The 123,888-nt window shown below is 45.0% G+C and overlaps 1 protein-coding gene across 2 annotated transcripts; it reads right to left on the bottom strand.

The window, feature by feature from the left end:
- Nucleotides 1-2,224: 2,224 nt before the first annotated feature.
- Nucleotides 2,225-63,092, bottom strand: AMN1 (antagonist of mitotic exit network 1 homolog). 2 transcript variants are annotated; one of them, XM_083181334.1, is made up of 8 exons: nt 62,861-63,092; nt 56,740-56,872; nt 51,319-51,466; nt 49,862-50,079; nt 39,898-39,954; nt 38,636-38,747; nt 20,334-20,375; nt 2,225-3,784 (listed from the first exon to the last, which is right to left on the bottom strand). In XM_083181334.1, the coding sequence occupies exons 1-8, from the start codon at nt 62,893-62,895 to the stop codon at nt 3,711-3,713; spliced, it is 819 nt and encodes a 272-aa protein (XP_083037460.1). In that variant the 5' UTR covers nt 62,896-63,092; the 3' UTR covers nt 2,225-3,710. The 2 variants fall into 2 exon arrangements, with proteins under 2 accessions (XP_083037460.1, XP_083037461.1); XM_083181335.1 differs by lacking the exon at nt 20,334-20,375 and having other exon boundaries at nt 62,861-63,075.
- Nucleotides 63,093-123,888: the final 60,796 nt, after the last annotated feature.

Genomic DNA, 123,888 nt, shown 5'->3' with positions numbered 1-123,888 from the left:
TTGACACATGGACAAAGGTCACATATGTGATACATTTAATGTTCTTATGTTAAATAAAACTGTTATTACTGAATAACTAACGAGGAACCAACACTATTGGCTATTTTTTCACTTTGAGGTTATGGATAGCTTTTATGTTTTTGTTTTTTTTAAGTGAAACTCATTACGCTCCTTGCTTTACCTCACACTACATATGTGGTACGGTCCCAAAGCACATGTAGGTTTAAATGCTAAATATCAGAACGCTTCGATGTACAATGCAAATTAGAACCATACTATAGCAGCCCCTTTGGAAGAAGCAAAGACAACTCCAGATGCTCCAGACACCTTCCCTCCTAACTCCCAGCTCTGCAGAAGCCCAGAGGAAGAGTCCACAGAGTCGAAATGTGTTGGTGTGTATGTGTGTGTTGATAAGATCTGATCTAAAGGTCTATACACACTGGGTGATTTTGCCCAGCGTGTATGGACAGCGAAGATCTCTGGGGGAAAAGCAGCTCAGTGCATACACACTGAGCCGTTTTCCCCCTGCCTGGCGCAGCACTACGCAAAGCCGTCTACAAAACAGATGAACGGCTTTCCCGGCGATGATGCGCATCACCGGGCCGTACACACTGGGCGGCTTTGAGCTCAAATTCACCCAGTGTGTATGGACCGTTAAAGTTGCTATACAGAAATGTACTACACCTATAAGAAAATATATTCTTCAGAACACAGACATATTCTGAAAGGAGTTCTTTAGACTGTTTTCATTCGCTTCATAGCGTTGGAATGTATTCAGATAAGATATAGCTGGGAGTGTGAGTTCTGTAACCTTCACACACACACACGGACAATGAGAATAGCTGAAGGAGTAGCCGGCCAGGTGCACAGTGCCGTACTCCCACATCCATCTAATAGGGCGTCACACACGGTCCCATCTCATCTATTTTTCTATTTGATTTTGCTTATAGCAACAAAATGTAATTAAAGTCTAACGCATTTAGTTTCAATTCGACCCCAAATTATACTATATATATATATATAATTACAGTTCTGTATTATGTAGTCTCAATCGAATGTTTGCGCGGTGCCATGCGATTCCATGGAATAGAGAGTAATTTTCCCAGTGTGCACCCCTTTAGATGTCACTATGGGCCTTATTCTGATCGGTGCGGCCGGATCCGAATATGTGGCCAGGACCGTGCGTGCGAAACCCCGCCTTCCATACGGATCGCCAACTCCGTCCGTACGCGGTAAGAAGCTGGCCGAACGGACCGCACGTGTATTTTTCACGGAATACGCCTCCTCCATCTCTGGGAACCTCCCCCAACATTCGATGGTCGCAGACCATCGAATGCAGGACCGAGTGCTCCACCAGCTCCCGCAACCTCAGACCACACGGTCATGTTTCCGTGCAAAAGCAGGGATCTGGGCGGGCAGCTGACATCCGGCGTCACGGCCACATTACCATACGTACGCCCAGCGTTTGCATGGGAACGCCCATGAAACGCGGGGCGTATGCATATGGTAATGAGCCCAAAAAGCCCTTCACGCCCCTCTCCACCCCCTGTTCGGACTGTTCACATATCATGCGGGATTTGGCCGTACGCCCCGCTCGCACATGCACAGAGACGCCTCTGCACATGCGCAGACACAAAACATCGGCGGGACGAACGCACGCGGATATTACCGCACCAACCAGAATAAGGGCCTATATTTTCACGTTGGTATAGGGTCACTAGGTTGACGTGCATTGGGTCAGCAGGCCCTAATTCAACACATGAAATGTGTCAACAAGGTCATTCGGTCGACGTTGGGAAGATCGACAGTCAAAAAGTCGACACAGTCAAGGTTTTTTTTTCTTCTAGCCGACATGTGCCGACAGGTGGTATTTTATGTCCTACCATCCACTAGGGCGTGGAGGGAGAACATAATAGTGTGCCAAGGGCAGCGGGGTACCGTGCCCAAAGCATGGCGAGCCGTGTGAGGGAACGCGGTGCACTTTTTCGGTGTACATGTCAGCAATAGGGGGGAAAAAAGTTAAAACACTTATGTCAACGTTTTAATTGCTGACCTTCGCAATGTTGACCTAATGCTTGTGTCGAACTAGTGACCCTGTCAACCTAAAATAATGTCGACATTTTTCATGTGTTAACCTTTAGGCCTGTCCACCTTAGTTTGGATCGAACCAATGACCCTTCCCTTTAATAATAATTACTGGTGCAAGTCATCTGGTCTTTCAGACTTGTGAATGAACCTTTTATTTATTAAGAACAAACAGAAATACAAAATCAGATACATTTTATATGTGCAAGTTTCGTTTCACTTCTTATAGGGTTAAATAAGAGGCGGGTGGGTTGGGTGAACCCAATATTAAACCCCTATTGCTTTTTCATTGTTAGTGTTTCTCTAGATAACGGTATTACCAAAGTACGAGCCCTTTGGCTAAAGTGGGTATTTCTCGCCTCGATGACAACGGTATATATATAACTGTATATACACTATGTCTTGTGATCTGTCCAGCTCATTTGCGCACTGAGTGTGTAAGGACTGCAACCATTTATCACTCGTCAGTTGTGTCTGTGATGATGTCACACCAGCCGCAGGATCTTTCTGTCATACACAAGCATTCGTTTGGATCCCGCCATTTTCATTCAGTCGCCAGAAACTGTTTTGTCTCTGCGGCTGAATTGCATTTTAACTTTAGCTAATTTAATATAAGTTTTTAACCACAAGGATTGGTGATATTAGGTGCTTGAGGTTCACCCACTGGCATCGGCAATTATCCCAGTATGTATGCATGTATGTATGTAGTAATCCCACGCATCACTAAAGACAGAATTCACAATCTGTGAAGGAACTGATGGAAATCCATTATCCCTGGAGAGTTACACATAACCCCCGTGTCTCTCTTGTTAGGATTGTGGAACAAAATGGAGTTTGCCATAAAAACAAGATGGACGCCTGACTAAAGTCTATGTAAATTGCTTTGCAAAATATAATACCTAAACTATGTGATTACAGCGTTATATTATTTTGTGCAAGAGAAGGAAAATAATGGCATCTTTGTTCAGACTGTGCTGCTATATTTGTTGAACAGTGTGATCTAACTGCTTCTAGGGGGCAAATCAATGAATCAGATCTGCAATCCTGCTGTGCGTTTCCATATATCACGGTATCTCCACCATCGCCCAATGCCTTGAGCAGGAAGAAGGTGGCATTCCAGCCTCTTCTGCAGCAGTTACGGGCATGGTTTCCCCCATAGCGTGTTGGTTACTGTTGGGGTAGATGTATCAAGCCATTAGAAGATGCCCAACCATTCATCTAGCACAGTCTTTAACATGATAGGTAGAAGCCAATCACTCAAAGACTTGACATCTTCCCCTTATATATATTACATTACATATATTCAGAAAACTAGTGCAAGCTTTTCAACACTTGTATTCCCCGTCTATGAACTCAGCACTGTACATCTGGCTGACACGTAGGCATACTGTAACCTACCAGCTATTGTAGAACTACAAGTACTAGCATGCAGCACCAACAGAAGCTGGGGTAACAGTAGGGGGTAAACAAATAAAACGCAATGTGCACCACCAGTCAGCATAGGCTGCTTCTGACAGTATACATTGTTACTGAGAGTAGATGCTTTCTAAAAATGAACATGAGTTGTGCGCTGGGGGAACACAACAGGTGGGAGGTGCTTGAGGTGACCAATTATGCCGACGCCATTAGTAGACAGTCCACGTGACTTGCTTGATCTTGTTCGGTCCCACTAGTTGCTGCAATGCTTCTCTTGAGCGGTCTGGAGAGGAGGAAACACAGAGAGAGTAAGGAGGAGTCACATTCAGGTCTCTGCTGCCTTTTATTTACTGCACAGATAGTGAAACGCGTTAGCGGGGTACAAAGTTCACTGGAGGAATATAGGAGCGGATTATTGTGTAACAGTGACGTTATCTCACACTACCCTATAGAATTGTCTCTGTGACATGGGCATTCATTATCGGATGGTAACCCTCCCTGTATATATCGCACATTCTATGAGTGCTACTTAGGTATCCTATGGGTAGGACTGTATCTAGTGTTGTCTGTACTCTAGGCCAGTGATGGCTAACCTTGACACTCCAGCTGTTGTTGAACTACACATCCCAGCATGCCCTACATCATTTTTAGCATGGTCAAATAGCAAAACTGTAGCAGAGCATGCTGGGATGTGTAGTTCAACAACAGCTGGAGTGTCAAGGTTAGCCATCACTGCTCTAGGGGCTTATTCGGAGTAGGACACAGCGACACCTCTGTGGTTTGCTGGTTGCACATCTGTGACTTAATGTAAATACTGCAGTATACACCCATGCAACCCATCATGCGAGGCCTGAGTGCCTGTGATTCAGACCCGCTAGCTTGGCAGGGTACGATTTCTGCCTAGCGAGTGGGTAAGTGCCGGATGCCGCCCCTATGAATGACCACTCCCCCCACCCCCTAAATGCGCATGGACATACCCCAAAACATCGGGGAAAGGGCCATACCCCAAAAGTTAGCTACTGTACATGGGAAGATGCTGAACCAATGACTGAGACCATCTAGAGCTGTGGTCAGGGAACTGGGTCCTCATTACCCCCACACAGTGCATGTTTTGCTGGTAACCCAGCAGGTGCACAGGTGTACTAATTACTCAGACACATTTTATAAGGTCCGCAGGTGGAGGTAATTATTTCACTTGTGATTCTGTGAGGAAACCTGCAAAACATGCACTGCGTGGGGTAATGAGGACCGAGTTCCCTGACCACTGATCTAGAGGCACATTGGCGGTTGCACTTTCAAAACGTGCCGTGCAGTTTCACCACTACGGCCTCCGATGTGCTGCAATGAGCAACCACTTTCCCCAACAGGCCGCGTCACGCCTATAACACGCCCACTGCGCCTGACATCAGCAGTGTGTACAACTCAGATCAGACCAATAACTCCTTAACGTGTCTTGTGCAACTGCATCTTCTGTAAACTGTAAGATCAGGTCATATTTATAAAGCTATGTGTAATTGCTTTAATGGCCACTTACGTACGACTTTGTTCAACCCTATAAGGCAGAGGTTCCCAAACTTTTTTGAATCACGGCACACTAGAGTATCAGAATATTTTTCAGGGCACCCCTAGGCCAAGGTTTGTTACCAAAAAAAAAAAACTTAAATGAAATAAGTTGTGCCTAAATGTCATCCTTAGGTCCAGTTATGTGGTGAGGAACATGATTCACTTCTGTTTCCCCACATATTTTATAATTGGAAGCCCCAAGCACTGATTTTGCCTGTTTCATTGACCATAAATAATTTGAATTGGTTCTGGACCACCAACCTGAGGCACCCCTGCAAGTGCTCCGAGGCACCCCAGGGAGCCTAGGCGCACAGTTTGGGAACCACTGCTATAAGGGATGTTGGCACAATATACAAAGACTACAAACTTTTCAGTTTTATATACCTGCACTTTTAACATTTGCCACTAGATGGTGACATTGGACAAGTAGAAGGTATGGTGTGGCTGCTTGATAGACAAGGAAGCTTATTACAGTTGCATGTAAAGGTTTGAGCTATTAGAGACACCAAGAAGGAGAAAAAAAAAGAGGGTTTTTTCTTACAAGGCACACTTTAGTTTAAGCCAGTGGTTCCCAAACTGTGCGCCTAGGCTCCCTGGGGTGCCTCGGAACACTTGCAGGGGTGCCTCAGGTTGGTGGTCCAGAACCAATTCCAATTATATATGGTCAATGAAACAGGCAAAATCAGTGCTCGTAGTAAAAAATTCAAACGCAAATCATCCCTTTCACCTCTAACCCCTCTGTGGAATAATCCATCGTTCCCTCCGGGACTCAACCCCTCGATGGCCTCTCCCTGGATACGTGCGGGCATCACTAGAATTCACCACATACAGGGGGACTTTGCCCCCAAAACATTTGACGAACTGCAACAAAAATATAATATCTCAAACATATTAAACTACCAATATCTGCAACTCCGACACTTCACAGCTTCATATCAACCCACACAACCAAGACAGGCTCCCTCCCAAATGGAAAGAATCTGCATGTATAGACCAAATGACAGGGGATCTATCTCACAACTTTATCACTCTATCCTAATAACAGACACTCCTACTTCAGATAATCATGAATGTGAGTGGGAAAAAGATCTGGGCCGACATCTTGAGGAGGAGGAATGGGAATCAATTCGAATCGCTATCTCAAAATGTTCAATTAGCGCATTAATAAAAGAAAATTCCTACAAGGTATATTCCAGGTGGTACCTAGTCGCAACTCGCCTTCATCGCATCTATCCCAATTCATCAGACCAATGCTGGAGAAACTGCGGACAGAATGGGACATTCTACCACATTTGGTGGTCCTGCCCAATTATAGCACATTTCTGGAAGTTAGTTCTCGCCCTCCTCTCTCAACTGGTGGTCCCCCCCACCCTCATCGAACCCATTAACTTACTCTTATGTGCCCCAATTGACCATCTCCTAAAGGAATCAAATAAGCTGATCCTACACACGGCCTGCGCAGCTAAGCATCAAATAGCCAGCAATTGGAAAAACCCAAATGCCCCTAGTCGACAAGAACTAGTTAATAGAATATGGTTCATAGCTAAAGTGGAATATATCACAAGTTTACAAAATAACACTATTCGCAAATTCCACTCTGTCTGGCTCCCATGGTATACATATCACAACACCCCCCTCCCGGGTCAATCGTAACACTCCCGTTCACATGCACAAAACCTATTTCCTTAGATCTAACTTATTTTTTTACTATGCAAGAAATAGATAGTAAAGCGCTCACCTGGTGTATATATAAAGTTATTAAATATATATGATGCAGAGACAGTATGTGTGGGTGTCAACAGACCCCTTTATACCATAAACCTCCTGCAGTTTATGTCTCAAAGTGGATGTATTGGAGTGCTGGGCCCCGGTGCATGCGGTACTGAGCCTATCACCGCTACCCGGAAGTGACGCGCCGAGTCCATCCAGCCGGACAGAGGCAAATAGCGTGTCCATCTCCGAGCCGCATCGGCTGCGTTCACAAGCACCAACAGGCTGGTTCCTCCTCGCTCAGGACTACAAGTACACGGAGCTCCATACCAAGCTCCGAGACGCACCCCCACCGCCGGCTGACAGGGTAAGTGGTTAGTGAGTGGGACGCCGCTCACAGCCATCACACCCCTGCACGGCACCATTAACTATTAACTTGATACTTTCATCCTCAAATCCCACGGTGTACATATCCAGCTCCCGGATACCCCCGTCACCACCGCTTAGTGCATGGGACATAAACCTGGGAGGTTTATGGTCACAAAGGGATCCGTTGATTCCCTCATTCCCCACCGGGGCCCAGCACTTCACTACATCCACTTTGAGACATAAACTGCAGGAGGTTTATGGTATAAAGGGGTCTGTTGACACCCTCATTCCCTACCAGGGCTCATTGTCGTTACCACTGACTGTACCTCCCAACCCGTACAGATCATCACCCCCACCCAGAGCACCCACACCCCTTGCTCTTACCACCATTTACTGTATATACCACTGTTATTCAATAAACATATATTGTTTTCCACACATACTGTCTCTGCATCATATATATTTAATAACTTATATATACACCAGGTGAGCGCTTTACTATCTATTTCTTGCATTGAACCTTATGAGCCTAGACCACTCGAGTTTAGCAGCTCCCTCACCCAGAGTGATTATAGCGCCTTATCCCAAAAACCCGTTTTCCTTATTTTTTTACTATCCTCAACCCTTTCTATAACTTCTTTCTCCCCGTCGTTGGGTCCCCCCCTCCCCTCCCCCCCCCATACATCCCTTTAAACTTCACAGCTTACTCCCGCACCTATTCCCAGAAGCCAAGTGAGAGTGATGATCCAACAATACAAGCCCATACCGTGCTAAATTATATAACTCTCCAGCCACTTTCCTATCTAAGGAGATGCTAGAGATCACCACCCAACAACACCAAAGATCTCACCTCACTTTTGAATCATCACTAAAGTCATGTTTTATTATGTCTGATCTACTCTGTTCTTCGCAGTGACTTGTTACACTCAGTACTACAACTGTTTGCACAACTATATGCCTGTTTTGCTGACTATGTTATGTAACCACATTCTTTCAATAAAATTTACGATTTAAAAAAAAAAATCAGTGCTCGTGGCTTCCAGTTATAAAATATGTGGGTAAACAGAAGTGAATCCTGTTCCTCACCACGTAACTGGACCTACGGATAAAATTCAATCCCAATATATTTAATTTAATATTTATTTCTGAAATTCTCAATAACAAACTTTTTGCCTAGGTGGTGCCGTGAAAAATATTCTGATACTGTAGGGCAGGCAATCCCAACCACGGTCCTCAAGGCACACCAACAGTGCAGGTTTTAGTGATATCCAGGCTTCAGCACATATGGTTTAATCAGAATCACTCAGGTACTAATTAAGTCACCTGTGCTCAAGCCTGGATAGCTACAAAACCTGCACTGTTGGTGTGCCTTGAGGACCGTGGTTGGGAATGCCTGCTGTTGGGTGTCGTGATTCAAAAAGTTTGGGAATCAGTGGTTTAAGCGTTCAGATAGAAACCGGTTCGCACAGGTCACGTAGTCTGTCAAGCAAATCAATTATGACTTGAAATATATCAAAGGAGCACAGTGGGCTTGGTGGTGTCCTGGATTGTACGCTGGCTTTGTACACATTGGATCCAGCAATGAGGGGAGATTAATCAATCGGACCAAGGAAAGAAATATAGAGAAGTGACGCTTTTTGCGGGTCAAATCTGTCAGCCTGCATTGCAGACATGATCAGATTCTTATCCTCAAATGACAGAATGTCTGAATGAGGAGATGCAGACAGAAAGCGGGTACAGGACAATTTCATGGATCAATTGTGTGCAACATTGTATCAGGGAGAATGGAACCGGATAATCACACGTGGATACAGTTTTGGTATTTTCCTAGACAGTGACTGTGCAAGTAAATTAATCATGGTAAAAAACTCAGGTTCCAAGTGGCAGAGAGGACCGGCGCTCTGGTAATGATAGTATTCCTGGATTGGTGATATGGTGCTGGTCACGGCTGCTTTCGTCAGCTTTGTATAACATTGAAGCCGCCGATGAGTGGGTGACAAGAGCAGGGCAGGTGAGAGCCTGTCCGGGCCCCAGTACTTTGTAGGGGGCATGGTCTAATTATGGGAGGTGTAGAGGCGTGGTCTAATTATGGGAGGTGTGGCCATGTACCCTTTAAATCAGGGGTGGGGAACCTTTTTTGTGCCAAGGGCCATTTGTATAGGGAAAAAATCTTTCGGGGGCCATATGTAAAAATTTCTCTTACAAATTGTCCTGCTGCAGCCGTCCTACACTCCGGCGGCTGCTGCTGAATAGGACTGACAGTCTCTGGCTGCTGTTGATTAAGAGGAATCTCGCAAGAAATACAGACCTCAAGCGAGAATTTACCTGTACTGTACCTGGTAAAGCCGCTGGGCAGGTGGGAGGGCCACTCAGACCGGCTAAGGGGGCCACATACGGCCCCCGGGCCTGAGGTTCCCCACCCCTGCTTTAAATAAATGACAGAAAAAAATAGCACTTTATGCACTTCCCTGGCCACACTGGAACATGTGCTGGATTGAGAAGAGCTGCTCCTTCCAGATAATGGGGGCCCCCACTAGGCCCCTCCTGCAGACCTTAGCCTGGGTAATTAATGCCCCCTCTCTCGGCGACAATAGCAATCATCCAGGAAGAAAAAAGGTAGAATGACACTTCTGTAGTGTTAACTAACTATGACAGATTTGACCCTCAAAAAGCAGAAGTGTCACTTCTCTATATTTCTTTCCTGGTCAGATTGATTAATCTCCCCTCATTGCTGGCTCCAATGAGTACAAAGCCAGCGACAGTAGATGGGCTGAATGTAACAATCCAGGACTCCACCAAACCCATTGTGCTTGTTTCATAAATTTCAAGTCAGAATTGATTTGCTTGAGACTCCATAAGCCAGTTTTACTCTCTCCCCCTCAAACAAGAGTCCAAAGGAGATCAGATCAATACTCCCACATTTCACCTATAATTAACCTGATATTATCGTCTCATATTTTTGACAGATACCAAACGCTATCTTACTTACGAAGCTGTGCATACATCAACAAGGGCAGAATAAGAAATGAGGCTACCAACCTTGGAGATATCATTTTAATATCGATTATTGAGAAAGTGGAATCTTATATCATTTGTATTATCTCTTATATTGATATAATGTTTTATGCATTTTTATATCTGCCAATATATTGTAATAGGCTGATAAATAGGTAGGCTCAGGTGGTTTAAAAGCGATATACCTTTCTTGTCCAATAAATATATCCAGGCACAGTATAAATATACAGATATATGTACCTGGTTCTGGCTCAATAAATACGCAAGTACAGGTTGAGTATCCCTTATCTAAATATCCCTTATCCATAGTTTCCAGAATGTGATTTATTTTGTTGTTGTTGCTAAAAGCACTTCTGGGACATCTGTAACTGGCACTACTGAGGACATGATATGTAACTGGCACAACTGAGGACATGATATGTAACTGGCACTACTGGGGATATGATATGTAACAGCACTACTGAGGACATGATATGTAACTGGCACTACTGAGGACATGATATGTAACTGGCACTACTGGGGATATGATATGTAACAGCACTACTGATGACATGATATGTAACAGCACTACTGGGGACATGATATGTAACTGGCACTACTGAGGACATGATATGTAACTGGCACTACTGAGGACATGATATGTAACTGGCACTACTGAGGACATGATATGTAACAGCACTACTGAGGACATGATATGTAACTGGCCCTACTGAGGACATGATATGTAACTGGCACTACTGGGGATATGATATGTAACAGCACTACTGATGACATGATATGTAACAGCACTACTGGGGACATGATATGTAACTGGCACTACTGGGGACATGATATGTAACAGCACTACTGATGACATGATATGTAACAGCACTACTGAGGACATGATATGTAACTGGCACTACTGGGGACATGATATGTAACTGGTACTACTGGGGACATGATATGTAACAGCACTACTGATGACATGTAATGTAACAGCACTACTGAGGACATGATATGTAACTGGCACTACTGGGGACATAATATGTAACAGCACTACTGAGGACATGATATGTAACTGGCACTACTGGGGACATGATATGTAACAGCACTACTGATGACATGATATGTAACAGCACTACTGAGGACATGATATGTAACTGGCACTACTGGGGACATGATATGTAACAGCACTACTGAGGACATGATATGTAACTGGCACTACTGGGGACATGATATGTAACAGCACTACTGAGGACATGATATGTAGCAGCACTACTGAGGACATGATATGTAACTGGCACTACTGGGGACATGATATGTAACTGGCTCTACTGAGGACATGATATGTAACTGGCACTACTGAGGACATGATATGTAACTGGCACTACTGAGGACATGATATGTAACTGGCACTACTGAGGACATGATATGTAACTGGCACTACTGGGGACATGATATGTAACTGGCTCTACTGAGGACATGATATGTAACTGGCACTACTGAGGACATGATATGTAACTGGCACTACTGAGGACATGATATGTAACTGGCACTACTGAGGACATGATATGTAACTGGCACTACTGAGGACATGATATGTAACTGGCACTACTGAGGACATGATATGTAACTGGCACTACTGAGGACATGGCAAAGTAGGGTTTTTTGGGTGGTTCAATCGCACAAGATTGTAATATTAGAAATAATTATAATATTAGAATAGGCCCTCTGCAGGTATTCATGTTTGTTGATATAACACTAGGGGGTGCAGAGGTGTGCCACCACAGACAATTATTGGACAGAATATATCAAAAGACAGAGTAAGGATTGTCAAGGGTGTGGTGCACCAGAAAAGAAAAATTAATTTTAACACATAAAATATACCTTTTAATGGTTTCTTTTAAAACTGCGAAATATACAAACTAACATATAACATAAAACGGTGAGTACAGTGATTTTTAAAAATTGCACGTGCGGTGTCAAATGCAATGCCTCCTACTGTGGCGATCCACTCTCCTAATAGTTAATACACGTGTGTGTCCCTTTCAAGTATCTGATGGCTTACACTAGCCTTATTACAGATATCAACGGGTGGGTGTATCAATACGATGGAAATTTTTATTTGAGTGGTCTGTATAAGTATCACTAGTGTCTCTTATTGAATGAGGTTAATGTCCCTGAGTACATGCTGGGGTTGAACTGGTGGGATTGGTACCTTTGTTTAATGTGGATAATTGCTGAGAGATATATAGGGTAGTCTCAGATTGATCCAATCCCTCAATCCCCTTGTGTGTATGATATTCACAATGTGTATGGTGTTAGGTGCACACTTAGATTGTGGGTCCGATATTGGCCTTATGGCAGTATGTTAGGCCATTTTATTATTGGGGGATAATTTCCCAATTGGGTCCCCTTTTTTTAAGGCTATTTACCACAATAAACGGGTTATTGCACTATCTCAAACCACCAATACTGATTTTATACACATATTGCATGGGCAATGTTAGCAGGGAAAAAACGTGTCTGCTGGGTGACCTAATCAGAATAATTCCCTAGTTATAGGTCTATTGATGTACCATTGATGCTCACAAAAAAACAAAAAAGGGGAAGGGGTTTTTTAACAGCAACAATAAGGACAGTGACAATATTTGTCTATAATGGGTAACTGTCCTGCTGTCAGTAACCCTTATTTAATGGCATTACCAATAATTGGTTGTAGCGTTCTTAATGGTCTCCACGGGGTTTTTAACAGTAGATTATGAGGACAGAGACACTGTTTGTCTGTAAGTAACTGTCCCGCTGTTATTAGCCCTCGTTGCGGAGTTGCATTTTAATACAATGTATAATATGAGCCGCTACATGTAGTTAGGTCGAGGTAGTGACCGTATATGTTGGTTAATCTTGTAATCAGTGGTACACAGCCGCATGGGAACGGAGCGGTCGGGTCTCTCATGCGGGGCTGGAGACCAGATTATGTAACCCTCTCGGGTGCTCAAAGGAGTCCCAGGAGCTGTTAGGTTCACGTTAGGCAGACACAATAAATTATTATAATAGTTAAATCATTAGAGTCCTTACAAGGACTAGCATAGGAGACACAGTGATCAAAATATCAATTATCAATAGGAGTCCTAACAAGGACTATATCATAGCACAGATTTGAGGCATGCAAGTGAAGCGACCGCACGGCTAAGGTGGCCGGCGTACGCTTCGCAGATCTTCCTCAGGGCAACCTGCGCTGTTATCCTGAGTGAGTTTAAGTAAGTAGTGTATCATTTGAATTGTCCAATCAGCGGCTTCCATCACCGCGTCATGTCCATAGCGTCATCTGTGTGACGTGGGCTTTAGCACTATCGCTGGATACGTCTATTCAATAGTGAGTTATCCACCATTATATAGTTGTGCATTGTTCATTTTATAATCACCGACATCGGGGCTGATTAGATATCAGTCAGAGCTCTAGCGGTATATTTTCATTTTAATTATGGACATCGCAAAACATCAGCGGGCAAACTGTGTCCCGTATTCTACTTGGTAGGTGTGATTGTAATCGCTGTATAACTCGTTTGTCACTGAAGCTCTTTTACTGGGCTTCTTCTCGTAGGTGATCATTTGAAGTGGTAAGTATCACATCTGTAGGGTTGATGTCAACTGTGAGCGGGAGGCTCCATTCATTTGTCAGATGGTACATGAATTGGTATCCTTTATTGATCAGAGTGTTCAGTCCGATATTAAATGATTCGAGTATTATAGTGTTAATCAAGTTTTGTCTTTCTTTAGCAGTGTATCAACCTAAAGTATCCCGGGTACTGGGGCATTCAGGTAAGTGATCATTTTAGGACGTGTGCGTTTAGCATATTCTTATGATACAGTATGATATCACCGGTTGGAAGTAATAGGACCAAATTTGTCCAGATTCTCAGTGTGGGTTAGTCTTGTTCCATTAGTATTAATATTGGGCTCCAAAAGTTTCCTGGTGTCGACTATTAGTTGTTATATACGATAATAGTTGACCAGCTCTATATTGTTGTGTGCCAGTGTGTGGGGTTAGTTTAGGTGTAGTTTCCTGGTGATGATGGGTGAAGTCGAGGATGGGAGAAAGGGGGAGTGGAGACCGCTAATAATTTCATGCCGTCGACATTATGATGTGTCGATTGTTGGGTCATCACAATTGAAGTATGTGTTTGCTGATCACAGCGTGTCGATTAAGGGTTCATCAAATTTAAAATGTGAGTAAGTGGTCGTAGGATGAAATTAATAATAACAACTCATCACCGCGTCATGCCCATAGCGTCATCTGTGTGACGTGGGCTTTAACAATATCGCTGGATACATCTATTCATTAGCGAGTTATCTACCATTATATAGTTGTACATTGTTCATTTTGTAATCGCCGATATTGGGGCTGTTTAGATATCAGTCAGAGCTCAAGCGGTACATTTTCATTTTTAATAGCGGACATCGCCAAATATAAGCGGGCAAACAGTGCCCCGTACTCTATTTGGTACGTGTGATTGTTATCGCTGTATAACTCGTTTATCACTGAGGCTCTTTTACTGGACTTCTTCCCGTGGGTGATCATTTAAAATGGTAAGTGTAATATCTATAGGGTAGATGTTAACTGTGAGCGGGAGGCTCCTTTCATTTGTCAGATGGTACATGGATTGATATCCTTTATTGATCAGAGTGTTCAGTCCGATATCATATAATTCGAGTATTCTAATATTACTCAAAAAGTGTATCGACCGAAAATGTCCCGGGTACTGGTGCATTCAGGTAAGTGATCATTTTAGGACGTGTGAGTTTAGTATATTCTTGTGGTACAGTGTGATATCACCGGTTGGGGGTAATAGGACCAAATTGTCCAGATTCTCAGTGTGGATTCGTCATGTTCCATTAGTGTTCATATTGGGCTCCAAAAGTCTCCTGATGTCGACTATTGGTTGTTATATACGATAATAGTTAACCAGCTCTATATTGTTATGTGCCAGTGTGTGGGGTTGGTTTAGGTGTAGTTTCCTGGTGATAATGGGTGAACTCGAGGATGGGAGAAAGGGGGAGTGGAGACCACTAATCATTCCGTGCCGTCGACATTATAATGTGTTGATTGTTGGGTCATCAAGATTGAAATAAGTGTTTGCTGATTACAGCGTGTCGATTAAGGGTTCATCAGATGAAGTGTGAAATGTGAGTAAGTTAGTGGTGGGGTGAAGTTAATAATATAAAGTTGGGGAATAAGGTCTGGTAGGATTGGGTCCTGAGCAAGTAAAATAAATAAATAATGATAACTGAAAACGTTGGTGCACAAACTGTAAAAAATCAAAACAAAACACTGTGATATACTGCTAGGATGTTATAGTTTTATAAATCCATATTCATCAATGTCAGCATGCATTTGCTGTATGTGATGTTAGGGGGTGTTATAGGGGGTAGTGACATCCAAGTGAGGTAATATGTGAGTCTTCAGGATCTTTTGGGTTAGTTGGCCCATATATTCATATTGGGGATGATAGGATAGAGAATTGGGATATGGTAAGATATTAGATAAATGGTTGATACCCTAAGATGACAGGGTGATATCATAGGAAGCACAATGGTCATTCGACTTATCCCAGGAAGGCTGCATAACTATTCTCCTCATTGAGACCCCGCGGGGTCATTGTGTCCATGAGAAAAATAAGCCTGGTTTCCTGTTTAAGCAGTTCCTTGTCTGTGTCTCCTTTTCTGATGCCTAGATTGACTTGTAGCATGCCAAATGCTTGTAGACCAGCTGGATTGCTCTGATGGTTCTTATAAAAGTGTTTGGCCACTGGGGTCAGATTTTTCATGTGCATTTTGTCCCTGCTGGCATTACGTATACTGGACATATGTTCGAGTAGTCTTTGTTTCAAGGGTCTGATTGTTTTCCCAATGTATATACGTTTGCAGGGGCATTGGAGATTGTAGATCACTCCTGGAGTGGTACAGTTGATTTGGTCCTTAATTTTCCAATTTTTTCCAAATTTATCTGTGTATGATGTGGTCGTAGCCATGATTGGACAGGCTTTACACTTGCCACATTTACGGGATCCTTCCTTTGATCTATTACTGGTATTAAGTACATTGCTCTCCAGATGACTGTGGACTAGAATGTCTTTTAGGTTTTTGCTTCTCCTCCAGCACATTTGAATGTGGTCACCCAGGATGCCATCCAGATCTTTGTCCGTTCTCAGGACACCTACATGTTTATTCAGGATTCCTTGAATCGTTCTCCATTCCTGACAGTAGGTGCCTATGAACCGCACCTCATTATTGGATCCTTGTGGATCACTGGTTTTGGGGATTAGTAGCCGGTCTCTTGGGTATTTACTGACTTCTTTAGCTGCTTTTCTCACCGCTCTCTTGCTGTATCCCCTGCTCTCTAGTCTGTGTCCCACCTCTGTAGCTCTTGTTATATAGACCTTTTCATTAGAACAATTCCTCCTTGTTCTTATGAATTCCCCCTTGGGGAGGCCTTTAAGGACTGGTGGGAAGTGGGAACTGGTGTGATGCAGCAGAGAGTTGGTGGCAGTATGTTTCCTATAGAGGTCAGTGGAGATATGGCCATTCTCCTCAATTGTCAGTCTAAGGTCAAGGAAGGTGACTGATTCTTGACTAAGGTCATAGGTCAATCTAAGGTTGTAAGGGTTTTGGTTGAGGATACCGATGAACTGCATGAATTTCTCCTTGTCTCCCTCCCAGATGATCAGGAGATCATCTATGTATCTCAACCAAAGCTGGACATGTTGGGTGTAGGGTTCGTTAGTCTCACAGAAGACCACCTCCCTCTCCCACCACCCCAGGTACAGGTTTGCATATGTTGGTGCACAAGCACTGCCCATAGCAGTCCCCTGTACCTGGAGGTAAAAGTTGTCATTGCACGTGAAAAAATTGCGTTTTAAAACAAATTCCAACAGATCAATTAGTAGGTTGTTGAATGTACTCTCCCGTTCCATACTCATAAAGTATCTGATGGCATTAATGCCATGCTCATGTATAATGCTCGTATAGAGGCTTTCCACATCTAGAGTAATGAGCCAACAGTCTTTATTGAGAATTACGTCCTGGATTTTATTAAGCACATCCATAGTGTCACGGATGTATGATGGCAAAGTAAGGACATATTTTCTCAACCAGTGATCAACGAATTTGCTTGCCTGTTCTGTGAGCCCCCCCATTCCCGAGACAATTGGTCTCCCGGGTGGGTTTTTGTCATCCTTGTGGATTTTGGGCAGCAAATATAGTGTTGCTACCCGAGGATGTTCTATGTCCAGGAATTCCAATTGTGATTTTGTGATGATGCCCTCATTTAGGGCTCCTTTTAGCAATCTCCTGTATTCAGTCTGGTATTTTTCCAGGGGATTAAATGTCAGTTTTTGGTAACATTTTTTGTCCTTGAGTTGACGTTCCAATTCTCGGATATATCTATCACGACCCCACAGGACAATATTACCACCCTTATCCGAGGGTTTGACGATGGTATCATCCCATTTACTGATTTGGTTGATTGCCTGTCTCTCCTCCCTAGTGAGGTTGCCTGGTAAGTGGTCAGATTTATGCTTCTCAAGTGAATCCAAATCCCTACTGACCAAATCCATATAGGTCTTGACCTGTGGGCAGAGTTTGAAATCTGGATAATATTTGGATTTCTTTTTTAGGGGAGTGTTGGTTATTCCAAGCTCTCTTGGTTCGTCATAATTTAAAACCTCCAGATTTTCATTTGCTAATTCTTCCAGTATGGCAAGAGCATCAGTATCTTCTTTTGAAAAGAAGTCTGTGATTTTAGTTTGATCCTGTGATTGGTTCATATTCTGTGACATATATTGTTCCTGTTTGCAGTACAGTTTTTTCAGGATGAGTTTTCTCCCGAATAGGTTTACATCCCGTTCAAAATCAAATCGGTTGAATGATTGCGATGGACTGAAGGAGAGGCCTTTACTGAGTACTGTAATTTGTGTGGGGGTTAGGACATGATCGGTAAGGTTAATGATACGGAGACTGTCTGATGTTTCTAGTTTCTGTATCGCCTGTTGTCCCTGTATTCTTCCCTCCATTCTCTGTTTGTCATGCCCCTGCAAACGTATATACATTGGGAAAACAATCAGACCCTTGAAACAAAGACTACTCGAACATATGTCCAGTATACGTAATGCCAGCAGGGACAAAATGCACATGAAAAATCTGACCCCAGTGGCCAAACACTTTTATAAGAACCATCAGAGCAATCCAGCTGGTCTACAAGCATTTGGCATGCTACAAGTCAATCTAGGCATCAGAAAAGGAGACACAGACAAGGAACTGCTTAAACAGGAAACCAGGCTTATTTTTCTCATGGACACAATGACCCCGCGGGGTCTCAATGAGGAGAATAGTTATGCAGCCTTCCTGGGATAAGTCGAATGACCATTGTGCTTCCTATGATATCACCCTGTCATCTTAGGGTATCAACCATTTATCTAATATCTTACCATATCCCAATTCTCTATCCTATCATCCCCAATATGAATATATGGGCCAACTAACCCAAAAGATCCTGAAGACTCACATATTACCTCACTTGGATGTCACTACCCCCTATAACACCCCCTAACATCACATACAGCAAATGCATGCTGACATTGATGAATATGGATTTATAAAACTATAACATCCTAGCAGTATATCACAGTGTTTTGTTTTGATTTTTTACAGTTTGTGCACCAACGTTTTCAGTTATCATTATTTATTTATTTTACTTGCTCAGGACCCAATCCTACCAGACCTTATTCCCCAACTTTATATTATTAACTTCACCCCACCACTAACTTACTCACATTTCACACTTCATCTGATGAACCCTTAATCGACACGCTGTAATCAGCAAACACTTATTTCAATCTTGATGACCCAACAATCAACACATTATAATGTCGACGGCACGGAATGATTAGTGGTCTCCACTCCCCCTTTCTCCCATCCTCGAGTTCACCCATTATCACCAGGAAACTACACCTAAACCAACCCCACACACTGGCACATAACAATATAGAGCTGGTTAACTATTATCGTATATAACAACCAATAGTCGACATCAGGAGACTTTTGGAGCCCAATATGAACACTAATGGAACATGACGAATCCACACTGAGAATCTGGACAATTTGGTCCTATTACCCCCAACCGGTGATATCACACTGTACCACAAGAATATACTAAACTCACACGTCCTAAAATGATCACTTACCTGAATGCACCAGTACCCGGGACATTTTCGGTCGATACACTTTTTGAGTAATATTAGAATACTCGAATTATATGATATCGGACTGAACACTCTGATCAATAAAGGATATCAATCCATGTACCATCTGACAAATGAAAGGAGCCTCCCGCTCACAGTTAACATCTACCCTATAGATATTACACTTACCATTTTAAATGATCACCCACGGGAAGAAGTCCAGTAAAAGAGCCTCAGTGATAAACGAGTTATACAGCGATAACAATCACACGTACCAAATAGAGTACGGGGCACTGTTTGCCCGCTTATATTTGGCGATGTCCGCTATTAAAAATGAAAATGTACCGCTTGAGCTCTGACTGATATCTAAACAGCCCCAATATCGGCGATTACAAAATGAACAATGTACAACTATATAATGGTAGATAACTCGCTAATGAATAGATGTATCCAGCGATATTGTTAAAGCCCACGTCACACAGATGACGCTATGGGCATGACGCGGTGATGAGTTGTTATTATTAATTTCATCCTACGACCACTTACTCACATTTTAAATTTGATGAACCCTTAATCGACACGCTGTGATCAGCAAACACATACTTCAATTGTGATGACCCAACAATCGACACATCATAATGTCGACGGCATGAAATTATTAGCGGTCTCCACTCCCCCTTTCTCCCATCCTCGACTTCACCCATCATCACCAGGAAACTACACCTAAACTAACCCCACACACTGGCACACAACAATATAGAGCTGGTCAACTATTATCGTATATAACAACTAATAGTCGACACCAGGAAACTTTTGGAGCCCAATATTAATACTAATGGAACAAGACTAACCCACACTGAGAATCTGGACAAATTTGGTCCTATTACTTCCAACCGGTGATATCATACTGTATCATAAGAATATGCTAAACGCACACGTCCTAAAATGATCACTTACCTGAATGCCCCAGTACCCGGGATACTTTAGGTTGATACACTGCTAAAGAAAGACAAAACTTGATTAACACTATAATACTCGAATCATTTAATATCGGACTGAACACTCTGATCAATAAAGGATACCAATTCATGTACCATCTGACAAATGAATGGAGCCTCCCGCTCACAGTTGACATCAACCCTACAGATGTGATACTTACCACTTCAAATGATCACCTACGAGAAGAAGCCCAGTAAAAGAGCTTCAGTGACAAACGAGTTATACAGCGATTACAATCACACCTACCAAGTAGAATACGGGACACAGTTTGCCCGCTGATGTTTTGCGATGTCCATAATTAAAATGAAAATATACCGCTAGAGCTCTGACTGATATCTAATCAGCCCCGATGTCGGTGATTATAAAATGAACAATGCACAACTATATAATGGTGGATAACTCACTATTGAATAGACGTATCCAGCGATAGTGCTAAAGCCCACGTCACACAGATGACGCTATGGACATGACGCGGTGATGGAAGCCGCTGATTGGACAATTCAAATGATACACTACTTACTTAAACTCACTCAGGATAACAGCGCAGGTTGCCCTGAGGAAGATCTGCGAAGCGTACGCCGGCCACCTTAGCCGTGCGGTCGCTTCACTTGCATGCCTCAAATCTGTGCTATGATATAGTCCTTGTTAGGACTCCTATTGATAATTGATATTTTGATCACTGTGTCTCCTATGCTAGTCCTTGTAAGGACTCTAATGATTTAACTATTATAATAATTTATTGTGTCTGCCTAACGTGAACCTAACAGCTCCTGGGACTCCTTTGAGCACCCGAGAGGGTTACATAATCTGGTCTCCAGCCCCGCATGAGAGACCCGACCGCTCCGTTCCCATGCGGCTGTGTACCACTGATTACAAGATTAACCAACATATACGGTCACTACCTCGACCTAACTACATGTAGCGGCTCATATTATACATTGTATTAAAATGCAACTCCGCAACGAGGGCTAATAACAGCGGGACAGTTACTTACAGACAAACAGTGTCTCTGTCCTCATAATCTACTGTTAAAAACCCCGTGGAGACCATTAAGAACGCTACAACCAATTATTGGTAATGCCATTAAATAAGGGTTACTGACAGCAGGACAGTTACCCATTATAGACAAATATTGTCACTGTCCTTATTGTTGCTGTTAAAAAACCCCTTCCCCTTTTTTGTTTTTTTGTGAGCATCAATGGTACATCAATAGACCTATAACTAGGGAATTATTCTGATTAGGTCACCCAGCAGACACGTTTTTTCCCTGCTAACATTGCCCATGCAATATGTGTATAAAATCAGTATTGGTGGTTTGAGATAGTGCAATAACCCGTTTATTGTGGTAAATAGCCTTAAAAAAAGGGGACCCAATTGGGAAATTATCCCCCAATAATAAAATGGCCTAACATACTGCCATAAGGCCAATATCGGACCCACAATCTAAGTGTGCACCTAACACCATACACATTGTGAATATCATACACACAAGGGGATTGAGGGATTGGATCAATCTGAGACTACCCTATATATCTCTCAGCAATTATCCACATTAAACAAAGGTACCAATCCCACCAGTTCAACCCCAGCATGTACTCAGGGACATTAACCTCATTCAATAAGAGACACTAGTGATACTTATACAGACCACTCAAATAAAAATTTCCATCGTATTGATACACCCACCCGTTGATATCTGTAATAAGGCTAGTGTAAGCCATCAGATACTTGAAAGGGACACACACGTGTATTAACTATTAGGAGAGTGGATCGCCACAGTAGGAGGCATTGCATTTGACACCGCACGTGCAATTTTTAAAAATCACTGTACTCACCGTTTTATGTTATATGTTAGTTTGTATATTTCGCAGTTTTAAAAGAAACCATTAAAAGGTATATTTTATGTGTTAAAATTAATTTTTCTTTTCTGGTGCACCACACCCTTGACAATCCTTACTCTGTCTTTTGATATACTACTGAGGACATGATATGTAACTGGCACTACTGAGGACATGATATGTAACTGGCACTACTGAGGACATGATATGTAACTGGCACTACTGAGGACATGATATTTGACAAAAGGAGAAAATATTTCCCAATTTGGGGCACTCATTCAACTGATTTAAATTATGTTGTTTTAGTTTGAGAGTTTCCACCGACAAAAATAGAGTTTAAAATATACCTTTTATTCAGATCATTTTAAAAATGCTGCAAGCCAGCGAAGTATAGACAAACAAGTATTTGTGCAGAATCAAGGAAAATAAGAAAGTACAGCGATTAAAATATTGCACTGTGTGTGTTGATTATTCTGTTCTTGTGTGCATGTCAATCTGAAAAGCCACTCATGCTGCTTTCAGACCGCATCTCTGGCTTTGACCCTGTATTTGGAAACGTTTCCAAAAACGGTCTGCCAGATAAAACCCCTTTCACACCGCAGCACTTAAACGGTATATTACCGTTTAAGTGCCGATTTTTTGACACTGGCAGACCCGTTTTTGGAAACTTTCCAAATACAGGGTCAAAGCCAGTGCAGCCTTCAGCCCTCCCCTCCGTGCAACTCCCCCCTCCCCCCCCCCTTGTGCGTGTCGACGCCCCCCCGCGTGTCGGCGCCCCCCCCCGTGTCGACTTACCCCGTGCCGGTACCTCTGTTGTGGATCCCGGCACTGCAGCTCAGTATGCTCGGAAAGCACTTATGAAAAAAGTGTCTTCCAGAAAATGGCTGCCCCATAGGAAACCCTGTTTAAAAAAACTGTCTTTCGTATGGGGGCAGCCATTTTCTGAAAGACACTTTTTTCATAAGTGCTTTCCGAGCATACTGAGCTGCAGTGCCGGGAACCACAACGGAGATACCGGCACGGGGTAAGTCGACACGGGGGGGGGGGGGGGGGGGGCGTCGACACGCGCGCGGGGGGGGGGCTCCAGTGCTGTGAATACTTAATGAGCGCTCATTAAGTATTCACTGTGCTGAATTTAGGACCCAGCTCATTGGCTGGGTCTTAAATACCGTTTCAGAACCGATTTTGAGCATAAAATACCGGTTCTGAAACGGGTAGGACCCTGCATTTTAACCGGTTAGAAAAAAACGTTTTTTTCTAACCGGTTAAGTGGTCCTGCACCTTTCAGACCGCACACATTACCGTTTTAAAACGGTAAAAAAACGGCAATATACCGTTTTTAAAGTGCGGTCTGAAAGGGGCATTAGAGTATATTTTTCAATGCTTTGCAAACAAGTTGCTGACAGTTGAAACAATGTTGATAAGATGCTGTGAGAAAATTACTTTGATACAATTCATCAAATTGACCTCAAAACGTCTCTGTTATAATCAAGTGCAAGCCTGTAGGTTGGCATATAGGATATGATATGTAACTGGCATTACTGAGGATATGATATGTAACTAGAAATACTGAGTATATGATATGTGCAAGAAAACGATTGATTGGCATTTGAATTCAGTGCCTGAGATAGGACACAAACTTTTTTTCATGTTTCATGCCCAAATAAAATATATTTGTGTGTATTTCATGTGTTTATACAACATAAATGCAAGAAACCTCAAGGTACCTCATTGAAATATAAAAATATTCTCAATCACGGAATGCTCCGTAATCCAAAATTCTTCTGGTCCCGAGCATTTTGGATAAGGGATACTCAACCTGTACTACACCTTATGAGGCCTTATATAATGTATGCAGTATAAACTTCTATGGTTCCAAAAATTAGTTCAAGAGACTTGGAACACCAACTCTGTATTTACTAACACGTTTTATTCTGGGTTATACAAAAACACAATGATAACAAGTCTTCTAATTATTTACGCTTCCTTAACCATAATACATACTGTGGCAGAGACCGCATATAGCCACATGAGATAGTAATGTGGAGGATCCTGACCAGGTTTTGGAGCAGTAGCAGGGGACAGGTGTGTAATCGGCAGCACCTGGGATCTCCTGATATAAGTGTTTCCAGGGCAGGGTGCAAATGCTCCTGATGGTGGATTAAGCTGCCCAAGCGATAGGCCGGGGCGTGGGCTGTGGTAGGGACCACTGGAGCAATTGCAAGAGTCTGTTTATGCTGTGATTACCTGTATGCTGCTGCCTGTAACTACGCTTGCCTATGGAATTCATCTGGTATGCTGTGACCTGCTTCATAAAATAAAGATCAAAGTCTTCATCTGACTCCCCGTGTATGTGATCCTTGTCACAATACGTAACAAAACAAATACTATTACAAACTTACATAACTATTACACATACTGTACATTTGCAAGAATATGGGCGGTATTCAATGAGGCTGATTCGCCAGGTTTTTATGGCGATTTTGTGCTGTAAGGCGAATTTCTGACTAAAACGGTGAATCACCCTATTCAATGACCAGATGGCGAATACATTTCAAGGTTTTTTTCGCCATGATTCACCGAGTAGCAATCGCTATCTTTTTATGGTGAAGTGGAAGGTGAACTTTTAAAATAAAGTGTTTTGTTTTTTACAATTGGTGTAAAAAAATCTGGAATTTTATTCTGAGGAGGGGCATGCTATTTTTATTCATGTGCTGTAAGCACATGAATATATATATATATATTTTTTTTTTTTTTTTTACACAGACCAGCCAGCAGGGGGCCGGAGCCGAGCCGCTCATTAGATATTCATATATTCACTGCACCCGATCATTACATATTCATGATCGGGTGTAGTGAATATACCCGGTCCCCTGTTGGCACCCCCGGGGGGCAGCCTGTGCTGCCTGGCACCCGGGGAGCCCACCTCCCCCCCACAAACGTTCTGGGGCAGGCAGGGAGACTTCCATCTCCCTGCCTGCCACCGTCCTCAGGCTCCCTGCGGCGTTCGCCGCAGGAGCTCATATTCGCCGGTCAGGGGCAGCGAGCCCCTGACTCGTTGAATACCGGAGCCGGCGAGGCTCCGGAACGCAGCGACCAGTGGCGAATGTGCAGCGAATCCTAAACAGGATTCGCTGCACATCGCCAAAATCCACATTGAATACCGCCCTATGTGAGCGTATAATTCATAGCTACCTTCTGCTGATCCTCTCTGTCCCTCTGCACGAACTACTGTAGCTACGAGTACCCTCTTTTTATCCCAAAATTCACTTACCAAAACTGGTAAATAATTACAGAGTTGTCAGATTCCCATGTGTCATAAAACGTGTTCTCCTTGAGGTGCTGAGCCCGGTCAATCTCTGAGATCCTAAAATTTGGTATTTCTTTACTCATTAAAGATTTCCCTTTGATTGCTTGGTTGTGTAACAATATCTGTTTCGCCTGGGGCAGAGGTCATGAATAAATGGTTGACCTGTTGGTTTTGGTTTCATTGGCCTGATCCTTATCATTGCCTCTGGCCTACCATATAACTGAACAATGGACTAACACATTTTATGGTTCTGAGGCCTGATCCCCATCCTTGCTGCACACACACCTGTGGATTGTACTCGGTCCTACACCGGGTCACCTGCTCCTGGCACTTTATACTAGTGTATCATTATTATACTGGAAACAAACATACATTGTACATAGAAACCTGCTTGCTCAATTAATAAAGGGAAACAACACATCTCTATCTGATAATGAGTAAATCCGCGATTTGTTATGGCCTGTGGGATTTCAGTGTTTATGGAATGGATCAGATTGTTACAAAGGGATTAAACAGTGTGATATTCAATGTATGTGTTGATAGCGTTTATCTTACTTAACATTATATTTCTTATAACATATTATGATTCCTACCAGTACAAAGTATTACAAGACCCATATTGCACTAGGATTAAACCATGAATGTCTCATCTACAAGGAGCTGATACAGTTAAATGTATATCCTGTCTAAGTCACTGTTCCACTAGATCAGCGGTGGCCAACCCGCGGCTCGCGAGCCGCATGCGGCTCTTCTTTTCCCTATGTGCGGCTCCCTCCCTTGCCTCCTGCGTCCGGCAGCACAGCGCGATGATGAAATTGGCACAGTAAAACACTTCCGGACTGTGCCTCCTTGTTATGTCCCCTCCCTTGTACATAATGGGTGCATTCCAAGTGCGTTTCATAGCACGCACACCCATATCCGATCGCGTACCCTTGTGCTGCGTCTCCCGGTTTTTGACCCTGGTGACGAACGTTCGGTTCCGGTGGCGTGCATTCCATCTTGCGGTCCACTGGACTAATGGCAATCCGCGCAGCCGGCTATGGTACGTTTTATGCACTGACACTTTCATTGTTTATATATGCTGCTGTGTATAAGGGATTATAATGTATTTCATTTATACTCATGTATATCCCCCTAATGTGTCTATGAGATCCTACAGACACACACTCAGTGGCGTCTAAATCGATCAAAGCGTCAATAATGAGACACTGGTATATACTAAGGTCTGATCCCATATTGGGAACATTATGTCAGACACCGCCGCTCTTTTGCTACAGACGGAGCCAAAATCTCAAGCAGATGTTGACTTTCTCGGATGTAAGCCCTAAAGTGAATCAACCAGCACACTGGCTGGTCAAGCAACCTGGTTCATACAAATGTTCAGGTTGTGTCAATTGCCGACACATCCTTCAGACCGACAAGTTCACACACCCAAACACAGGCAAGGAATACTCTATTAAGCACTGCATGAACTGCGAAACAAAATTCGTGGTTTATTTAATCAAGTGTCCCTGCAGTAGAATCTACGTTGGTAAAACCATCCGTATGCTCAAGGAGCGGATCGGGATGCACCGGTCGTCCATCAACAAAGCATACAGCAAAATTGAGCCGACCACTCCGCCAGTAGCAAGGCATTTTGTTGAAGCAGGACATTCCATCAAAGACTTTTTGTTTATGCCTATAGATCATGTACCCCCCCTGAGACGTGGTGGGGATAGGCACAAGAGGTTATTGAGGAAAGAAAATTTCTGGATCTATGAGCTTAATGCCCTGCAGCCCAATGGGCTTAATGAAGAATTTACCATGATACCCTTCATTTAGTATTATTGCGCTGTGGTTCATTTACTATAATGATGTGCACTGCATCGATGTTTGTCTGTCTGTTTGTTATTTTGTTATTACTACTTGAGCTTATGGATGCAATGATCCAATGATTAGTGGGCAACCCGTAAATTCCTGGTATGGAGCCTGCTGATTTAGCTCCACTATTATTAGAACACTATTATTGGATCATTCATATTTGTTTGCAGCGGCTGCTGCACAAATTAGCGTCTTTTTGGCAACACTGTTTTATTTCTTATATATATGTTTTTTCTTTGTTTTCACTGCGTTCTTCAGCAGAAGATTGCACTGTTTGGATTATTGTTATTGCCCGATAATATATACAACTGGCACTGGAACAATGTGTTTATGGACGTGGTATGCAATCTATTTGCACTGTGAGTGCACTTGCAAACGGGCAACCATAGCAACGGGAACGCTGTTGTGATGACAGCTTCCGGCGCTTGGGAACCACTCGGCTGTCCCCTTCCTTTAGCTCTGCAGCTTTTGGTTCCGTCTGCCGGAAGTAACTTCCGGGATGACGTCACCAGGCGGGGAGTGAATGGAGATGGGCGTCCTGAGTGTACAGCGCGGTTGCTGCAATCAGCGATGAACGCAACAGGTGAGTTGGCGTGGTGGGACCCTATGTAAGGCATCTCTTAGCTGCCATTTGGTTGATGACCCCTCTTGAAAAAGGTGCTTTGGGCACCGAAACGGCCGTCGAGGATCGTTATGATGTCTGCTTGATATGATGAGTATTCGCCTGTTTGGGTGTCATGTCACTATATTTTACACTTGAGCATTGAGATGTCCTGGCTAGGACTAATAAACATGCTTTGAAATTCTTACATGGACTGGTGCTGGTGTTCGCTGTTGAGACAGTGATGTATTGAATATTGATTTATGACCGGGCACAGTCAACCAATTACACACAGCAAGCGTTGTGCGATCACTTCTGTGGTTTGAATATTGTTCCATTGGAACTTTTATTGATTGCACCGCTGAATTGGGATAAGTAAACTACATCGTTGGAAGAAAACGTTTTTTTCTACATTTTTTATTATTTTTTATTTTTTTGTCGTTATTTCTTTACATTTGTGGTTCATTTCCTATTGCCACATACACCATGGACTTTGATGTCGGTGATCTCACAGGGACAAAAAGGTTCCTTGATAAGGATGTAAACAAAATTCTGTTCTCAGACACTCGGGAACTAGCTTTTGATGTGGATAGTCCAGTTGAAATCCACGCAGATCTCTTGCGCCTCAGAAAGAGGCTGGTGGAATTGGAATTACACGGACTCACGCTATCCCAGTATCATAGGGAAGGCTTTATACCAAGAGGCTTTAGAATTAAAAATCAGCCAACCCTAGGGCGAGCTAATAAAGAATTTTGCAAGAGCTGGTGTGCAATTTTGAATCAATGCAGTTTTGATTTAATTGTACTAGTGGTCCAGCAGGTGAATGCCGACATCGAGGGTGTTAAGAGAGAAATATCGTTGTGTGAGGGTGAAGGTGTTGCCACTTTAAAAGCTGATACGTCCGTAGACTGGCTGGCCAAACTTGAGGAATCTGTTAATAATTTTAAAACAGAACTGTTATCCTTCAAGAAAACAAAATACAAAAAAGTGAAGGATGACTATAGAGAGATGAGGGTTTACCCCTGGCTGACAGGGCAAAACATTAGACGCCCATGGAGGGAACAGTTTGCATCCAATAGGAGAAGGCGTGAAGTACACTTTACTGATTTAGATTCTCAGACCTCACAGTCTGATTCTGACCAATCTAATAAGAGTGTTTTTTTAGGCGGGAAGCCTGGTATCAGAAACGCAGCAAAGGGCCAAAAAGGAGCTGCAGGAGAGGGGGCATCAAGCATAACAAACACAAAGGGGAGGGGCCGAAGGGGCCCTCAGAAATAACTATGTTTAATTTGTCTAAATACACCCCCACTGCCGATGAAATATCGGTCCTCAACAAGGGGCTTTCCTTTGTACAGACCCACAGGCAGAAGCCCTTTGACTGCGAAACTGAACTATTCAGGTTCCATAGACAATTGCGTCTAAAGGATTATTTTCTTCGCCAACCCAAGTCGTTGATGCCTGTTCCGGCATTACCGTTCAAACCCAAAAGTGTGTTTGACCCCCCTTCTCCTAATGCCTCCATTGATACATTTATGAGGTTGGTCAAGCAAGATGTTATGCCCATCTTGAAGAAACCTTGTAGGTATCATTCCAATCTCACTAAAAATGAGACCAGGGCCGTGCAGGCCTTGCGTGACAATCCAGAGATCATAGTTCGCCCCGCCGACAAAGGCGGGGGAATTGTGATCCTGGATAGAGATTACTATATCTCTGAAATTGAAGGCCAGTTGGCTGATGAACAATGTTACCTTCGGTTGACATATGACCCCACGCAAAAGTATAAGAGGGAATTTGATTCCATTATACAAATGGGGTATGACAATACATGGGTGGATGAAACGACAATGCAGTTCCTGACACAGGATTTTCCTGTTACTCCACTCCTGTATTGTCTCCCTAAAATACACAAGTCGTTGGTCTCCCCACCTGGGAGACCAATCATCTCTTCTATGGGTTCTCTAAGTCAGCCGGTGTCGCAATTCATAGATTTTTTCTTGCAACCGGTGGTGCAAGCCAGCCCGTATTTCTTGCACGACACCACTGACTTTTTGAACAAGCTTCAAGCGTTTGGCCGGCCGGCCAAGGACAGTATACTGGTGACCCTTGATGTCACCAGTTTGTACACGAACATCTGTCACGAGGAGGGCATCGATGCAGTGCGAGGTATCCTCAGTGCCAGTCCTCAGTATAAAGGTCCACCTATTGAATTTTTGATTTTGTTAATGCAACTTGTGTTAAACAAGAATTATTTTCTGTTCAATAATTCCTTTTTTTTGCAGCGACGCGGGACGGCGATGGGGTCTAACATGGCCCCATCGTACGCCAATTTATTTATGTATCAGTTTGAAAAATCTCACATTCTATCTAATTTGATGTATTCTAAATTTATTAACTGTTATGTTCGATACATAGATGATTTGTTTTTTGTTTGGACTGGCACTGAGGATATGCTCAAAGAATTTGTGTTTTACCTGAATTCGATTCCAGGGAACATTAGGTTCACTTGTAACCACAGCAGCAGCAGCATACAGTATCTCGATGTGCGGATTGAGATAACTGCTGGGACATTCAAAACTTCGTTGTATAAGAAAGCAACTGATAAGAATACCTTGCTATTGGCGACTAGTTTCCACCCACAGCCCCTCAAAAGAGGGTTGCCCTATTCGCAGCTATTACGCGCAGTGCGTATTACCTCATGTGCTGGTGACCTTCAGCAGGTTCTTGACGACATGTGCCAAGGGTTTATTGACCGGTTATATGATCCACAGGAGGTGCTTGAAGCCAAAAACAGGTGCTTACAATTAAAGAGAGATCAGTTGTTGACCCCCAAGCAGAAAGAAGAGGGTGGTGAGAGGCTACATTTTGCCAGCACATACTCAGTGGCGTCTAAATCGATCAAAGCGTCAATAATGAGACACTGGCATATACTAAGGTCTGATCCCATATTGGGAACATTATGTCAGACACCGCCGCTCTTTTGCTACAGACGGAGCCAAAATCTCAAGCAGATGTTGACTTTCTCGGATGTAAGCCCTAAAGTGAATCAACCAGCACACTGGCTGGTCAAGCAACCTGGTTCATACAAATGTTCAGGTTGTGTCAATTGCCGACACATCCTTCAGACCGACAAGTTCACACACCCAAACACAGGCAAGGAATACTCTATTAAGCACTGCATGAACTGCGAAACAAAATTCGTGGTTTATTTAATCAAGTGTCCCTGCAGTAGAATCTACATTGGTAAAACCATCCGTATGCTCAAGGAGCGGATCGGGATGCACCGGTCGTCCATCAACAAAGCATACAGCAAAATTGAGCCGACTACTCCGCCAGTAGCAAGGCATTTTGTTGAAGCAGGACATTCCATCAAAGACTTTTTGTTTATGCCTATAGATCATGTACCCCCCCTGAGACGTGGTGGGGATAGGCACAAGAGGTTATTGAGGAAAGAAAATTTCTGGATCTATGAGCTTAATGCCCTGCAGCCCAATGGGCTTAATGAAGAATTTACCATGATACCCTTCATTTAGTATTATTGCGCTGTGGTTCATTTACTATAATGATGTGCACTGCATCGATGTTTGTCTGTCTGTTTGTTATTTTGTTATTACTACTTGAGCTTATGGATGCAATGATCCAATGATTAGTGGGCAACCCGTAAATTCCTGGTATGGAGCCTGCTGATTTAGCTCCACTATTATTAGAACACTATTATTGGATCATTCATATTTGTTTGCAGCGGCTGCTGCACAAATTAGCGTCTTTTTGGCAACACTGTTTTATTTCTTATATATATGTTTTTTCTTTGTTTTCACTGCGTTCTTCAGCAGAAGATTGCACTGTTTGGATTATTGTTATTGCCCGATAATATATACAACTGGCACTGGAACAATGTGTTTATGGACGTGGTATGCAATCTATTTGCACTGTGAGTGCACTTGCAAACGGGCAACCATAGCAACGGGAACGCTGTTGTGATGACAGCTTCCGGCGCTTGGGAACCACTCGGCTGTCCCCTTCCTTTAGCTCTGCAGCTTTTGGTTCCGTCTGCCGGAAGTAACTTCCGGGATGACGTCACCAGGCGAGGAGTGAATGGAGATGGGCGTCCTGAGTGTACAGCGCGGTTGCTGCAATCAGCGATGAACGCAACAGGTGAGTTGGCGTGGTGGGACCCTATGTAAGGCATCTCTTAGCTGCCATTTGGTTGATGACCCCTCTTGAAAAAGGTGCTTTGGGCACCGAAACGGCCGTCGAGGATCGTTATGATGTCTGCTTGATATGATGAGTATTCGCCTGTTTGGGTGTCATGTCACTATATTTTACACTTGAGCATTGAGATGTCCTGGCTAGGACTAATAAACATGCTTTGAAATTCTTACATGGACTGGTGCTGGTGTTCGCTGTTGAGACAGTGATGTATTGAATATATATATATATATATATATATATATATATATACTGTGCAGGGGTCCGGCACTGTGAGCCACCTCTTGGCGTACTGAGTAAACCTGGCCTGGGTGCTCGTTTATCCAGAGTGGAGCTCTGGTACATACATTTCTTGGATAAAGGAAACGTCACTCCAGGCACTTTGATGATGTAAAAGACTTTATGCGTCTGTGTTTGCCAACGGCGTTTCGAGCCTGTGGCTCGTCTTCAGGACAATAAACTGGTTATTGTCCTGAAGACGAGCCACAGGCTCGAAACGCCGTTGGCAAACACAGACGCATAAAGTCTTTTACATCATCAAAGTGCCTGGAGTGACGTTTCCTTTATCCAAGAAATATATATATATATATATATATATATATATATATATATATATATATATATATATATATATATATATATATATATATATATATATATATATATATATATATATATATATAAATAATTAATGAGAAAGAAAGATATAGAGTGCGCTCAATGGTGTCCACCACCTTGGGATTATAATTATCCAGTAGACAACAACAAATAAAGTTTGAAAGAAATTAGTTTATTTATCAGACACAGGTTTTGATTTGCAGGTCTTCAAACAACAGATACCCGACGCGTTTCCTCTTATATGACTTCATCAGGGGATAGTTTCAAATTCTTTAAAACATAACGTTTAAGGAATGAATCCAATTTTGTGGATAGACTGCGTGCCAGAATAGACTTAAATCCAGCCAGGGCAAAATTTTCCCAAAAAGTGATAAATAGGAAATCATTTTTTTCCAGTAGGTGGCAATGTTGCCTCAATTTTGGGTGTCAGAAATAACATCTAAATACAATATATAACATGGATTATATAGATTTAAGACACAAGGTAAGCAATATTGTCCCAGGATTAAGAAGCAAGGATTTGAATGTTGACATATGCCTAACTCAAACACTTATCTTGTTTGGTCTCATATAACCAGACAATGGCCTTTGTCCTTTCATCTCTCTCATACCCCTTTCCCACTGCAGCTCTTAAACGGTAATTTGCCGTTTTTTTAGGCTTTTTAAACGGGTAGAGCTGCAGTGGGAAAGCTCCAGGTTGCTTTACCCGGTTAAAAATACAGTTTTTTTTAAAACGGGTAAAAAGCAGAGTTTTACCCGTTTAAAAGCCGTTTTTTCGGCAGTGGGAAAGGGGTACCCCTTTTACCCATTAAAAAAAAACGGCCTCCCCCCCCCACTGCCGTAACCAGCACCAGGCTGAAAGCCGGGGCTGGCATTCAAAAATCAGGAAACCCAACAAATAGGGCTTCGCTGATTTTTTAAAACCAGCCCCAGGCCCCAGGGCTGGTTCCCAAAATACGGGGGACAAAATGACTAGGGGTCCCCCATATTTTAAGAACCAGCCCCAGGCCAAACCAGCCAGCAGGGTAATGCCACAGCCGGGGGGAGACTTTTTATACAAGTCCCCCCGGCCAAAGCATTCAGCCCTCTGACTGGTCAGCCTGGCCAGGGGCCCTGGGGGAGTGGATACCCCCCCAATTAAGGGGTCCCACCCCTCCAGGACTTACCTGACCAGGCTGAAGCCTGGTGCTGTCCCCGGTGACCCTGTGCAGTGGTCACCGGGCTGATTGAAGTGTAAAAAATAGAATAAAAACTATTGTCTTTTACTGTGGAACTATGAGTCCCAGCAAGCCTCCCCGCATGCGAGGACTTGGAGAACCACAAGTCCCAACATGCGGGGCATTAAAGGGCCCGCTGGCACTTGTAGCTCCACAGAAGAAAAAAAATTGTCAAATAAACACACTGACACACAATAAAAATAAAACTTTAATACATCCAAAGCCCATACATACTGATACTTACCTATCTTGAGCCCGTCGGTAGTTCCCTGGGTCCGGTCCCTTGGTTCCGGTGCCTTGGTTCCGGGGCTCCAGGGCTGAAGAGTCCGGGGTCCTGGATCCGAAGAAATCCATGGGGGACCTGTGGAAGGAAATCCTACTCACCAGGTCCTCTGGCGAAGATCCCGTCATCTTCTCCGTCTCCGCCGCAATCCCCCGCATCAGCCGCCGGTACCCGATTGGAATGAGAGGCGCAGAGATGTTTCATCTTCCGCGCCTCTCATCCGAATGATTCATTGGCCGCCTAGTGGCCAATCAAGAGCCGACTTTCTCGGCTCCTGATTGGCCGCTAGGCGGCCAATAGAATCATTTGCATGAGAGGAACGGAAGATGAAACATCTCTGCGCCTCTCATTTCAATCGGGTACCGGTGGCTGATGCGGGGGACTGCGGCGGAGATGGAGAAGATGTCGGGATCTTCGCCAGAGGACCCATGGATTTCTTCCAGTACCCCGGACTCTTCAGCCCTGGAGCCCCGGAACCAAGGCACCGCACCGGACCCAGGGACCTACCGACGGGCTCAAGATAGGCAAGTATCAGTATGTTTGGGCTTTGGATGTGTTAAAGTTTTATTTTTGTGTGTCAGTGTGTTTGACTATTTTTTTTCTGTGGAACTACAAGTGCCAGCGGGCCCTTTAATGCCCCGCATGCTGGGACTTGTGGTTCTCCAAGTCCCAGCACGCGGGGGAGGCTTGCTGGGTCTCATAGTTCCACAGTAAAAGACAATAGTTTTTATTCTATTTTTTTACACTTCAATCAGCCCGGTGACCACCGCACAGGGTCACCGGGGACAGCACCAGGCTTCAGCCTGGTCAGGTAAGTCCTGGAGGGGGGGGGACCCCTTAATTGGGGGGGGGGGTCCCCACTCCCCCAGGGCCCCTGGCCAGGCTGACTGGTCGGTAGGGATGAATGCTTTGGCCGGGGGACTTGCATAAAAAGTCTCCCCCCCGGCTGTGGCATTACCCTGCTGGCTGGTTTGGCCTGGGACTGGTTCTTAAAATACAGGGGGACCCCTAGTCATTTTGTCCCCCGTATTTTAAGAACCAGCCCCGGACCTGGAGCCTGGGGCTGGTTTTAAAAAATCAGCGAAACCCTATTTGTCGGGTTTCCTGAATTTTTAATACCAGCCCAGCTCTTTCAGCCTGGTGCTGGTTACGGCAGTGGGGGGGACCCCAGGCCGTTTTCTTTTTAATTCCACACACACCCCCTCATTTTTACTATAGTTTAAACAGGTTTTTAAACGGGTAAGTGTGAATGTGCCAAAAACGGCTTTTAAACGGTAATTTACCGTTTAAAAGCTGCAGTGGGAAAGGGTCTTTATGGCTCTTACCCGTTTAAAGACCCATTTAAAAGAAAAACGGGTCTTTACCCGTGTAGGCAGTGGGAAAGCAGCATCAGAAACACTTTACAGCTGAGAATAAATGTAGATTTCCCCCTTCTTGTTCTAATAAAACGCCATATTATATTCATATGACAAACACCAACCCCCCTTCTATAGATTACATTTTATACAAAATAAAAGCACTGATATAATTGCCAAATGAAGTTAAAAACATGAAATGATACTGAATTGTATATAGTCAGCATATAACATGTGAGAGAGGCAGATTGACAGAGCTTATTCTATGTAGCTCCATATACGCCATTTTGTATGCATCATATATGTAATGTAAGATGTTTTCATTATAATTGTGTAATTAGTAGCTTAAGTTTTGTTTCCTATAAGACACTCGTAAATCTTTGAGAAAGGGTACAAAGGTTATCGGTATTTCTGGCTGTACGCCCAGGAGATGTGGGGGACGCAAATCTCTGTAGTGCTGTGAGCAAGCTGGTGTGTCAATTAGTTAGTGCATTATGCAGTGGCGTAACTAAGTTTTGGGCGCCCCCCGCCGTTAAGGGGGGCGCCCCCCCCCCGCACCCCCAATCCCCCGCCGCCCATGCAACCCCCCCCCCCCCCCCCCCCCAATCCCCTGCAGCCTTACCTATCGCGCTGGTCCCGGCAGCTCCGTTCTTCTTCTGCTGCTGAGGACCACCACAAAATGGCCGCCCCCATACAGCAGACAGTTTCAGAGAACTATATGGGGGCGGCCATTTTGTAGTGGTCCTCAGCAGAAGAACGGAGCCGCCGGGACCAGCGAGATAGGTAAGTCTGCGGGGGATTGGGGGGCGGTGTAACTATGGCACCGCAGCCCCCACATGCACAGCGCCCCCCCCCCCCCCCCCCCCGCGGTGGCGGGGGCTGCGGTGCTATAGTTACGCCGCTGGCATTATGTATAGGAATTGAATACAATTATATGTGCAAAACCCATTCTGTATAGAGATAAGAACTGAATACACAACTAATAAACTTCAGAAACCTCATTGATACTCCAGCGTGCGTGTGTCAATCTGATTTTCTCCTGCTAGCAGCAAAGCATCACAGGTTATTGATCAAATCCTGGAGACTAAGGACAGGTAGTTGTTAGAACCCCCTCACAGAAGGTTCAGGATGGGGGAACACCTCTAACACATGATGTATGGAAGCTGTACTTGGGAGGTTATTCAGGTTGCTACGCTCCCCCACGCGTTCGCACAGGGGAGCATTAATGTGAATGTGCAGACGCTGGGTGCGAGTGGGCACGGCAAACTTCTTGCTCACCATACCGTTCGCACCAAGCAGTGTGGGCGGGGGCGTGGGGCAGCGGCGACGGGCTGCGCCCATGAGAAAGGCTAGCATTTCACGGGTGTTCCCATGAAAATACTGTGCGTTCCCATGCAAATGGCGTTGTGATGCGGGTCACGGGGGCGGGCAGCTGACATCAACGGATGTCAGCTGCCCACCCTCTTCCCGTACAAGGTAAATGCAAAGACAGGGTCTTAGTTTTGCGAGCCCCTTCCAAATCATTTGATGGTTGGCGACCATAGAATGAATTGGCCCCCACACCATAGGCTGCAAATGGATGGTTATTCAAAACATCCATTCACAGCCGTGTGGGGAACTTGGCGAGCGAGGGGGACGGGGGTGCGTGCGGCTGTACGAGTGGCAGGCGGCGTTTAATCCACATGCAACGATGCAAAATTCACAGTGATGTATGTGGACCAGAATAAGGGCCTTTGGGCCTTATTCTAGTTCACTCTTTCTGACAAAATCCTTCTTAGATGGACACAACCATGTGCACTGCAGGGGGGCAGATGTAAAATGTGTAGAGAGAATTAGATTTGGGTGAATTATTTTGTTTCTGTGCAGGGAAAATACTGGCTGCTTTATTTTTACACTGCAATATAGATCTCACTTTGAAGTAAAACCCCACCCAAATCTAATTCTCTCTGCACAAGTAACATCTGCCCCACCTGCAGTGCACATGGTTTTGTCCATCTAAGAAGGAATTTGTTAGAAAGAGTGAACCAAAATAACCCCCTTTGTAACTAGTATTTGGTGCTGAACTGCCTGAGAGCAGAGTAAAGTAAGATTGAAAACAGTGAAACAACTTTTCTTCATCACTCTTGATCCACTCCACCCGTGCTCTCCGGTGGTAGTGCACCATATACCTTCCAAGCTTCTCCTGTATCCATTACCATCTTCACAGGATACGATTTAGGGGCACATTTATTAAAAATCACAGATAATTTGTTATAAATCGGTTATAATAACATTTAAATTAGCATTGCAATTTTCCTATGAAAAAAGTTAGCCAGCAATGTTAAGGCCCCATACACTAGTCCGACTTGGGACGATTTTACCTCCGACGGATCGGGCAGAGAAATCGGCCCAAATCGAATGTGTTTGACATCCCATCGGGTCCGTTGCACATCGGAGGTCGGACCTGCATGCAGTAAATGCCGCTGCCCTCATCTGTGCATGGCTGCTGCCCCTCTGCCACCAGGGGGTGCCAACCACACAGCGAGATTCCCTGCTCAGCCAATCTAGGCAATTAAACCAGTACAAGGTCATTAGGAGTTGACACTAGGATTCAAAACCAGGGTCTTCAGTATGTTTGAGTATTGGGCAACATTCTTAACCCCGGAGCCACGCCTTTTATTTATTACTATTTATTTATATAGAACACACATATTCCACAGCGATCTTTACAGAAAATAGTTCACCATTCATTGTCATCAGTCCCTGCGCCAGTGGAGCTTACAATCTATATCCCCTTACCACATGTTCTGAATGTCGACACCGTCCACATGGACACCTAGGTGTACCGTTGAGCTCGCCATGCTTTGTGCACGGTGACCTCAGTGCTGTGAGGCCGTAATGCCGACCATTACACCGTCCGTGCCTTTATTAACCCCATATAAAGTTCATCACATGGGAGACATAAGCGCAGAGAATTTGTAAGAGACACCAACCTGTGATCTGCGGGCAGCCGTGAAAGAGCAGAATGTAGATGTTAGGGCAGCAGGTGAGAATGGCCTCCACAGCCTCATCCTTCAGGTGAACGCAGCGATCCATGTGGACTTCCTGCAGGAAACAACACAAGTCTGGTAAGTCCAGGCTGCGCTGCAGGTGGGGGAGACAGAACATATACGCAGAGAGATGTAGATGTGGGAGGGGCGAGTCCAAACTTAAATTAACACTTATGGGCTACATACAAAACCAGACAGTATTTAACCTGCATGCAGAAGACATAGATTAATTATATTTTGGCCCCTTGTCTGTTTCCTTCCAGTTTTTGTTTTTGCTGCTTGCACCCAATTTGGAATTAGCCCCTAGCGCTCATTTATAAACTGCAACAAATGTAATGGAGCTGTCCGCAAACGACCTTCGAGGAAACAGGAAATTAAAATGAAGAAGCGACAATAATGTGAAAAAAAAAAACGACTTTCCCGTCTTGTGCACAGAGGGATTATTATTATTAACCTCCTTTATTTAGACGGTGCCACAAGGGGTCTGCGGCGCAGCACAAAGGGGGGGGGTTTCAAATCTACTCGCTAAACAGCGAGTTGGCCCCGTCCCGATGGTTGTAGGACAGCGCATGGTGCATGGTCTTTTATGCGCATGTGCAGGTCATCTTTGTGAATGGCTTTGGCGACTTGCATAGTAATTCGCAGGGATCGGGGAGGGCGGTGGTCGCCCATGGGAACGGCCAGCGTTTTATGGCCATCCCGGCGCTCGTAAATAAGTGTCAGTTTCCACTGACTTTTGTTCGTGAAGTCGGGTGAACCAACGATGGCGGCATGCGAGGGCGATGTGTTTTCATAACACATCCCCTTGCATGGTTGCGATGGAAAACGGCAGCAAGGGGGGGGGGGTGAATATTTGTCGGGACGGGCTCTCTGGCGCTCGGTAAGTTGCGATCAGTGATGCTGACTGAGTCAACCAGAATCAGGCCCAAAATGGGCTATTCAGACCTGTCCCACAGTTTGTGGCTTCCAGGCTGGCCTTGCACGGTAACAGGGTGACCCAACAGTAAAGAAGAAAGCCTTGTCTACGTGTTAACGTACTCGCGTCGCCGAGGTCCGCTTAGCAGGACCATAAACAAGTAATTGATCATACAAGCTCTTTAAGCGATAATGAGCAGGAAGCTCTAACAGCGGGAGCTCGCCAGCAGCGCGAGGCACGGACGCACTGAATCGTGCTGCATGACAGACAGAGCTTACTGTGCACATACCTTCAGGTTCTTGGAGCATCTGCCAGCTGCTAGTGCGATAACGCCATCATCCGTGACCTGCAGATAAGACGAGGCACATTGTAGTCATACAGAGTAACAGCGGTCTGGGAGAGGAAGATAAGAGCAGTATCACAGATATCTACAAAACATTGTGCCGTCCCATAAGACTCAGGGCTCAGGGAAAGTGCTATAACAAAAGATGGCGAATAACAAGGCCTCAGCGATTTCTCAACTGCTCCAGCATTGGGGACAGTCAGTGAAGGCAGGAGTACGCACAAAGGGCCTGATTCAGCCCTGTTCAATAGGCTGCCTATACTTATTGCATAGCTAATAGGTAAACGGCACACGACGCAGCCTTGTGCGCAGGAACGTTAAATCAGACGTCACCCAGCATATGAAATGCGCTAAGGGTGTGATGGCCAAGAAAAGCGGTTGTTCTACATGTCTGAGTTGTACAACCTGGAACCACATGATGTTAGGAAAATTTCTCACACACCCATACACTGGCCGCAAGTATGAGATCGGACATCCTTTGTCACGCAACAGCACGGTTGTTGTGTATCTTATTACATGCCCTTGCGGTCTGTGTTACGTGGGCAAGACCAATAGCCCTGCACAGATCAGCAATACAAGCTGCCTTGGGAGGGAAGAACTCAGACCAGCCTGTGGTGAGGCATTATGCTGAAATGCGGCATTCAATATCGAGTTTCCGGCATATGGTCATTGACCAAGTCCCTGACGATAACCATTTGGGAGACAGACACAAGGTGCTTCTCAAATTAGAATCCAAATGGATACAGTCAAGCCTAAGGGTCTCGACAATCAGTATATTTCTGTAATAACATATATATTATCTGGTGATTTATGGAAAGTCTGCATGTTTAAAATGATATAATAATTTTTGTATCATCATGTTTATTCTGTATAATATGCACAAGGTGGAGCTTGTTGTGTTAATGTATTAGGCTTCTATTTACAGACGCCGGGTAACCATGGAGACTACTCTGCATGCTGTGTGATTGACCAGAACTTCCAGTCCTGGAAGCAGGATGTACATGGCGTGGCGGTGGCCTGTGAATTAATCTGTACGGGGATATAAGGGTAGTGTTTTAGCATTTATGTTTGTATTGTACTGCCCGAAACGTTGCAATATATTTATTAATTCAGCAGCATGAGTTGTATCTTTTAACCGCTTGAGACAAGCCCGAAGAGTCAGCATCTCCCCACATGAAAGTAATGTGGAGCATCCAGATCCAGATTTAGACCAGTAGCAGAATCCCTGGTGTCTAATCAGCAGCACCTGGGATTTCCTGATATAAGGATTTCCAGTGCAGAGTCACCTTGCTCTCGTTGGTGGATTAACTACCCAAGCGATAGGCCGGGGGGTGTGAGCTATTGTAGGAACCACTGGAGCCTTTGCAAATGTCTGTGATGTGAGAGGGAGAGAGATTTTCGCTTTGAATTGTGCCCAAACAGAGTTGTAAACTCATTCTACAGGGACTATGGGATTGATAGCTAATGCATTGATTATGCCTTGAATGATCACATTCTGATTACATAATTAGGTGTCCTATTTAATATAAGTTGCGATCAGTACACACCGGTCAGTCTAGTGAGTACTGTGTACCATATCGTACAATGACCATTGTACTGATATATGAAGTTACTCTAGAAATAATTCTCTTTCCAGTATTTCATCTTAGTATATCTTGTGTGTGTACATACCACTATGGGTATTCTTCTGCGCCTGTTTATTTAAATGTGTTTTTTTTTTAAATAAAACTTTTATCAAGAGTGTCCAAGAGAAAAGTTCTCTTCGCTCCATTAGTTATAGACACCTTGCCTAGTGCTATCATCGCTTCTCTCAATGAAGACTATATAAAGCCCAGTTGGAATGGTCTCTCAAGCAGATTTAAACCTCTGTACCTTAAGGACCTCATACACAACGGGAATAAGGCCCGATTTCACCTGATTCCGGCAGATCGGGCTGAGAAATCGAATCATCCTAAATTGCTTGCTATGACATTTTGCGGGCACGTTGCAACAATACGAGCGTTTCGCTGCACAGATTAGAATGCAAGTTACAGCATTGTGTTTATAGACACGACTCAAGCTCACCCTTCCCCCCCCAAATATCATATTTTTGGCAATACAATAGCAGCTTACTTTTTAGGAAACATGTTTTTCCCAACTCTCTCTATTACTATAAATACTTGTTTTTCAGAGCGCTAAAACAGATGTTTTTCATGATGCCAAAAAGGGACTGCCAAAAAACAGGCAACACATCCGGTTAGTGGATCTGATAGCCACTTATACACGTTCCTTTATAAAATGTGCTGTCCAGTTCTAACCGCACTTCTACACTTTGAATAGCCACCGGTGTTAACGGCGACGATACGTCATTTAATGAATCCGCTGTAATTTAACGCAGATAACTGAAATCCCCATAGTCTTGGAATACCTAATAATAGTGTCAAACACATACAATCTAATGCAGCGGTGGCCAAATCGGTCCTGGAGATCTACTAACAATCCATGTTTTCCATGGCACCTGTGGATCTGTAGAATGTGACGGTTCAGAATGTACAGTATGTAGCACGTTTTAAAATGAGAGTAAGTAATGACTGCACCTGTGCACCAGCTAGGTGGTCTGGGAAATGACAGTTAGTAATGGCTGCACCAGTGAACAAGCTAGGTGGTCTGGGAAATGTGACAGTTAATAATGGCTGCACCTGTGCACCAGCTAGGTGGTCTGGGAAATGACAGTTAGTAATGGCTGCACCAGTGAACAAGCTAGGTGGTCTGGGAAATGTGACAGTTAATAATGGCTGCACCTGTGCACCAGCTAGGTGGTCTGGGAAATGACAGTTAGTAATGGCTGCACCAGTGAACAAGCTAGGTGGTCTGGGAAATGTGACAGTTAATAATGGCTGCACCTGTGCACCAGCTAGGTGGTCTGGGAAATGTGACAGTTAATAATGGCTGCACCTGTGCACCAGCTAGGTGGTCTGGGAAATGTGACAATTAGTAATGACTGCACCTGTGCACCAGCTAGGTGGTCTGGGAAATGACAGTTAGTAATGGCTGCACCTGTGCACCAGCTAGGTGGTCTGGGAAATGTGACAGTAATGACTGCACCTGTGCACCAGCTAGGTGGTCTGGGAAATGTGACAGTTAATAATGACTGCACCTGTGCACCAACTAGGTGGTCTGGGAAATGTGACAATTAGTAATGACTGCACCTGTGCACCAGCTAGGTGGTCTGGTAAATGACAGTTAGTAATGGCTGCACCTGTGCACCAGCTAGGAGGTCTGGGAAATGTGACAGTTAATAATGACTGCACCTGTGCACCAGCTAGGTGGTCTGGGAAATGTGACAATTAGTAATGACTGCACCTGTGCACCAGCTAGGTGGTCTGGGAAATGACAGTTAGTAATGGCTGCACCAGTGCACAGCTAGGTGGTCTGGGAAATGACAGTTAGTAATGACTACACCTGTGCACCAGCTAGGTGGTCTGGGAAATGTGACACTTAGTAATGACTGCACCTGTGCACCAGCTAGGTGGTCTGGGAAATGACAGTTAGTAATGACTACACCTGTGCATCAGCTCGGTGGTCTGGGAAATGTGAGTTAGTAATGACTGCACCTGTGCACCAGCTAGGTGGTCTGGGAAATATGAGAGTGATGACTACACCTTTGCACCAGCTAGGTGGTCTGGGAAATGTGACAATTAGTAATGACTGCACCTGTGCACCAGCTAGGTGGTCTGGGAAATGACAGTTAGTAATGGCTGCACCTGTGCACCAGCTAGGTGGTCTGGGAAATGACAGTTAGTAATGGCTGCACCAGTGCACAGCTAGGTGGTCTGGGAAATGACAGTTAGTAATGACTACACCTGTGCACCAGCTAGGTGGTCTGGGAAATGACAGTTAGTAATGGCTGCACCTGTGCACCAGCTAGGTGGTCTGGGAAATGACAGTTAGTAATGGCTGCACCAGTGCACAGCTAGGTGGTCTGGGAAAAAGGGATTTTTGTAAGAACTTACCGTTCGAATCCCTTTCTCTGATATGGTCCTGGTGACACAGCTCAACACTGGGATGTAGGAGGGTCCGAAGGAGCCAGGCACCTATCCTAAAGTTTTAGAGGGTAGGCTCCTCCCCTACTGCATCCCTGGACTCTTCAGTTCAATCTTTCAAAGCCACTGGAATACATTAACTCAGTACAAACGCCTGCACATATTATATGCACATTTTATAACAGAAAACTGTTAACTTTTAACCATTTTAACATGAACATCATGAAACTTCTGGCATACTTACTGAGCGTAAGGGAGGGATCGCTGTGTCACCAGGACCATATCAGAGAAAGGGATTCGAACGGTAAGTTCTTACAAAAATCCCTTTTTCTCTTTCAATGGTCCTGGTGACACAGCTCAACACTGGGACGTTCCAGAGCCGGTCCTTTGGGAGGGTACGCTCAGGTCTGCAGCTCTCATCACTGCTCGCCCGAATGATGCGTCCTCCGACGCGAACTCATGGAATCTATAGAATTTGGCAAATGTGTGAACAGATGACCAAGTGGCAGCTCTGCAAACCTGCTCAGCTGTGGCCCCATGTCGAACCGCCCAAGAGGTGGCAACTGACCTGGTGGTATGCGCATTTATTTTGGCCGGTACTGGTCTACCCACTTTGGTGTATGCAAAGGCTATCACAGACCGCAACCACCTAGCAAAAGTCTGCTTAGATGCAGGCCAACCAATTTTGTGTACGTCATACAGTACCAACAATGTGTCAGTCTTCCTGACACTCTTCACTCTGTCCACATATATGCGTAAGGCACGCACAACATCCAAAGTTCTCAACTTGTCCCTTTTCTTAGAACCCTCTGGGGGTTGAAACACAGGTAGAACTATCTCCTGATTTAAATGGAAGGTAGATACCACCTTCGGTAAAAACTGAGGCACTGTTCTTAAAACAGCCCTGTCATCATGAAAAATTAAGAAGGGAGATTTACATGACAAAGCTCCCAATTCTGAAACTCTTTTAGCAGATGCTACTGCTAACAAAAACACTAGCTTCCACGTGAGAAACTTAAAGTCAGCCGACCTTAAAGGTTCAAAAGGTGCCTTTTGAAGGCATTCCAAAACCAGTGATAGATCCCAAGGTGCTACTGGTTGCTTGTATGGAGGTTTCAACCTGGATACTCCTTGTAAAAAGGTTTGAATTTCCGGCAAAATGGCTATCTTTTTCTGGAAATAGATGGACAAGGCCGAAATCTGTACCTTCAGTGACTGAAGGCTTAGACCCGATGAAAAACCATCTTGTAAGAATTCCATCATTCTTGATAGCTTAAAATGTGATGTATGAGCCTTTCTTCTCTCACACCATCGAATGTAAGTCTTCCAGACTCTATAATAATATGCCGAAGATACAGCTTTTCTGGCTTTTATCATCGTCTGTACTACTGCCTCAGAAAACCCTTTTCTTTTCAAAATGGTGGTTTCAATAGCCAGGCCGTCAAAATCAATCGATCTGAATCCAGGTGATTGAATGGGCCTTGTCTTAGAAGGTCTGGTCTCAGAGGTAGACGCCATGAGTCCACAGACAACCTCTGAAGCCTCGAGTACCAGGACCTCCTTGGCCAATCTGGGGCCACTAAGATCACTGGAACCTTCTGCCCCTGTATTTTCTTCAGAAGTCTCGGTAACATTGGTACTGGTGGGAATGCATAAAGGAGATCTCCCTGCCAGTGAATAGTCATGGCATCCACTGCCTCCGCTAGCGGATCCCTTGTTCTGGCATAGAACCTGGGCACTTGACGGTTGACCCTGGATGCCATCAGGTCCACATCCGGAGTTCCCCACATCGAAGTGATTTGGTGAAACACCTGAGGGTGTAAGCTCCATTCCCCTTCCTTGAGCTCCTCCCTGCTCAGGAAGTCGGCTTCTATATTCTCTATTCCTGGAATGAATATAGCCGATACAGCTGGAACCTTCTGTTCCGCCCATAGGAAGATTCTGGACACCTCCCACATGGCCAATCTGCTGCGTGTACCTCCCTGGTGATTCAGATACGCCACAGCTGTGGCATTGTCGGTCTGAATCCTCAAAGGGAGGTTCTGTAACCTGTCTCCCGCCAAGGAAATCACTTTCCAGACAGCTCTCAGCTCCAAGATGTTGATTGGTAACGCTGATTCCTCTGCCGTCCACAGGCCCTGAAGCCTGAGATCCAGGACTATTGCCCCCCAGCCCCTGAGACTGGCGTCGGTAGTTACTATCAACCAGTCCCAGGTCTGTAATGACCGACCCCACTGAAGGGAATCTACTGTCCACCATTTCAAGGATTCTCGGGTGTCCGAAGACAGCACTATCATCTCGGATTTCATGGTCAAAGTGTTTCCTGACCAGGCTGACAAAATGTTCCATTGGAACCTCCGAGAGTGGAACCTGGCAAATTGAAGCGTCTCGAATGACGCCACCATCTTCCCCAGGAGCTTGAGGCACCTCCATACTGAAATGCTCTGAGCCCTGAGAATCTCCTGGACTAGGGTGACCAGATCCCTGGCCTTTACCTCCGGGAGGAATACCCGATGAAGATGGGTGTCCAGTATGACTCCCAAGAATTGGAGCCTTTGTGACGGTACCAACTGAGATTTTTGCAAATTTAAAATCCAGCCGTGAGCCTGCAAAAAACTGATGGCCTCTGCCAAGTGACTCTGCAGCATGGCTGCTGACTCTGCTTTGAACAGGAGATTGTCCAAATAGGGTATTACTGTGATTCCCCTGAGCCTCAGCACCGCCGCCATCACTGACATTATCTTTGTGAATACCCTTGGCGCGGTTGCTAGCCCAAAGGGTAACGCCCGGAATTGTAAATGCAGGTCTCCTATGGCAAACCTCAACAAAGGTCTGATGCTCCGGGTGTATAGGGACGTGCAAATATGCGTCCTGGACATCCATGGACGCCAAAAATTCTCCCTGGTCCAGACTCAGGAGTACTGACCGTAGGGACTCCATTTTGAAATGGTCTACCCATAAATGAACATTTAGGGACTTCAAATTTAGTATTGGTCTGAAAGACCCGTCTGGTTTGGGCACCAGGAACAGCGTGGAGTAAAAGCCTTTCTTCCACTCTGCCCTGGGGACTGGTGTAACCACCCCTTTTTCCAAAAGGGAGTGAGCTGCTCTCACAAGAGCTGTACGAAGCCGTGCCTCCTTTGGTAAGGATGTGGGGATGAACCTCTTCGGAGGCGGCCCTCTGCAAGGGATTTTGTAACCCTGTGTTATAATATCTAACACCCAGGCATCCTGGCCTAGAGAAGCCCAAGCGTCCCTGAAGAGTGTGAGACGCCCCCCCACTTTTGTCACTGTCGGGCGAAGCCCCTGACAGTCATGCAGAGGGTTTATCCTCTCCTTTTGTGGCAGGCTTCTTGTGAAAAGAGCCAAATTTTGACTTTTGTGTCTTGCCTCTAGAGGACTGAAACCTTCCCCTGAAAGACTGTCCTCGAAAGGACGCACCACCTCTAGGGGAGGGCCGAAAGGACGGCTTAAAAGCAGAAAATCTGGACGTCTGCTTTGCTGAGGAGGCCGGCAGGAATGTACTTTTGCCGCCCGTGGCCTGCTTTATAATCTCCTCTAATTCGGTACCAAAAAGTACCTTTCCTTTGAAGGCTAATGTTTCCAGAGCCTTCTTGGACTCATTGTCTGCTTCCCAGGCTTTAAGCCAAAGCACTCTCCTGGCATTAATGGAGACTGTGGACACTCTGGTTGCCATTTTAATAGCTTCCTCCTCTGCTTCCACTGCATATTCTGCAGCTGCCTTAATCTTTTCTGCAAGCAGTAACGCACCAGGGTCAGCCTGCAGCATGGTGCATAATTCACCAGCCCACTCTATCATGGCCTTAGAGACCCAGGCTGAAGCAATAAGGGGCCGTAAGGTAAACCCCACCCCTTCAAAGATAGCCTTGAGGTTACCCTCCAGCTTTTTATCCACAGAATCTTTGAAAGCTGCACCGCCCTGTACTGGTAATACAGTAGCCTTGGACAAACGTGCCACTGAAGCGTCCACAACTGGGACCTTTTCCCAGAGCTCCGCATGAGACTCTGGCATGGGGTACAGACTAAGGAATCGCTTAGGCATCTGTAGCCTCTTATCAGGAGTTTTCCAAGCCCCTTCTAACAATTCCTGTAACCCCTCATCTGAAGGAAAAGTAACAGCCTCCTTCCGCTGTCGCTTAAAAACACCTTTAACAGGAGTCTTATCCTCCACAGACAGCTTTAAAGCCTGCTTCACAGCTACAATGAGATCCTCTATACCAGCAGCAGAGTTCTCTTCCACATCATCACCCTGATCCCAGGGGATGTCAGTATACTCTCCTTCCTCCTCATCTACCACAGTAGTCAAAGCATAAGACCTTCTAGGGGTCCCTGCCACATCATCCATTTTGTCCAGCATTTCACTGAACCTGTTGATCCCTTTAGCAGTATCCTGCATCACCTGAATCAGCGCAGGATCTGCCTGGGTAAGAGGCAAGGAGCCAGACGACTGCTGAGATGATGGCATAGGTCTCTGTGATTCTACCAGCCCATCACTCTGCCTGTCCAAAAGCTGCACCAAAGCGTTAACTGACCTGCCTAGGGCCCTGGCCCACGCAGGTTCCATCTGCTCTGCCCTATGGGGTTCACTGCCCATGGGTCTCACATCAGCGCAAGTAATACATAAGCCCCCCTTGGCCATCTGCTCAGGGACAAACTTTTGTGTGCAAACATTGCACGCGCTCAGTGCACTAAGGGCTCCCTCCCCCAAAACCACAGCCTGATGCTCAGACATGATGCAAGTGATAAATGTATATCTATCAGTATACACAGTGCAAACAATGTACAAGCGTTTATACAGAGGCAATGCACCCAATCACTTACCTGTCTGTTGGTTTCAACTGCGGGGAAGCGATGCCCAGGAAATCCAAGTCACTCTGCCAGGATCAGTAAGCCAGCTCAGCTCCGCTGCAAGCGTTCTGAAAGGCGCCAAAGTCAGAGTGAAGGAAGAGACCACAGGTCCCTGCTGCTGCGGGGTCCGTGACCTTTTGGCGCCAACCACCCCCAGCCAGCCGCTCCTCAGGTAGGATTTCCTAGTTCCAGTGTCTCCCCCTCAACTGGGGATCACTTGGAACATGCCTGTCACAACGCTGCTGTCCTCTCATCTAGGAGCTCAGTGTGTAAGCTCCGCATAAAATGGCCGCCGCCATCACGGAGCGCCTGTCCCCCATGATCCCCACCTAAATGTGGAGCCGGTTTCAGGGTACTCCGGAGCCCAGGCAGCCTTTTAGAAAAGGCTATAAGCGCTGCACAGGGAGACCAGACAGTGTCTCTCCTGTGCACAGTGAGCTGACAGGACGCGCTTCTGTCAGCTCCTGCTGCGCTAGCAGTGTGAGGATTCACTATGAGAATCCTCACACTGTGCCTACCTAGCTAGGGTAAAAGTTAATAAAACAATAAAAATCCCCTAACTACTCTAATTCTTCGGCTGCTCCTGCAGCCCTTTAGAATAGCACCCACTCCAGTGGGCACCTAACACGAACTGAAGAGTCCAGGGATGCAGTAGGGGAGGAGCCTACCCTCTAAAACTTTAGGATAGGTGCCTGGCTCCTTCGGACCCTCCTACATCCCAGTGTTGAGCTGTGTCACCAGGACCATTGAAAGAGAAATGACAGTTAGTAATGACTACACCTGTGCACCAGCTAGGTGGTCTGGGAAATGACAGTTAGTAATGACTACACCTGTGCATCAGCTCGGTGGTCTGGGAAATGTGAGTTAGTAATGACTGCACCTGTGCACCAGCTAGGTGGTCTGGGAAATATGAGAGTGATGACTACACCTTTGCACCAGCTAGGTGGTCTGGGAAACGTGAACTGTTGGTAGATGTCAAGGACATCAAGGCCACACCTGATCTAATGTAAAGAAGTTACCATGGTAGCGGAGAAGTCCACACTATGTAGAAAAGGGCAGTTCTGCCCCAGGGCCTGCAGGGAATCATCCGTGATCCGGGAGCATCCGCTCAAGTTGACGATTTGTAATAGCGGGCAGTTCCGGGACAGAGCCATGATGCCAACATCTGTAAGATTGCAGCATTTCTTCAGGGTGACTTCAAGGAGGTAGGGACACGACTGGGCGACCACGGTGATGCCTGGAGTCATGGAAGAGAAAGACGTCATGAAGTGACACCACCCATACAATTACAGTAATTAATAATTTCTAATTTGAAAGCTAGAGATAAGAAAACTACATTATTTTTGATTTCATAGTTGCTTACAGTGGCACAGAGGGGACGGGTACTAGTTGCCTAGGCCTGGGTCTGCTCCTTCCCTAGAGCCGTCTTCCTGGTGAGGTCTTTGGGAAGATGGCGCTGCACAATGTAAGAAGAAACTCTGGCACTGTGCCAGTCTTTGCTGTCTAGTCTCCAGTCTCATCTTCCCAAAAATCACCGGAAAGATGGCGCTGGCTGGGGAAGAGGGACCCACTTCCTGATCATGTAAGGTAGGAAGTTGGTGCCCCACCCCTGCACTGCCTCCCTCCCTCTGCCTCCCCCCAACTCTGCATACAGGCAAACTCCTGCATTAATTTCCATTTACAAAATACAGTTAAATACAGTTTAAAGGAAGCATGTCATGGCTGGATAAATATCATAATTAAGATTAAGAAAACATTGGTATGATTATTATATTGATGATTATTATTTAGTAAAGCCTTAAGAGTTAAATCGATATATAGAGATATATATATATATATATATATATATATTTTACAATAAGTTGAACTTTAGGAACCTTTTCATTTGCTTTCAATGAATAACGGCTGTATGGCTTCAAACAGATACATGTGATATGTTGGTGGTTAGCTACATTTTCCCAGGAAATGTAGTCTGAGGGCTAAAATGTATTTAGCAATGGTACAATTTAATTTTATTGAAAGTCATTTCTATCTGAAATGTTATTCTGAGTTCACAGATCACGGTGTCTGAGAACAGTCTTTTTGGCTACCAGAGAATCTGTAGTCACCTTGGAATACAGTTGTCACAAACAATGGGCCGGATGTAATGCGGTGGAAGTCCGGCGGCTGTGCGGGATGCCAGCCAAACTCAGAGGTTTTTTTAAAGGCACAATAATTTCCAAAGCAAAATCATGCCTTGTAAATGACTGCCCCTTTAAAGAATGAGTTTGTCTGACATCCCGCACTGACTCCGGACTCGCACCATATTACTTGAGACCAAAGATATGCAAATTAATGTAAAGAGAAAAGTTTTGTTTTTCGTGTTAGTTTTTGTGCACTTGTGTAGTGTACAAAGCACAATGTAGAACAAGCTAAAGTAGCACAGGCTTCATTCATTTCTAGACACAACTAGTAGAAATCTGGGGAGAGCACTTACCTTCTGAAGTGATCGATGTCCGTTCCTCTCCTTTGCTAGAGTTTAAATTGATTTTGTTGAGCAGTCGGCATTGAGATATTAACCTCAGGGCACTGTCAGACACATTGCAGTCACGGAGGTCCAGTTTCTTTACAGACGGGTGCAGCACCTGAGACGACAAAACATTGTCAGCAAAATGGAATCGGTAGAAAAATTCAAAACGAGACACTTATAGGGGCTGATTCAATTGGCTGCGCACTTATCCAAATTGCTTCTCTACCCCTGTGCGTTCAGTCCCAGAGGGTAAATTCATGCAGATTTCTGCTCACAGCCTCAGGAGCGTCAAGTAGAAATCTGCATTAAATGCACCATCTGGGACTTAGGGAGTTCAGACCTGATTGCAGGACACATTTTGTTAGCAACTGGACAAAAGTATGCTGCACTGCAGTTGGGGCAGATGTGATAGGTGCAGAGAGAGTATTTGGATGAGGTGTGTTCACACTGAATCATACATTGCAGTGTAAATCTCGTACACGCGGGGCGACTCTGGCTTCCGTGTTGAGCGTCGGGCTTAAGCACGATTGTTCAGAACACATCGCGGTACACCTGTCTGTTGTTCAAAGCCCTGTGATCTACCACCGTCTTTCCTTGTGGGCGATGAGGACATGTGGGACCGCACATCGCTGTCGCATGGGGCTGTACACACGGATCGGTCAGTGCTCCATTTCTAAGGGATCTAGTCAGATTGCTTAGAATAGGGGTTAACGTTGCCCCATGTATGCCCCTTAAGAATGAAGGAGCCAGTACATACTCTGCACAAAAACATAATAACTTGCCCAAATCTAACTCTCTCTGCACCTGTTACATCTGCCCCACCTGCAGTGCTGTGTGGTTTTGTACATTTTATAACAATGTGTGCCCTGCAATCCAGTCTGAATTCCCAGCGACTAGCGCTGGTGTGCAAGGTTCCCGGGCAAAATTCCTGGGAAATTTGCCGGGATTTCAACCCTGCTAGCTAGCAGGGTTGCTCCCGCGACCAGCCCGGGTTACTGGCTGGCATAAAAGGTACCAGGGTCCGGGCGGTGGGCAGTGGGGTCCGGGCAACAGGTGGCGGGGTCCAGACTGTGGAGATCCGGGCAGCGGTGGCTGGGCGCTTGTAGCACTATTTGCCGGGCAGCGGGGCGGGAAGCGCCGCTGAATTTGAAAACGTTTTAAAAAGACTGGCCGGATGCTGACTGGCTGAGAGCGGCCAATCTTTTCAATAGGTTTTCAAATCCAGCGCTTCCCGCCGTGCTGCCCAGTAAATAGCGCTACAAGCGTCCAGCTGCTGCTGCCCAGATGCCCGCAGTCTGGACCCCACCGCGCGCCACCCGCTGCCTGGACGCAGCTGCCCTTACACCAGAAAATGCAGGGACTAGGGTGGTGTGAAAGGGGCCAACCCGGGAATGTCCCTGCTTGATCCAGGGACCATTTTCCTGGGTAAGCCCCGGCATTTTCTGGTGTGAAAGGGGTATTAGAGGCTGTTAGAGACCAATAACGTTATCAGAGACATTATGAATATTTTTTACAATCGGTTAGAAATGTATAACACGACAGGAAATGGAGAGAACAGTGGGGGGGGGGGGGTCTACAGCAGAGACAAGTAGGCATGTGTTGTGCTGTGCCGGGGGCAGCATATTTGTACGGTTACGCTGAGTGTCTTGGAACAGCCTGAAAGAGAAGAGCAGCTCTGTCTTAAATGCCTTCCTCACTAGTAGTTCAAGGACGGTCATGTCCATTTGGAGACCTCCGGCAAGTCTCAAGGATTCTTATATTTCCTGCCCTCTTCTGCATCGGACAATGCATTCGGCAAATAACAACTAGAAGTTTGGTGCCCGTCCGGAGAGCTCATAACTCACTTGTGTAAAACTCATCCTGTAAAATGTATAGTCCAGCACCCGTCCCCCGTCGTTCTCTATTACTAGAACGAGCATGGGTCACTGCGTCGACCAAATTAAGATTAACATACATTGGGTCAACAAGGTCAAAAAGGTCGACACAAGCATTAGGTCCACATTGTGAAGGTCGACGGTTTTCACGTTTTTTCTGTCAAGATTGTCAACACAGTCGACATGGACACATCTACGTGTACCGCTGCACTCGCCATACTTCGGGCTTGGTGCCTCGCTACGCTCGGCACATTATTTTATTCTCCCACCACGCCCTAGTGGATGGTAGGGCATGAAATACCGCCTGTCGGCACATGTCGGCTCAAAAAAAAACCCTGAAAAATCCATGTCGACCTTTTGACTGACAAACGTCCCAATGTTTGTGTCAACCTTTTGAAACTGTCGACCTTAGTAATGTCAACTTTTCATGTGTCGGCCTTAAGTGATCGACCCAATGTATGTCAACTTTAATAGTGTCCACCTAATGACCATATACCTTTAGATCTCACCCCAGAGTATATGTATATAGATTGGGTACTTGTGTATTATCACGGCGCCCAAGTTTCTTACGTACGGCACAGTGGGAAAAATCGCATCGCATGGGCCATTTTAAGGGCCGTGCGATACGATTTCCCAATGTAATTTATTCACTTAGCCCCGGGGGATCGCATCGCACCTCCCGCATATATATAGGGTGTATGATGCCATTACATTGCCTATACAATTAAATAATTGAATGACATACAATGAGGTTTTAGGTACCCCCCCCCACCCCCCACTATCCACGCCAGCCCGAAGCGTGGTAAGCACAGAGAGCCCCGTGCGGGGCGGTGTAACGCATCCTCTGACCTTTTCCTACCCCTACTATCCACGTCGGCGTGGAATTGATTCTATATAGTGTGGCGAGCGCAGTGAGCTACCGAGCCCGAAGCATGGCGAGGGGACGCGTATTACTTTACATGTATTCCGCATCCGCTCGCCACGCTTCGGGCTCGGTGACTTGCGGCGCTCGCCACACTATATAAAATCAACTCCACGCCGACGTGGATAGTAGGGGGTATGAAAAGGTCAGAGGACGCCTTCCGCCGCCGCTCGCCACGCTTCGGGGTGGCGTGGATAGTGGGGGGTGCCTAAAACCTCATTGTATGTCACTATTGTATACCTAATGGCATCGTACATCCTATAAAATATATAAGAGAGCACTGAATAAATTACATCAGAAAATCGGATCGCAACGCATTGCACAGCCCTTTAAATGGCCCATGCGATGCAATGCGATTTTCCTACGCAGAATAGCCCACTAAGCAAATAGCTTAGTGGGCGCTGTGATAATACACAAGTACCATAGATTGTCCCACATTCAAACTTCTATGACATTTGGCAACGCCCCTTTCATTTTATAGCCACACCCATTTAGTAGGCCTAGATTCACCTAGGTATAGTTTGCTTGATAACCAGACCTCTGTTGTACCACTATTAATGACAATAATGTGACTTCTGCTACATAATCTGTCCATTTAAGATGTTTACGCCTCTGTTTAACTCTAGCTAAAAGGCACTATAAAAAAGTGTATTTATTTTTTTAAAGCGGCAATCATTTATACTGGGGGGGGGGGGAGGGGGGACAGGTTGATTTTGCCATGTAAAGGATTGCCACTTTTATTTTCCCAAAATCTCCCCCTTTCTGATTCTCACACCCTATTGCATTTGGCCCTAGAAGTCTAACAAACGCCACTGTGTAATGTAAAAGTCGCACACGTTTTTCATGCAAAGAACAGTGGTTATATATTTTACATTGCTCTATATGCAGATACTAATGCCCAGTGCTAGGCTTTGACATTTCACTTTACAATAGGTTGAAATGTAATAGGATGAGATATTCAGAAAGTGGGAGATTTGGTAAGAAATCTCCAGTGTTTTTTAAAGCGGCAATCATTTACACTGCAAAAAAATCAAACCGGTTCTGCCGTGTAAATGATTGCCGCTTTAAAAAATCTGGAGATTTCCTAGCAACTCTCTCACTTTGTGAGGTCCTCATCCTATTACATTTCACCATTAGTTTGCATTAATACAGAGGTTTAGTGGATGTATGTTCCGTCCCTTGGATCAGCTGCCACCCTTTATTGCTCAGGAAGCCTAGGAATTTAAATGCCTCTCAGCGGCAGATTTATTAGGACTGGTGAAGTGAAAAAGTGACAACGACCTTCAACCGTATTCAGACACCACAGGACCAAATTGCTGACATGTCAGGAGAACATTGGAAGTGTTCTAACTTTTATTGGCATTTCTCATATTTATACCATAAGATACAGGCATCCCCTCCCTTTCAGAGGAGGGGATAGTAGAAAAAAACATACATATTTAAATATAATACACCCTTTAGGAGGGTTTAAAACCTAAATATTGGTCCAGCGTGCTCGTGCGTCAGAATAGGAGTGAACTTCTAAGAATGGGAGTAATTCTTCCAGGAATCAAAATTATGTTATATTCTCTTCAGTAACTCCAATAACATATGGCTTCCATTAAAATCTATTCCCTTATATGGAAATGTATATTCTGCTTTCAAATGTATACATTGCCATGGAATGTCCTTCAGCAGTTTTCTCGTGATTAGGGCCTCTCAACATCTGGTTTTTATTTATGTTAATTTCTAGCAAAATCTGAAACTTAGAATATACATCGGTTCTGGTTAACGGTTTCAGGTCTTGGAAGATGGGACCAATATATTGTTTAATGCCTTGTAACCTATAGTTCTTGTGATACCTTGTAATGGCAGGAGTATTCTTATTATATAACTAATATAATCTTTACTAAGATAATCTCCATCAGAAGTGATAAAGTTGCTGGTGATAATGCACAAGCCATTCAGCTCCCAACTGTGAAGTTGCAGGCTGGGTTTGAAAATTTACAGTAAAGGCCTCCTATACACTGCGGCGACTTCTCCCCTAGACCTGCCCGGAGCTGGAAGCCAACCTGCAGATTGCTTCTCCACCCAAGGCGACTCGGAGGGACCGGTACGATGCGAATGGGACCGTGCATTGCACCGGATTCATCTGCAACTTGGGCTCTTTCCTGCAATTAATCGGCCACAATTGCAAGAGAAGAGCCCAAATTGCAGTGTATGGGAGCCCTTAGATGTTGATTGGCTGCTGCATTATCACCACACACATTACACTCCTTACTGTAGACCAGGCATGGCCAAACGGTGGCCCTCCAGCTGTTGTAAAACTACACATCCCAGCATGCCTTGCCATAGTTTTAGCATCCCCTAATAGCAAAACTGTGGCAAGGCATGATGGGACTTGTAGTTTCACAACAGCTGGAGGGCTGGAGGGGATTCGCATCTTTGTAGCCCCACCCCCGCGATCGTGTTGGTCGCGCCCCACACTGATCATCCGCCGGCTGCCCCGCCCCCATCCCGCCTTGTCAGTGGCTCTGCCCCCTCCCGTGCCTCCCCCAGCCAGGAAGTAGGCAACCCTGAGATAGTTACACACTAATTTCCGGATGTCCATACCTGTCCGATGTTTGCATCTGTCAGAAGCCCCTGGACGCACAGAAGTTTTATCAGTTTGTCCTTTATATGTGGAGGAAGAGGTTCGATCTCTGACTCATATCTAGAGATATTTCTTGATAGGCAAATGAGGCACCTGGGGATATAATACGACTTTTTAGAAGAATAACAGAATGGAATGGATTTCAAATAAACCCAACATTGAAGCAAAAATGTTTTTTGAGTGTATTACACAATAATCACTACAATAGGAATTTGTATGTTAGTGAATAAAAAAAAACATTATCTTATAAAAAAAGATGATTATTTGCATAAAAATTATTTTCTAAATGACATCATAATCAGGGCCGTAACTAGGGTGGTGCCAAGTTTCTTGGCACATATGCCCTATGGGTAGAGAACCGAATGCACCACCAAATTCACCTGCCGCATGAGAGGTAGGAGGAGTCAGAGTCTGTAGCAACCAGCAGGTGTCCTGGCAACCACAGGCGGGTTCTCTTTCAGACACAGAGCACCAAGATGTCTAGTTATGGCTCGGATGATAGTTGTATCTGCTCCAAGATGTTTTATACTACAGAAACTCAGGATAGTCACACTGGGAAGCTGCCCAGAATCCCGTGGCTCTAGAGACCTGACCCGAGCAGGGGTGGGGTGGTCATCTGTTCTGCAGGCTGGCACTTCCAGACAATCTTGGGAAGCAGGTAGAGGATTCTTCTAGCACAGGTCTGGTCTACATATCTGTGCTGAGAACCAGACTAGACTGTGCTAGAAACAACACAGGTTTTGAAAGGTGCAGGGTGCTAGAATGATCGCCATTTTAAATAGATTGATAAATAAATAATTAATTATTTATTTAACCCCTTCGGTGGTATGCCCAGAAAATTTCCGTGCTGAGCTGAGCTGTTGTGCCTGGCAACCCCAGAACATTTTGGAGTATGCCACTGAATGGTAGGTGTGCGGCAGTGTTGGCACCATCTGGAAGTACAACCCACACGGCTGCCCCTTCTCCCCCTACTGCCAATTGTACACGCCGCTCCCCCCCCACCGCTGATGCCCGGGTGACCGAGTGGCAAAGCCACAAAGGGCCTGTACTAGTAGGAGAGGCCCAGGAGAGCAGAGGCAGCCCCTGAAATTGTGAGTATTTCTGGGGCAGAACAAACCTGCCAAAGATTGACCTGCCCCAGAAACAGGAAGTTAAAGACCAGCTCTTAACTAAACGAGCACAACTCGCTCAGGAATAGGATGCAGGCAACAACTTGTTTTTCGAAACACAGCTCATTCTCCAAACTCACCGCACCCCAATACATCACATTTTTGGCATTGCGTATGTAACAGAATTTGGCTGACATTTTACACATTTAGGGCCAGATGCACTAAGCTTCAAAAGTGATCAAATGGAGAGTGATAAACAACTAACCAATCAGCTCCTGCCTGATATTTTTCAAACACAGTCTGTGACATGGTAGGTAGGAGCTGATTGGCTGGCTGATTATCACTCTCCATTTTATCACTTTTGAAGCTTAGTGATAGCGTTCATTCTAGCACCGTGCAGTTCCTCTTCCCTGCCTGGGGAGTCGCTATCAGCTGTGGTGCTGCACAGGTCTGGTATGCATATCAGTGCTGAAATACCGACCACACTGTGCTAGAACCACCACAGCAGAGAGCGACTCCCCAGGTTGGGAAGAGGAACTGCAGGGGTTTTGAAAGATGCAGGGTGCTACAATGAACACTATATTAAACTATACAAACTTTATCTCAATTGGCTTGCATTTGTCCTCGGCAGTTACAATAACATGTGCGTGGCGACTTCCTTGCGTAGGGGGAGTGGGATGTACTTCCAGCCTTATCTGGCTATATCGGGACAGAACAAATACCTCTTCTTTAGCCAAGTCTACTGCTGAAATCTAGAATGTGTTTTTATGGAAAGAATAGAAAACTTAATATAGGATAGTATTGCGAAAGAACTGTGTTAAAGGGAACACATCCGTATGGATATAAAGTCATTGTAAAACCAGATAATTGGCTGTATGTGAATCATTAGGGTAGATCATTGGGTAGACTGTATTTTGGTCAACAAACAGTAAGTCGACACCATTAGGTTGACATGCAGGAAGGTCGACAGGGTCATTAGGTCGACAAGCATTCGGTCGACATGGGTTTTTTCACATTTTCTTTGTCCCAAATTTCAATACAGTCGACATGGACACTTAAAAGTAGCCCCGTGTCCCCTCGCATGGCTCGGGACGCTCGCCATGCTTTGGGCACGGCACTCGGCACACTATTTTATTCTCCCACCATGCCCTAGTGGATGGTAGGGCATGAAATAGCGCCTGTCGGCACATGTCGGCTCAAAAAAACATAAAAAAAAAAAACTTCGACCTTTTCACTGTCGGCCTTCCTCATGTCAACCTGATTGTGTCGACCTAATGACCATGTCTACCTAACCCCATGTCGACCTTCCTACATGTCGACCTAGTGACCATATCCCCATTCATATTTGACAGTAATAACTACACCAAAAGAAGGCGGAGCCGGCGTATTTGGCGTCACCTGTGGAGTAAACAGCATTGTGTATCAAGATGTTGGGATGCAGACGTTATAATGGTCTTACCAATAAGGACTTCATTAAGCTGGATACTACATTTTATATAGGGTTACTGCACCATTATTTTTGGTGCCTACATTTTAATATTTTCCTGGTGGTTGCAGCAAGGGCTGTGCGGGTGTATATGTTCCCGGTGGTCGCAGCAAGGGCTGTCCGGGTGTTTATGTTCCCGGTGGTTGCAGCAAGGACTGTCCGGGTGTATATGTTCCCGGTGGTCGCAGCAAGGGCTGTCCGGGTGTTTATGTTCCCGGTGGTTGCAGCAAGGACTGTCCGGGTGTATATGTTCCTCGTGGTCGCAGCAAGGGCTGTCCGGGTGTATATGTTCCCGGTGGTTGCAGCAAGGACTGTCCGGGTGTATATGTTCCCGGTGGTTGCAGCAAGGACTGTCCGGGTGTATATGTTATTCTCTATCTGCACTGAGCTATTACTATCTTCAGTGAGGAAAACGGGTCATCGTCGTAGGTGGGACTGAGCAGGTGCATATAGAAACTGCCTGAAACCCCATGGTCCTTAAGTTGACACATATAAGGGGGACATGCATTGGGTCAACTACTGAAGGTCGATGTAGCTTAGATCGACACATGAAATAGGTCGATTTGCCTAAGTTCGACATGGTTAGAAAGTTGACACAAATATTAGGTAGACATGGGTTGTTGTTTTTTTGAGCCGACAGGCATTACTTCATGCCCTACTATCCACTAGGGCGTTGAGAAGAATAAATGAGTGTGCCCGAAGCCTGAGGAGCGCAGTGAGACATGCGAGGGGACGCGGTACACTTTGACGTGTCCATATGGACAGTCGGGACCAAAAAAGTGAAAACCCCATGTGGAACTTTGATAAGTAATATTATGTCCCCTGGCTTTTGCATTATCGCCTTGAATATATTTAACCTCCATATTTTTAATACCAGCGCTGGCTCACATTGCCTGGGGCAGGTTATGCGTTTGGGGAGGAGACCCCATGCCCTTTGGCAGCTATCAACCTCGCACCCACCGGCCAGAGTTGGGTGGATAGCCCCGGTCTTCAGCCTAGGCCTGGGGCACACTTCAGAGGAGGTGGGGGTATTCTTTTATTGGGGGAAGGTCGCTACTTCTTGAGGTATTCACAGCCTGGGCCTGAAGATGGGGGGATTAAAGCTCTGCCTGGGGCTACCCAGTAACGTGTGTGTGTCCTGGCTAGTGGAGCCGGTGCTGGTAAAAATGGGGGACCCCCACACATTGCCCCATAATGAGTGTCAGATCCAGGAGCCCAAAGCTGGTTATACTTTTGCAGCATTCTGCTATTGACTTCAAGAGTAGAAAGGGGGCAGCGAGCAGTAGTAGTACCACCAATTAATTACTTAGTAAATTAGTAAAATAACAAACGACTGAGGAGACATATGGGCACATGCTCTGTAGATCCAGAAATTAGATGGAAAAATCTGCAGATCACTGAACAAATCTATAACATATGTGCAAGTCAGACAGACTGAGGAAACAGGATACCTGTGTGAAAAGAAAATCACAACATCTGTTAAACAACAAACTGCTATTGCTAAAGACCCTGTTGGTCTAATCCCCTCTGAGCACTGGAATCCATCCACCACCTGGTAGATGCAGCTAATACCCCTTTCACACAGCATCTAATTATCGGGTTCATGACGGTTTCTTGCCGGTTTGACCAGGTAATTGGTGCTATATGAAAGGGATTACCGGGTCCTGCAAACTAGCAACACAGCAATACGAACCGGTAAAAAAGCAGAATTCTTACCAGTTTGTTGCAGTGTTGCTTTGCGGTGTGAACGGGTTAATCGGGTTGAGCGACCCGTTTCCCGCTTACACCAATGGACGAGGCAGCGCTTGGAGCAGTGCTGCCTCCGCACCCTATGATGCTGCGCCACTCTGCCCCGCCCCCGCATGAGGTCAGCGATCCGGCAATATTGCCGGTTCGCTGAGGAGATCTGAACAGACCAAAATGCAGGGTCGCACCAGGACTGAACCGTTTCAAAGTCCGGGTGCGATCCTGCATTTGCGGTCTGAAAGCGGTATAAGCAAAGAAAGGAATTTTAAGAATAAGATTCCCTCCATGAGAGATATAGTTACCAAACGCATCAGAGCTCGCGGATAAATGATATAGCGTATACAGGCTGACGTTGCCCTGTCCACCGCTGAACATGCAGTCATTGACAATATAGTAAAAATTTGATTGAATGTTCAGATTACAGGGAGGGCTTGTTAATGACCCAAGGGAGCGCGCATCATTAACAATATAGAGCGTACATACTAGGGATGGCCATCGATGGCAATAGTGCAACTGGACATCAATAGTGTTAAACTATGCAATGTTTAGGTATTTTTACCTATGGATGGTCATCTAATATGGCTTATTGGCTTGTGGGCCAATCAAAACACAGGGGTGAAGCTTTGCTGGTGTCAGAGGAGGAGCTATACTCTGTGTCTCGGCACCGGTTTTGCTGTGCCATCGATGGAGGGAAACCATATAGGTAATACCAGGGAAAGTCAAGGTCACTTGTTGCGGTGGAGCCAGGATTTGCCCCGTTTGCACTGTGGTGCCGACCCAGAGCATGCAGGGGGCGGCGCTTGGATATGACATAATCTCAAAGCGCCGGGGCAGCCAATCACTGTGCTAGGGGCAAGCCCAGCACCAAAGTAAGCTGCTGAGCTTCCCCCAGCCTCCATGCACCCCTAGCCCCGTCCGAGAGGTCAATGGATGCCGTATACAGGCATCCATTCACCTCCTCCACAGGCTCCGTTGCTGTCTGCCCAACCTCCATACTGACCGCAGAACGGTGCGATTGGGAGGATGGGCACCCCCATTGCTGTAAACGGGTGCCGGGTCGGATGAGCCTGCATAGCTGTTTACACTGACACCCACCCAGGTCCTCCCTGGGTAGGATTCACAGGGAAATAGACCCAGTTTTTTTTTTTTCAGCTACCCCTTTCACACCGACGCTGACCCGGGTTTTTGCCTCTGTGTAAAAGGGATATAACAGAAACCCTGTTGGGATTTTGCGTATCGGGATGCCAGTGACATTCTTTTGATCGGCATCATCCCCACGGCAGACATATCAATGATGCTGCCCATAATAAACCAATCAGGTTCTATCTAATATTTTCTTGGCTCAATAAAAAAATTTATAGCAAAAACTACACCACCCACTTTTATACGTTTACCCATATTACTGCACACAGGCAGCAAACAAATTCCCCCTGTGCACTTCATTGCTCAGAACTTCTACAGCCCTCGTCCTCACTGCACTGGGGCAGACTGCAAACACATATACTGTATACAAGCAGTAGCACTCTATATACATGCATGCCATAGCAAATTATATATATATATAAACCCAGAGTACACCAATAGAATAGCTCAGAGAGTATATACAGACACCCCCTCCCCCACCTGGAGCTGCCAGGGCTGGGGAACGTCACTCAGCTGTACAGTATGTGAACATTCCTCCCCTGTGGACAGTCGGCAGCATCCTCTCCGCCATATCCCCACCCCCCTGGGCGCTCTCACCTGTCTAGCAGGGGGTCTACCCGGCTGCAGCTCATGGCTACTACTGTGTACCAACAACAGTTCCAGGGTCAGGGATCGTGTGCAAAGAGCAGACATGCCTGGCGGGCGGGCGGACACCTCCCGTGCCCCCCACAAACACGCTGCGCTGCATCACCCGGGACGGCCATTTTCTTACACGGTTAGGTTTATTAAACTGGTCACGTTAATCCCTCTTTATTCTGTAGTAACAAACACCATCATATGCGTGGCCGTGGTGCACATTGCAGACGGTCCCTAGAGCAGATGGCTTCTGGGAGTTGTAGTTTTGTCGTCCTCTGGCGCTGACACTATTTATCAGGCAGATTTTGGGAGAGTGTTCCCATTTTTTTTTTTTTAAAGTGGCAATCAGTTACTGCAAAGATCAACTTGGTGTTACAGAGTAAATGATTGCCGCTTTAAAAAAAGGGAAACTCACTTTCTAATTCTCACATCCTTTTATATTTGGCCTCATGTGTCCACTGGGAATCGAGCTAACCACAAAATATGTTTCTTCTGTGCCAGAAGCCGTGCACATCCTGTATCATGTTCTTGCACCAAAAATATTAAAATCACATAAGGCATTTGAGCTCACAGTCACCATTCATGCCTTGACTCTCAGGCACGTCCAAACTATGGCCCTCCAGCTATTTTGAAACTACACGTCCCATCATGCCTTGCCACAGTTTTGCTATTAGAGAATGCTAAAACTATGGCAAGGCATGCTGGGATGTGTAGTTTCACAACAGCTGAAGGTCCACAGTTTGGCCATGCCTCTCTCATGTATCCAGCGCATTTCAGCCTCGCTGTTATTTTAACGCCAATTGCCTTTAATTACTGCAATTACTTTGAAGCTCAGTGTGTCTTGAATCGAGCAGTTGTGGGTTTCCTTACCATGGGAGGACATGCCATGATTAATCATTCCATTTTTAATTGTTCTCAAATGTTCCCCCATTCTGGTTTTAAAACCCACAACTGCTCGGTTCACATGTTAATGGGACACAGGAGCTGAGGTAATTATTGACACTGACCCTAGTCTCCGTATTTCACCATTCCCTGATATCAGGGGTGACATTTAATAGGAATCTTTTCTTTTTTTGCAGGTTTTTTTTTCGCACAAAAAAAAAATTTGCCGTTTTCGCACAGTTTTCCGAAAATCGCACATTTTTTAGGATAAGATTTGCATGAAAAATTACACTTTCTGCCACGAATTCGCACATTCTGACCTGGTGATTTTTTCATCCAGATGTTTTGATGAAAATAGGCATGTGCACACCCGCCGTGCGAACGCTTTCCGCAGCAAGTATCACACTCGCTAGGCGTTAGCATGGGCAGGGGAGGGCGTAGAGAAGGCTGTGACAAGGGAACGAGCAGTGTTTTATGGCCATCCCCGTGAAAACGCTGGGTGTTTCCCTGGGAACGCAGGCGGGTGGATGCCTGCTTGGGGCGGGTGGTTGACATCACATGACCTCAGGGCCCGCCCCATTTTCATCTGACTTATCTGGGAGCGGGAGAAAAAAAAACATTTGATGGTCGGCCACCATCAAATAATTTTTTTCAGCCATGCACCCGCATGCAAGGGGATGTGTAAGCGTAAGTACTCTTGCATGCAAAGCACGCAGGTCTGAATTAGGCCAATAATTAAAAAAAAGCTGTTTCCATTACCCATGATGATATAATATGGAAAGAATGTGTCTGACTCATCCCTTCTCCCCTTCCGGCGTATTTATGTTTAATGTGATTCTTATAATTCTCTTCAGTAGTGCACGCAGGGGGTGGGAGAGTACCCAGAAACCCAGGGCCGGATTATAATGGGGGCACAAGGGGTCAGTACCCCTGGGCCCCCCTCCATCTAGGGGCCCCCTGTGGTTGGCATGTATTTAAAAATATATATATTTTTTTATTATTTATTTTTTTAGCTAATGGTTTTGTGCATGGCAGTGGGGTAGTGCTGCAGCTTCACCTATCTGCCAATGTGACAATGATTAATGGTGCTGAGCATCAGGATTCAAGGCACACTGACTGCACAATTGTGCAATGCATTACTGGGAGTCCCATAAGACTTTGCACAAGAGTTCAGAGGCTGAGAGGCTTGTGCTGAGCTCTGCTTGGTGGAGCTCATCATATGTTTCTCAGGCCCATGAAGGATAGCAGCAGCAGCTGCCTTGTCATGGGAGGGTTTTTAATCAGAGGCAGCGCTGAGCCTGTCAGCGTAAGGTACAGCGGAACAAACACAGGCTTTTCATGTGGTATTTTATATATGCTTTTATTAATCCCACCCTGCAGTTGACCATTGACCAAGTTTATACTGCCATTACTCTGTGTTTTGACAGTGTAATATTCTCCTGTGCAGTTTGTGGCCAGTAATCACAAGTAGGAGGGGGCCCCTTTCTAAAGTGCCCCGTGCCCCCCGAAGGCTTAATCCGGCTCTGCAGAAACCCCCTGATAGAGGCACAATATTACTAAGCCCCACCACTCACTGCAAATTGCCAAATTGTGCCATCTCGGTACAGTTGCAAGAAGCCTCGGGCACTGTGCCTTTTCCCAGTGGTGCAGAGAGGGCAGTGAATACTCTTGCTGTTGGTGTTGGGGCTGGCTTGGCAGCGAGAGAGAGAAAGAGACAATTGGCTGCTGCAGCAGCAGCCCTCTCGTGCCCTTTGTACCCCCACACACCATGCCAACCAACATAACAGAAACCGGCCCCCTCTACCAGTGCAGCGTGTTTAAAATATGTATTTTTTTAATATATATTTTTTAAGGAAGGGTCTGGCCACACATCCACCACAGTGGACCTGGTGCACCTGCACCCATTATAGATATGCCCACGGACAAAGCAAGACAAATGACATTTGAAAGCTAAATGTTACAAAATTCATGAGCCTTCTACACCAGATGTGTTTATCACTTTCCTCAAACACGCCCTCGTGGCAGCCGCCCAATCACATGATTACATTGGCAAGAACTAAAAACATTCCAAAGCTGCAAACTTCCCCCACGTCTCGTGGACAGCCCCAAGTTATAAGCCCATAATACGTTACAGATGTTGTTTGTCTCCCGATAGATTTTGAATCCAAATCAAGGGCGTGGTTCAAACCCAATTGAGACCCGAGGGCCGATTTCGATCCCCCAGCCGATGATGGTTGTCTTCGCATGTGTGTCGATTGCCTGCTTGTTTGGCCAGGTGGCTAATGTCACATGACGTCAGCGCCTGCTCCGATTCGGAGGATTGACTATCCAGACTTACTTTTCATTACGACCAGGTCATAAGCGACCATCGAATGATTTTTCCTTTGTGCAGACGCATGTGAGTGGAAGAGTCGACACCCACTCGCATGCCGCCGCCGCCGCACAAAGGAAAGTAATGTGTCAGATGTGGAGCAGTGATAGAGGAAGGTCATTGTTAATGCAACAGATAGGATTGAATTGGGGATAGATTGGTGCCGGTTATGTCAAATAGGAGGGGGCTGCAGTAGTCCAGGAAGAAGCTGATGAAAGACTAGATAATTGGGTCCCCCTCCCGGCCCCCCGGAAAGGTGGGCAATCCTCCTGGATTCTCCCTCACCCTCCACAATCTGCCTGGCTGCCTCCTTGAATTACCGCGATTTGCGGCTTTTCGCGGGGAGGGGACGGGGCTAAATATGCAAATCACACCATATAGTCCCACCCCCTCCTCAAGGTCCCGCAAATCGGGGGATTTTCAGTGCTGGGGCAGGGCTTGATGACGTCTACATCAGGACCCCGCCCCCAGAAGTGATGCTGTCAGTCTCCTCTCCAGGCTTCTCCCGGAGAGTAGAGTTCAAAAGTAGGCAAGTATGCATAAAGGGATTGTTACAGTAAATAAGTTCCTGTTCCCACTCCCCTAAATACAGATTGGCAAACCCTGGGGCACATATCGTGCCCATCGCCGTCCCGCAGCACTGAATACAGTACTGTCCAAGAAATGTAAAGTAGTTGTATTTTAACACAAATTTCAGACAGTCTACAATAAAATCCACCTTTTCTTTTGGCAACAAATCGTCACGATAAAGAACTGAGGATATACACTCCAACCCCTTCTCGTGTGGTATCGAGGTGTACAGTGAGTTTATGTCAACAGTAGCCCAACTGTACCCTTCTTCCCGCTATATTTCTTTTACCAGCTGGTGAACAGACATGGAGTCCTTTACATAAGACTTCAATTTAGGCACATATTTGTTCAAATATATATCGACAAATTCTGATAATTTAGATGTCAAAGAATCAATCCCCGATACAATCGGGCGACCTGGGGGCGCGGTCTGGCTTGTATGAATCTTTGGGAGGTGGTATATAGTTGCTACCCTGGGGTGGTCATTACTTATATCTTCAAACTCATGTTTTCTAATAATTCCATCCCTTAAGTAATCTCTAAGTAATAGTGCATGCAGATCTAATTGAAACTCTGAGGTTGGGTCTTTTTCAAGCATTTTATATGATACGGGGTCATTCAACAATCTTAACATTTCTGCAACATAACTATCCCTATTCATAAGTTCCAGATTGCCCCCCTTATCTGCTTGCTTCAAAACCACATTTTTGTCCTCTATCATTTCTTTGAGTGCACAAATCTCCTGTCTGTTCAAATTTCAATTTTTATTTTTTCAGTTAATTCATCAAATTCTTTCTTTACCAGCTGGAAAAATAGGTCAATATTTGGACCCTTTGATTCTATGGGGTAGAAAGCGCTCTGTTTCTTTAAACCAGAAGTGCCTTCTAACAATTGACTTTGAGTATCTATAGTTTCTTTGTCTTTATTTTGTTTAATAAAATGACGTTTTAGTGTCAATCTACGAATATATAGATTCAAATCGACGAACAATGAGAATTTATTCACTGTTGCTGCTGGGGCGAACGAAAGCCCTTTCTGTAAAAGGTCTACCTGAAGTTTGGTTAAAGTTACATCTGATAAATTGTATGTCCCCTTTATGGGTACTAATTCATTGTTCGTTGTTTGAAAATGGGTACTCTTTCTCCCTCTTTTCCCCCGTCGTCGCGGTCTCTTTTGCCCCAACGGCGTGGGGACGCTGATTCCTTTGTGCCAAATCTGTCTGTCGTTGCTCTAAAAAATTACTCTCTAATTGTCAATTTTCTGGTTGTTGTAGGGGTTGATATCTATTGGACGTTGACGGAGAAATTTGTAATTCTCCCGGGTTTTTTCCTGGATTTCTCTTCCAGGCTTTTCCATAATAATTAGTTCTATTTTTACTTTCGTTTCTAAAATTGCGATTTTCTGTTCTAATTTTATGCCAGGTACTAACCTGATTATTCTCATAATCTTCTTTGTCTCTCTTAAATTTTTTGATTTTTACCTGCATAATTTCTAATTCTCTTTTTCTGAGTTTTTTTCTCACGATTCCCTCCTCTGATATCTAGTTTCACCCGTTCAATCCCCACAAACCGCATTCCACTTGGATCACTATTCTGACAGGTTAAGAAATGGACAGGAGGATAGTGATCCAAGTGGAATGCGGTTTGTGGGGATTGAACGGGTGAAACTAGATATCAGACGAGGGAATCGTGAGAAAAAACTCAGAAAAAAAAGAGAATCCTACGGGATATATAATTTGAATACCTTGTATCCAGTGGGTTTAAATGAAGGTATTGATATTGCCTCTTTCTTGGGTTGATAAAGGATTGTCATAAATGGTTGATGTTCCTAACATAAATGTGTATATATAACTGTGATTCTTGTGATTTGTTTGTGATTTTGTATTTTGTATTTTAAAACTTGAACTCTTTGGTATAAGAGACACAATTTTATATATATGTTTTTACAAATGTTTGTTACCATATGGTGTATTAATATTTTAAATGTTATCCTGTAACTGGATCTGATTGGTTGAAATCAGTTGCCGTCCGGGTACATAGAGGATACTGACCGACGCTGGGCCAGCCCTATGACGGGGTCCACGTGACGAAACGCGTAGGAACATGGCTCAGCGTCGATCAGACCAGCTGGAGTCCGGAGGAGTGTAACCTCTCTGCATCAGACACCGGGCGCCTGACTGTTTATGTTTTTAAAGTGCGGCACTGGGAGCCGCCAACTTTGGTAACGTTGTCCACTTCTTACTTGTGTGTCCATCTAATAAATAAGACTTTTTTTATGATATCTGCACTATGAATTGCCCGCTTTGTCTATCCTCACAGATTTTCTACCTGCTGGATTCAGGTGCCCTGAAGGGCTTAAACGGAGCAGCCGGGTTTCACCACACCTGAGTGCATTACCTAAATACCGTGGAAACAGCGGATTGGTATTTATGGGACTTGTAGATCCAGGGACATTTTATTTATATATATATATATATATATATATATATATATATATATATATATATATATAGGATGCAAGAGAACTGGCACTCCTGGACTTGGGTGTAAGCCAAGGTAGCTTGCCCTGGTGCCTGCAATAAGGAACCTTGCAGTCCCAATGATAAGTAACCGAATAAAGGGCACACAGGGTCTTCAGGTAGGTGAAAACAAAAGGACTGGTTTATTACACAGTCATAGGTGTGTCAACGTTTCGGGGTCGCCCCCGTCGTCAGGACAAGTAAAGGTATATATATATATATATAAAACATCCTCATATAGACTTTGCGCACAATCTTTCTTTTCTTCATTCATTCATATATATATATATATATATTTTATATATATATTAACCCCAATATTCCTCAACGCGCTACCAGATAATGCAAATATACAAACAATACAAGATATATAAATGATGCAGATATATAAATTGGCTGCCTAACCACAGTATTCCCCGAGGGTTTAGGGCAGTGGTTTCCAAACTGTGTGCCTAGCAGGACACTTGCAGGAGTGCCTTGGGTTGGTGGACCAAGATCAATTCATATTATTTATGGTCAATGTACCAGGCAAAACCAGTGCTTGTGGCTGCCAATCATAATATATGTGGACAAACCCTGTGCCTCACCAGATAACTGTGACATATAAACACAAAACACTTAATTTAATATTTTTTTTTTCTGAATTTCTCGAAAAGAAGCATTTGGCCTAGGGGTGCCTTGAAAATATTTTGATGGTCTAGGGTGCCATGATTCAAAAAAGTTTGGTAACCACTGGTTTAGGGAATAGTGACACAAAATGTTTCCCAATAGTGAAAAGGCGACTAAAATATAGAAACACAGTCCATATATTATGATCCTTTTTCAATGATGCACCGAGGAGTTCGTCCAATGTTTATTTTATTTTGTCCTTCAATGGATAGTCACATGTAAAAGCAGGTGAATAAAAACGTCTCAACGCGTTTCGTCTCTTTAAAAAGACTTCATCAGGGGTACCATGATATAATCTTGTGGCCACATTAAATCCTTTCCTTTTTATCCAAAGTAGTTCAAGAAAATCCATTGATGAATGTGTTAAATACAAGTTCTGAATAAACCGTAAAATATATAGAGTTACCAATTGGTCACTCCCAAAGAGGCTATTACAGTCGCCAGTATACTAATGAGAAGTTTTCATCAGAAGATGAGTAGGACAACAATAAACCTCTCCAATAAGCCTCTATCTCCCACAGGTCTGGGCAGCAGCATCTATCTATCTATATATATGGCAACGAGCTATTTCAGTCCCCCTTGGCAATGAGCTATTTCAGTCCCCCTTGGCAATGAGCTATTTCCGGTCCACTTTGGCATCGAGCATGAAGCCCCTTGGCATCGAGCATGAAGCCCCTTGGCATTGAGCATGAAGCCCCTGGCATCGAGCTTGAAGTTCCTAGCAATGAGCATGTAGGTAAGTGGCACTTATGTGTCAGATGTGTAATGAGCATTATGTTTTTTTTATATAGTATGTAATGGGCATTACGGTTTGTTATATATTATGTAATGGGCATCATGTGTGGCCTTATGTGTAATTGGCATTACGTCATGTGGCTTTATGTGTAATGGGTATTACAAAGTTCGATAAAATGTGCAATGGGCATTACGGTGTGTGGTACAATGTTAGGCCGCACCCCATTTTCACAGCGCAAGAGCCCCGCCTACTACATAGGCTGGGGTGAGAAACATGCCCTTGCTCCGGGCACCGTGGCACCTAGCTACACCACTGCCAGCTCGTATAAGCTGGAAAACTCCTGAATAAGCAATTTCATAGGTATAAAGGTCAAATTTTTAAATATTGCATGTATCCCACTGGCAATGAGCCAGAAACCCCTGGCAATGAGCATGGATACCCCTGGCAAAGAGCAAGAAACCCTTGGCAATGGAAATGTAACCTTTTGGCAATGAGCAGGTAACCCCTGGCAATGAGCCAGAAGCCTCTGGCAATGAGCCATAATCCCCTAGCAATGAGCATGTAACAAGAAATATAATTAATATATGGGGGGTGCAGAAACTTTTTGGACAGGGGGAAGCAACATTTCTAGTTACACCACTGATCAAAGTCACTGTCATGTGAAGCAGATATAACACATCCTGCTTCTCCTCATTATCAAGTCAAAGCAGGAGGGGAGACCGACAAGATGTATTAACATCTTGTCTGCCAAAGCGGGGGAGTGCAAGCTCCCCCTCTGGTGGCATCCCGACCTGCAGACAGCGCAGCAGCTTACACCGATGCTCTGTCTCCTACCCCCGGTCGGCTGTACTGGGCATGCAGGAGATCTCGCTACTCACGCAAGATCTCCAGAACAGCCCAAAGCCAGCAGCAGGGACATCGCTGCCCCTCCTGTGGATATAGGGCTACACCACCCTGCAGCTGTCGAAGCGGAAAGTGCCAGGAAGCGGAGCAGTCAGTGCTGCTGACCGGTCATACATTTGCCCTGCATATCGGCCTGCTATCATTTAGACACATCGCCCCTGTCATTTGGCGCACACCGGCTCCTTGAAACATGGGGGAGAAGCGGAACATGCACTGATACCCCTTCTCTCCCCCATAACTACACTTCATGCATCTGCCCCTGAGTTCTTTATTGAGGAGACCCAATGATGCACATCAGGGGCAGGGACAAGGGCTGACATCACAAAGCCCTGCCCCCAATCCACACAAACTCTGCATAATTTAGTCCCGCCCCCTCCCTGCAGACCTGCAAATTACGGATTTTGTTTCAGCGGGTGCGGGGGCTTTATTTACCATGCGGGAGGGGGACCCGATTTTTGGGAGCCTCTCTGCCATTCCGGGAGGGTAGGCAAGTATGTATTAAAGCTGCCATTTTATGGGCTAAACTACTATTTCTTTCCTTTCCATCACACTTATAGTAACGTATATATTCATCTATAATTAATGCTTTCTGGGTCAACTGAAATTTGCAAAACATTGCTGAAATTTACAGAAGCTTCCGGACCACTAGATTCTGTTATTGTTAAAACTTTGCAGAAGTTGTCTTGTACGTTGTCTGAAACTTCAGTAACTTCCTGTATCTTAACCACAAAATTCTGTTTTGAAATGTATTGTTAAGTACATGAGAATGATTTCAGGCATGACCGCACGAGTTCCATAGGTCATGCAATCGATTGCGTGCACATTGTGAGGTGTTTCGGTACGATATGCGGTCCCATGGGTCAATCCTCAGATCATATGTGCTGCACATATGATCAGTCCTGATTGGGTGAAGATCCTGTGTGGGTTTTTGCACAAGCGATCAGTAGTTCGGTGGACGGTATGACCCACGTAATTTACTGTCATTTTTCCAGACACTCTCACCCCACCACCTGTGGCGCAGCATCGTGGTATCAGAGGAGAGGAACACGTCCCAGGAGGAGCTAAACAACACCCAATTCTGTTTACAAACAATCACAAGTATGTATTGTGCTTTCACCAATGCCCACTGCCCACCACATACCTACCATCTTTCTCGATTTTCACAGGAATGTCCCATTTTTCGGAGACATTCCTGCTTCCCTTCCAGAGCTGGCAGTGTTCCGGTGCGAGGGGCAGTTGGGAGTCCCCCCTGTCATCTGACAGAGAAGCGGTAAATAGACACTGTGCACCTGTCTATTCCCGCAGGCAGAAAGGCTGGGGGGCATGGGCAGCAGCTCAAAGAGCCTCTAGCCATGCCCCCGCAGCTGCAAAAGGGGGCGTGACCTCACGAGAGTGACGTGATTTATAGGCCATGCTCCCTTGCCACCAGCCATCACCCCAAAAATGTCCACTGTTTGAAAGTTGAGAGGTATGCCACCAATGTTTACTATATGCATCTCTTTGTAGATTTTTCTGTAATCAAGACTTTTTAACTGTTTAATAGCATTGGCCACCAGTGTTTGCCCACAAAGGCACTGCCCAGCAATATATTGACCATCAATACACTGACCACAACACTGATCACCAGTTTGCCCATCAATACACTGCAAATGTGCATTATACAAAAGTGTCCTCCGTGTTTTCATGTGCTGAATATAGTAAGATTTATTTATATAGCACACTTTCTCCAACAGGACTCAAGGCGCTTTACAGATTTTAAAACAATGCACATAATACAGAGGATGTAGGTAGTACAGTAACAGACCAGTCACGTAAAAAAAAAAGTGACAGTACAGCTGTATATAACACATCCAAGTATGCACTAGATGTATCCTGATGGGGGACACGGACATGGGGAACATATATTTATTGATCTGTACAGCACGCAGGCAGCCATAGGTGCCACTTGGTGATTGCACCAGCCAAATAGGTAGCAAGTAAAAAACAGTACAGATATACATCACACGTACAAATATGCACTAGACGCATTCTAATGGGGGACACGGACATGGGGAACATATATTTACTGATCTGTACAGCACCCAGGCAGCCATTCAGCAGCGCCACTTGGTGATTGCAAACAGCCAGATAGGTAAACAGCAAAAACAGTACAGATATGGAACACAACGGGGGTGACACGGGGAACATATTCGGGTAGTGGCACAGATCCTAGGCAGCCATCAGCGGTGCCATCTTTACATTGCTGCTGGGGTGGTGGGGTGGTAGCAGGGGGGGGGGTAGAGTCAGTGAGGCCATGGGGGTAGAGTCTGTGAGGCCGGGGGTCGGTGTTGAGCCCTCTCTGGGCTGCCCCCGATAGTGTGATAGTACCTCCTCCCTTGGGGGCCGCCGCCGCTGGGTTCACCCGAAGCTGAAGCCTTGGGTGGGGGCATACAGGCTCCTGCAAACTGCTGGAGCACAGCGGCTTGGGACCTACAGACCGGAGGACTGTGTGTGCCGTGGCCGGGGGATCCTGCTGGTGCAGCCTGGGGATCCTGCTGGTGCACCTCGGACTCCTCTTCCTTCATTGCTGGGGTCCGAGCCAATTCCCACGTGTGTTGCAGCCGGGTGACGGCTGGGGGATCCTGCTGGAGGCTGTGGTGGACTCCTCTGTGTATGCCGCCATGCTCCAGCACCCTCTGTCTCCGTATCCACCTCCCCTCCTCCATCTCTGCCTCTCTCGTCCTCCTCCCCTCTGTAAGGCTCCCCTTCTCCGGGGGCTGGGGATGAAAGCTCCGGTGGATGGGAGCTCGCATGCGTGCGGCCATTCCCAGCCCCTCCGGAAGCTTACTGTGCAGGAATATGCATCGTAAACAAGTGTCCCCCATGTTTTTATATGCTGACTACGTGCAATAAAGGTGCCCATTAACACTGCAATAATTGCATGCATTTTGGACTGCATGCAAATCACATGTGCAGCACATACTTTTTGAACTGGGCGATGGGATATCCGCGGTAGCGCGCATCGCATCGCATACGGCAGTCGCAGCGTGTATGGGCACCTTTAGAGTTTTCTGTCCCTCTATTGATTCTATAAATAGGCAATGACATACTTATGAAATAATTGCAGACAAATGAGTAAAAAACAAACAAACTTTAATTATATGCAAAACACAACAACATTTTATTCTACATTCAATGCCCCCCCCCCCCAACTGTTGGGGAGGGGGTCACAAATTTTTTATAGTGTTGTAAATGTTTATGAATTATATGCATCATAAACAAGTGTCCCCATATCTTCATGTCCAGAATACGTGCAATTAGGGTTCTGTACTCCATTGTACTCTATAATAGTCAACTATTTTAAAATTTTCTCTCTTTTTCCTATTTTAGAAATGTCGCTCGATACTGAGAGAGAAGTTACTCAAGGACTTATTGACATATACAGAGATAATGAATGTTTGCGGAGGGTTAAGTCCAGGGGCTATGCCAACAAACAGAAGCGGATGGCAGCATTGGAGGAACTCGTCAAGTTCAGCAAACCTTACCGTGACGTCGCCTCCATTGATATGTGGCGGAAGAAAATTCAGAACATGAGAACTTTTTTTTAAAGGAACATAACAAATTCAATAATTCCTAGAGATCTGGAGCTGGCATGATACCAAAGTATTCCTCTCTGGCTTTTTTTTTGACAGAGCACTCCCAGTTTTTGCTACTGCTGGTGCCGCAATGGAAGAAAATTGAGCAACCTCTTCTGATCTTCCACTTTAGCTGGGCCCACTGCCCTTATCTAAGTGGCTTTTCTGCGGAGAACGTTGTGCAGACCACAGCAGGCAGTGACGACTCAGTCAATCTTGTCCACTCCCAAGTTGATTGGTGTTTGAAAGATCTGGAATCGGTTTCTCAACATCCCGAAGGTATTTTCAACAATGCGACATGCTCGAGACAGCCGGTAATTGAATATCTGCTTCTCTTTATTTGGGCCCCTTTGCGCATAAGGCTTCATAATATTCTCGTGAAGTGTGAGGGCCTCGTCTACTTCAAACATGAAATTTAGGCCAGCCCTGGTTTCCTCCCAAGATGGTAAGTGCAGGGGCTTGGGGGTGAGCCAGTTGTAGAAAACAATATTTTTAAACAGGCCACCATCTGAAGCACGCCCACTCTTGCCCACATCCACAAAAACTCGTAGTTAGCATTTACCACCGCCATTAGAATGATGCTGAAGTACTTTACAATTTGTAGTCGTAGTAGTAAGATCCACTGTTGGCGGGTGGGGTAATGCGAATATGCTTCCCATCTATGGCTCCTCCACAGTTAGGGAAATGCCAACACCTTTAGAACTCCTCACTAATGGCCACCCATTCCTCCGTACTTATAGGGAACGGTAAGACAGAAATAAATGGTTTTGTCTTTTCAACAGATTCCCGACATGGACATTCCATCCACCCCAGAAACTCTATCAACACAAAAACCACCAGCTCCTCCTTCCAAAAGAACAAGAAAAAGAAAAAAACACCAGAGGAAGACCAAGTTCTGATCGAAGCCAGGGAGTTATTATCAAATGCTCGGTTTACCTCATATGTCAGCGGTGCATAACGTGAAATGCCAGACAATCAGATGATGCATTTCAAAAGACTATCATCAGATATGCTGTATGGAGAACGAAACAGTCTTCTGACTGAGGAGACAAATCTCACACCCTTGACCACTTGTCCTCCCCACTCTTCCACCCACCTACTATTCCTCCCAGATATCCCCCCCCCCCCCAGGCATTTTACCATCCTCAAATGGTCCACTACCTGCCCCACTTATACCAGCCTGCTCCCCCACCCACCTCCTCATACCAGCCTGCTCCCCCACCCACCCCATTGTGAGTGTTGTCCCCCAGTAATCAGCATGTTTTATTATTACTAATAACTACGGTGCAGTATGGGGCATGGTGTTTTAGTTGCAGTTTCTGGCAATTGATACACGGCTTTCAAGTGTTTCATGCTGTAGTCTTAATACATCAGCATTAGACTGTGGAGCAGTGAAAACGTGTTCTGTGGAGTGGCAAATCATACTTCTGTATTTGGCAGTCAGGTGGGCGAGTCTGGGATTGGCAGATGGGGGGAGCAGTGGTGGGCTGGGCAGGGGGTCAGGGTGCCAGATGCCCCCAGGTCAGTCCCATTCTCAGCTACAGTAGCTGGCTTCTTTGAGCAGTGTTACATTGTGCTCTCTGTATTGCCTGAGTGCCACCAGAGGCCAGGAGGCAGCACGCCATTGCTTCCGCAGCCCTAGCACAGCACACCGTGGCCCCACCCTCCAGAGCCGGGCTCATGTTATCTCTGTCCCCCAGCCCCACATTAGAGCTCAGGGCAGGAGAAGTGAAGTTGGAACTGCAGGGGCGGGGCTACACAGCGCTCAGTTAGTCAGTGCAAGCCCATCAGCATGGAGATAGAGGAGGAGTCAATACAGAGGAGCTGCCACAAGCAGTGAGTGTTCCCTGTGCATGAGGGATGAAGGGGACACTGTATAGTTTGTGATTGTATGTATATGCACATAACTATACGTATGTATGTTTGCATGTTTCTGACTGTGTGCTGCACTTCCTTGTCTCAGGCGAACTGTTGACCTTTGGCATTGACCTCTGGATTATGTGATGCACAGTTCCCTCGCTTATCGACAGTGCAGCAGCAGTTTCCCGTGTGGTGATCCGACGATTCTGACAAATGCGATATAGTGGCAGGGTTGGTGACAATGTCCCCCCCCCTCATAACGCTGACACCACCGGAACAAGGAGCACTGTGCGAAACACTTCTCTCCGTACCTTCATCCTCTAATAAATGTCTGAAGCATGCTCGCCTTCTGTGCAAAGAAATTGGATAACAGCTCTTTGCTGATCTGGAGGAATCCATCGTGTATCCGACCGCGCAAAACAACGTTCCAGGAATGAAGAGACTGAGGCGAAGCCATTCCCTACACATGCGCAACTGGGAAAAAACATCTCTCTATCTATCGGCAAACACATTAATCCGCTGCGATTAGATACAACGCCGCTGCAGCAAAAGTCTCCTTTTCATTTGGGTACACCTTATATGTAACTGTAATATCATATGTATGTATTTTTGTGTGTGACAGTGTCAGGGTTACTGGGACTCTTATCAATCACCTACGACATCAGTCAGAGGTTCAGAGAATCTTTAACCGGTTGGAGAACAGACACAACACTCAACACGGATGTGAGTGTGATACCAAGCAAGTCTGTTCTGAAGAGAATGGCTCGCTCAGTCCTTTATTTATATCAAGCATGTAAGGGGGATGGCAGGCTTAACAACCAATCAGCAAACAATGCAAGTACTGGGGAATTTCCAGTAAGCGCTAAATATTAGGGGATTTCCAGTAACAGCTAACGGTAACAAGAAGCCACTTCTCAGAAATGCCACATATCAGTTTCAAGCAATCAGCTAGTTCTTTTGTGGTCAGCCATATTCTCTACTTTGTTTCATGCTAAGCATAACAGTGTGGTCTTGAGAACATTCTGTGTTCTTGTATCTTCAGCATGTGGTCTGGAAAGCACCTGTGTTTCTGTTCCCTTCCGCCTTATGCGCTTTCTGCTATGTAGAAGCATCTTTACAGAAGACAATTCTTTTTTTTTTTAAATAAATTTTCTTTTATTGAAGCGTACGTAAGAAAATTCAATACAAACATTTTGTGCATAAGGTACAATATATAAACACATAAGAAATGATCAAGATATCAAAGTGCATCCTACCAATACAATAATAAAGTGAAGGTCTTTAAAAAAAAGAGAAAACTTAGATGCTAATAAGGAAAAAATGCAAATAGAATTGACATGGTATGGAATGGTGGGTCATGGTCCCCAACCTATTCAATATTCCCCTAGAGGAGACTCCCAAGTTGGAAATTAAAATACTGTTGGTGCGTACTATCAAAAGAAATTGGGGAGTCCTGTATACTCATAAGCGTTTCATACTGAGTGTACTCCAGAAACATTTCCGTATCTGATGCTTTATAACGTGGGGTTGAGTATCAATATAACTTTCCCAAGTATTGACATTTATTGCAGTAGATATTTCCTTTTGCAAGGATGCCGCCAACCACTCCATTTAAAAAATGTGGTGCAGTTTATTAAGAAAAAGGCAGAAGGGAGGCACTGCGGGATGCAGCCCAAACTGTAAAATAAATTGGGTACTTGTTTCCTAGCAGGGCGCCCAGTTTTCTTACGTACGCGACCATAGCAAAATCGCATTGCATTGCATCTCATGGGCCATTATAGTGCGATGCGATGCGATTTTTTTAATGTCATTTATTCACTGCTCTCTTGGCCCTAGGGGATTGCATTGCATTGCACCTCCCGAAAAATTGCATGAGATTTTATAGGGTGCGATGCCATGCCGTTAGCTAAACACTTGTATGACATACAATGAGGTTTCACTGACCCCCCCACTATCCACGCCACCCCGAAGCATGGCGAGCGGCGGCGGAACGCATCCTCCCGACCTTTTCATACCCCCACTATCCGCGTCGGCGTAGAGTTGATTTTATATAGTGTGGCAAGCCACCGAGCCCGAAGCGTGGCGAGCGCAGCGAATACATGAAAAGTAATTCACGCCCCCTCGCAGGGCTCGTTGCACTCGCCACACTATATAAAATCAACTCCACGCTGACGTGGATAGTGGAAGTATGAAAAGGTCGGGAGGACGCGTTCCGACGCCGCTCGCCATGCTAGGAAACAAGTACCATAAATTGTTTACTAGATTGTAAGCTCCTCCGAGCAGGGCCCTCTTCCCTCCTGTTGTTAAAGCCCTCTTCTCTTCACATGTCACTCACAGCTCTCCTATACTCAAACACTCAGTGAACCATCTTCGTCTGCATACTCATCTCCATCATTGGCCTCAAGCCCCTAGTTGTATGTTGATTGAGTCCCCACTACTTATATTTAAGCTGTAATGTGTATTGATCTGTGGCGCTCTTTATTTGTACTCTATTTTTGTTATTTATTCAATGTAATACTGTTTTGTCTCCCTGTACTGTTCCTTTGTACGGCGCTGCGAAACACTTGTGGCGCCTTATAAATAAAATAATGATAATAATCAATAGTTTTTGGACTCCCTGGGTGACATTCTATGGAGTGAGATTTTTTTTTTTTGCGATTTTTTCGCAAAAACGGCCGAAATCGCATGTTTTTCCATTTTCGCATATTTAATGAGCTGCAAAATTTGAAAAAGAGTGCGATTTTGGCCAACAAATTGGACATTCTGGAAAAGCGATGGCTGTTTCTCACAGCACATCGCATCCAGATGTTTTCACATTGAAAAGTATGCGATTTGTATAAATGTGTCTAAAATTCGCCCAAAAATCCGACCAGGTTCTGATGGGCGAATTAGCCAGAACCCTGCACAGATCATTGAGATCTGTGCAGGGTTCTGGTGGAAAAAAAGGGTTAAACAGTTTAAAAAAAAAAAAAAAACTGCGCGGGGTCCCCCGCCAGAGCATAACCAGCCCGGGCTCATTGAGCCGGTGCTGGTGACATAAAATCACGGTCCCCGACAAATAGGGGTCCCCTTGATTTAATGAAACCAGGCTCAAGGTTCGGCTCTGGTTCCCAAAATACGGGGGACAAAATGACTAGGGGTCCCCCGCATTTCAAGAACCAGCACCAGACCCAACTAGCCAGCAGGGTAATGCCACAGCCGGGGGACACTTATTATATAAGGTCCCGCGGCCAAAGCATTATCCCCCTGGCTGGTCAGCATGGGCAGGGGTCCTGGGGAAGTGGGGACCCCCCCCAAAGAAGGGGTCCCCCCTCCAGGACTTACCAGCCCATGCTGTGATAACTATAAAGCTTAGCCATTGTATTTTGTTATAATAATCAATAATGTTTCAATATAAGGAAGAATTCTTAACATATTAGCTTGTAACTGCAAAGAGAAAGCACCTGCACTCTGGCTTCAGAGAAGAATCACATGTCAGCTATCTGCGCTCATCTCAGAGTCAGACCAGACAGCCAGGCCAGAGACCACAAAGATAGATGTGCTAAGAGATTGTAGCTCAACAGACATGCAGATATGAAACCAGAGCTGTATGAAACTATAAGATTAGATAAGGGACGCTAGACATAGCACGTACTTCTATGTTATCATATGTACAGGGGGGGGGGGGGGGGTTTGTAGTCTGTATGCCCTGTGTTGGGCAGGATATGTGTGGGCGGCCAACTATGGCTGCATATAAATATGTAAGCTGTTCACAAATAAATTTTAGAATGCTTTGGAGACATAACTGTTTGGTGGTGTCTTTTCACATCGTGTTCTCACCAATGCATTGGTAAAAGGTATCTGAGAGGTGACCTGATTAATTGAAGGGAGTCCGGGGCTGTCCCCGATGCCCCTGGGCGGTGGGCATCGGGCTGATGAAAAGTGTAAAAAAAAGAATAAAAACTATTGTCTTATACTGTAGAACTATGAGTCCCATTAAGCCTACCCCGCATGCTGGGACTTGGAGAACCACAAGTCCCAGCATGCGGGGCATTAAAGGGCCCGCTGGCACTTGTAGTTCCACAGTACAAGAAATAGTTAAATAAAACACACACTGACACACAGAAAAATAAACGTTTAATACATCCACAGCCCACACATACTGATACTTACCTACCTTGAGCCCGTGGGTCGGTCCCTGGATCCGGGGTCCTGGCTCCAGGGCTGAAGAGTCCGGTTCCGGGGCCTTGGTCCTGGTTCCAGGGCTGGTCCGGGGTCCGGGGCTCCTGGGCTGAAGATTCCGGGGTCCTGGATCCGTAGTAATCCAAAGGGGTACCTGAGGAAGGAAATCCTACTCACCTGGTCCCCGGCGACGACCCCGGCATCTTCAGCTCCAGGGACCGACCCACGGGCTCAAGGTAGGTAAGTATCAGTATGTGTGGGCTGTGGATGTATTAAACGTTTATTTTTCTGGGTGTCAGTGTTTGTTTTATTTAACTATTTCTTGTACTGTGGAATTACAAGTGCCAGCAGGCCCTTTAATGCCCCGCATGCTGGGACTTGTGGTTCTCCAAGTCCCAACATGCGGGGTAGGCTTGCTGGGACTCATAGGGGCATCGGGGACAGCCCCGGACTTTCAGCATGGGCTGGTAAGTCCTGGAGGGGGGGGACCCCTTCTTTGGGGGGGTCCCCACTTTCCCAGGACCCCTGCCCATGCTGACCAGCCAGGGGGATAATGCTTTGGCCGCGGGACCTTATATAATAAGTGTCCCCCGGCTGTGGCATTACCCTGCTGGCTGGTTGGGTCTAGTGCTGGTTCTTGAAATGCAGGGGACCCCTAGTCATTTTGTCCCCATATTTTGGGAACCAGCGCCGGACCTTCAGCCTGGTGCTGGTTTCATTAAATCAAGGGGACCCCTATTTGTCGGGGACCGTGATTTTATGTCACCAGCACCGGCTCAATGAGCCCGGGGCTGGTTATGCTCTGGCGGGGTGACCCCGTGCAGTTTTTTTTTTTTTAAATTGCGATTTCCTGCAAATGTGCGATTTTCAGACCTGAAAATCGCACATTTTGAGGACTAAAGAAATCGCATCAAATCGCACCTAGTCGCACTATTTGGGCCGTTTTTCGCATCTCATTAAATATGCGAAAAACGGCCCAATCTTGCGATTTTCCAAAGTGCGATTAGGTACGGTAAAAATCATGCGGTTTTTACCGCTACACATAGAATGTCACCCCCTGTGTTATACAAGTACCTGTAGGCAAGATGCCAAATATTGCCCATTCTGGGGCCAATAACAATGCTGAAACCAAGTGTTGTGTGGTGTATCCCCACACCTGGGTCCAGAAACTCCTTATTACAGGACATTTCCATAAACAATGAAATAACTCCGTCTCATGAGCGCCACATCAGAGGCATGAGCGGTCAGTTAGTAACCCCATCATGTACCGACAATGCGTTCTATGTAACACATTGAGAAATAGTTCTACACGAGAGGCAGCTGGTATCAATTTAATGGAAGATTCTAAAGTTCTCAACAGGCATTGGCCCTTATTCAGATCTGATCGCAGTACAAATTTGTTCTCAAAATGGCAGATGTAACATGTATAGAGAGAGTTAGATTTGTGTGAGTTATTTTGTTTATGTGCAGGGTAAATACTGGCTGCATTATTTGTACACCATACCTCCCAACTGTCATGATTTTGGAGGGACAGTCCCGATTTTCGGGTCCTGTCCCGCTGTCCCACCCGCGGCAGGCATTGTCCCGCTGCGGGGGGTGACAGTTGGGAGACCCCCAATCTAGTAGAATAGACGCTGTGCGCATGCGCACAGCGTCTATTCTCGTATGAAAATGAGGTCGCGGCTAATTAGCATAAGCCGCACCCTCATTTGCATACGCCCCACCCCCTTTTCGGGCGCTCGCGCGGCTTCGCCGCGCGAGTGTCCCTATTTCATGAAGACAGAAGTTGGGAGGTATGGTACACTGCAATTTAGATTTCAGTTTCAACACACCCCACCCAAATCTAACTCTCTCTGCACATGTTACATCTGCCCCAGCTGCAGTGCACATGGTTTTGCTCGTTTTTAGAACAAATTTGTACTGCGATTAGATTTGAATAAGGGCCATGGTCCCAAGCAGTAGAACATGTTAAATGTCTACGGCAGATGACACAATTTCATTATATCTGTAATTCCATTATATAAAGGGATGCGTTGTTATTGTCATTCAGAGTCCATAAAAACGAGTCTGGTTAGCATTTAAGGAAACAGGAGTCACTGTTGGTTTTACCTCAGATATGTCACAGTGTCCTAAAATATCAGATAGCTTGCTAAATATTTGTTTGCTAAATCAGGCGATGTTAACATGCAAGGTCAGTGCATATACAAACTTTACAAGTTCAACGAATAACTACAAGCTATGATTATTTCATATAGATTGTATATATGTATAGATAAATATAAGTGTAATAGAAATATTATATTTAACTTCAACCAAGCCTGGAACTCCACTAACCCGGTTCTAACGAATGGAGCGGCAAGAGGAGACCCCAGAAGAATAGAATTGTTGTGATTCTATGTCACACTACAATACAATACTTTTCATGTCTCCGAATGTCACTGCTTTTTCCCCCCATTGTGTGTCTATTTACATAATATATATACTAGGTGGCCCGTGCAAAAAGGGATTGTCACCAAAAATGAGCTTCTAGAAATAATCTATCTATCTATCTATCTATCTATCTATCTATCTATCTATCTATCTATCTATCTATCTATCTATCTATCTATCTATCTATCTATCTACTTGTACTGGTGAGTAGATAAGATATAGAACCAGGTTTCTTCAAACTAAAAGTGACAGGTACCTTGAACCCAACCACAGCCCTTTTACACCCTTTCCATGCCCTCTGGTACACCCCCCTCATACACCAGGATTATATTATGTTCACCATATCCAAAGGACATCAATATACTGTAGATCATTTAGTACTTATTTTGCAAATACCAATGATAGAATCACAGCGCTGAGGTCATGGGTTCGATTCCCACCATGGCTCTAACAGTGCAGAGTTTGTATATTCTCCCAGTGCTTGCGTGGGTTTCCTCCGGGTACTCCGGTTTCCTCCCACAATCCAAAAATATACTGGTAGGTTAATTGGCTGCCAACAAATTAACCCTAGAATGTCTGTGTGTGCGTGTACATGTGGTAGGGAATATAGATTGTAAGCTCCACTGGGGCAGGGACTGATGTGAATGTTCAAATATTCTCTGTACAGCGCTGCGGAATATGTGTGCGCTATATAAGAAACTGGTAATAAATAAATAAATAAAGCAGAGGCATATATCATTACATTTCCCATTTTATATTAACATAGAAAGGAGAACTTTATATCAGGATTACAATTATGCATTCAGAGAGCCATTGGCTCAGCAAATCTGTAGAAAATTAAAATGAAAATATAGTCTGCCTTTGTGGGGAATGCCAGACCGGGACTTGACCTAGTGACCTTGTGTCTGATGTTTGTGTTGTTCTAGTTGCTGAGCCAATGACTCTCTGGGCAGTATTCAATGAGAAAAGTTCTCCGTGTTTTGTGGAGAATTTGTGCTTTGTTCGCCTTGGACTGAGCATTTTGCTCTCCAAAAGCGAGCAACCCTATTCAATGTGAAATATTCTCCGTCTTTTTAAGTGATTTTCTCCGTCTCTCTCCGTGTAGCAATTCTCCATCTTTTGATGGAGAGCTGGAATGTGAACTTTTGAACGTAAAGGTTTTTTTTTTAAATTTTGGTGTCAAAAAATCAGGTTTTTTTGCCTGTGAAGGGGCATGTTATTTTTATTCATGTGCTTATAGCACATGAATATATATTTAATTTAAAAAAAAATATTTTTTTACATATTTTTTTTTTTTTTTTTTACACAGTGCAGCCAGCAGGGGGCCCGAGCGCTCGAGCCGCTCATTAGATATTCATATATTCACTGCACCCGAACGTAACTATGCACGAACGGTGCAGTGAATACTGGGTCCCCCGCTGGCTATAGGGGGGTGCAGCCTGGGTCCTGGAGAGCCCCCCTCCCCTCCACAGTCCTCTGGAGCAGCCAGGGAGACTTTAATCTCTCTGGCTGCTTCCGGCTCCCTGAAAGCTCCCTGCTCCCTGCAGGGGTTAAGACTCGCCGCGAGTGGCGGTGAGTCTTAACCACATTGAATAGAGGGAGCAGGAGTGGCAGCGAGCCCTCCGGAACACAGAGAGTGCATGGAGAGCGAAATAAAACGCTCTCCATGCACGGAGAACTTTTTCATTGAATACTGCCCTCTGAATGGATCATTGTAATCCTGATATTAAGTTCTCCTTTCTCTCCTTTCTATGTTAAGTATAAAATGGGAAATTGAATGGACTATATTGATGTCCTTTTGATATGGTGAACATAATATAAAACTTTAAAACTCACATCACATTCACAACCGTTTTTTTTTTTTATAAAACATATCTATGCATTTATATTGTTTTTTTTATATTTTTATGTCTTATATTGCATGAATATGGATTGTTTAAGTGCAACATGTATTGAGATATAACATACAGTTGTGTTAATGTTAAGAGAGACTCTCTGATTGGCCAGCACCGAGTTAAAGTCCAATCTATTCTGGGGTATCTTCTGGGGAAACTCCCAAATTAATGTCGGAGAAACAGGAACTATGGACAAAACAATGGTTTACAGAGACGGTGCATAGGACTCATAGTGGATAAGTTATAATGACTCTGGACCAGTGAAGGGAATATTTTAACCAGAAGAAACTATTTTATTCACATAAAAACACACACATAAAAAAGTGCAAGTGCAATAGATCCAGAAATGCAAATAAATGCATATAAACAAGTTGACGGGGGAAATTAAAGTTTTTATCTCACATAACAAGGCGGTGCGGTGGGCTAGGTGCTCAGCTGTAGAATCCCAGGTAGCAGAATTGCGCTCCACCACACAGGCTTAGACAAAAACGTGATGGTATAGAAAGTCCTCCCATCATCGTGATGGCATCCTCATAATCGGGAAACGGGAACTATGTAAAAACCGGACCCGGACAAGACCCCCGGACCACCGGACCGGACATCCAAATCTGCAGTCAGGAGCTTGTAGTGTCCGGTCCAGGGGGGGGTGTTCCGTCCTGGGGGTGTCATGTCCAGGGGGATGCCTGTGATAGCTTTCACCAGGGAAATGGGGTAGGGGAGATAACAGTCTCTCCGTGTGGTTCCGTTTTTTTCTACATGCCCGGACCATGCAGGGATGCTTTATACTCCCCCTCCTCCTCTCCTTGGTGATAGCTTTCAAGTGAAGCCCCCCGGACAGGACACCCCCAGGATGGGACACCCCATGGACCGGACACTACAAGCAGATTTTGGATGTCCGGTCCGGCGGTCCGGGGGCTTGTCTGGGTCCGGTTTTCACCCATATCCAGAGAAACGCGTCAAGAGCCCCCCACACATGGACTGACACTCTCATACAAGTGGGACATTCATATATGGATAACAAGTCTTCTGTACATTCTCCTTCAGTTTGCTGAGGTAATAGGTTTCACTTTTCAGATGCAATGTATACAGGTTTATCTATAGCTGTGGTTCGTTAGTCTTTGATTGACAGGACCAGAATATGCCTTTGACGAAGCCCTTGAAAATGAATTCTCCATTGCTGAAATCAACGTTCATACATCAAGACAATACAAAGTCCATCTTAACACCGCCCGGCGTCATGCGCCAGGAAGGCTGAGCGCCTGCATGAGACGCGTGCGCGCCCCATTCCCCCGGAAGCGCTGCAGCCCTGTCCCCGCTCCCTTCCCATCACCCCACCATCTCCTCATTTTACCCGCAGGGAGCCTGAGGAGGCAGGGAGATGGAAGTCTCCCTGCCTGCCCCAGAACGTTTGTGGGGGGGAGGTGGGCTCCCCGGGTGCCAGGCAGCACAGGCTGCCCCCCGGGGGTGCCAGCAGGGGACCGGGTATTTTCACTACACCCGATCATGCATATGTAATGATCGGGTGAAGTGAATATATGAATATCTAATGAGCGGCTCGGCTCCGGCCCCCTGCTGGCTGCTCTGTGTAAAAAAAAAAAAATATATATATATATATATTTTTTTTTTATTAAATATATATATATATTAAATATATATTCATGTGCTTACAGCACATGAATAAAAATAGCATGCCCCTCCTCAGAATAAAATTCCTGATTTTTTGACACCAATTGTAAAACACAAAACACTTTATTTTAAAAGTTCACCTTCCACTTCACCATAAAAAGATAGCGATTGCTACTCGGTGAATCATGGCAAAAAAAACCTTGAAATGTATTCGCCATCTGGTCATTGAATAGGGCGATTCACCGTTTTAGTCAGAAATTCACCTTACAGCACAAAATCGCCATAAAAACCTGGCAAATCAGTCTCATTGAATACCGCCCATAGAGCGTTTCAATAGGACTATAAAAACAAGAATGTGGCGCTATTTCACGGAGAAGAATACCTACAGATATATAGATGTTTTATGTGATTGTGATTCTCCAAGTCCCAGCATGTGGGACAGCCTTGCTGGGACTTGTAGTTCCACAACATTACATAATAGTTTAATCAATTTTTTTTACCACTTATCAGCCCAGTGCACACTACCCAAGGGACATCGGGGACAGCCTCAGGCTTCAGGGGGGGACCCTTCATTGGTGGGCGGACTTGTATAAAAAGTCTCCCCCCCGGCTGTGGCATTATTCTGCTGGCTGGTTGGGCTCGGTGCTGGTTCACGAACTACGGGGACCCCTACTCGTGTTGTCCCCCGTATGTTGGGGACCAGGACTGTCTCTTTGAGCCCAGGGCTGGTTTTGCTCCAGAGGGGAAACGCACATTACCATGTCTCCAAAATCACACATGTCCTCAAATTCACACATTTTCATGACTACAATTCGCACATTTTCATGACTATACATATATAGCACTTTTCACCCACAAATTCGCATTCCATTAAATAGTAAAGTTTTTCAAAAAAATTAACGATTTCGAAAAATGCAATATTGTGCGATTTTAGAACCTTACTGACAATCGCATCCCATCAAATGTCACCCTATAGGTCTTAAGCCGCTTTGAAAGCTAGAGAACCTCTATGGCGAGACTCTAACAGGCAGTTTTTACCCCGTAGAGCAACAAAGCTTACCAAAAAAAACTATAATACGATTTACAAAGTGGAAAAGATTTAAAAAAATAAGTCGGTCAGAGGTCGGAAATACGCACTAGTCAAGTGGCAAGGATATCCTGTGAAATGTAACAGTTGGGATGCAGCATCGGAGATAAAAGATATATAAATCAAGGAGGGTGATGGGCGATAAATCGTTCTACATAATGCTGCCGAGTAACGCCTCAGCCGATACATTTCCGCAAAATAAGATTTCGAACTATACAGCAAAACTGCCTCAGCTTATAAACTTAAATGGTGAATGGGAAGTAGCAATTACAGAAATACAGTACATCCATACCTGGTTGAATATTTTAAAGATCGTTTACAGTAACGTTGGCACTGAAAGGGTTAAACTTGAATTAAAAAAGAATTTACCATCAAAATAACCAGTTGCAAATTTCTAACAGCACCGTTTGCGGTCAATGATTTAACAACCATGCCGCATGATATTGCACATGATGTATGGCGTTTGCGCGATACCAAATCGCATTGCCGCTAATGATTTATAACCAATATGCAAATTACAATATGTCCCTCGAGATTTTTTTCCACCAAATCTGAATGGAAATTGTCTTGTTTCAACATCTGTTAATTCCTTTTACAGTACTGCTGTGACAGACCGTGAACAAAAAAAAAAATCTGACCCACATTTACCAATAAAACCAGCTGTGGCTCATTAAACTTGCATTTCATCTCTAACTTGATCTGTTTTTTCTGGCACCGGCCATTTGACCATAAAAACTACAACAAATAGCTAAAGATGTCTGTTTGATACGCGTGACAAAGGTAAACATTAGCTGAAAAACAAGGGACGCTGTAATGAAATACTGTTCTGAGACACATACCTTGAAGCCAGCATCTCACACTGTAATGGAATACTTCGGTACTCTTTACCTAGAAGGGCGCCCACGCTTTTGATCGTGGGCATCGTAAGGAAAAAAAAATCGCTTCGGTCGCATCGCATGCGACCAAAAAATCGCATGCGATGCGACCGACGCGATGACCGCGATTTCCCATAGGGAACAATGTTAAATGTCCCAATTGACCCGATTTTCCATAGGGAACAATGTTAAATGGGCCACAGAGGTCAAATAGGCACCCTGACGTGTGAAATGGCCCCCCCAATTGTTAACGCCACCCCACGATCAACGTGAACCCGAAGCGTGGCGAGCGCAGCGAGGGCCGGCGGTACGCGTCCTACGACTTTTTCATACCCCCACTATCCACGTCGACGTGGAGTTGAGAATATATAGTGTGGCGAGCGCAGCGAGCCACCGAGCCCGAAGCGTGGCGAGCGGACGCGGACACCTGTGAAGCCCGCGAGGGGACGCGTATACCTGTGAAGCCCGCGAGGGGACGCGGACACCTGTGTAGCCCGCGAGGGGACGCGGACACCTGTGAAGCCCGCGAGGGGACTCGTATACCTGTGAAGCCCGCGAGGGGACGCGGACACCTGTGTAGCCCGCGAGGGGACGCGGACACCTGTGAAGCCCGCGAGGGGACGCGTATACCTGTGAAGGTGTCCGCGTCCCCTTGGGTGAATATGCGTGTGACCCTCACTATTTCTAAAAAGACACTAGATTGTCATCTTTTGCATACAAGTCTGTTGCTCAAATTTATTGATGAAAAATAAATTGTGCCTTACTGGACTTTAAAATCAAGGAGTGCTGTCCTCTATATATCCTTGGATATTAAGTTTTCTTATATTTCTGTGTGGACCTGGCACCCAACATAAACCTTTGCAAGGTGTGCGGACTTCTCAAAGTTATCATATATATATATATATATATATATATATATATATATATATATATATATATATATATATATATATATAAATATATAAAATATATATATATATATATATATATATATATATACACACATTATATATATATATATATATATATATATATATAAATATATAAAATATATATATATATATATACACATTATATATATATATATACATAATATATATACATTATATATATATATATATATACACACACACACATTATATATATATATATATATATACATACATACATACATAATATATATACATTATATATATATATATAATATATATATATATATATATAAAAAAAAAATATATATATATATATATATAATGTATTTTCCAACAGGATATTCTAACTGCAGAGTGCTGGCCAGGCTTTTACTAAATTGTCTCTCACCATCACTGCTGCTGCAGCGCCTACCACCCTGCTATCTTCAGTGACTGTCAGTCACTCTCTCACAATCGCCCGGCAGCAGCTCTTGTCGCTTCAGTGTCCCGGCTCCCGGCTCTTCGTCACTGAGACTGGCTTGCTCACTCAGGCACCGGCGAATGTCAGGGGACTTCCGCAGAGGTGAGCATCCAGCAGGAAGGTGACACTGAGCGGTGATGCGCCGTCGCGCACATGGGGGGGAGGGGGGGCACTCGCACCCGGCGGGGGAGGGGGCACTCGCACCCGGCCGCTTCATAGATAACTGCAGCACGCGATTAGGCATCGGAACATCGGAGGCAATGGAGCCTGTGCCCCCTTTAAGCCGGGCACCCGGCGGCAGATGACTCCATTGCCTCCGGGAGTTCCGCCACTGCTGTCCTTGTTCTATATTTGCTGTTTCTGCTTTCCTTCTCCTCTCTGTGTCTGCTCTCGCTAAATGAGCACCTATGGCTTCATCATTAGCTGGTGTTTCTAATAACCCATCCCCACCGGACTCTCAACCCGGGTTATTGCAGGGTCTTTACGTCACCAACCCAGGTCGAGATGCGGTCTGAAAGGACCAACCCGGGTCCAGCAACACAGGAGTTCAACCCTGGTCCCATTCACAGTATGGAGGAGGCAGAGCTGTCAGCTCCAAGCATTGCCTTCTCCACCCACCTCCGATGATGTCACCAACGATGGGTGGGACACGGAGCTTTCAGACCGCAAATGCCGGATCGCTCCTAGGATGTACACGTGTGCCTATCCCGGGGTTGGACCCGGAATTTGCTGTCTGAAAGTGGTATAATTGAGCAATAATTATGAGACAATTGTAAGCCTATTTAAAAAGGGTGTTTGTATGTCTATTGGTGTGCAAATACAAGATAATACATCATGTCCCCCCAGTCCCAGAGGAGGTGACCGTGGGAAAAGACTCCTGTAACAGGAGTCAAAATGGATATTTAGAATGGGCACAATGAGATCAAAGGGCCTCAACGAACAATGGGGTTGATCAATTTTTTATAAATTTGCAGTCACACCATACTTCTTCCAAGTTAGTACTCAGTCAATGACATAGTACTTTTAATTTCCATAGTTGTAGGAATGAGGGAAGGAGTTATGTTGTGCCCGGCAACCTAAATGCTGCAGTATGCACATTGTTACGAGCCGCATCCGGCGGTTTGGTGTTATTCATATTCTGTTGTAGTTATATGTTTCCTCTGGATCAGTACTCCGGGTTTTGCTGATCCACTTTGCCTGGGTGTCACGGCTAAAGGGCTGGATGGAGTCGTGTGGTGCACAGGAACTGGAGACGGACCAGGAGGAGTAGGATTGAAACGTGCCGGTTTAATAACGGATTTCATAAATGATAAACTTCACTCAAATACTTCTTTAAGTGACAGTTGGATAACTTAAATAGAGTCCAGCACAATACTAATAACGGGCAGGTAAATCTGGAAACGTATACTTGATGAGCCAGAGTACATAGAGGAAGATCCGGAAAGAGGTTGATTTGATGATAGAAGAAATGGATCCGGATGACTGAAAGATGATGGAATGAATGAGTTGAATGAAGAAGGACAGCGGAAAGCTGAGCAGGGTAATTCTGGGACACAAGCAGGAACAAGCACTAGGTAGGACTTGCAGCATTGGTGTCAGGAGAAAACTTCCTTGTAGAAAGATGCAGGGAGCAAGGCACCAGAGTCAGGAGAGAAAGAGCCAGGATCCAGGAAACAGCTAGGAGTTGTGAATGACTCCAAAGACTCATTGCACTGACACTGAACAGCCTAGGCAGATCCCCTATATCCCCAGGGGGCGGCTGCCATTGGCTGACAGCGCAGGAAGAGGAGGGAACCTCCACTCTGGGCCAATCTGTCTCCTGCCCTCAACCAAGATGGCGACGCCGGCCTCCCCTGCTGCCATCCCTACCTGGAGCTGCCCCTACTCGCACGCCGCAGCCTGGGACCTGCACACGCTAGCCGGCGGCGGACGCGGACGGGTGAGTACTGTACCCGCCGCGCTCCGTCGCGGCTACGTGTGACAGTACCCCCCCTTTTCAGGGTGACCCCAGGGCGCCTATGGGCCTTGTGAGGATTTCTCTGAAGAAATTGCTTTATCAGCTTCGGAGCGTGAAGATCAATGGAATCCACCCAAGAGTTCTCTTCGGGACCAAACCCAACCCATTCCACCAGATACTGGGTACGAGATTTGCGGCAGCGAGAGTCTATAATGCGTCTTACCTCGAATTCAGCCCCACTCTCGGAGTTAATCTTGGGCGGTTTGGGAATCCTATTTTGATAAGAGTTCAACCTTAAAGGCTTGAGGAGGGACACATGGAAGGAATTCGAAATCCTTAGGGAAGGAGGAAGTTGAAGTCTATAAGCGACTGGATTAATGACTTGGATGATAGGGTATGGCCCAATGAACCGAGGAGCCAGCTTCATAGAGGGCAGACGGAGGCGTATATGGCGGGTAGACAGCCATACCCGGTCTCCGACTTTCAATCGGGGCGCTGCCCTTCTTTTTCTGTCTGCCATCCTCTTGTATCGGGCAGAAGATTTAAGAAGAGCGGTGTGGACTTCTGACCAGATTTTAGCAAAGCGTTGTAATGAAGTGGTTGCTGCAGGAACTTCGGAAGAGGATAATTCTGAGAAATCCGGAGACCGTGGATGTTTGCCGAATACTGTAAAGAAGGGAGTGGTTCCGGAGGAAGAGTGATAGGAGTTGTTATGCATATATTCTGCCCACGGGAGAAGATCCACCCAGTCATCTTGGGAGGACGAGACAAACAGTCGGATAAAGGCCTCCAAGTCTTGATTCACCCGTTCTGTCTGGCCGTTGGTCTGGGGGTGAAAGGCAGTGGAAAACTTGAGTTTGACCTGTACCGCGGCACAGAGAGCTCTCCAGAACTTTGCAACGAACTGTACTCCGCGGTCGGATACAATCTCTTTGGGCAGTCCGTGGAGTTTAAAAATGGTTGAGATAAACAGCTGGGCCAGTACTGGAGCAGAGGGGAGACCTTTTAGTGGGAAAAAATGGACCATTTTAGAGAATCGGTCAACCACTACCCAGATTGCAGTATGACCTTTTGAGGGAGGTAGTTCACAAATGAAGTCCATTGACAGATGGGTCCATGGTTCTGTGGGAATGGTTAGAGGGCGGAGAGGACCAGCGGGAGTTGTTCTGGGCACCTTATGCTGAGCACATCTCACACAAGAGGCGACGAAGTTGGTTACGTCGTGGCGGATGGTTGGCCACCAATAAGAACGTGACAGGAACATCAAGGTCTTTTGTGCTCCTGCGTGCCCTGCGAAGCGGGAAGAATGTGCCCATGTCAATATTTTCTTGCGGAGTTCGGGGGGAACAAACGTTTTACCTGGAGGAGGAGATGGCTGTATGGTTACTTGGGCGAAGACCACCGGATCGAGGATTGGACGAGGAGGTGTCTCTAGGTCAGAAGTCGTCTCAAAGGAGCGGGATAGAGCGTCCGCCTTAGTATTCGTGGTTCCAGGTCGGAATTTAATTTGGAAATCAAAGCGTTCAAAAAACATCGCCCAACGGGCTTGGCGGGCAGTAAGGCACTGAGCCTGTTTAAGAAAGGACAGATTTTTGTGGTCTGAATACACGGTGATCTTATGCCGTGCCCCCTCCAGAAGGTATCGCCACTCCTCTAACGCAGCCTTGACTGCAAGCAACTCCTGTTCCCCGATGGGGTAATTCCTCTCTGCCGGAAGGAATTTTTTGGAGAGGAAGGCACAAGGGTGTAATTCTTGATCCTCACCTTTTTGTGACAAGATGGCCCCGATCCCTTCCGAGGATGCGTCCACCTCGAGAATGAAGGGCCTGTCGAGGTCTGGTTGGAGGAGGATTGGTGCCGTCACGAATGCTCTTTTTAACTGCTGGAAGGCAGAGGATGCTTCGGGCGACCATCGGCTTGGATCAGCTCCTTTGCAAGTGAGAGCAGTGAGGGGAGCAGCGATAGTAGAGAAGTTCCGGATAAATCGCCGGTAATAGTTTGAGAACCCTAGGAATCTCTGAATTCCTTTGAGCGTTGTGGGGGCTGCCCAGTCTTGGATGGCTCTCACCTTCTCTGGGTCCATCTCTATCCCAGTGGCGGAGAGAATGTGACCCAAGAATGGAATGGACGTGACCTCAAAAACGCACTTCTCCAACTTACAGAACAGTTGATTTTGGCGAAGACGTCGTAGGACTTCGGACACTGTCTGTCTGTGAAGTTGAAGATTTGGAGAGAAGATGAGTATATCGTCTAGATAGACTACGATGGAGTGGTACAGCAAGTCCCGAAAGATATCATTTACAAACTGTTGGAAGACGGCGGGGGCGTTACAAAGGCCGAAGGGCATCACCAGGTATTCATAGTGACCGTCGCGCGTATTAAAAGCCGTCTTCCACTCGTCACCTGGACGGATCCGGATCAAATTGTAGGCCCCTCGCAGGTCCAATTTAGTAAAGATTGCCGCCCCTCTGATCTTGTCGAATAGTTCTGCGATAAGGGGTAAGGGATAGCGGTTTTTAATGGTGATGTCGTTCAGGCCCCTATAGTCGATACATGGCCGAAGACCGCCATCCTTCTTTTTCACAAAGAAAAACCCGGCCCCGGCCGGAGAAGTAGATGGTCGAATGAAACCTTTGTTTAAGTTCTCTTGAATGTACGAGGACATGGCCTCAGTCTCGGGTAGCGACAGAGGATAGATGCGGCCACGAGGAGGGAATTTCCCGGCCACCAGTTCTATCGGGCAGTCCCAAGGACGGTGAGGAGGCAGGGTGTCGGCACCTCCTTTACTGAAGACATCTGTAAATGAACGGTATGGTGCGGGTATAGACAAGGGTGGAGCTGAAGAGGATGAAGGACAGTTATCCTCATGTTGTGGATGGGTCTGGTAGACCGGAAGGATCTGAGGAATGCAGGTAGACTGGCAATCTGTTCCCCAGGCCTTGACCTCCATATTGGTCCAATCGATGTGTGGGTTATGTTTAGAGAGCCAGGGAAGGCCCAGGACCATTGGATGTGAGGACTGTGGAAGAATGAAGAATTCGAGGGTCTCTTGATGTAGAGCTCCTATGAGCAGTGTCACCGGGGTGGTCTGATGGGTGATTTGTCCACTACGAATTCGACTCCCATCCACTGCAGTGAGGACCAGCGAATGATCCAGGGGTTGCACCGGCAGGGCATGTTGGGTGACAAAAGAAGACGAAAGGAAATTTCCCGCTGCCCCAGAGTCCAATAGGGCCTGAACTCTTTTTCTCCCTTGGGGACACACAAGGGTAACCGGAATGGTGGAATCAGAAGAAGAGGGAGATGGAAGCAAGACTCCTAATCGGACCTCCCTCGTGGAGATTAGGAGCGGTCGTTTCCCGGCCGCAGCGGGCAGGAAGCCAACAGGTGAGCTGAGGAGCCACAGTACATGCACAGATTCTCTCGCCGTCTTCGGGACTTCTCTTCGAGAGAAAGACGAGAGCGGTTGATTTGCATGGGCTCATCTGTTGACACCGCAGGAGGCGGGGTTGGTCTGGAAGCGGGTGCGACATTGGAAGGGAATCGAGGGCGAAGGCGATCAGAGCGATTCCTCTCAAGTTGGCGTTCTTGGAGTCGCAGATCGACCTTGTTACATAATGAAATGAGTTCAGCCAGGGTGGAAGGAGAATCGCGAGTTGCTAACTCGTCCTTGATGCGGCCGGCTAGGCCGTTCCAGAAGGCAGAGATGAGAGCCTCTTCGTTCCATCTGAGTTCGGAAGCCAGGGTTTGAAATTGCACAACATATTGTCCCACTGGGCGACTGCCCTGACGAATTCTTAGGATCTCCGTGGCTGCGGAGGACACTCTGCCAGGCTCGTCGAAGATGCGACGGAAGGAAGCCACAAATTCTTCATAGTTGTTGAGGATGGGATCCGCACGCTCCCAGAGGGGGGACACCCACTCCAGGGCTGGACCCGCCAGTAGGGACACGATGTAAGCCACCCGAGTCTTGGGAGAGGGGAAATTGGAAGGCTGGAGGGTAAAATGGACGTCACATTGATTCAGGAATCCTCGACACCCCCTTGGGGACCCGTCATATTTACTGGGGGTTGACAGCTGCAGATGGTGAGGAGCAGCTGGCCCCGGAGAAGCAGCAGAGGCCGAAGCTCCGGAGGTAGGTGCTGCCGAAACTGAGGGAGCCGCCTGAGGTGGTGACAAGGTCTGGAGGAATTGAGCCACTTGACGCTGGGTAGCCTCTACTTGTTCCAAGCGAGCCATGATGCCTTGAAGAACATCCGTCATGGAGGCCTGTGCTTCACCCGATTCCATCGGGTCAGTGCAAACTGTCACGGCTAAAGGGCTGGATGGAGTCGTGTGGTGCACAGGAACTGGAGACGGACCAGGAGGAGTAGGATTGAAACGTGCCGGTTTAATAACGGATTTCATAAATGATAAACTTCACTCAAATACTTCTTTAAGTGACAGTTGGATAACTTAAATAGAGTCCAGCACAATACTAATAACGGGCAGGTAAATCTGGAAACGTATACTTGATGAGCCAGAGTACATAGAGGAAGATCCGGAAAGAGGTTGATTTGATGATAGAAGAAATGGATCCGGATGACTGAAAGATGATGGAATGAATGAGTTGAATGAAGAAGGACAGCGGAAAGCTGAGCAGGGTAATTCTGGGACACAAGCAGGAACAAGCACTAGGTAGGACTTGCAGCATTGGTGTCAGGAGAAAACTTCCTTGTAGAAAGATGCAGGGAGCAAGGCACCAGAGTCAGGAGAGAAAGAGCCAGGATCCAGGAAACAGCTAGGAGTTGTGAATGACTCCAAAGACTCATTGCACTGACACTGAACAGCCTAGGCAGATCCCCTATATCCCCAGGGGGCGGCTGCCATTGGCTGACAGCGCAGGAAGAGGAGGGAACCTCCACTCTGGGCCAATCTGTCTCCTGCCCTCAACCAAGATGGCGACGCCGGCCTCCCCTGCTGCCATCCCTACCTGGAGCTGCCCCTACTCGCACGCCGCAGCCTGGGACCTGCACACGCTAGCCGGCGGCGGACGCGGACGGGTGAGTACTGTACCCGCCGCGCTCCGTCGCGGCTACGTGTGACACTGGGTTTCATGCTCACCTTGGTCTTGTGTGTGGCTGCCTGCTAGACCTCTGGGTATTTAGGTATCCTCCCAGCATTGAGACCCTGCAAATTATAGTTTTGTTTAAGCCTTGTCTGAATCTGGTTAAAGTCTTGTCTGAGTCCTGTTCTAGTCCTGAGTATTCCAGCAGGCACTCCTTCCAGGTGTCATGTGAAGTCCTGCCTGTGTCACTGTACCAGTGCTGCAGTCTGAGAGATCCTTTAGTTGGGAGGAGAAAGAGAAAAAAGAAACTTGGGTAGGGTGCGCGTTAGATTGCTATTGCTAGATTGCAATTACCATTGCTGCAGTCTGAGAGGCCCTATATCAACACAAACCCTGTCTGACAGAGATAAGTGCTGGTTTTTCCCCCTTCAGTATTTCAGGTGATCTTTGTTAGAGTTAATCTGTGTGGAGTATATGTTCTCTCTTTTTAGGTTTTTTTGCCATCCAGCTCCACACATTTTATATTTTTTTTTATTATTAACATCTTCATGCATTGTTGCATTTATGCCATAAGCCAGAACATACTGTGTTTGCATCCTGCTGTGTCTCTGTAGTTGCAAGTGTGGGTGTGAGAAATTACTTATTTGCATAACATCTTCTTGCATTGTTGCATTCCTGGGAGTTAAGTAGATGATTGCTCCCATATTCTTCCACTCAACTTCCTGGTGTTTCTGACCACTGTCTGTTTGTTTCCACAGGTTTTAGTCAGTTATCCTTTTGTCCATCTCTCAGTTTCGGTTGATGCGTTGTGTTACTATATCAGAATGTGTAACCTCCGTTACCATGGGAACCGACCGGCGAGCGGCGGTACACTTCCACCAGAAGTAGCAGATACTATCCGAACAGGTGATTCCATGCATCCGTGCTGTGATCCCTGGGAACATGAAAGGGGCAGGGTATTTTTGGGGCTAAGTTTTGTCTATTTGATGCACTTTAAACTTACTGTATGGTTATCCTGACGAGGGGAACACAGGCCCCAAAACGTTGAGCCAATAAACACTACAGTTTTGTTCACCACCATTTCAAGTCTCCGAGTGCTGCTTGTACAGCGGATCTATATCAGGGGTTTGCAGCACGGGAGCAGGCTATCCCAAAGGGGACTCCAGAGTGCCGGAGCACTTCCTTGCATATATATATATATATATATATATATATATATATATATATATATGCATAGAATAGGAGACAGCGCACAATGAGCTTATATATCAATATCGCTTTATATAAAAAAAAACAGCTCCCCTTCAAAAGGTACGTGCCACCACTGCTGTTAATGTATGGATTTCAGGAAGGGGCCTCTGGAACACATCTGTTCTCTGTTAATCTATGGAATTCAGAAAGAGGCTTTTGGAACACATCATCTGTTTTCTGTTAATCTATGGAATTCCAGGAAAGGGCCTCCCAAACACATCTGTTCCCTTTTAAACTTTGGAATGTATGCTATAATGTATAACTTTTTATGGCAAACAATACTTGGAACATATATGCTGATTATTTTTTGGGACTATAAATAAAGTCAGCTGAGAGGACTTGCCTCAGAGCTGAGTTGGAGTCATCACTGCAGTGTTGTTTTAGTTCATCTCCCCAGCCTGCTGCAAAGGAGAGTTTCCTGGTCCTTGTTAATCGGGCAAACTCTCTGTATCCCAAAACCTTCCAAACACAAGTGGTTGATGAGTTAAAATCCGCTCATAGGTCGGTAATCAGCTTGACCCACTATTGGTGAAAATCGCACACCGCACACCGCACATGTGCAAACTCTCAACTGGAAAAATAAGACCAGAGTTGAAGTAATGACAGGGGGGTGGCGACAGGGCAGCGATTCGCCGCTGGGTGGGCGCCGGTCCGGACAATGCAGGCATATTTGAACTATCTTCAGTCCGGTTCCCGGTGGCTACATTACATTACGTGCAACCGCTGCAAGCTGGAACTGATACTGGATTTGGCCTAAAGCACACAACATGGGGCCCGATTCAGAGGTGATGGCGAAAGCCAAATCTTTCTCAAATGGACAAAACCATGCTGCACTGCAGGTGGGGCAGATGTAACATGTGCAGACAGAGTTAGAATCGGACCCATAGATTGCTACAGTGAACATTTTTACATTTACTACTGAGGATGAGGTGGAGATGCCGGACAGTCCGTGTCCACCACATACACTCCTGACAACACTTCCAGAGGAATCGTATGCTTCAAATCCTGAAGTGTACCGCTGCTCCTCGTCCTCCTGTCCTGCAGCCCACATTTGATGTTGCCTTACCTCTTCTTCACCTGAGGTCCTGATGGCAGGAGCTGGTCGCGTTTACTGCATCCAGCACCATCCTCCACAGAGGTAAACGCATGATTTTTAGAAGGGGTTTCCAAATGTAATCCAAAATCTCCCACTCCGGTACAGGGGAGCGGTAACAGCCTTTAAATTTGGTCTTTTGTATGGAATACAGTATTAATATTTATCAGTACAGATGGTCTATAGCAGGGGTGGCCGGATATTTGCAAGCCGGGATCTACTTTTTGTACACCTACTCACCGGGGATCTACCGGCATCTCCCCGTGTGTAAAATATACCCCTCCAAATCCAATACATCCCTTACACATTATGCCACACATTGTGCCCGAAATTCACATTGTGACACAGGGAATGTGTTTGAAATTCACATACCGACACAGGGAACATGCCCGAAATTCACATTGTGACTCAGGGAATTCTGTTAGGCGGTGGCAGGGGGTGTCTTCACATGTGTAAGTTCATCCCAGCTACTGCCTGCGATAGAGATTTGTGACCCCTTTAAAAAAATATATACACACTTTTAGGGGGCACAAAACTCAATAACAGGCAGCATCTTGGATAAACTTACAATTGGGGGGGGGGGGTTTTCCACAGTGGACTAATATGCAATGCTCACCCTGCATGGTGTATAGTGGGAAGAGGGGTCAGTGAACATATTCAGGCTGAGCGGGAGTGCGCAAGTGCGTCGTGGGAGGGGGAGTGACGGCCCTGTGTATAGTGGGGTACAGTGTACAGTGGGGCACATGGCACATATTTAGGGGGGTGAGTACTCACCCTGCACCTTGAACAGTGGTCCCAGTGGCGGTGGGCTGGAGTCTTGCACATGGCATGCTGAGGCGGATCAAGCAGGCAGGACAGAAGGTTGGAGATCCGATTCTAAATATTTAGCTGTAAATTAGCTGGCAGGTTGATTGCGGCTCTCTCCCCGGTCATCTCCCCGGGATATGGCTGGCTGGCTCTTTACCTCCTAAAAGTGTGCTGGGTACCCCTGTCTGTGGCCCTCGCCATGCGCAGGCTGCTCAGTGTGTGCTGAGCTGGCACTACCACTCCAGGGTGGTTGCAAGGGGACAGGCAGCTCCCAGAGTGGCTGTGGTGCGCAGTATTGATAATCCTGCGAGCTGGGTGGGGAGAACTGGGAAAGCACATGCTAAATGTGAGCTGCTGCACAGTATGACTGCCGCGGATGATCTTCATGCTGCAGGTTCCTCAGTTGCTGAGCGCGGGTGAAGTCATGATGTCACCCGCGCACTGCATCACTGGGAACGCTGAAGCCTCGAAGAACCTCTCAGAGGCTTCAGCAGATTTTTACTTGGGAGAACGGTACTTGATCGCAATCTACCAGCGGGAGCTATGCGATCGACTGGTAGATCGCGATCGACCTTTTGGCCAGCCCTGGTCTATAGTATAGGCTGTTTCAAACATTTAAATAAGATAAGCTGTCAGGAAAAGGTTAAACATAATAGAACCAGTTCTGCTCTTTCTAAGCTCACAATCTCCCACTTCATAGCAAGGCTTCGGTCTCTTCCTACTGGCAGCTACTCTCTGGTCCATTGTGATCTTTGAAGGCTCAGTCAGATCCACATATACAGTAGGGCCAAATGTAATAGGTATAGGTATCCATGCCACTCAATACTTCCTTAAGATGAAAAAATTCGAGGAAATAGATGAATTTGTAGTAAAACTCCTGGAATTTGTTTTAACACATAATTTCTTCACCTTCGACGACAGGTACTACCTGCAGGTCTGCGGGACCGCTATGGGTAGTACCTGTGCCCCGACATACGCCAATATCTATCTTGGCTGGTGGGAGAGGGAATGGGTCTTCACCTCTGAAAATGAACTATACACCAACTGCATTGTAGGGTGGTATAGATTCATAGATGATATTCTTATAATCTGGGAAGGAAGCATGGAACTCCTCAAAGAAATGATTGACATCTTAAACATCAATGAACTGAATCTGAGACTCACCTCCTGCATCAGTAAGAAGGAAATCTCATTCCTGGACTTAAAAATTAAGAAAACTGATGACAACAGACTAATCACAGACATCTACCGCAAAGAAACGGCAACGAACAGCATCTTACACAAAACTAGTTCACATCTCCCGGCGACCCTAAGGGGCATCCCTAAAGGCGAATACATACGCCTGAGACGAAACTGCTCTGAAGATGACATCTTTGAGCAAAGAGCACAAGAACTAAAACAGAGGCTACTACTACGTGGGTATAGCAACAAACTTCTTAAACAAGCGTATGCAGCAGCAAAGAAGCTCCCCAGAAGTACGTTACTCATTCCCAAATCAAAAAAGACCAATGAAAACATTCCAAGATTTATCAGCACGTACTGTACTGAATGGAAGGAAATTAACAAAATCCTAGCAAAACATCAACATGTACTTACAACGGACGAAGATCTGAAATCAACCATTGGAGACCGTATACAATGTAGTTGGAGAAAATCAGCTAATTTGAAGGACAGACTAACTCAGAGTCACTTCATACGAAAGAAAAAGAAGATACCCACTACAGTAGGATGCCACAAATGCGGGAGATGTAAAGCATGTGAATATGTTACAAACGCCAAGAACATCAGCAACAGATATGGTGAAATTTTGAAAATACATGACTTTATAAACTGTGAATCGTCAGGAATTATTTATTGCCTTATATGTCCTTGTGGTCTCAAGTATATTGGGATGACTAAGAGACCATGGAAAAAGAGAATACTAGAACATGTAGGCAATATTAAAAACGCACAGAAAGAGGTGGATAAAATGAAGAAAATTACCAGTGTCGCCAGACACTTTCTGAGATGTCATCAAAGCAATCCAAAGGGATTAGATGCAATTGCCCTGGAGAAAGTCAATCTAGGGATCAGAGGGGGAGACATAACACACGAACTCCTCAAGAAGGAAGCAAGATACATCTTTCTGATGAACAGTCTGAAACCACATGGCCTCAATGAAGAGGTACACTATTCTGCCTTTCTGTGAAGCATGGGAAGTCAAACTAAACCCATTCTGATCAGTATGACACCGATCACTTTAGGGATTACGGGACACCGAAGAGGTGTTTCAAATCCTATTTCACTCAATAATTAATTTTAATATATCTCTCTCTAATATCTCTACGATACCCAATCACTTAATGCTCTCTCCGAAACTTATATGATTGGGAGATCCCTCATCACATATATAAAAAATCACCTATATCCGGAACCTAAAAAGATGGGCCACTCAAGTAATTTAATACGACCTTATATATACTGGAACCAAAATGATGCTGAGGCTTTAAGCCAAATAACTATAAAATTCCAACAACTTACCTTATCACCTTCTTAAGAAAAGAATGGAATGGAACTGGAACATCCTAAAAAGAAATAAAAATTATGGTTACCATTTGATTAGCTATATGAAGACATGCGTCATTACAAAAATATATAAACATGTCTAAACTCTATTAATTCACGAGCACAACCACAATGTAACTCATAAGAGTTGCACTGTACAAATACACCACGCAATTTTACATATAAGGATAACACTATTTTCAATATGGACACAGATTTATGCCCATATACACTTATAATATTAACATTAATATATATATATATTTTATAGTATGTGGCACAGCAATTTTTGCACAAATTCACGATTGCACATATTAGTTTTTAGTGATTTATTTTTTAACACATTTAATTTTTGCACTTATATTTGTTCACCAGTAGGCTACCCAATAAATAATTATAAATATAAATATAACTCACTTTTATTCTTAATTATTTTCACTATCTAAATCACTTTATACACATATAATTATTATAACTCCTAGGATTGATCCAGAGATTAACGGAGAATCCTCTATTCTATTACTTGGAACTGATATAATAAATTACAGTACTATTAAATATATGGGAGCAATAAATTAATATCAATAATAATTGAAATAAAAGTTATGATTTATCAATAAATCAATGAACTATCCCATTTATCTGTTGAGAATATAAAATCAACACGTAAAAATGGAACTGTATCCCAGCAACATCTAGGAACTGGTATATAATCTATACCAATTAGCCATCAAAAGGATGTAGACATGGAGTTATCCATAGCAGATCAGTTAATTAAAAACTGACTAATTAATGAATAAACTAATAAAAATTTTCTGGCACATTAATAATTCGAAACAAATATCACTATATATGATAAAAATATGGTGATGCAGGATATAAATAACATGGGAGAATACAGCACTCTAAGTTGAAAGGAAGGATATTTATTTCTAAATTAAATATCCACCAATAAGGTCACTCTGATAAATTTGAAAAACCCAGAAAAAAACTTTCATTGGTCCAAGTGCAGAAACGCCCCCATAAGACCAATTCCCATAAATAAAGCCCAAAGGAGGCGGGCCAGATACCTAGGTGACAGCCTTGAAAAAGCTACTGAGCGAAATGCGCATTGGCATTCACTCTGTGACTTAGTAGCAATAATTATGTGTTCATTTGTATGTCTGTTTGGTGTATAATTATTCTGTAAATATCTATTTAACTCCATTAACGTGTCTGATACTGTGGGCAGAAAGCACGCCAGCTGAAGAGATTTACTCTCTGGCTTGGGGCGGGTGTCAGCATCAGTACACGCTGGCTAAGAAAATTTACCTTCTAGCTTGGAGCGACTGTTCCCCTGTCCGCATGATACATATCATCCCATGTTTAATGTTCTGACCTACTAAAATATACTAATTACCATTGCGGCAATACAAGCCAGCACATAGAAATTTAGTCTCTGATCTACAACAGAGTTACTGAGAACCGTTACTGTGACTGTATGTAGCGGCAGATAACCGCTGGTCAAACACGCGGTGCGAATGCACGCAGTGTACAGAATAATACATGGCATATTGATATATATGTGGGAACATACGCTTAAAAATGAGTACTAGCTATAGTCTCATGTATGTATAAATCAATGGGGTAAATAGATCTATGTAAAGTACGCTCCAATTAAATGATTACAAACAGCCGCAGTTCTCAGTACAGTGTATGGAAAAGATAAGAGAAACTTCTCTCTAGAGATTACCGATTTCAATATTGATATTAATAGAACTGTATCTATCTTCATCCATGCACCATCTCATGCATGAGTAGCATGATAATTATACTGCATGAACATACCGAACCCAATAACTGAATCTGTGGATTGCCATATGTGTATGGAGCAATGCAATAAGAACTTCAGTTCTAGCGATTACCTGCCTCACAGTGTTTAAGGGGATTAACTTAAACTCATATCCACAACAGATAACTAAAAATCATTAAGTGGATACCAACACCACTTTGGTGCGTGTATAATGAATTGCGACTTAACTCTGTGATCTCCTGATGTGTATGCCATTATCACGGCAATAAAAGCCAGTGAAAAGGACTCAGTCTCTGACATGAGACGATAGAAATATCAATAACTGCCAGTGAAACAGCAGATAGCGGCAGACAGCTGCGGTTATAACACGCGGTGTGCCTGCACGCAAGATTTATGGTATATAAACATCATTGTGACTACACATGTAATACTTGCGATAGTCTATTATATCTATTTACTAATGAGCATGCTTCAATAAACTGATTAAAAACACTCATATTTGTGTCTATATAAGACCAACAATAAATCCCACTGTGATCTATGCATAATAAATTGCGGCCCAATCCTGTGATCTCCCGGTGTGTACGCAGGGATAATACATCTTATGTAAAAAATTAGATACCTCTAATGCAAAAATCTACCGGTGTGTACGCAGGGATACTACATCTTATGTACAAATTAAATATCTCAAATGCTGAAATGAGAACATAACTCAGCTGGAAACCAGTCATAACCTCGATGCACTGGGATAAAATTTACCTGCATGGGCAAGCCTGATTAAAAAATCACATCCAACCAGATAAGTTGGACCAATAAGCGGGCGCATGTGAATAAAAGTAATAACAATACTATAATCTGAACTGTGTGGTTATCTAGCCTAGACGCTAAGGCTCAACACAGCATTTTCTATTTGATAATAACATCTAATAAATTCACTATATATATGCGCACCCAGATACAGTGGTGACCGAGAGGGAACATCCCTTATAGACACATTTGTGCTATTTAATTATATGTGTGTTTTTATGCACATGGATGAGTAATAGTGACCCCAACACACCAGCAAACATATACAGGAGAATATCTGTACAGTGATACCTGGACATCTCACATAAGGGAGTACCGGGCTGAACGGCAAGCACCCCCTTCTTCTTGTGATGTCCTAGATTAATCATCACATTTCCAAGACAGTAAAACAAACCTGTGAGCATTTAGAGAAGGTGATCCTTAATACATCGGGCTGAAGATTTGATACACACTTGGAGACAGAATAAATTTCACCAAAATTTGTGTGTGAATCAATATTATACCCACACACAAAGTACCAACTCCATTAATTGGATAATTATCCTATGACATTATAAGTCAACTGAGGAGTAGTTACATAACTATAAAAATAATTACACAAAATACAGCAGACGAGTTAAAACTCTCTTTATTACAAATAACAGTGAACACAGACACTATATAGCTATTACCAGCAACTTCAATATAGCTACGAATAAGTCACAGAGACACTTTTAAACTTCTACTTCTTTTGTTTCTCTATACCTTTACTTGTTTTTAATAATTTCGCTATGTGTTATCCCTTGTAAAGGGAATATTATATAAAGGTTGAATACAATTAATAAAATTGAAAACCAAAAAATATAAAGGATGGCCGGTTAGGTCAACGTGTTAAATATACATTAATAAAATATACACCTAATATTAGGTACGTGTTTTTTTTAAAAAAAAGTCTTTAATCAAGACATCTTGGGTGAGGAGCGCGCCCCATTTAAAGCTGATTTATTTTTCTTTTCTCCTGTTTATATTGACCAAATGTAATAGGGTGTGCAAACCAGGTTGATTTGGGTGCCGGATGGGGTCCCGACAGTCAGGATCCCAATAGTCATTCACCCGACGTTGGGATCCCGACTGTCATTCACCCACAGTTGGGTTCCCGACGGTCGTCGGTTATTAGGTGGCTCGCGTATTGAGCATAGCCACCATGCCCACAGCATGGCGAGCGCAGCGCGGCGAGCGTAGCGAGCCCGCAAGGGGCTTAGTTGCACTCACCATGCTGTCTGGGTCCGGCCAGTCGGGATCCCGATGTCGGGATAATGACTGTCGGGATCCCGACTGTCGGCCCCCTGTACCACATCCGTTGATTTTGCCTGGAAATTGATTGAAAATGGAAAAAGTCTCCCAAAATCTCACACTTTCTGATTCTCACACCCTATTACAGTACATTTGGACTATAGTGTAAATGTGGTAGAAGAAGCTGCTACCCTAGACATGTGCAGCAGCTCTGCTCTGTCCCTTACACTGCATGATGTGGTGGCAGCTCTACTGATCATATTATATACCAGTGCTATTGTTGTCATAATTTAAGGCACTTGCCAAGAGGAGGGGGTTTCTGGGCAATCAGAACCCCCCCCCCCCCTGTGTTCTCCTATGCTCCACATCTATGCTTGGCACCCAGCAGGTATGGGAAACCGACACCGTGGCCCAACCTGTTCTTGCCAGGTGCAGATGCAGCAGCTTTGTCATCAGTGTCACATACACCACTCTCCTGTACCTCCTCCTCCCCTTCTACTGCGTCTGTGATAAACAAAGGCTGCTGCTGGGACATGGCTTCCTCGGGTGCCGGACGCGTTCCCGACAGTCGGGATCCCGACAGTCATTTACCCGACGTCGGGATCCCGACTGTCAAAACGCTGACAGCCGGGTGCCCGACGGCCACCCGCTATTTTCCCTCGTGAGGGTCCACGACCTCCATAGCGGGAGAATAGAATAGGTGGCTGGCGTAGCGAGCCCACAAGGGGCTTTGTTGCGCTCGCCATGCTGTCTGAGTACGGGCAGTCGGGATCCCAACGTCGGGCTAATGACTGTCGGGATCCCGACTGTTGGAGCCCCATACCACACCCGGCTTCCTTCTCCTCCACCTGCCTCAAGTAACAAGTCAGACATTCTAGTGTCTGACTTTGAGTGACTTTTCCCCGGTCGCTAAAATCGTCTTTCATTACATCCCTGCCATAGAGATTCTGTCTTGTATGTCTCCTTTGTGCAATTCTAAAGCAGTTCATTGTTTAGCATTAATAGAAGTATATTTGTAAGGAAGGGCCAGCCAGCCTTTGTCATTGACATCTGTGTCATTGATTTGAAGGCTGATAAGTATACACAGCATATTGTAATAGCCGGAAGCATGGCTCTTGAGACCTCTGAACCTGCCGTTAGGTTAGGAGGTGGGGAGGTGCAGCAAGGGGCGGGGCGTGACAAGGGTTTTTCGCGGAAAGTATGTAACTCTGCACACCTCGTTGGTGCAAAATCAATGGGACTGGGAGGAGTTTAGTGACACCTATTCAGCAATTCTGGCCCCCTCAGAAGCCTGGCCCAGAATATTTAATTACTGCCCCAGTGCCTTCTTGGCACCACTGTCTAAAATCAAAACTGGGGCAACACCAAATAGCAGGCGAATAGCAGGAATTAGTAATGTACCATGGACAAAGGCCCTTATTCTGATTGTCGGATAAGAGTTAGGTCGGAGTGTGTTTTTTAGCCCACTGCGCATGTGTACCATTCGCTATGCGCATGTGCAGCCGCACACCAACGTGCACGGACGTAAATCAGCGACAAAAAAAACTCTGCCGTGCACGGTCGGGCACAGTGGGCGTAATGTGGGTGTATCACAGGGGGCGGCATCAAAACTGGGCGGTAACCGGGGGCGTGCATGTGGGCGGTGAAAACAAGTGCTGGGTGTACGCTCGGACCGGTACACATGACAAACACTTGGAAGAAACAAGCAAGTCTCACGCCTCGCAGCCCTGCCGCATCAGCGGGCCCACATTCAGTCGGACAATCAACACGCATAATAGCTACATTACTTTCAGCTGCATGCAATACACACCCATGCAGCATAGAGGTTTCTTTAATTTATCAATTAACTAACCACATGGCAGCAACACGGGAAGCGCACTTTTAAACTTTAACCATTTACACTTCTCTGCGTTCAAATCGCTTGTATATTTCATTGTTTGTTCACACACACATGCGCCACTATAGACATGTAAACACTCTGGAATCAACGTTATCTTTTAGTGGTGTAAGGTAAAAATACAGACATTTGTGTGACACATAAACGCAGCTACTTAGGAAAGTGGCACATTCAAAACACAATAAATAGACATGTAGTAAGGGTTCATTTGTATTGCAATTGGGAAAGGCAATTAGTTAATCGTATGCAATAAACAAAATACACTTTGGGTAATTGGTTAATGGGTTTGAGCATGAGTTCCGTGCGGAATGTGCTGGGCCGTTTTAAACTCCAGCAGAGGGCGTTTGGTCGGCTGTCCGGCCGGCCGCACGCAGGAAGACCGTGCTACTTTGCAGTTCCGTCCGCACACGGTAGCGTATGTGCATTACCACGCCACTCCCCTTTGTGTGTTAGTCTGACCAAACAGATGCGGTGGCCTTATAGGCGTGTCTTCGCTCACCGTGTGGGTGCGTGTTCGTTCGCTCGGATATGTGCAAACGAGTACCCGAAGGAATGAACCAGAATAAGGCCCAAAGTCATGTGTCAACCAGACACAGGGATAACTACGGAAGGAATTGCTGGATTGATATAGCTAGTCAATTCAACAGGCATAAACTAAGGTATTGATGGTCCAGTGCCGTCGCGACCCCTGACCCTCCCTCCCTGCAACGAACGGCCCGGTGAGTGCGCAACTCGGCAAAGCCATTTGTTGCCAGGGTCTGCACATGTACAAATATGAACTTGCGCATGCACAGACCCCCAAACATCGGAACGGGCCCGAATTCGCCCTGTTCCGAATAGTGTTGAATTAGGCCCTTAATTTGAACCTTGTTACATTGTTACTTTATTGTCTATGATAATTTTCTTTCTTTTGCAGATTAAACCGTATATAATTTTCACTTAAAAGAAGAATAAACACTACTAAAAACAAAACAGTAGAAATACAGTAGATAACACAAAAATATATAACCTATGATATATTCATGTTTTACCATATAAAGTGAAAGTAAAAGTTATCTGTTAAGAGAATACATTTCCTTCTGAAAGCAGTAGTGCAAAACAAATACAGAATGTCCACTCACACGCTCCAATCTATTATCCTTATCAGAACAGCTAAATATACAACATATTAGATAAATCAGCAGCAAGGCTGCAGAATGTACCGTATGTCATGTTTTAGAAGTCAAATTGCAGCTAAAAGACAAGAAGATCTAGAATCATCCTCTAACTTCCCACATACTTTATGTACAGGTTACATGGGGTTATTATTCTAAATGCAAAACTAATACATTCTTTAAATCATGCTTTTTGTTCCTTATTTCGGTACAGACAATTGATTTAATTTAATTCTGTAAAAGTCTTTGCTGTGACATCCATAATGCTATTAGCCAGTTAGTAAAAAAATAATCATATTTTTACAGGTGCAGGCTTGCTATCACTAATTTTTGGGACCGGGACTCATTTCCAGTCCAGGCCTCCCCTCCTCACTTGACTCACCGTAACCCGGCTTCTGCTCCCCCATCTCCTCTTCCGCTGAGCTGCAGCCCACAGGTCCCGGAGCGCAGGCTTCTTCAACTCAGTATGCCGGCGGCCAATTAAAATGCAGCACTGGCTGGTGAGCCAAATCATAGCTCGCATACTGGCAGCCGCTCTGATTGGCTGTCGGTATTCGAGCTCTGATTGGCTCAAAAGCCTTTTTAATTGCAGCATTTTAATTGGCCATCGGTTGAATAAGCCTGCGCTCCGGGACCTACCTTGTTCAGAGCAGGGTTGCAGTGGGCAAAATGAGCTGCCCAGGCCCTTCCAGAGGCCGGGGCTTGGGACAGGTGTACCCGAAGCACCCCCCCCCCCCCCATATTGGCGGCCCTGTACAGGTGACAGTACTTAGGACACCTTTGTATATTTGAGAGTGAGAGGTCTCGAAACTAAAGGGGTGTACACACAGTACAGTTGCTTTGCTATTCGATCCCTACTCGGGATCGAATCAGGATCGAATAGCACGGCAAGCAAAATGCATTCAATTTTGAGTATATAGTACAGATATATACTATGTAGTCCTGCCCGCACAGTCTATGGGCCAAATGTAATAGGGTGAGAGTTTCAGAAAGTGAGAGATTTTGGGAGAGTTTTCCCTTTTTTTTTAAAGCAGCAATCAATTACATTGCAAAACCAGGTGGATTTTGCCATTTAATTGATTGCTGCTTTAAAAAACATGGGAAAACTCTCCCAAAATCTCTCACTTTCTGAAACTCTCACCCTATTACATTTGCCCCGAGGTTTCTATTCCATTTTGATGCAAGGGGCCGCTCCTCAGGATCAAATCAGCATCGAATGCAGCTGAAAACTGTTCTATGTCTATTAGATCTCAATTCAATTTTGACTATATAGTCAAAATCAATTTTTAATCAATGAAATTCATTTTATTTTAAGTCTATTGTCATTGTTTGTGAGTGTGCTGCATGTGTGTGTGTGTGTGTTTGTGTGTGTGTGTGGTAAGGCAAGGAGTGTGTTCTGTGTTTGTGTGTCTTTTGATTTATAAGTGGGGTATGTGTGGGAGTGAGGTTAGTAAGGTGGGGGAGGGGTAGGTGGTGATGGAGGAGCATGGCTCCTCTGGTGAGGAGGCTACTGCAGAGAGGCCAGTGACCAGGGGTAGGAAGCATCGCAAGGTGACGTTCAGCCATGCTGAAAATATGGAGCAGGTCCCTGAGCTTCTTAGGTGCCGGCAACAGCTCTTTAGGCCTCAGATAGAGATGGTGTTGCCAACCACATGACTGCCTTGTGGCATCCTCTATACAGGAGATGGCCTGTTGAGCCCTTCAAGATGGCGCCACAAATGGCTGCCTAGGAACTGTGCACTCAGCCATATTTAACCCTGTGTCTCCTGTGTGATAACTCTACTGTCTCTGCTATAACTTTACTGTCTCTGCTTAAGTGTTACCTACCTGGCTGCTGCAACGACCAGTGGTGCTGCTGATGGCTACCTAGGCGCTGTGCAGCTCAGTGGGTATGTGTTCCCTGTGTGATGACTGTACTGTCCCTGCTGTATTGTTGCGTGCCTGGCTGTTGCGGTGACCAGTGACGCTGCTGATGGCTGCCTAGGCGCTGTGCAGCTCAGCGGGTATGTGTTCCCTGTGCGATAACTGTACTGTCCCTGCTGTATTGTTACCTACCTGGCTGCTGCAATGACCAGTGGTGCCACTGATGGCTGTCTAAACGCTGTGCAGCTCAGCAAGTATGTGTTCCCTGTGCGATAACTGTACTGTCCCTGCTGTACTGTTACCTACCTGGCTGCTGCAATGACCAGTGGCGCCACTGATGGCTGCCTAGACGCTGTGCAGCTCGGCAGGTATGTGTTCCCTGTGTGGTAACTGTACTGTCCCTGCTTATATTGTTACCTACCTGGCTGCTACAATGACCAGTGGCGCCACTGATGGCTGCCTAGACGCTGTGCAGCTCGGCAGGTATGTGTTCCCTGTGTGGTAACTGTACTGTCCCTGCTTATATTGTTACCTACCTGGCTGCTGCAATGACCAGTGGCGCCACTGATGGCTGTCTAGGCGCTGTGCAGCTCGGCAGGTATGTGTTCCCTGTGTGGTAACTGTACTGTCCCTGCTTATATTGTTACCTACCTGGCTGCTACAATGACCAGTGGCGCCACTGATGGCTGCCTAGGCGCTGTGCAGCTCAGCGGTTCTGTGCCCCCTGCGTTCTATATCCCCCAGGGTACTTCTAGTGTAGTGGTTCCCAAACTTTTTTGCATCACGGCACCCTAGATTATCAAAATATTTGTCACGGCACCCCTAGGTGCAAAGTTTGCTACCGAGAATTTCAGAAAACAATATTAAATAAGTTGTGCTTATATTTCATCCTTAGGTCCAGTTATGTACATTCACTTCTGTTTATCCACATATTTTAAAACTGGAAGCCACAAGCTCTGGTTTTGCCTATTACATTGACCATTAATAATTTGAATCGGTTCTCGCACAGTTTGAGAACCACTGTTCTAGTATATACCCGTATGTGTTCATATATCTGTCACTGTTTAACTGTACCAAACTGGCTGCTGCACAGCAATCCAAGTCAGATTCCTAGTATATGCAAGTATACCTGCCCAATAAAGTTGATTCTGATTCTACTTGAGGTGAATTTTCAAGTCTATTGTCAAGTTTGTCAGCAGTATTGAGCGTGGCTTGGGTCAAAAAGGTCATCCGTTAGAACAAAGACTATGGGACTATTTTGTTCTGGACTCTTAGGCTGGGTACACACCAAAACGATTTGGATTGGATGCAAATCTTATGCAAACTGTATGCAAATCGTGCGATCCGATTTGCATATGATCCGATCCCAATCCGATACCATCTGTATTCAGATGAATGGATCTTATACAAATCCTACCTGCAGCAGGTAGGATCGGAATCGGATCCAATTGGTATCCAACCAAACGATTTTGACCCAATCTGCATCCAATCTGCATCCAATCGGTCTGATTTGGATCCAGATTGATGGGATTGTGCCCAAATCGTTTTGGTGTGTACCCAGCATTACTTTTGACCTTATGTTGGCCTTTTACTAAGATATAATGTACTGCCAAAACACTCTATACAAGACATTTATTCTACTACGGGCGCCCGCACAGTTGTAACAGTATAACATAATATCATGTGTGAATAATACTTACCTGTGTGTGTACATGTGGGGGGCAGTGGGGTGTATTTGAACTTATGCACACTATATGCGGACCTGAATAACGAGATCCCCATAACGGGAACTGCCAACCAGCCACACTTTATATAGCGCAACGGCGCCCGCACATCTGTAACAGTATAACATAATATCATGTGTGAATAACACTTACCTGTGTGTGTATATGTGGGGGGCAGTGGGGTGTATTTGAGTTCATGCATACTATATGCGGACCTGAATAACGAGATCCCCATAACGGGAACAGCCAACCAGCCACATTCTATATAGCGCAACGGCGCCTGCACATTTGTAACAGTATAACATAATATCATGTGTTAATAATACTCACCTGTGCGTGTACATATGGGGGGCAGTGGGGTGTATTTGAGTTCATGCTCAGTCTAGTGACCGAATTCTGGCCACAGCTCATAACGTATACATATCCCAAAAGGGACACAACAGCAATATACATGTGATTTTTGAATTGAATCTATAGGACCTTCATTGAGAGGTAGTTCACCAGGCTATACGGCAGGCCACTACCCATTTTCCTATTCATTTTCACATGATATGGGCTCTATACACCTATGAATACAAGCGATTGGTACTAACCTCGCCATATATAGGCTAAGATACAGGTTAATACACCCATCAAACCCATGAAAGTATCCTCTGCTGCATATGTGCATTGAAATTGAACACCCACGCTGCATATAGTAATAATACTATCTTAAATTGATGTGCTTAAATACCATAACACATCCTATGAAAAAGCAATAAAAAAGACACCAGTTACCAAGTTGGGAATAGAACCCCTTTATTATCTGCATTTGTACTGATACTTTACCTGCATTAAAAGCAGAAACACTTGATACCAACGGCTAACAGAGAATATTTTAATCTTTCTAAAAATTTCTTTTTCTCTATATCTACTATTTCTCTTATTTTAATATTTTCGCCATTATAATCCCTGATACAGGGTAACAATATCATCGGGTTTAGCATTATTGAATAATAAAAATTCATAATTACCAATATAAATAATGATGACCTGTAAGTAAATAATTTTCTTTTTGAAGTATTTAATAAAGATATAACCTAATTTTAGTCACTTTGTGACAGTGTGAATGGGGAGTGCGTCAAATTGAACTGATTTGCTTTTTCTCTCCTACATAGCAAATGTTGGGTGTTACTGGGCAGGGACTGGGAGGCGGTTGTTCAGACATATTCAGATGGTTCATCTTATGGGCCTGTTAATGGGATATATGGCTGAACTCAATGGCGGATTACTTTTTATGCCTAAAATCTTACTGTATAACAGTATATATATTTGTTATTTAATGGTGAAACTAACGGTGTTTATGTCATCAGTAATTTTTTTTTTTGCATATGTATGTAGGCCACTTGCTTGAGTTTGACCCCCAGGCTAAAAGTTACCAGCCAGGGCCTGGTGCTATTGCCCTGATGGGCATCGTCGCTTTAAAGGAGAGACACGGTGGCAGGCAGTGCTGCAGCACAGGGACTCTTAATATTTGCCTGAAAAAGAGCTCCAACATGGCACATTCCATTAGGTACAAAATGCTCTGTTCCTGGACTACAGAGGTGAGGCTCCACCACAGTCCAATATTCAAAAAGGAGAGCCACACCTACTGCCACCCCAAACATCACTGTCCTGAACTAACTGGCAGTTGATGTGACCACCCCCCCCCCCCTCCCTCTTTGAATATTGGACTGTGCTGGAGCCCACCTCTGTAATTGCCACTGGCAGGGAAGTCCAGGAGCAGAGCATTCGTTTCTAATGGAATGGGTCATAAATTGGGTAACTATAATATCACAGAAGTATAAAATCAAGTGTATTAAAGTTCCAGCATCAGAGACATTGCAACTGTAGCTTAATAAACTGCTGCTGAGTTTGATGTTTTAACAAGTAGAATACTAATCCTTGACTTGTAACTTTGGGGCCCATTTATCACGCATCACATTTACAATGCGATCTGAGGGGACTGCCGCCGTCAAGGATTGCATTGTAAAATGCGATCATATCACAGGGATGTATCATCCCTGATGCACAGGGACAGGGCCCGTAACTGCGACGTACTGAGTCAGGCGCTGGGGGGGTCTGCGCATGTGTGGTTCGAGCTGACCCCCAATGACCCTGCTGACCGTACTGCCCCGGCAGCAGTGCGGTGTGTAGCCCATTGCTATCTCAGAATGGTGCAGGGATGCGATGTTGACACATAGAAACCTATGGGGGAAGCGATGCAGGGGGGATCGCAGCAGGGATCGGAAATTCCTGCTGCAGTTCCTCCTACATACATTGGGGTGATAATTAATATTTGTGGCTGACCCCCGAAAACGGCTGAGAATATGTATATGAAGTATTCATCCCTGTCTCCTGTGTTGTCCCTGGGTGAATTGTTTGGGTGGCGCTACACCTGCGGCAGCCTCAAGTTCAGCAGGCCACCCTGCGATGTCTCTCGGTATCCTGTTGTAGGAATCCCGAGCACTGTTTTGCTGGCTCCACCCATTGTCTGTGCGGTCCCGCCAACATGAGGCCACTTCCAGAAACTTTCCAGGGACAATTTTGGTCATATGACGTCAGCACCTGCTTCCTATTCGGCGGGGAGCGGGCATCTGAATAGTAATTATAGACTTACTTTTCAGATCGAAGGCTGGTATGAATCATTTAATGGCGAGCGAACGTCTAATGATTTTTCCTCCGTGCGTCCGCATGCGAGTGGATTTGTAAGCGTACACATACACTCGCATGCTAGGCGGGGGTGTGTGCGTTCGGAGGGACGGTGTTTACCTGTTTGCTGGGCAGCGATTATACGCTGCCTAACGGGCAGGTCTGAATCACCCTCTGTGTCAGATGTGGACCAATCGGCAGGTAACATTTTTAAAACAATGTTTTTTTTGTTTTATTTTTAACTCTTGTTTTGTCACATCGCAATAATACAATTTACTGTTGTAGTACCCTCAACCCAGGTTTGACGGCCACCTCGGATTTTATTGGTTGTGCAAGCACCCCCAGAGCAGCTCCAGACCACCTCAGCAACACACAAAGCCACCACCAGAGAAGGTAAGGGTCCAGACCATAGAGAGCACAAACATTTCGCCACACATTACAGTCAAACAAATAATAATCTCATTTATTTTAACTCAGTTTTGGTAGTTCCTAATTTGTTTAGAGGTATACGGTTGTTAGGTGGACACAACTAAGGTCGACATGCATTGAGTCGGCCACTGAAGGTCAACATGGGCTTAGGTCAACACCTGAAAAGGACATGGACTTAGATCGACAGGGTCATTAGGTAGGCACAAGCATTAAGTAGACATGGGCAAGGTCGACGGTCAAAAGGTCGACATGGGGTTTTTTCACGTTTTTTGAGCAGACGTATGCCGACAGGTATGTCATGCCCTATCCTCCACTAGGGCGTGGAGGGAGAAAAAAAAAGTGTGTGGAGCGTAACGAGGCACTGTCCTCGAAGCATAAAGAGCGGACGTGGTGCATCGATATGGTGTCCGACATGACTGTGTAGACATTCGAGACAAAAAACAAAATATATAACCGATGTCGACATTTTGCCCGTCATCCTTGCTCATGTTCACCTAATGCTTGTGTCAACCTAGTTACCCTGTCGACCTAAGCCCATGTCATCCTTTTTAGGTGTTTACTTAAGCCCATGTTGACCCTCAGTCGCCAACCCAATGCATATCGACCTTAGGTGTGTTGACACAATGACCCACACCCCTATTTAGAAAGGATTTTGGTTTCACTTCTTCAACAAATGTTATGTGCCGACAGGATGTGAACTGGAGATGAGCTTGATATCAATATCAAAAGATAGTTGTTTTGAATAGAATGTTGCGCTACGCCGTGCGTCGAAACAAGAGAAAGAAATCAGAGAAAAAAGCACATTATACGTAATTAGCTCCACTCTTTTTCCCCACTACATGTTTATTCAGATTTTTACATAATAAACATTATAAACAAACAAGCAGGTAATACGTTTGGTAACAGGTCTAGTGACGTAGGGCCATTATTCTGGTTCACTCGCAAAGGCAAATGCCTTCTCAAATGGACAAAACCACGTGCACTGCAGGTGGGGCAGATGTAAGTTGCACAGAGAGATTTAGATTTGGATGAGTTATTTTGTTTCTGTGCAGGGTAAATACTGTCTGCTTTATTTTTACACTGCAATATAGATCTCACTTTGAAGTAAAACCCCACCCACATCTAAGTCTCTCTGCAAATGTTACATCTGCCCCACCTGCAGTGCATATGGTTTTGTCCATTCGAGAAGGAATTTGCCTTTGCGAGTGACCCAGCCTAATCCCCCTAGGTCTTAGCTATAGTACAACAATATTCCTTAAATAGATAGGGGGAAATTTACTAAGAATAGGAATACGATGTTTCATATTCGTATTTTAAATACGAATGCAAAATCGTCAAAATCGTCAAAAACGACTGCTTTGTAATCCCCGATGGCATATTAATTCGTATTAATTCGTATAAGCGGACGTATATTTGGCCGCTAATTCAAATTCGTCTAAGCAGTCTGCAGGGATCAGTCAGATCAGCACCAGGCTTCAGCCTGGGCAGGTAAGTTCTGGAGGGGGGAGTCCCTACTCCCCCAGGACCCCTGCCCAGGCTGACTGATCAGTAGGGTTAATATTTTGGCCACGGGACCTTATATAATAAGTGTCCCCCGGCTGTGACATTACCCTGCTGGCTGGTTGGACCTGGGGCTGGTTCTTAAAATACGGGGGACCCCTATTCATTTTGTCCCCCATATTTTGGCAACCAGACCCGGCCCTGGAGCCTGGGGCTGGTTTTAAAAAATCAACGGAGCCTTACGCTAATTTTTCCCTGATTTGTTAAAACCAGCCCTGGCTCTTTGAGCCTGGTGCTGGTTATAGCCGTGGGGGGGGACCCCACGCCGTTTTTTTAAATTAATTAATTTATTTTTCTTCTTTTTTTTTTTACATTGAAGCTAAAGCCAAATACGCCAGAAAATGAAGCGTATCCTGGCATATTTAGCCGGCCATTACGGCCATTTTACGCTTATTAGCGGCCGTATTTTAAATACGGCCGCTTAGTAAATTAGGAATCACCAGTCTTTTGAATGGTGATTCCTATTCGTATTGTCCGATGACGTTTACATTCGTATTTGTAAATACAAATACGAATGTGCCATAAATACGAATACGAATCTGTATATTTTTGGCATAGTAAATGCCAAAAATAGGAATACGCCTAAACAAAAAGAGAAAGTATTTTACTATACAAATAAGATTTTTTTCATGTGTATTTGTAAATTTCCCCCATAGGATTTTAAGACCTGAAGTAATGACCCAGGAGATCCCGTCAGTCAATCTGCTGAACACATATTAAACCCTGCTTAAACAGTAAAATCTTAACATATAAGACCATAGCAGAAAAATAAAGCCAGAGAGAAAGTAGAAAAGACAAATAAAGAGTAAAGAAAGCAGGAATAAAGAATACATTTCTGAATGCAGTTGTGTATAAAGAAGTATTCTATTACAGTGTAAGGTGATGGTTACAAGATGTGTGTCTCGTATTCTGCAGCTAATGAGCCCATTTGTCACGCATACTAATGACTACTCTACCAGACAGACATCTGTATCTATTTAAGTAAGTTTTATTTATATAGCGCACTTTTTCCAACAGGACTCAAGGCACTTTTAAGCCTCAAAGAACTGCATTGTAACTAATTACCCACACATGTCCAGTTGCTGATGGGAAAACATCAAACATACCACTCATGTATATATCAGCCATATGGAGTTTTTTAAGCATACCTCACAACTGTGCCGATTTTTAGGACAGTTGTGAGGTATGTTGCAGACCCTCTGATAATGTCTGTGTACACGTATATTGACCACAGTTGATGTCTGCACACGGATTTAAAAACATAATTTTAGGCTGTAACCCCCCCCCCAGTATTCTCATCAGTTAGCGTTGTATTGATTTGGTACAGCGGATTACTATCCAATAACCTTATAATATCACCTGTGAGTTACTTTGTGCCACTTCAGATTTTTAGTGGAGCCTTATTCTAGTTCACTCTTTCTGAAAAAATCCTACTTAGAGGGACAAAACCATGTGCACTGCAGGTGGGGCAGATGTTACTTGTGCAGATATAATTAGATTTGGGTGGGGTTTTACTTCAAAGTGAGATCTATATTGCAGTGTAAAAATAAAGCAGCCTGTATTTACCCTGCACAGAAACAAAATAACTCACCTAAATCTAATTCTCTCGGCACATTTTACATCTGCCCCCCTGCAATGCACATGGTTATTATTGGTTATTTATGAACTAGAATAAGGCCCATGGTTATACAAGTGGACCGGAGAAGCACTCTCTAGCCAGCAGCCAATTCCGCAACTTTTGTGGAGCAAATCAAGGAAAGTTGAAATTCTCCTCACATGGAGATGAGTAGTAATCTCAATTATGCGTTTCTCCGTCTGTCACGTTTTAGCGGCTTCCTCAGATTGAGCCTTTAGGTCTCCAGAGACTCTGTTATAAAGCCCGATCATTAAGCACGCTACTGCCCGGCGTGCGTTTCACGCCTTGTTCTCGTCCAATGCTACTTCTAGCCTCTCGCTGCCATCTTGGATTCCGCAATCCAAGCCACGTTTTGAAACTCATTTATAACTAACCGCCTCCCGCAGCCATCTTTGAATATATTATCCAAGCCTCATTTCTAGTCCTGTTGACAATTAAGTTTGCAGAATTCACCTCCTGCAGCTATTTTTGGATATATTACCCAAGCCTCATTTCCACGCCTCTTGATCCAGCCTCCAGCATAATATGAAACAAATCTCTAATTTATATATATATATATATATATATATATATATATATATATATATATATATATATATATATATATATATATATATATATATATATATATATATATATACGGATCACCGCTGCCATTTTACATTCTGGAGAAAACCATATACTTTAAAGTACATTTGGTGTAATGGTTAGCATTACTGCCTCACAGCAGTGAGGTCATGGGTTCAATCCCCACCATGACTCTAACTGTGCGGAGTTCATATATTCTCCCCGTACTTATGTGGGTTTACTCCGGGTATTCCGGTTTCCTCCCACAATCCAAAAATATACAGATAGGTTAATTGGCTTCCAACAAAATTAACCCTAGAATGTCTGTGTGTGCGTGTACATGTGGTAGGGAATATGGGGGCAGGGACTGATGTGAATGTTCAAATATTCTCTGTAAAGCGCTGCAGAATATGTGTGCGCTATATAAGAAACTGTTAATAAATAAATAATAAAACATAACTCAATTTATATGAAATGACACGATATAAGGCCTTAATTAAATACATTTAGTTATATTTTATTTATTTTTATTTATTAACAGTTTCTTATATAGCGCAGCATATTCCGTTACGCTTAACAAAGGTGAGAGTGATACAACAAACAGGGTATTTACAGACAGTCAAAAGGTAGGAGGGCCCTGCTCGCAAGCTTACAATCTATACGGAAATCGGTATTGATACATAAGGATATATACTGTATTTTTTATTGCATCGATTCCACCAGAATGTAAGGTTCTGTGACTGGTTCTGCAATTTGATAAGCTTGCCTGAAGAGATGAGTTTTTAGGGAACGCTTATAGGCATTCCACAGAGTGGGTGCAGCCCAAAGAAAGTCTTGCAATCAGGAATGGGAGCGAGTAATGAGTATGGATGAGAGACGCAGATCTTGGGAGGAGCATAGAGGTCGTGTTGGAAGATACTTTGAGATAAGAGAAGAGATGTATGTTGGTGTAGTTTGGTATATGGCTTTGTGTGTAAGTAAAATAATTTTCTATTGAGTACGGTAGAATACAGGTGATAGCGCGGTTTTGGCCTCTAAGAACTTCCTTCAATTAATCAGGTCACCTCTCAGATACCTTTCACCAATGCATTGGTGAGAACACAATGAGAAAAGTCACCACCAAACAGTTATATCTCCAGTGCATTCTAAAGTTTATTGTGAACAGCTTACATATATTTATATGCAGCCATAGTTGGCCGCCCACACATATCCTGCCCAAAACAGGGCGTACAGACTACACAAAATCCCCTTGTACATATGGTAACATAAAGGTAAAAATACAATGGCTGAGCGTATCTATATCTATCACAGGTAACCAATGAAGTGACTGACAGAGTAGCATTGCAGACGATGAACGTCTGGCTAGGAAGATTAGCTTCGCAGCTGCATTCATGATGGACTGTAGTGGGGAGAGTCTGTAATGGGGAAGGCCAATAAGGAGACTATTGCAATAATCAATGAGTGAGATGATGAGAGCATGGATAAGAGTTTTGGCAGTGTCTTGTGTAATGTAAAGGGCGAATTTTAAATATGTTATTTAGGTGCATGTGGCATGATTTTGAGACAGATTGAATGTGGGGTACAAAGGAAAGTGCAGTCAAGGATAACACCTAGGCAACGAGCTTGAGAGGAAGGAGTGGTTGTCATATTCTCAACAGCAATAGAGATATCAGGTTGGTTACTACTATTTATATGTGATTAACCCTTATTTTATACCAGCTACTAGGACATTATAATATTTCTATAGGATATTGACCCACAACCTTACAAATATTTTAACATTCTATACTAGAGCTCTATATATTATTTAATTCCATCACGTCATTGTGTCCGTGTGGTGATAGACTTTTCAACCTAAACATCCAATATGCTTCCCTCCTACTCACTTGTATATATATCCCCCCCCCCCCAAGAGCAGTGCTTTTAACATGTTCAATAGCAAACATTTTGATGCTTTGTATTTCCCCATTTTGACACCCTGTAATGTTGTCTATATAGAGTATTAGTCAAGGTTGCCTACCCTCCCAGAAATCGGGTCCCTCTCCCAGCCGCCCCGGAAAGGTGGGCGACCCTCCCGGATTCAGGGGGACCCCCACTGTGCACCCCCCCCGATCGCAGCACTTAAATGCTGCAAACCGCAGGTCTTAGAGGAAGGGGCGGAGCTAAAATGGCACATTCGCATCGTTTTAGCCCCGCCCCCTCCACAGAGATCCGTGTATAGGATATTGAACTACTCTTTTGATACAAATGACACAAACTTTGTGATTTTTTTTTCTACCCCATTTAAGTCGACAGGCATTGGGTTGACCACTGAAGTTGGACAGGGCTTGCGTCGACACCATGAAATAGGTCAACATGGCTAAGATCAACAGTGTTGGGAGGTCGACACAAGTATTAGATCGACAATGGGAATGCTGACAACAATCTAAAGGTCAACATGCGTTTTTCAAGGTTTGTTTTTTTTAGCCGACATGTGCCGACAGGCGGTATTTCATGCCCTTCCATCCACTACTACGGCGCGGTGGGAGAATAAGTGTGCCGAGCGCAGCAAGGCACCGTGCCCGAAGCAGAGGTACCCGTGAAGGGACACGGTACACTTTGACAGTGTCCATGTCGACTGTGTTGACATTCGGGACAAAAAAAACATGCAAAACGCCTGTCGACCTTCTCATTGTCAACCTAATGCTTGAGTTGACTTCCCAACCCTGTCGACCTTAGCCATGTCAACCTATTTGAGCTGTCCCGCTAAGCACTGTCGACCTTCAGTGGTTTACCCAATGTATGTCGACCTAAATTTGGTCGACCCAATGACCCACACCCATCCTGTAATAGTGATCTGAATAGTATGGAAGTGGATTCAGGACCTTATTCAGGTCCTCATGCTCCCCTGGATGTCCGTGCATGCCTACATTTATGCGCATTTGCAGCTGCTTGGTGCGAGCGGGCACAACAAACTGCTTGTTCTTCATCCCGTTCGCACCTGCCGGTGATAGGGTATAGGTAAGAATCTTAGATTCATTCTAACTTTTAACCAATTTATTAACGTTACTGTATCCTTAAAATGTTTATATACTAAAATACAGTTGGACTACAAGAAGCCTATTCAGAGGGTCTGGAGGACAAGGACACCATGAAGTCAACTGAAACATTCCACGGCAGAACACCAAGAGACGGACATTCCACGGCAGAACACCAAGAGACGGACATTCCACGGCAGAACACCAAGAGACGGGCAATCCACGGCAGAACACCAAGAGACGGACATTCCACGGCAGAACACCAAGAGACGGAAATTCCACGGCAGAACACCAAGAGACGGGCATTCCACGG

The sequence above is a fragment of the Crinia signifera genome, chromosome 4, assembly GCF_055691185.1.
Source record: "Crinia signifera chromosome 4, ASM5569118v1, whole genome shotgun sequence".
Taxonomy (NCBI): Eukaryota; Metazoa; Chordata; class Amphibia; order Anura; family Myobatrachidae; genus Crinia; species Crinia signifera.
This window is presented reverse-complemented; position numbering and strand designations above follow the sequence as displayed.

Excerpts from the sequence above, each read along its gene's own strand:
- AMN1 (XM_083181334.1), bottom strand. The coding sequence starts at position 62,895 with ATGAGCTGCAGCCGGGTAGACCCCCTGCTAGACAG. Across the intron at positions 50,080-51,318 it reads GACATCGATCACTTCAGAAG|GCATCACCGTGGTCGCCCAG; the intron begins GTAAGTGCTCTC and ends CCATGACTCCAG. Across the intron at positions 20,376-38,635 it reads CGGCTGCCCGCAGATCACAG|CAGTGTATCAACCTAAAGTA; the intron begins GTTGGTGTCTCT and ends GTCTTTCTTTAG.